Below are 143,141 nucleotides of genomic sequence, written 5' to 3'. Positions count from 1 at the left end.
ATGGTGGAGCGTGAGTTATGGCGGAGCCGTGTATTTACGGTGGAGCGTGTGTTTAAGGCGGAGCCGTGTATTTATGGTGGAGCGTGTGTTTTATGGTAGAGCGTGTGTTTATGGAAGAGCATGTGTTTATGGGGAACGTATGTTAATGGTGGAGCCGGTGTTTTATGGTGGAGCATGTGTTTTATGGTGTGCCGTGTGTTTATGGCGGAGCCGTGTATTTATGGCGGAGCTGTGTATTTATGGTGGAGCGTGTATTTATGGCGGAGCCGTGTGTTTATGGCAGAGCGTGTGTTTATGGCGGAGCATGTGTTTATGGCGGAGCGTGAGTTTATGGCGGAGCGTGTGTTTATGGCGGAGCGTGTGTTTATGGCGGAGCCGTGTGTTTATGGCGGAGCGGTGTGTTTAGGGCGGAGCGTGTGTTTATGGCGGAGCCGTGTGTTTATGGCGGAGCGTGTGTTTATGGCGGAGCGTGTGTTTATGTCGGAGCGTGTGTTTATGGCGGAGCGTGTGTTTATGGCGGAGCCGTGTATTTATGGCGGAGCATGTGTTTATGGCGGAGCCGTGTGTTTATGGCGGAGCGTGTGTTTATGGCGGAGCGTGTGTTTATGGCGGAGCGTGTGTTTATGGCGGAGCCGTGTGTTTATGGCGGAGCGGTGTGTTTATGGCGGAGCGTGTGTTTATGGCGGAGCCGTGTGTTTATGGCGGAGCGTGTGTTTATGGCGGAGCGTGTGTTTATGTCGGAGCGTGTGTTTATGGCGGAGCCGTGTGTTTATGGCGGAGCCGTGTATTTATGGCGGAGCCGTGTATTTATGGCGGAGCGTGAGTTTATGGCGGAGCCGTGTGTTTATGGTCGAGCGTGTGTTTATGGTGGAGCGTGTGTTTATGGCAGAGCCATGTATTTATGGTGGAGCGTGAGTTTATGGCGGAGCCGTGTATTTATGGCGGAGCCGTGTATTTATGGCGGAGCCGTGTATTTATGGTGGAGCGTGTGTTTATGGTAGAGCGTGTGTTTAAGGTGGAGCGTGTGTTTAAGGTGGAGCGTGTGTTTAAGGTGGAGCGTGTGTTTATGGTGGAGCCGTGTGTTTATGGTGGAGCCGTGTTCTTATGTCGGAGCTGTGTATTTATGGCGGAGCGTGTGTTTATGGCGGAGCGTGTGTTTATGGCGGAGCGATGTATTTATGGCGGAGCGTGTGTTTATGGCAGAGCGTGTGTTTTATGGCAGAGCGTGTGTTTATGGCAGAGCGTGTGTTATGGTGTAACGTGTGTTATGGTGGAACGTATGTTTATGGTGGAGCCGTGTGTTTATGGTGGAGCAGTGTGTTTATGGTGGATCCGTGTGTTTATGGCGGAGCGGTGTATTTATGGCGGAGCTGTGTATTTATGGTGGAGCGTGTATTTATGGCGGAGCGTGTGTTTATGGCGGAGCGTGTGTTTATGGCGGAGCCGTGTGTTTATGGCGGAGCGTGTGTTTATGGCGGAGCGTGTGTTTATGGCGGAGCGTGTGTTTATGGCGGAGCCGTGTGTTTATGGCGGAGCGGTGTGTTTATGGCGGAGCGTGTGTTTATGGCGGAGCCGTGTGTTTATGGCGGAGCGTGTGTTTATGGCAGAGCGTGTGTTTATGGCAGAGCGTGTGTTTATGGCAGAGCGTGTGTTTATGGTGGAACGTGTGTTTATGGTGGAGCGTGTGTTTATGGCGGAGCCGTGTATTTATGGTGGAGCGTGTGTTTATGGCGGAGCCGTGTGTTTATGGTGGAGCGTGTGTTTATGGCGGAGCCGTGTATTTATGGTGGAGCGTGTGTTTATGGTGGAGCGTGTGTTTATGGTAGAGCGTAAGCGTGTGTTTATGTGGAGCGTGTTTTATGGCGGAGCCGTGTGTTTATGGTGGAGCGTGTGTTTATGGTGGAGCCGTGTGTTTATGGCGGAGCGTGAGTTTATGGCGGAGCGTGTGTTTATGGTCAAGCGTGTATTTATGGTGGAGCGTGTGTTTATGGCGGAGCCGTGTATTTATGGCGGAGCCGTGGGTTTATATGGCGGAGCGTGTGTTATGGCTGAGCGTGTGTTATGGCGGAGCCGTGTGTTTATGGCGGAGCCGTGTATTTAGGGCGGAGCGGTGTGTTTATGGCGGAGCCGTGTGTTTATGGCGGAGCCGTGTGTTTATGGCGGAGCGTGAGTTTATGGCGGAGCGTGAGTTTATGGCGGAGCGTGTGTTTATGGCGGAGCTGTGTTGTTTATGGCGGAGCGTGTATTTATGGCGGAGCCGTGTATTATGGGCGGAGCATGTGTTTATATGGCGGAGCGTGTGTTTATGGTGGAACGTGTGTTATGGTGGAGCGTGTGTTGAGGGCGGAGCGTGTGTTTATGGCGGAGCCGTGTGTTTATGCTGGAGCGTGTGTTTATGCTGGAGCGTGTGTTTATGCTGGAGCGTGTGTTTATGGCGGAGCCGTGTGTTTATGGCGGAGCGGTGTGTTTATGGCGGAGCGTGTGTTTATGGCGGAGCCGTGTGTTTATGGCGGAGCGTGTGTTTATGGCGGAGCGTGTGTTTATGGCGGAGCGTGTGTTTATGGCGGAGCCGTGTGTTTATGGCGGAGCCGTGTATTTATGGCGGAGCCGTGTATTTATGGCGGAGCATGTGTTTATGGCGGAGCCGTGTGTTTATGGTGGAACGTGTGTTTATGGTGGAGCGTGTGTTTATGGCAGAGCCATGTATTTATGGTGGAGCGTGAGTTTATGGCGGAGCCGTGTATTTACGGTGGAGCGTGTGTTTATGGCGGAGCCGTGTATTTATGGTGGAGCGTGTGTTTATGGTAGAGCGTGTGTTTAAGGTGGAGCGTGTGTTTAAGGTGGAGCGGTGTGTTTAAGGTGGAGCGTGTGTTTATGGTGGAGCCGTGTGTTTATGGTGGAGCCGTGTTCTTATGTCGGAGCTGTGTATTTATGGCGGAGCGTGTGTTTATGGCGGAGCGTGTGTTTATGGCGGAGCGATGTATTTATGGCGGAGCGTGTGTTTATGGCAGAGCGTGTGTTTATGGCAGAGCGTGTGTTTATGGCAGAGCGTGTGTTTATGGTGGAACGTGTGTTTATGGTGGAGACGTGTGTTTATGGTGGAGCCGAGTGTTTATGGTGGAGCCGTGTGTTTATGGCGGAGCCGTGTGTTTATGGCGGAGCGGTGTATTTATGGCGGAGCGTGAGTTTATGGTGGAGCGTGTATTTATGGCGGAGCGTGTGTTTATGGCGGAGCGTGTGTTTATGGCGGAGCCGTGTGTTTATGGCGGAGCGTGTGTTTATGGCGGAGCGTGTGTTTATGGCGGAGCGTGTGTTTATGGCGGAGCCGTGTGTTTATGGCGGAGCGGTGTGTTTATGGCGGAGCGTGTGTTTATGGCGGAGCCGTGTGTTTATGGCGGAGCGTGTGTTTATGGCGGAGCGTGTGTTTATGTCGGAGCGTGTGTTTATGGCGGAGCCGTGTGTTTATGGCGGAGCCGTGTATTTATGGCGGAGCCGTGTATTTATGGCGGAGCATGTGTTTATGGCGGAGCCGTGTGTTTATGGTGGAACGTGTGTTTATGGTGGAGCGTGTGTTTATGGCGGAGCCGTGTATTTATGGCGGAGCGTGAGTTTATGGCGGAGCGGTGTGTTTCAGGTGGAGCGTGTGTTTATGGCGGAGCGGTGTGTTTCAGGTGGAGCGTGTGTTTCAGGTGGAGCGTGTGTTTCAGGTGGAGCGTGTGTTTCAGGTGGAGCGTGTGTTTCAGGTGGAGCGTGTGTTTATGGTGGAGCCGTGTGTTTATGGTGGAGCATGGGTTTATGGCGGAGCTGTGTATTTATGGCGGAGCATGTGTTTATGGTGGAGCCTGTGTTTATGGCGGAGCCGTGTATTTATGGGCGGAGCGTGTGTTTATGGCAGAGCGTGTGTTTATGGCAGATGCGTGTGTTTATGGCAGAGCGGTGTGTTTATGCTGGAGCGTGTGTTTATGGTGGAGCCGTGTTCTTTATGTCGGAGCTGTGAATTTATGGCGGAGCGTGTGTTTATGGCGGAGCCGTGTGTTTATGGCAGAGCGGTATGTTTATGGCGGAGCGTGTGTTTATGGCGGAGCCGTGTGTTTATGGCGGAGCCGTGTGTTTATGGCGGAGCCGTGTGTTTATGGCGGAGCCGTGTGTTTATGGTGGAACGTGTGTTTATGGTGGAGCGTGTGTTTATGGCGGAGCCGTGTATTTATGGCGGAGCGTGAGTTTATGGCGGAGCGTGTATTTAACGGTGGGAGCGTGTGTTTATGGCTGGAGCCGTGTATTTTATGGTGGAGCGTGTGTTTATGTAGAGCGTGTGTTTATGGAAGGAGCATTTGTTTATGGTGGAACGTATGTTTATGGTGGAGCCGTGTGTTTATGGTGGAGCAGTGTGTTTTATGCGGAGCGGTGTATTTATGGCGGAGCGGTGTATTTATGGCGGAGCGGTGTATTTAAGGTGGAAACGTCTGTTATGGTGGAATGTGTGTTTATGTGGAGCAGTGTGTTTATGGTGGAGCCGTGTATTTATGGTGGGAGCGTGTGTTTATGCGGAGCCGTGTATTTACGGTGGAGCAGTGTGTTTATGGCGGAGCCCGTGTTATTTATGGTCGAGCGTGTATTTATGGTGGAGCGTGTGTTTATGGTAGCAGCGTGTGTTTATGGTAGAGCGTGTGTTTAATGGAAGAGATGTGTTTCAGGTGGAGCGTGTGTTTCAGGTGGAGCCGTGTGTTTATGGCGGAGCGGTGTGTTTATGGTGGAGCGGTGTGTTTATGGCGGAGCGGTGTATTTATGCTGGAGCCGTGTATTTAAGGTCGAGCGTCTGTTTACTGGTGGAATGTGTGTTTATGGTGGAGCAGTGTGTTTATGGTGGAGCCGAGTATATGGTGGAGCGTGAGTTATGGCGGAGCCGTGTATTTACGGTGGAGCATTGTGTTTATGGCGGAGCCATGTATTTATGGTCGAGCGTGTATTTATGGTGCGAGCGTGAGTTTATGCTAGAGCGTGTGTTTATGGTCAGAGCATGTGTTATGGTGGACGTATGTTTATGGTGGAGCCGTGTATTTTTGGTCGAGCGTGTGTTTATATGGTCGAGACCGTGTAGTTTATGGTAGAGCGTGTGTTTATGGTAGGAACGTGTGATTATGGCTGGAGCGTGTATTATGGTCAGAGCGTGTCTTTATGGTGGACGGGTGTTTATGGTAGAGCGTGTGTTATTGTCGAGCCTGTTGATTTATGGTGGAGCGTATGTTTATGGCTGGAGCCGTGAGATTTACGGTGGAGCGTGTGTTTTATGGCTGGAGCGAGTATTTATGGTGGAGCGTGTGAGTTATGGTAGGAGGCGTGTGTTTATGGAGGAGCAGTGTGTTTATGGTAATAGAGCGTTGTTATTATGGTAGGAGCCGTGTGTTTATGGTAGAGCATGTGTTTATGGTAGAGCCGTGTGTATGGTCGAGCGTGTGTTTATGGGCGAGTGCTGTGTTTATGGTGGAAGCTTGTAGGTTATGGCTGGAGCGTGTTGTTTTATGGTGGAACGGTGGTTTATGGTGGAACCGTTGTTTATGGTGGAGCGTGTGTTTATGTGGAGCGTGTATTTATGGTGGAGCGTGTGTTTATGGCGGAGCTGTGTATTTATGGCGGAGCTGTGTGTTTATGGCGGAGAGTGTGTTTATGGCGGAGCGTGTGTTTATGGCGGAGCGTGTGTTTATGGTGGAGCGTGTGTTTATGGTGGAGCCGTGTGTTTATGGCGGAGCGTGTGTTTATGACGGAGCGTGTGTTTATGGCGGAGCGTGTGTTTATGGTAGAGCGTGTGTTTAAGGTGGAGCGTGGTGTTTATGGCTGAAGCGTGTGTTTAAGGCGGAGCGTGTGTTATATGGTGGAGCGTGTGTTTATGGTGGAGCCGTGTGTTTATGGTGGAGCGTGTGTTTATGGTGGAGCCGTGTGTTTATGGTGGAGCGTGTGTTTATGGGGAGCGTGTGTTTATGGTGGAGCGTGTGTTTAAGGTGGAGCCGTGTGTTTATGGTGGAGCGTGTGTTTATGGTGGAGCGTGTGTTTATGGTGGAGCGTGTGTTTAAGGTGGAGCGTGTGTTTATGGTGGAGCGTGTGTTTATGGCGGAGCCGTGTGTTTATGGCGGAGCCGTGTATTTATGGCGGAGCCGTGTGTTTATGGCGGAGCCGTGTGTTTATGGCGGAGCTGTGTATTTATGGCGGAGCTGTGTATTTATGGTGGAGCGTGTATTTATGGTGGAGCGTGTATTTACGGTAGAGCGTGTGTTTATGGTGGAACGTGTATTTATGATGGAGCGTGTGTTTATGGCGGAGCGGTGTATTTATGGCGGAGCGTGTGTTTATGGCAGAGCGTGTGTTTATGGTAGAGCGTGTGTTTATGGTAGAGCGTGTGTTTATGGTGGAACGTGTGTTTATGGTGGAGCGTGTGTTTATGGTGGAGCCGTGTATTTATGGTGGAGCGTGAGTTTATGGCGGAGCCGTGTATTTATGGTGGAGCGTGTGTTTATGGCGGAGCCGTGTATTTATGGTCGAGCGTGTATTTATGGTGGAGCGTGTGTTTAAGGTGGAGCGTGTTTTTATGGCTGAGCGTGTGTTTTAAGGTGGAGCGTGTGTTTATGGTGGAGCCGTGTGTTTAAGGTGGAGCGAGTGTTTAAGGCGGAGACGTGTGTTTAAGGGGAGCGTGTGTTTTATGGTGGAGCGTGTGTTTATGGTGGAGCGTGAGTTTATGGTAGGAGCTTGTTTCAGGTGGAGCGGTGTGTTTATGGCGGAGCGGTGTGTTTATGGCGGAGCGTGTGTTTATGGCGGAGCCGTGTGTTTATGGCGGAGCGTGTGTTTATGGCGGAGCGTGTGTTTATGGCGGAGCGTGTGTTTATGGCGGAGCCGTGTGTTTATGGCGGAGCGTGTGTTTATGGCGGAGCGGTGTGTTTATGCTGGAGCGGTGTATTTATGGCGGAGCGTGTGTTTATGCTGGAGCGTGTGTTTATGGCTGAGCGTGTGTTTATGGCGGAGCCGTGTGTTTATGGCGGAGCGTGTGTTTATGGCGAGCGTGTGTTTATGGCAGAGAGTGTGTTTTATGGCAGAGCGTGTGTTTATGGTGGGACTGTGTTTATGGTGGAGCGTGTGTTTATGGCGGAGCCGTGTATTTATGGGTGGAGCGTGAGTTTAGGGCGAGCCGTGATTTACGGTGGAGCGTGTGTTTTATGGCGGAGCCGTGTATTTATGGTGGAACGTGTATTTATGATGGAGCGTGTGTTTATGGGAAGAGCATGTGTTTATGGTGGGACGTATGTTTATGGTGGGAGCCGTGTGTTTATGGTGGAGCAGTGTGTTTATGGTGGAGCCGTGTGTTTATGGCGGAGCGGTGTATTTATGGCGGAGCTGTGTATTTATGGTGGAGCGTGTATTTATGGTGGAGCGTGTATTTATGGTAGAGCGTGTGTTTATGGTGGAACGTGTATTTATGATGGAGCGTGTGTTTATGGTGGAGCGTGTGTTTATGGTGGAGCGTGTGTTTATGGTGGAGCGTGTGTGTATGGTGCAGCCATGTGTTTATGGTGGAGCCATGTGTTTATGGTGGAGCCATGTGTTTATGGTGGAGCGTGTGTTTATGGCGGAGCCGTGTGTTTATGGCGTAGCGTGTGTTTATGGCGGAGCCATGTGTTTATGGCGGAGCCGTGTGTTTATGGCGGAGCGTGTGTTTATGGCGGAGCTGTGTATTTATGGTGGAGCGTGTATTTATGTGGAGTATGTGTTTATGGCAGAGCCTGTATTTATGGCAGAGCGTGTATTTATGGCGGAGCGTGTGTTTATGGTGGAGCGTGTGTTTATGGTGGAGCGTGTGGTATGGTGGAGCGTGTGTTTATGGCGGAGCCGTGTATTTATGGTGGAGCCGTGTGCTTATATTGGAGCCGTGTATTTATGGTCGAGCGTGTATTTATGGTGGAGCGTGTGTTTATGGTGGAGCCGTGTATTTATGGTGGAGCGTGTGTTTATGGTGGAGCGTGTGTTTATGGTAGAGCGTGTGTTTATGGTGGAACGTGTGTTTATGGTGGAGCGTGTGTTTATGGTGGAGCCGTGTGTTTATGGTGGAGCGTGTGTTTATGGCGGAGCGGTGTGTTTATGGCGGAGCCGTGTGTTTATGGCGGAGCCGTGTATTTATGGCGGAGCGTGTGTTTATGGCGGAGCCGTGTGTTTATGGCGGAGCTGTGTATTTATGGCGGAGCGTGGTATTTATGGTGGAGCGTGTATTTATGGAGGAGCGTGTTTTACGGTAGAGCGTGTGTTTATGGTGGAACGTGTATTATGATGGAGCGTGTGTTTATGGTGGAGCGTGTGTTTATGGTGGAGCGTGTGTTTATGGTGGAGCGTGTGTGTATGGTGCAGCCATGTGTTTATGGTGGAGCCATGTGTTTATGGTGGAGCCATGTGTTTATGGTGGAGCCGTGTATTTATGGCGGAGCCGTGTGTTTATGGCGGAGCCGTGTGCTTATGCTGGAGCCGTGTGCTTATGGTGGAGCCGCGTGTTTATGGTGGAGCCGCGTGTATTTATGGCGGAGCCGTGTGTTTATGGTGGAGCCGTGTGTTTATGGCGGAGCGTGTGTTTATGGCGGAGCCGTGTATTTATGGTGGAGCGTGTGTTTATGGCGGAGCGGTGTGTTTATGGCGGAGCCGTGTGTTTATGGCGGAGCCGTGTGTTTATGGCGGAGCGTTGTGTTTATGGCGGAGCGTGTGTTTATGCTGGAGCGTGTGTTTATGGCGGAGCCGTGTGTTATGGCGGAGCGGTGTGTTTATGGCGGAGCCGTGTGTTTATGGCGGAGCCGTGTGTTTATGGCGGAGCGTGTGTTTATGGCGGAGCGTGTGTTTATGCTGGAGCGTGTGTTTAAGGTGGAGCCGTGTGTTTATGGCGGAGCCGTGTTTTATGGCGGAGCGGTGTATTTATGGCGGAGCATGTGATTATGGCAGGAGCCGTTGTGTTTATGGCGGAGCCGTGTGTTTATGGTGGAGCGTGTCTTTATGGTGGAGCCGTGTCTTTATGGTGGAGCGTGTGTTTAAGGCGGAGCGTGTGTTTAAGGTGGAGCGTGTGTTTATGGCGGAGCGTGTGTTTATGGCGGAGCCGTGTGTTTATGGCGGAGCGTGTGTTTATGGCGGAGCGTGTGTTTATGGCGGAGCGTGTGTTTATGTCGGAGCGTGTGTTTATGGCGGAGCGTGTGTTTATGGCGGAGCGTGTGTTTATGGCGGAGCGTGTGTTTATGGCGGAGCGTGTGTTTATGGCGGAGCGTGTGTTTATGGCGGAGCGTGTGTTTAAGGTGGAGCCGTGTGTTTAAGGCGGAGCCGTGTGTTTATGCTGGAGCGTGTGTTTATGCTGGAGCGTGTGTTTATGCTGGAGCGTGTGTTTATGCTGGAGCGTGTGTTTATGCTGGAGCGTGTGTTTATGCTGGAGCGTGTGTTTATGCTGGAGCGTGTGTTTAAGGTGGAGCGTGTGTTTAAGGCGGAGCCGTGTGTTTAGGGTGGAGCGTGTGTTTATGGTGGAGCGTGTGTTTCTGGCGGAGCGTGTGTATTTATGGTGAACGTCTGTTTATGGTGAATGTGTGTTTATGGTGGAGCAGTGTGTTTATGGTGGAGCCGTGTATTTATGGTGGAGCGTGAGTTTATGGCGGAGCCGTGTATTTATGGTGGAGCGTGTGTTTATGGCGGAGCCGTGGATTTATGGTCGAGCGTGTATTTATGGTGGAGCGTGTGTTTATGGTAGAGCGTGTGTTTATGGTAGAGCGTGTGTTTATGGAAGATGCATGTGTTTATGGTGGAACGTATGTTATGGTGGAGCCGTGTGTTTATGGTGGAGCAGTGTGTTTAATGGTGGGAGCCGTGTGTTTATGGCGGAGCGTGTATTATGGCGGAGCTGTGTATTATGGTGGAACGTCTTTTATGGTGGAGCGTGTGTTTATGGTGGAGCATGTGTTTATGGTGGAGCCGTGTATTTATGGTGGAGCGTGTGTTTATGGCGGAGCCGTGTATTTATGGTGGAGCCGTGTGTTTATGGCGGAGCCGTGTATTTATGGTGGAGCGTGTGTTTATGGTGGAGCGTGTATTTATGGTGGAGCGTGTGTTTATGGTAGAGCGTGTGTTTATGGTGGAGCGTGTGTTTATGGTGGAGCGTGTGTTTATGGTGGAGCGTGTATTTATGGTGGAGCGTGTGTTTATGGTGGAGCGTGTGTTTATGGTAGAGCGTGTGTTTATGGTAGAGCGTGTGTTTATGGTGGAGCGTGTGTTTATGGTGGAGCCGTGTGTTTATGGTGGAGCGTGTGTTTATGGTGGAGCCGTGTGTTTATGGTGGAGCGTGTGTTTATGGTGGAGCCGTGTGTTTATGGTGGAGCGTGTGTTTATGGTGGAGCGTGTGTTTATGGTGGAGCGTGTGTTTATGGTGGAGCGTGTGTTTATGGTGGAGCGTGTGTTTATGGTGGAGCGTGTGTTTATGGTGGAACGTGTGTTTATGGTGGAGCGTGTGTTTATGGTGGAGCGTGTGTTTATGGTGGAGCGTGTGTTTATGGTGGAGCGTGTGTTTATGGTGGAGCGTGTGTTTATGGTGGAGCGTGTGTTTATGGTGGAGCTGTGTGTTTATGGTGGAGCGTGTGTTTATGGCGGAGCGTGTGTTTATGGTGGAGCTGTGTATTTATGGTGGAGCGTGTGTTTATGGTGGAGCGTGTGTTTATGGTGGAGCGTGTATTTATGGTGGAGCGTGTGTTTATGGTGGAGCGTGTGTTTATGGTGGAGCGTGTGTTTATGGTGGAGCGTGTGTTTATGGTGGAGCGTGTGTTTATGGTGGAGCGTGTGTTTATGGTGGAGCGTGTGTTTATGGTGGAGCGTGTGTTTATGGTGGAGCGTGTGTTTATGGTGGAGCGTGTGTTTATGGCGGAGCCGTGTATTTATGGCGGAGCGTGTGTTTATGGCGGAGCCGTGTGTTTATGGTGGAGCGTGTGTTTATGTGGAGCCGTGTTTATGGCAGAGCGTGTATTTATGGCAGAGCGTGTATTTATGGCGGAGCGTGTATTTATGGTGGAGCGTGAGTTTATGGCGGAGCGTGTGTTTATGGCGGAGCGTGTGTTTATGGCGGAGCCGTGTGTTTATGGTGGAGCGTGTGTTTATGGTGGAGCGTGTGTTTATGGTGGAGCGTGTGTTTATGGCGGAGCCGTGTGTTTATGGCGGAGCCGTGTATTTATGGCGGAGCCGTGTGTTTATGGCGGAGCCGTGTGTTTATGGCGGAGCTGTGTATTTATGGTGGAGCCGTGTGTTTATGGTGGAGCGTGTGTTTATGGTGGAGCGTGTATTTATGGTAGAGCGTGTGTTTATGGTGGAACGTGTATTTATGGTGGAGCGTGTGTTTATGGCGGAGCCGTGTATTTATGGTGGAGCGTGTGTTTATGGCAGAGCGTGTGTTTATGGTGGAGCGTGTGTTTATGGTAGAGCGTGTGTTTATGGTGGAGCGTGTGTTTATGGTGGAGCGTGTGTTTATGGTGGAGCGTGTATTTATGGTGGAGCGTGAGTTTATGGCGGAGCCGTGTATTTATGGTGGAGCGTGTGTTTATGGCGGAGCCGTGTATTTATGGTCGAGCGTGTATTTATGGTGGAGCGTGTGTTTATGGTAGAGCGTGTGTTTATGGTAGAGCGTGTGTTTATGGTGGAACGTGTGTTTATGGTGGAGCCGTGTGTTTATGGCGGAGCATGTGTTTATGGCGGAGTCGAGTATTTATGGTGGAGCCGTGTATTTATGGTAGAGCGTGTGTTTATGGTGGAGCGTGTGTTTATGGTAGAGCGTGTGTTTATGGTGGAACGTGTGTTTATGGTGGAACGTTTGTTTATGGTAGAGCGTGTGTTTATGGTAGAGCGTGTGTTTATGGTGGAGCGTGTGTTTATGGTGGAGCGTGTGTTTATGGTGGAGCGTGTGTTTATGGCGGAGCCGTGTATTTATGGCGGAGCCGTGTATTTATGGCGGAGCCGTGTGTTTATGTCAGAGCTGTGTATTTATGGCGGAGCGTGTGTTTATGGCGGAGCGTGTGTTTATGGCGGAGCGATGTATTTATGGCGGAGCATGTGTTTATGGCGGAGCGTGTGTTTATGGCAGAGCGTGTGTTTATGGCAGAGAGTGTGTTTATGGCAGAGCGTGTGTTTATGGTGGGACGTGTGTTTATGGTGGAGCGTGTGTTTATGGCGGAGCCGTGTATTTATGGTGGAGCGTGAGTTTATGGCGGAGCCGTGTATTTACGGTGGAGCGTGTGTTTATGGCGGAGCCGTGTATTTATGGTGGAACGTGTATTTATGATGGAGCGTGTGTTTATGGAAGAGCATGTGTTTATGGTGGGACGTATGTTTATGGTGGAGCCGTGTGTTTATGGTGGAGCAGTGTGTTTATGGTGGAGCCGTGTGTTTATGGCGGAGCGGTGTATTTATGGCGGAGCTGTGTATTTATGGTGGAGCGTGTATTTATGGTGGAGCGTGTATTTATGGTAGAGCGTGTGTTTATGGTGGAACGTGTATTTATGATGGAGCGTGTGTTTATGGTGGAGCGTGTGTTTATGGTGGAGCGTGTGTTTATGGTGGAGCGTGTGTGTATGGTGCAGCCATGTGTTTATGGTGGAGCCATGTGTTTATGGTGGAGCCATGTGTTTATGGTGGAGCGTGTGTTTATGGCGGAGCCGTGTGTTTATGGCGTAGCGTGTGTTTATGGCGGAGCCGTGTGTTTATGGCGGAGCCGTGTGTTTATGGCGGAGCGTGTGTTTATGGCGGAGCTGTGTATTTATGGTGGAGCGTGTATTTATGTGGAGTATGTGTTTATGGCAGAGCCTGTATTTATGGCAGAGCGTGTATTTATGGCGGAGGCGTGCTTTATGGTGGAGCGTGTGTTTATGGTGGAGCGTGGTGTGTATGGTGGAGCGTGTGTTTTATGGCGAGCCGGTGTAATTTATGGTGGAGCCGTGTGTTTATCTGGAGCCGTGTATTTATGGTCGAGCGTGTATTTATGGTGGAGCGTGTGTTTATGGTGGAGCCGTGTATTTATGGTGGAGCGTGTGTTTATGGTGGAGCGTGTGTTTATGGTAGAGCGTGTGTTTATGGTGGAACGTGTGTTTATGGTGGAACGTTTGTTTATGGTAGAGCGTGTGTTTATGGTAGAGCGTGTGTTTATGGTGGAGCGTGTGTTTATGGTGGAGCGTGTGTTTATGGTGGAGCGTGTGTTTATGGCGGAGCCGTGTGTTTATGGCGGAGCCGTGTATTTATGGCGGAGCCGTGTGTTTATGGCGGAGCCGTGTGTTTATGGCGGAGCCGTGTATTTATGGCGGAGCTGTGTATTTATGGTGGAGCGTGTATTTATGGTGGAGCGTGTATTTACGGTAGAGCGTGTGTTTATGGTGGAACGTGTATTTATGATGGAGCGTGTGTTTATGGTGGAGCGTGTGTTTATGGTGGAGCGTGTGTTTATGGTGGAGCGTGTGTGTATGGTGCAGCCATGTGTTTATGGTGGAGCCATGTGTTTATGGTGGAGCCATGTGTTTATGGTGGAGCCGTGTGTTTATGGTGGAGCGTGTGTTTATGGCGGAGCGTGTGTTTATGGCGGAGCCGTGTATTTATGGTGGAGCGTGTGTTTATGGAGGAACGTGTGTTTATGGTGGAGCGTGTGTTTATGGCGGAGCCGTGTGTTTATGGCGGAGCCGTGTGTTTATGGCGGAGCCGTGTGTTTATGGCGGAGCGTGTGTTTATGGCGGAGCCGTGTGTTTATGGCGGAGCCGTGTATTTATGGCGGAGCGGTGTGTTTATGGCGGAGCGTGTGTTTATGGCGGAGCCGTGTGTTTATGGTGGAACGTGTGTTTATGGCGGAGCGTGTGTTTATGGCGGAGCGTGTGTTTATGGCGGAGCGTGAGTTTATGGCGGAGCCGTGTATTTATGGTGGAGCGTGTGTTTATGGCGGAGCGTGTGTTTATGGCGGAGCGTGTGTTTATGGTGGAGCGTGTGTTTATGGAGGAGCGTGTGTTTATGGCAGAGCGTGTGTTTATGGTGGAGCGTGTGTTTCAGGTGGAGCGTGTGTTTATGGTGGAGCCGTGTGTTTATGGTGGAGCCGTGTGTTTATGTTGGAGCGTGTGTTTATGGCGGAGCCGTGTATTTATGGCGGAGCGTGTGTTTATGGCAGAGCGTGTGTTTATGGCAGAGCGTGTGTTTATGGCAGAGCGTGTGTTTATGTTGGAACGTGTGTTTATGGTGGAGCGTGTGTTTATGGCGGAGCCGTGTATTTATGGTGGAGCGTGAGTTTATGGCGGAGCCGTGTATTTACGGTGGAGCGTGTTTTATGGCGGAGCCGTGTATTTATGGTGGAGCGTGTGTTTATGGTAGAGCGTGTGTTTATGGTAGAGCATGTGTTTATGGTGGAACGTATGTTTATGGTGGAGCCGTGTGTTTATGGTGGAGCCGTGTGTTTATGGTGGAGCGTGTGTTTATGGTGGAGCCGTGTATTTATGGTGGAGCGTGTGTTTATGGTAGAGCGTGTGTTTATGGTGGAACGTCTGTTTATGGTGGAATGTGTGTTTATGGTGGAGCGTGTGTTTATGGTGGAGCGTGTGTTTATGGTGGAGCGTGTGTTTATGGTCGAGCGTGTGTTTATGGTGGAGCGTGTGTTTATGGCGGAGCCGTGTATTTATGGTGGAGCGTGAGTTTATGGCGGAGCCGTGTATTTACGGTGGAGCATGTGTTTATGGCGGAGCCGTGTATTTATGGTCGAGCGTGTATTTATGGTGGAGCGTGTGTTTATGGTAGAGCGTGTGTTTATGGTAGAGCATGTGTTTATGGTGGAACGTATGTTTATGGTGGAGCCGTGTGTTTATGGTGGAGCCGTGTGTTTATGGTGGAGCCGTGTATTTATGGTGGAGCGTGTGTTTATGGTGGAGCCGTGTGTTTATGATGGAGCGTGTGTTTATGGTAGAGCGTGTGTTTATGATGGAACGTGTGTTTATGGCAGAGCATGTGTTTATGGTAGAGCGTGTGTTTATGGTAGAGCGTGTGTTTATGGTGGAATGTGTGTTTATGGTGGAACGTGTGTTTATGGTGGAGCGTGTGTTTATGGTGGAGCGTGTGTTTATGGTGGAGCGTGTATTTATGGTGGAGTGTGTGTTTATGGTAGAGCGTGTGTTTATGGTAGAGCATGTGTTTATGGTGGAACGTATGTTTATGGTGGAGCCGTGTATTTATGGTCGAGCGTGTATTTATGGTGGAGCGTGTGTTTATGGTAGAGCGTGTGTTTATGGTAGAGCATGTGTTTATGGTGGAACGTATGTTTATGGTGGAGCCGTGTGTTTATGGTGGAGCCGTGTGTTTATGGTGGAGCCGTGTATTTATGGTGGAGCGTGTGTTTATGGTGGAGCCGTGTGTTTATGGTGGAGCGTGTGTTTATGGTAGAGCGTGTGTTTATGGTAGAGCGTGTGTTTATGGAAGAGCATGTGTTTATGGTAGAGCGTGTGTTTATGGTAGAGCGTGTGTTTATGGTGGAACGTGTGTTTATGGTGGAACGAGTGTTTATGGTGGAACGAGTGTTTATGGTGGAACGTGTGTTTATGGTGGAGCGTGTGTTTATGGTGGAGCGTGTGTTTATGGTGGAGCCGTGTGTTTATGGCGGAGTCGTCTGTTTATGGCGGAGCGTGTGTTTATCGCGGAGCTGTGTATTTATGGTGGAGCGTGTATTTATGTGGAGTATGTGTTTATGGCAGAGCGTGTATTTATGGCAGAGCGTTTATTTATGATGGAGCGTCTTTTTATGGTGGAGCGTGTGTGTATGGTAGAGCGTGTGTTTAAGGTGGAGCGTGTGTTTAAGGTGGAGCGTGTGTTTAAGGTGGAGCGTGTGTTTAAGGTGGAGCGGTCTGTTTAAGGTGGAGCGGTGTGTTTAAGGTGGAGCGGTGTGTTTAAGGTGGAGCGGTGTGTTTAAGCTGGAGCCGTGTGTTTAAGGTGGAGCCATGTGTTTATGGTGGAGCCGTGTGTTTATGGTGGAGCCGTGTGTTTATGGTGGAGCCGTGTGCTTCTGGTGGAGCCGTGTATTTATGTCGGAGCTGTGTATTTATGGCGGAGCTTGTGTTTATGGCGGAGCGTGTGTTTATGGCGGAGCGGTGTATTTATGACGGAGCGTGTGTTTATGGCAGAGCGTGTGTTTATGGTAGAGCGTGTGTTCATGGTAGAGCGTGTGTTTATGATGGAACGTGTGTTTATGGTGGAGCGTGTGTTTATGGCGGAGCCGTGTATTTATGGTCGAGCGTGTATTTATGGTGGAGCGTGTGTTTATGGTAGAGCGTGTGTTTATGGTAGAGCATGTGTTTATGGTGGAACGTATGTTTATGGTGGAGCCGTGTGTTTATGGTGGAGCCGTGTGTTTATGGTGGAGCGTGTGTTTATGGTGGAGCCGTGTATTTATGGTGGAGCGTGTGTTTATGGTAGAGCGTGTGTTTATGGTGGAACGTGTGTTTATGGTGGAATGTGTGTTTATGGTGGAGCGTGTGTTTATGGTGGAGCGTGTGTTTATGGTGGAGCGTGTGTTTATGGTGGAGCCGTGTGTTTATGGCGGAGTCGTCTGTTTATGGCGGAGCGTGTGTTTATCGCGGAGCTGTGTAATTATGGTGGAGCATGTATTTATGTGGAGTATGTGTTTATGGCAGAGCGTGTATTTATGGCAGAGCGTTTATTTATGATGGAGCGTCTTTTTATGGTGGAGCGTGTGTGTATGGTAGAGCGTGTGTTTATGGTAGAGCGTGTGTTTATGGCGGAGCCGTGTGTTTAAGGTGGAGCGTGTGTTTAAGGTGGAGCGTGTGTTTATGGTGGAGCGTGTGTTTATGGCGGAGCCGTGTGTTTATGGCGGAGCCGTGTATTTATGGCGGAGCCGTGTATTTATGGTGGAGCGTGTGTTTATGGTAGAGCGTGTGTTTAAGGTGGAGCGGTGTGTTTAAGGTGGAGCGGTGTGTTTAAGGTGGAGCGTGTGTTTATGGTGGAGCCGTGTGTTTATGGTGGAGCCGTGTTCTTATGTCGGAGCTGTGTATTTATGGCGGAGCGTGTGTTTATGGCGGAGCGTGTGTTTATGGCGGAGCGATGTATTTATGGCGGAGCGTGTGTTTATGGCAGAGCGTGTGTTTATGGCAGAGCGTGTGTTTATGGCAGAGCGTGTGTTTATGGTGGAACGTGTGTTTATGGTGGAGCCGTGTTCTTATGTCGGAGCTGTGTATTTATGGCGGAGCGTGTGTTTATGGCGGAGCGTGTGTTTATGGCGGAGCGATGTATTTATGGCGGAGCGTGTGTTTATGGCGGAGCGTGTGTTTATGGCAGAGCGTGTGTTTATGGCAGAGCGTGTGTTTATGGCAGAGCGTGTGTTTATGGTGGAACGTGTGTTTATGGTGGAGCGTGTGTTTATGGCGGAGCCGTGTATTTATGGTGGAGCGTGAGTTTATGGCGGAGCCGTGTATTTACGGTGGAGCATGTGCTTATGGCGGAGCCGTGTATTTATGGTGGAGCGTGTGTTTATGGTAGAGCGTGTGTTTATGGAAGAGCATGTGTTTATGGTGGAACGTATGTTTATGGTGGAGCCGTGTGTTTATGGTGGAGCAGTGTGTTTATGGTGGAGCCGTGTGTTTATGGCGGAGCGCTGTATTTATGGCGGAGCTGTGTATTTATGGTGGAGCGTGTATTTATGGTGGAGCGTGTGTTTATGGTGGAGCGTGTGTTTATGGCGGAGCGTGTGTTTATGGCGGAGCCGTGTGTTTATGGCGGAGCGTGTGTTTATGGCGGAGCGTGTGTTTATGGCGGAGCCGTGTGTTTATGGCGGAGCCGTGTATTTATGGCGGAGCCGTGTATTTATGGCGGAGCATGTGTTTATGGCGGAGCCGTGTGTTTATGGTGGAACGTGTGTTTATGGTGGAGCGTGTGTTTATGGCGGAGCCATGTATTTATGGTGGAGCGTGAGTTTATGGCGGAGCCGTGTATTTATGGTGGAGCGTGTGTTTATGGCGGAGCCGTGTATTTATGGTCGAGCGTGTATTTATGGTGGAGCGTGTGTTTATGGTAGAGCGTGTGTTTATGGCAGAGCGTGTGTTTATGGTGGAACGTGTGTTTATGGTGGAGCGTGTGTTTATGGTGGAGCCGTGTATTTATGGTGGAGCGTGAGTTTATGGCGGAGCCGTGTATTTATGGTGCAGCGTGTGTTTATGGCGGAGCCGTGTATTTATGGTCGAGCGTGTATTTATGGTGGAGCGTGTGTTTATGGTAGAGCGTGTGTTTATGGCAGAGCGTGTGTTTATGGTGGAACGTGTGTTTATGGTGGAGCCGTGTGTTTATGGCGGAGCATGTGTTTATGGCGGAGTCGAGTATTTATGGTGGAGCCGTGTATTTATGGTAGAGCGTGTGTTTATGGTGGAGCGTGTGTTTATGGTAGAGCGTGTGTTTATGGTGGAACGTGTGTTTATGGTGGAACGTTTGTTTATGGTAGAGCGTGTGTTTATGGTAGAGCGTGTGTTTATGGTGGAGCGTGTGTTTATGGTGGAGCGTGTGTTTATGGTGGAGCGTGTGTTTATGGCGGAGCCGTGTATTTATGGCGGAGCCGTGTATTTATGGCGGAGCCGTGTGTTTATGTCGGAGCTGTGTATTTATGGCGGAGCGTGTGTTTATGGCGGAGCGTGTGTTTATGGCGGAGCGATGTATTTATGGCGGAGCGTGTGTTTATGGCGGAGCGTGTGTTTATGGCAGAGCGTGTGTTTATGGCAGAGCGTGTGTTTATGGCAGAGCGTGTGTTTATGGTGGAACGTGTGTTTGTGGTGGAGCGTGTGTTTATGGCGGAGCCGTGTATTTATGGTGGAGCGTGAGTTTATGGCGGAGCCGTGTATTTACGGTGGAGCGTGTGTTTATGGCGGAGCCGTGTATTTATGGTGGAGCGTGTGTTTATGGTAGAGCGTGTGTTTATGGAAGAGCATGTGTTTATGGTGGAACGTATGTTTATGGTGGAGCCGTGTGTTTATGGTGGAGCAGTGTGTTTATGGTGGAGCCGTGTGTTTATGGCGGAGCGGTGTATTTATGGCGGAGCTGTGTATTTATGGTGGAGCGTGAGTTTATGGCGGAGCGTGTGTTTATGGCGGAGCGTGTGTTTATGGCGGAGCCGTGTGTTTATGGCGGAGCGTGAGTTTATGGCGGAGCGTGTGTTTATGGCGGAGCGTGTGTTTATGGCGGAGCCGTGTGTTTATGGTCGAGCGTGTGTTTATGGTCGAGCGTGTGTTTATGCTGGAGCGTGTGTTTCAGGTGGAGCGTGTGTTTATGGTGGAGCGTGTGTTTATGGCGGAGCGTGTGTTTATGGCGGAGCCGTGTGTTTATGGCGGAGCCGTGTATTTATGGCGGAGCCGTGTATTTATGGCGGAGCAGTGTGTTTATGGCGGAGCCGTGTGTTTATGGCGGAGCGTGTGTTTATGGTGGAGCGTGTGTTTATGGCAGGAGCCGTTGTATTATGGTGGAGCGTGTGTTTATGGCGGAGCCGTGTATTTTACGGTGGAGCGTGTGTTTATGGCGGGAGCCGTGTATTTAAGGTCGAGCGTGTGTTTAAGGTGGAGCGTGTGTTTAAGGTTGAGCGTGTGTTTAAGGTGGAGCGTGTGTTTATGTTGGAGCCGTGTGTTTATGTTGGAGCCGTGTGTTTATGGTGGAGCGTGTGTTTATGGTGGAGCGTGTGTTTATGGCGGAGCGTGTGTTTATGATGAGCGTGTGTTTATGGCGGAGCGTGTATTTATGAGGAGCGTGTGTTTATGGTGAGCGTGTGTTTATGGTGGAGCGTGTGTTTATGGTGAGCGTGTGTTTATGGTGGAGCGTGTGTTTATGGCGGAGCGGTGTGTTTATGGCGGAGCGTGTGTTTATGGCGGAGCGGTGTGTTTATGGCTGAGCGTGTGTTTATGGCGGAGCCGTGTATTTATGGTGGAGCGTGTGTTTATGGTAGAGCGTGTGTTTATGGTGGGAGCGTGTGATTTATGTCGGAGCGTGTGTTTATGGTGGAGCGTGAGTTTATGGCGGAGCCGTGTATTTACGGTGGAGCCTGTGTTTATGGCGGAGCCGTGTATTTATGGTGGAGCGTGTGTTTATGGTAGAGCGTGTGTTTATTTCAGAGCATGTGTTTATGGTGGAAGGTATGTTTATGGCGGAGCCGTGTGTTTATGGTGGAGCAGTGTGTTTATGGTGGAGCCGTGTGTTTATGGCGGAGCGGTGTATTTATGGCGGAGCTGTGTATTTATGGTGGAGCGTGTATTTATGGCGGAGCGTGTATTTATGGCGGAGCGTGTGTTTATGGCAGAGCGTGTGTTTATGGCAGAGCGTGTGTTTATGGCAGAGCGTGTGTTTATGGCAGAGCGTGTGTTTATGGTGGAACGTGTGTTTATGGTGGAGCGTGTGTTTATGGCGGAGCCGTGTATTTATGGTGGAGCGTGAGTTTATGGTGGAGCCGTGTATTTACGGTGGAGCGTGTGTTTAAGGCGGAGCCGTGTATTTATGGTGGAGCGTGTGTTTATGGTAGAGCGTGTGTTTATGGAAGAGCATGTGTTTATGGTGGAACGTGTGTTTATGGTGGAGCCGTGTGTTTATGGTGGAGCCGTGTGTTTATGGTGGAGCCGTGTGTTTATGGCGGAGCGTGTATTTATGGCGGAGCTGTGTATTTATGGTGGAGCGTGTATTTATGGCGGAGCGTGTGTTTATGGCGGAGCCGTGTGTTTATGGCGGAGCCGTGTGTTTATGGCGGAGCGTGTGTTTATGTCGGAGCGTGTGTTTATGGCGGAGCCGTGTGTTTATGGCGGAGCGTGTATTTATGGCGGAGCCGTGTATTTATGGCGGAGCGTGTGTTTATGGCGGAGCCGTGTGTTTATGGTGGAACGTGTGTTTATGGTGGAGCGTGTGTTTATGGCGGAGCGTGTGTTTATGGCGGAGCGTGTGTTTATGGCGGAGCGTGTGTTTATGGCGGAGCGTGTGTTTATGGCGGAGCGTGTGTTTATGGCGGAGCCGTGTGTTTATGGCGGAGCGGTGTGTTTATGGCGGAGCGTGTGTTTATGGCGGAGCCGTGTGTTTATGGCGGAGCGTGTGTTTATGGCGGAGCGTGTGTTTATGGCGGAGCGTGTGTTTATGGCGGAGCCGTGTGTTTATGGCGGAGCCGTGTATTTATGGCGGAGCCGTGTATTTATGGCGGAGCAGGTGTTTATGGCGGAGCCGTGTGTTTATGGTGGAGCGTGTGTTTATGGTGGAGCGTGTGTTTATGGCAGAGCCATGTATTTATGGTGGAGCGTGAGTTTATGGCGGAGCCGTGTATTTACGGTGGAGCGTGTGTTTATGGCGGAGCCGTGTATTTATGGTGGAGCGTGTGTTTATGGTAGAGCGTGTGTTTATGGAAGAGCATGTGTTTATGGTGGAACGTATGTTTATGGTGGAGCCGTGTGTTTATGGTGGAGCAGTGTGTTTATGGTGGAGCCGTGTGTTTATGGCAGAGCGGTGTATTTATGGCGGAGCTGTGTATTTATGGTGGAGCGTGTATTTATGGCGGAGCGTGTATTTATGGCGGAGCGTGTGTTTATGGCAGAGCGTGTGTTTATGGCAGAGCGTATGTTTATGGCGGAGCGTGTGTTTATGGCAGAGCGTGTGTTTATGGTGGAACGTGTGTTTATGGTGGAGCGTGTGTTTATGGCGGAGCCGTGTATTTATGGTGGAGCGTGAGTTTATGGCGGAGCCGTGTATTTACGGTGGAGCGTGTGTTTATGGCGGAGCCGTGTATTTATGGTGGAGCGTGTGTTTATGGTAGAGCGTGTGTTTATGGAAGAGCATGTGTTTATGGTGGAACGTATGTTTATGGTGGAGCCGTGTGTTTATGGTGGAGCAGTGTGTTTATGGTGGAGCCGTGTGTTTATGGCGGAGCGGTGTATTTATGGCGGAGCTGTGTATTTATGGTGGAGCGTGTATTTATGGCGGAGCGTGTGTTTATGGCAGAGCGTGTGTTTATGGCGGAGCCGTGTGTTTATGGCGGAGCGTGTGTTTATGGCGGAGCGTGTGTTTATGGCGGAGCGTGTGTTTATGGCGGAGCCGTGTGTTTATGGCGGAGCGGTGTGTTTATGGCGGAGCGTGTGTTTATGGCGGAGCCGTGTGTTTATGGCGGAGCGTGTGTTTATGGCGGAGCGTGTGCTTATGTCGGAGCGTGTGTTTATGGCGGAGCCGTGTGTTTATGGCGGAGCCGTGTATTTATGGCGGAGCCGTGTATTAATGGCGGAGCATGTGTTTATGGCGGAGCCGTGTGTTTATGGTGGAACGTGTGTTTATGGTGGAGCGTGTGTTTATGGCGGAGCGTGTGTTTATGGCGGAGCCGTGTGTTTATGGCGGAGCGTGTGTTTATGGCGGAGCGTGTGTTTATGGCGGAGCGTGTGTTTATGGCGGAGCCGTGTGTTTATGGCGGAGCGGTATGTTTATGGCGGAGCGTGTGTTTATGGCGGAGCCGTGTGTTTATGGCGGAGCGTGTGTTTATGGCGGAGCGTGTGTTTATGTCGGAGCGTGTGTTTATGGCGGAGCCGTGTGTTTATGGCGGAGCCGTGTATTTATGGCGGAGCCGTGTATTTATGGCGGAGCATGTGTTTATGGCGGAGCCGTGTGTTTATGGTGGAACGTGTGTTTATGGTGGAGCGTGTGTTTATGGCAGAGCCATGTATTTATGGTGGAGCGTGAGTTTATGGCGGAGCCGTGTATTTACGGTGGAGCGTGTGTTTATGGCGGAGCCGTGTATTTATGGTGGAGCGTGTGTTTATGGTAGAGCGTGTGTTTAAGGTGGAGCGTGTGTTTAAGGTGGAGCGGTGTGTTTAAGGTGGAGCGTGTGTTTATGGTGGAGCCGTGTGTTTATGGTGGAGCCGTGTTCTTATGTCGGAGCTGTGTATTTATGGCGGAGCGTGTGTTTATGGCGGAGCGTGTGTTTATGGCGGAGCGATGTATTTATGGCGGAGCGTGTGTTTATGGCAGAGCGTGTGTTTATGGCAGAGCGTGTGTTTATGGCAGAGCGTGTGTTTATGGTGGAACGTGTGTTTATGGTGGAACGTATGTTTATGGTGGAGCCGTGTGTTTATGGTGGAGCAGTGTGTTTATGGTGGAGCCGTGTGTTTATGGCGGAGCGGTGTATTTATGGCGGAGCTGTGTATTTATGGTGGAGCGTGTATTTATGGCGGAGCGTGTGTTTATGGCGGAGCGTGTGTTTATGGCGGAGCGTGTGTTTATGGCGGAGCGTGTGTTTATGGCGGAGCCGTGTGTTTATGGCGGAGCGGTGTGTTTATGGCGGAGCGTGTGTTTATGGCGGAGCCGTGTGTTTATGGCGGAGCGTGTGTTTATGGCGGAGCGTGTGTTTATGTCGGAGCGTGTGTTTATGGCGGAGCCGTGTGTTTATGGCGGAGCCGTGTGTTTATGGCGGAGCCGTGTATTTATGGCGGAGCCGTGTATTTATGGCGGAGCATGTGTTTATGGCGGAGCCGTGTGTTTATGGTGGAACGTGTGTTTATGGTGGAGCGTGTGTTTATGGCGGAGCCATGTATTTATGGTGGAGCGTGAGTTTATGGCGGAGCCGTGTATTTACGGTGGAGCGTGTGTTTATGGCGGAGCCGTGTATTTATGGTGGAGCGTGTGTTTATGGTAGAGCGTGTGTTTAAGGTGGAGCGTGTGTTTAAGGTGGAGCGGTGTGTTTAAGGTGGAGCGTGTGTTTATGGTGGAGCCGTGTGTTTATGGTGGAGCCGTGTTCTTATGTCGGAGCTGTGTATTTATGGCGGAGCGTGTGTTTATGGCGGAGCGTGTGTTTATGGCGGAGCGATGTATTTATGGCGGAGCGTGTGTTTATGGCAGAGCGTGTGTTTATGGCAGAGCGTGTGTTTATGGCAGAGCGTGTGTTTATGGTGGAACGTGTGTTTATGGTGGAGCCGTGTTCTTATGTCGGAGCTGTGTATTTATGGCGGAGCGTGTGTTTATGGCGGAGCGTGTGTTTATGGCGGAGCGATGTATTTATGGCGGAGCGTGTGTTTATGGCAGAGCGTGTGTTTATGGCAGAGCGTGTGTTTATGGCAGAGCGTGTGTTTATGGCAGAGCGTGTGTTTATGGTGGAACGTGTGTTTATGGTGGAGCGTGTGTTTATGGCGGAGCCGTGTATTTATGGTGGAGCGTGAGTTTATGGCGGAGCCGTGTATTTACGGTGGAGCGTGTGTTTATGGCGGAGCCGTGTATTTATGGTGGAGCGTGTGTTTATGGTAGAGCGTGTGTTTATGGAAGAGCATTTGTTTATGGTGGAACGTATGTTTATGGTGGAGCCGTGTGTTTATGGTGGAGCAGTGTGTTTATGGTGGAGCCGTGTGTTTATGGCGGAGCGGTGTATTTATGGCGGAGCTGTGTATTTATGGTGGAACGTCTGTTTATGGTGGAATGTGTGTTTATGGTGGAGCAGTGTGTTTATGGTGGAGCCGTGTATTTATGGTGGAGCGTGAGTTTATGGCGGAGCCGTGTATTTACGGTGGAGCATGTGTTTATGGCGGAGCCGTGTATTTATGGTCGAGCGTGTATTTATGGTGGAGCGTGTGTTTATGGTAGAGCGTGTGTTTATGGTAGAGCGTGTGTTTATGGAAGAGCATGTGTTTATGGTGGAACGTATGTTTATGGTGGAGCCGTGTGTTTATGGTGGAGCAGTGTGTTTATGGTGGAGCCGTGTGTTTATGGCGGAGCGGTGTATTTATGGCGGAGCTGTGTATTTATGGTGGAACGTCTGTTTATGGTGGAATGTGTGTTTATGGTGGAGCAGTGTGTTTATGGTGGAGCCGTGTATTTATGGTGGAGCGTGAGTTTATGGCGGAGCCGTGTATTTACGGTGGAGCATGTGTTTATGGCGGAGCCGTGTATTTATGGTCGAGCGTGTATTTATGGTGGAGCGTGTGTTTATGGTAGAGCGTGTGTTTATGGTAGAGCATGTGTTTATGGTGGAACGTATGTTTATGGTGGAGCCGTGTATTTATGGTCGAGCGTGTATTTATGGTGGAGCGTGTGTTTATGGTAGAGCGTGTGTTTATGGTAGAGCATGTGTTTATGGCGGAGCGGTGTATTTATGGCGGAGCTGTGTATTTATGGTGGAACGTCTGTTTATGGTGGAATGTGTGTTTATGGTGGAGCGTGTGTTTATGGTGGAGCGTGTGTTTATGGTGGAGCGTGTGTTTATGGCGGAGCCGTGTATTTACGGTGGAGCATGTGTTTATGGCGGAGCCGTGTATTTATGGTCGAGCGTGTATTTATGGTGGAGCGTGTGTTTATGGTAGAGCGTGTGTTTATGGTAGAGCATGCGTTTATGGTGGAACGTATGTTTATGGTGGAGCCGTGTATTTATGGTCGAGCGTGTGTTTATGGTAGAGCGTGTGTTTATGGAAGAGCATGTGTTTATGGTAGAGCGTGTGTTTATGGTAGAGCGTGTGTTTATGGTGGAACGTGTGTTTATGGTGGAACGTGTGTTTATGGTGGAACGTGTGTTTATGGTGGAGCGTGTGTTTATGGTAGAGCATGTGTTTATGGTGGAACGTATGTTTATGGTGGAGCCGTGTGTTTATGGTGGAGCCGTGTGTTTATGGTGGAGCGTGTGTTTATGGTGGAGCCGTATATTTATGGTGGAGCGTGTGTTTATGGTAGAGCGTGTGTTTATGGTGGAACGTGTGTTTATGGTGGAACGAGTGTTTATGGTGGAGCGTGTGTTTATGGTGGAGCGTGTGTTTATGGTGGAGCGTGTGTTTATGGTGGAGCCGTGTGTTTATGGCGGAGTCGTCTGTTTATGGCGGAGCGTGTGTTTATCGCGGAGCTGTGTATTTATGGTGGAGCATGTATTTATGTGGAGTATGTGTTTATGGCAGAGCGTGTATTTATGGCAGAGCGTTTATTTATGATGGAGCGTCTTTTTATGGTGGAGCGTGTGTGTATGGTAGAGCGTGTGTTTATGGTAGAGCGTGTGTTTATGGCGGAGCCGTGTGTTTAAGGTGGAGCGTGTGTTTAAGGTGGAGCGTGTGTTTAAGGTGGAGCGTGTGTTTAAGGTGGAGCGTGTGTTTAAGGTGGAGCGGTCTGTTTAAGGTGGAGCGGTGTGTTTAAGGTGGAGCGGTGTGTTTAAGGTGGAGCGGTGTGTTTAAGCTGGAGCCGTGTGTTTATGGTGGAGCCGTGTGTTTATGGCGGAGCGGTGTATTTATGGCGGAGCTGTGTATTTATGGTGGAACGTCTGTTTATGGTGGAATGTGTGTTTATGGTGGAGCAGTGTGTTTATGGTGGAGCCGTGTATTTATGGTGGAGCGTGAGTTTATGGCGGAGCCGTGTATTTACGGTGGAGCATGTGTTTATGGCGGAGCCGTGTATTTATGGTCGAGCGTGTATTTATGGTGGAGCGTGTGTTTATGGTAGAGCGTGTGTTTATGGTAGAGCATGTGTTTATGGTGGAACGTATGTTTATGGTGGAGCCGTGTATTTATGGTCGAGCGTGTATTTATGGTGGAGCGTGTGTTTATGGTAGAGCGTGTGTTTATGGTAGAGCATGTGTTTATGGCGGAGCGGTGTATTTATGGCGGAGCTGTGTATTTATGGTGGAACGTCTGTTTATGGTGGAATGTGTGTTTATGGTGGAGCGTGTGTTTATGGTGGAGCGTGTGTTTATGGTGGAGCGTGTGTTTATGGCGGAGCCGTGTATTTACGGTGGAGCATGTGTTTATGGCGGAGCCGTGTATTTATGGTCGAGCGTGTGTTTATGGAAGAGCATGTGTTTATGGTAGAGCGTGTGTTTATGGTAGAGCGTGTGTTTATGGTGGAACGTGTGTTTATGGTGGAACGTGTGTTTATGGTGGAACGTGTGTTTATGGTGGAGCGTGTGTTTATGGTAGAGCATGTGTTTATGGTGGAACGTATGTTTATGGTGGAGCCGTGTGTTTATGGTGGAGCCGTGTGTTTATGGTGGAGCGTGTGTTTATGGTGGAGCCGTATATTTATGGTGGAGCGTGTGTTTATGGTAGAGCGTGTGTTTATGGTGGAACGTGTGTTTATGGTGGAACGAGTGTTTATGGTGGAGCGTGTGTTTATGGTGGAGCGTGTGTTTATGGTGGAGCGTGTGTTTATGGTGGAGCCGTGTGTTTATGGCGGAGTCGTCTGTTTATGGCGGAGCGTGTGTTTATCGCGGAGCTGTGTATTTATGGTGGAGCATGTATTTATGTGGAGTATGTGTTTATGGCAGAGCGTGTATTTATGGCAGAGCGTTTATTTATGATGGAGCGTCTTTTTATGGTGGAGCGTGTGTGTATGGTAGAGCGTGTGTTTATGGTAGAGCGTGTGTTTATGGCGGAGCCGTGTGTTTAAGGTGGAGCGTGTGTTTAAGGTGGAGCGTGTGTTTAAGGTGGAGCGTGTGTTTAAGGTGGAGCGGTCTGTTTAAGGTGGAGCGGTGTGTTTAAGGTGGAGCGGTGTGTTTAAGGTGGAGCGGTGTGTTTAAGCTGGAGCCGTGTGTTTAAGGTGGAGCCGTGTGTTTATGGTGGAGCCGTGTGTTTATGGCGGAGTCGTCTGTTTATGGCGGAGCGTGTGTTTATCGCGGAGCTGTGTATTTATGGTGGAGCATGTATTTATGTGGAGTATGTGTTTATGGCAGAGCGTGTATTTATGGCAGAGCGTTTATTTATGATGGAGCGTCTTTTTATGGTGGAGCGTGTGTGTATGGTAGAGCGTGTGTTTATGGTAGAGCGTGTGTTTATGGCGGAGCCGTGTGTTTAAGGTGGAGCGTGTGTTTAAGGTGGAGCGTGTGTTTAAGGTGGAGCGTGTGTTTAAGGTGGAGCGTGTGTTTAAGGTGGAGCGGTCTGTTTAAGGTGGAGCGGTGTGTTTAAGGTGGAACGTGTGTTTAAGGTGGAGCGGTGTGTTTAAGCTGGAGCCGTGTGTTTAAGGTGGAGCCGTGTGTTTATGGTGGAGCCGTGTGTTTATGGCGGAGTCGTCTGTTTATGGCGGAGCGTGTGTTTATCGCGGAGCTGTGTATTTATGGTGGAGCATGTATTTATGTGGAGTATGTGTTTATGGCAGAGCGTGTATTTATGGCAGAGCGTTTATTTATGATGGAGCGTCTTTTTATGGTGGAGCGTGTGTGTATGGTAGAGCGTGTGTTTATGGTAGAGCGTGTGTTTATGGCGGAGCCGTGTGTTTAAGGTGGAGCGTGTGTTTAAGGTGGAGCGTGTGTTTAAGGTGGAGCGTGTGTTTATGGTGGAGCCGTGTGCTTCTGGTGGAGCCGTGTATTTATGTCGGAGCTGTGTGTTTATGGCGGAGCCGTGTATTTATGGTGGAGCGTGTGTTTATGGCGGAGCCGTGTATTTATGGTGGAGCGTGTGTTTATGGTAGAGCGTGTGTTTATGGTAGAGCGTGTGTTTATGGTAGAGCGTGTGTTTATGGTGGAACGTGTGTTTATGGCGGAGCGTGTGTTTATGGCGGAGCGTGTGTTTATGGCGGAGCGTGTGTTTATGGCGGAGCGGTGTATTTATGGCGGAGCGTGTGTTTATGGCAGAGCGTGTGTTTATGGCAGAGCGTCTGTTTATGGTACAGCGTGTGTTTATGGCGGAGCCGTGTATTTATGGTGGAGCGTGAGTTTATGGCGGAGCCGTGTATTTATGGTGGAGCCGTGTGTTTATGGCGGAGCCGTGTGTTTATGGCGGAGCGTGTGTTTATGGCGGAGCCGTGTGTTTATGGCGGAGCCGTGTGTTTATGGCGGAGCCGTGTATTTATGGCGGAGCTGTGTATTTATGGCGGAGCGTGTATTTATGTGGAGTATGTGTTTATGGTGGAGCGTGTATTTATGTGGAGTATGTGTTTATGGCGGAGCGTGTATTTATGATGGAGCGTGTGTTTATGGTGGAGCGTGTGTTTATGGTGGAGCGTGTGTTTATGGTGGAGCGTGTGTTTATGGTGGAGCGTGTATTTATGTTGGAGCGTGTGTTTGTGGTGGAACGTGTGTTTTTGTGGCGGAGCGTGTGTTTTTGTGGCGGAGCTGTGTGTTTATGGTGGAGCGTGTGTTTACGGTGGAGCCATGTTTTTGTGGCCGAGACATGTGTTTATGGCAGATCTGTGTATTTATGGCGGAGCCGTGTTTATGGCAGAGCTGTTTATTTATGGCGGAGCCGTGTGTTTATGTCGGAGCCGTGTGTTTATGGTGGAGCGTGAGTTTATGGCGGAGCCGTATGTTAACGATGGAGCAGCGTGCTTATGGTGGATCAGTCTGTTTATCATGGAGCCACAAGTTTATTACTCTGGTGAGTTATTTTGTTTTTGCATAATTCACTCAGTTTCTCTCTGGTACTATCTCGGGATGATTTTTCAATACAATTCAGCATTAATTCATTCAAAATGTTGAGTTTTTTCTCACAGACAACCCTGCTGCCGCCATGCTATGTCTTCTCATTTCCATAAAATTCAAAATAATTTGAACACTTTGGACTCAAAATGCTGGGTGGTCTTCAAGAGCATTTCTTGCAGTTGCCCATGTGGGTGTGGATTGATACATGGCCCATGATTACAATGTGACAGTGAACATGCCAACTCAAGGTATACATCCTCATAACAAGTAGTTCCTAGCTCTTTCCAATAATAAAACACCACTTCTCGCAGTGATCCTGCCACTAGGCCGAGCTGGGTGTCTCCCTCTGCTGTGCCATCAGTCAAGGCAGTTTGACCCCCTTCTCAGAGCGCCCCCAGCACTGCCCCTCTGACAGCACGGCTCTCCATCATTACTGCACTGCAATCAATCCGGATTATGGTTCTCTCTAACTCAGAAAAGTGCATTACCTCCCTCCCCACCTGCACATGAACCCGGGCTCCTCCATCTCGCACTAAACCTACAATGTGTGTGTTTCCACTCTGAATACTTTATACTGAAGAAGAAACACTGACATACACAGACAGGAAGAGGAACTTTATTATAAAACAGAGACTACCATTGCCATGGGAACTCCACCCGAGTTATCTCCCACCATGAGGAGATGTAGGGGGTTTCGTCCAGTACCATTTCACAAGAATTGCCAACAATAAAAAAATGTAAACTCAAAATGGAGTATGTTGCAGTGTTCTCATCCCCAGCTTGGAGAGAGAGACAGACAGAGAGAGATAGAGAGAGAGGGGGAGAGAGGGAGAGAGATTATAATCTTGAAAAGCCCAGACGGGTACATGTAAACAATATCTGGGTTTCACAAAGACAAAGAGAGAGACACACAGAGACAGAGGGGGGATTGGATCACAGCCAATATCCAACACCCTCCATCCCTCTCTGTACAACTGGCAGTGAGAACCTCCTTATACCTTGACAAACCGAGTGTGGGGTTCAGCTTTGCTGGCCTTGTTTAGAAGGCCCATTCCAGGGGTAGGGTGAAGACACAATGTCAGCAATTGAACTGTCTGTAAAGTGCTAGCTACTCCCAGTCTGCATCTGCATACCCAGAGTTGGAGTTGAGCTGGAGTGAGTGAGGAAGGTAGCTGCCAGTCAGGGAGTGTTGGTCAGGCCCATCTCCTTGGGGAGGGGGAGGGCGGGGGAGAGAAGAGTCCCAAACGCAGACAGACTTCAGTCCATGTCAGATGAAAGTGGAATCCAGTTGGCTGCTCTCTTGATGGTTGTGCGATCGAGCCGTGAAGAGCTGTTTGATAAGGGCCGACTTCTCCTGTTCCAGCTGAGTAATACGATCACTCTTGTCACTCACCTCCTGCAACAAGACACTGGTTAGACCACAACTGGAGCGCCCCGGCTCCCGGCCCCACCGCAGCCAGTGCGCCCCAGCCCCCAGCCAGGCCCCAGCCGGAGTGTCCTGGCTCTCCGCCACCACCTCCATATCATCATCAATCTCTTCTGCCTTTGTTACCTTCAGGTTCCACAATGCAACTCTTTACAGACTAACCTCACACCTTACACATTCCGTAAACCGCAGCCAAGCCCATCTACAGCCTGGTATCTTGAGGTCAATTGTGGGGTGGTTACTGGAATTTGTTATTAAGGGCGGAGTGACTGGGTGTTTAGACAAGTATGATTTGATGACAGAGCTGCTGTAGGTTTGTAAAGGGGCAGTTCATGTGCAATCAACCTAGGTGAATTTTTTGAGAAGATAAATGACATGGGAAATAAGGGAATGTCTATGAATGTTGTTTACATGGCCTTCCAGAAGACTTTCCACAAGTTTCCATACAAGAAACTGTAAACTCAAAAATCAGAGTGCATAGAATTGGAGGCAGCCTATTGATTTGGATAAGCAATTGTTAGGAGGTAGGAGACAGAGTAAGGTTAATGGGGATGTGCTCATATTGGCAAGATGGGACTAGTGGTGTCCCCTAGGGATCTGTCCTGGGGCTGCAGCTTTTCACTATATATATAAATTTGGACATGAGAATAGAGAATTGTATATCCAAGTTTGCTGACAACACTAAGTTCAGTGTCACATTAATTAATGTGGATGGGAACAGGAGGTTACAAAGGGACATTGATAGATTCAGTGAGTGGGTCTAACTGTGGGAGATGGAGTTTGCTGTGTAAAGTGTGAGCTCATCCATTTTGGACCGAAGAAAGATAGAGCAGAGAATTTTTCTAAATGGTGAGAAGCTAGGAACTGCAGAGATTTACAGATCCAAGTGCAGAAATCACTAAAAACAAGCGAACAGATACATCTGAATAGGCTGCTGGGATATAAAGGTGGAAGTTATGTTACAGCTGTACAGAGCTCTGGTTGAGACCCCCCTGGAGTAACTGTGTTCAGTCCTGGGCACAGCACCTTGGACAGGGTGCAGTGTAGATTCACCAGGTGGATACCTGGACTAAACAGGTTAAATTACGAGGACAGGTTATTTGGACCAGGCTTATATCCCCCTGAATACAGAACATAATGGGGTGATGGATTGAGATGTTTAAGATGATTAAAGGATTTGATTGGGTATAAAGAGAAACTGTTTCCTGTGATGGGGGTAGGTTGTGGCGGTTCCAGAACAAGGGAGCAAAACCCTGAAGTTGGAGCCGGGCCTTTGAAGGGTGATGTCAGGAAGCACTTCTTCACACAAAGGGGAGTGGAAATCTGGAACTCCCTCCCCCAAAAAGCTGTTCAAGTTGGAGGTCAGTTGAAAATGTCAAATCTGTAATTGATAGATATTAGTTAGGGTATAATATAATTGAAACAGAGCAGAGGCAAGGGGCTGAATGGCCTTCTCCAGTTCCAAACACTGTTGCCTACCTTGGTGAGCTGTCGGTTTTGCTCTTTCAGCATTAAGATCATCTGTAGATTGTTCCCCACGCCAGGAACGCTGCAATGGGAATGGCACTCAGACCCATTCACCTTGGTGGACCATCTCACCAGTCTCTGCAGGTCAGGAGATCAGTGTTAGAAAACACACACAGACTCATTACAAGAGATTACAGTCAGCATCTAACCATCAGAGAGAACAGAAAGCCAGTCACAGGAGCACACAAACTGGACATTCACACAGTTTCTCACTTCACAAGAAGAAAAATCTTTATCAAACATAAGCAGCAGTGGGAATGAGAGGCTTGACATCATTCGTTGTCCCAGCAAACACTCCCAGGGCAGGTACAGCATGGGGTTAGAAACAGAGTAAATCTCCCTCTACACTGTCCCCATCAAACACTCCCAGGGCAGGTACAGCACAGGGTTAAATACAGAGTAAAGCTCCCTCTACACTGTCCCCATCAAACACTCCCAGGGCAGGTACAGCACAGGGTTAAATACAGAGTAAAGCTCCCTCTACACTGTCCCCATCAAACACTCCCAGGGCAGGTACAGCACAGGGTTAAATACAGAGTAAAGCTCCCTCTACACTGTCCCCATCAAACACTCCCAGGGCAGGTACAGCACAGGGTTAAATACAGAGTAAAGCTCCTTCTACACTATCCCCATCAGACACTCCCAGGGCAGGTACAGCACGGGATTAGATACAGAGTAAAGCTCCTTCTTCACTCTCCTATCTACCCAGTCCACCTTGAGAAAAGGAGTAAGGAGGAATTTCTCTGTGTGTATCTAAACCATAAATTGAGAAGAATATTTCAACTCCAACCCAGCCTTACAACACAGGTAACACAGGCTGGCAACTCAGGCAACTGTCGGCCGGGCTTGACTGAAACATAAGATTCTGAGGGGTTTTGACAGGGTGGATTTGTGGGAGAGTCTAGAACTAAAGGTCATGGTTTATAAACAAGGGGTCACCCATTTAATACAAAGATAAGGGAAATTGTTTTCTCACAGAGGGTTGAGAGACTTTGGAACCCTCTTCCTCAAAAGATGGTTGAGGCAGAGTCTTTGAGTATCTTTAAGGTAGAGGTAGATAGTAGTCACTCTACTTAGGTAAGAAACACACCTGCCAAATTGTGCACAGCAAGCTCCCACAAACAGCAGTGTAAACGATGAAAAATAATCTGTTTTTGTGATGTTGATTGAGGGATAAATATTGGCCTGGACAGTGGGGAGAACCCCGCTGCATTTCTTTGAAATTCTGCCAGGGGACGGTTTACCTCCACTTAAAAAGACAGTTGTGGGTTCAGTTTAATGTTTCATCTGAAAGATAGTACAATTTCTACAGCAATCCGCCAGGCACTTTCACTCCGTCAGTTGGTTCTGCGTTAGTTTCCTGGCCCCACAGGAGTGGTGACTCGACCCACTGCCCCCAATCTACAGATGTGTCGCCCCAATTCCCAGGCACTTGCGCTGCTGAGTAATCAATGCAAGATGGGTACGTGGCACTTTCAGATGTGTGCAATCATTCTCAGGTTCAAATAATCACAATAAAGTTAGGGCCTTGAGGCACAGTGTTGTTTGGAAACAAACAGTAAATATGCAGGGAAAGTATCAGAGTCCCACACATCCCAGAGATCACTGACAACAGCTCACAGTCATGGAGAGGTCAGCATCACTGTGATGCCTGTGGTAGTCAAATAGTTAGCCACCACTCATCACTAGGTTCACAAAGGATGGCCGGGTGAGTAAGTTATACGAGGGCACAGTGGAACAGCTAACCTCAGTACGTATCCACAGCACCACGGGAGGGGAGCGGAGGATAAGTTGAGAAAGGCAGGAGGTTTTGCTGTGACAGGGTTACAGACAATGCACTGAATTCTGCAGAATCAGTTATAAAATTTCAGATGATTAAGGGACTTGGTGGTGGTGGTGGGGGGTGCGGCGAGAAGCAGGGTGGGAGATGAGTAGTAATTCACCAGACCAGACCTTGGCTGAGCAGGAGGTGAGGTCAGCCAGGCAGCACCTCACTTCCTGCAGTTTGGACAGTAGTTGTTCCAATCGTACTGAGTTCCCTTCAACAACTTCACCCTGTAGGAAGAAGACAAAGTAAAGATCAGCACTCCACATTCATGTCCTCTGTCCATCACTCTACTGTTAGCGCTTGTCACACATAGATCACCATCAGTCTGAACAGACAATCAAACCCATGTCACACTGAGAACCACTAACCAACCTAACTCTCAATGCACAACACTTACTCCCATTGTTGGGGCAACAAGCACAGTGTTGACAATGGACGGCAACATCTCAGGCACCCAGACTAATCTGCAAACATTCCCAGGACAGGTACAGCACGGGGTTAGATACAGAGTAAATCTCCCTCTACACTGTCCCCATCAAACACTCCCAGAACAAGTACAGCACGGGGTTAGATACAGAGTAAAGCTCCCTCTGCACTGTCCCCATGAAACGCTCCGAGGACAGGTACAGCACGGGCTTAGATACAGAGTAAACTACCTCTGCACTGTCCCCATCAAACACTCCCAGTACAGGTACAGTACAGGGTTAAATACAGAGTAGACCTCCCTCTACACTGTCCCCATCAAACTTCTTCTGGGCAGTTCATGAGAATTTTCCACATCAATGCATTTCCGGTCCATAGAAAGGAAGCATTGCTGGATTTAGCTCTGGGGAATGAGATGAAATGGATCAAATGTCAGTAGGGGAGCATTTAGGGGACAGTGATCATAATATCAATTAACAATAACAGAAAATGCTGGAAAGATTCAGCAGATCTAGCAGCATCTGTTGAGAGAGAGACAGAATTAACATTTTGAGTCAATGTGACCCTTCTTTAGAGCCTCTAAAGAAGGGTCATATAGACTCAAAACGTTAACTCCGTCTCTCTATCTCTCCACAGATGCTGCCGAGTTTTTCCATCATTTTCTGTTTTTGTTTCAGATTTCCAGCATCCGCAGTATTTTGCTTTCAATGTAATATCGGTTTAGGTTGGCTATGGAATGGGATAAGCAGCAACGGTACTTGCTCAGGGAAACTGGAATTAAGTATTAATGGGCTGTCTTTACAAAGGAGATAATTCAGGTACAGTCAAGAAATATTCTCATGAGGGGAAAGGTAGGAAAAACAAATCCAGAGTTCCCTGGATGATGAAAGAGAGAACATATTGAAACAGTAAAAAGTGCATATAACAAATGTCATAAAAAATTGGAGTGGGCGGCCATTCAGCCCTTCGAACCTGCTCCGCCATTCATTATGATCGTGGCTGATCATCCAACACAATAACCTGCTCCCGCTTTCTCCCCAAATCTTCCGATCCCTTCCGCCCCAAGAGCTATATGTAACTCCTTCTTGAAGACATACAATGTTTTGGCCTCAACTACTTTCTGTGGTAGCGAATTCCACAGGCTCACCACCCTCTGAGTGAAGAAATTTCTCCTCATCTTAGTCCTAAATGGTCTACCCCGTATCCTGACTGTGACCCCTGATTCTGGACTCCCCCACCATCGGGAACATCCTTCCTGCATCTACCCTGTCTAGTCCTGTTAGAATTTTATAGGTTTCTATGAAATCCTCCCTCATTCTTCTGAACTCCAGTGAATATAATCCTAACCGACTCAATCTCTCCTCATACGTCAGTCCCGCCATCCCAGGAATCAGTCTGGTAAACCTTCGTTGAACTCCCTCCATAGCAAGAACATCCTTCCTCAGATAAGGAGACCAAAACTGCATACAATATTCCAGGTGTGGTCTCACCAAGGCCCTGTATAATTGCAGCAAGACATCCCTACTCCTGTACTCGAATCCTCTTGCTTTGAAGGCCAACATGCCATTTGCCTTCTTTACCGCCTGCTGCACCTGCATGCTTACCTTCAGCAACTGGTGTACGAGGACACCCAGGTCTCGTTGCACATTCCCCTCTCTCAATTTATCGCTATTCAGATCATAATCTGCCTTCCTGTTTTTGCTACCAAAGTGGGTAACCTCACATTTATCCACATTATACTGCATCTGCCATGCATTTGCCCACTCACTCAGCTTGTCCAAATCACACTGAAGCATCTCTGCATCCTCCTCACAGCTCACCCTCCTACCCAGCTTTTTGTCATCTGCAAATTTGGAGATATTACATTTGATTCCCTCATCTAAATCATTAATATATATTGTGGATAGCTGGGGTCCCAGTGCCGGTCTCTGCAGTACCCCACTAGTCACTGCCTGCCGTTCAGAAAAAGACCCATTTATTCTTACTCTTTGTTTCCTGTCTGCCAACCGGTTTTCTATTAATCTCGATACACTACCCCCAATCCCATGCGCTTTAATTTTACACGCTACTCTCTTATGTGGGACTTTGTCGAAAGCCTTCTGAAAGTCCAAATAAACCACACCTACTGGCTCTCTGTCATCAATTCTACTAGTTGCATTCTCGAAAAATTCCAATAGATTTGTCAAACATGATTTCCCTTTCGTAAATCCAGGCTGACTCTGTCCAATTCTGCCACTGTTTTCCAATCAGTGCAAGTACTCAGCTATTAAATCTTTTATAACAGACTCTAGAATTTTCCCCACTACCGACACCTGGCTGACTGGTCTATAATTCCATTTTTTCTCTCTACCTCCCTTTTTAAATGTCAAGTTAATAACACAAGTGTAAACCAGTCTGGCTATAGAAAGTTCAGAGAGGAAGCAAGAAAGGAAAAAGGAAATGTAAGAAGAGACTGGCAGCTGACATAAAAACAGAATTTCAAAGTTTCTATAGGCATTTAAATAGTTAAAGAATAGTCAGAGGAGAATTAGGACCGATTATGGTCTAAAAGAGGGATTTACGTGTGGAAGTGGAGGATGGCTGAGGTGTTAAATTAAAACCTTGTATCTGTCTTTACCTAGGAAGAAGATGCTGTCAAAGTGAAAGAGGAGGTAGTTGAGACACTGAATGGGCTAAAAATTAATAAACAGGAGGTATTAGAAAGATTGGCTGTACTTAAAGTTGATAAGTCACCAGGGCAAGAAGAGATATATCCAAGGATGCTGAGAGAAGTAAGGGTGGAAATTGCAGAGGCACTGGCCATAATCCTCTGATCCTCCTTAGGGCGGTGCCAGAGGACAGGAGAATTGCAAATGTTACACCCTTGTTCAAAAAAAGCGTAAGGATAAGCCCAGCAACTACAGGTCAGTCAGTTTAACCTCAGTGGTTGGGGAACTTGTACAAACAATAATCTGGGACAAAATTAATAGTCACCTGGACAAATGCGGGTTAATTCAGGAAAGTCATAATGTATTTGTAAAAGGCAAATTGTGTTTAATTAACTTGAATGAATGTTTTTAATAAGAGAGAGTTTATGGGGGTTAATGTAGTTGACCTGGTGTACATGGACTTCCAAAAGGTGTTTGATGAATGGGCTTGTGAGCAAAGTTAAGGGGACAGTGACAACACGGATACAAAACTGGCTGAGTGACAGGAAACAGGCAGTAGAGATGAATGGTTGTTTTTCTGACTGAAGGATGGTATACAGTGGGGTCTCGGGGGTTTGTGTTACACCACTGCTTTTCTTGTCTATATTAATGGCCTGGATTTTGATGTACAGGGAAAATTTCAAAATTTGTAGATTACAAAAAAATTGGAAGTATTGTGAACTGTGAGGAGGATGGTGATAAACCTCAAAAGATTGGTGGAAAGGACAGGCACAGAGCAGATGAAATTTAATGCAGACAAATGTGAAGTGATTCATTTTGATAGGAAGAATGAGCAGAGACAATATAACATAAAGGATATGATTCTAAAGGGGTGCAAGAGCAGGAGACACCTGGGTATGTATGTGTATAAATCATTAAACGTGGCAGGACAAGTTGAGAGAGAGTGGTTAATAAAGCATACGGGATCCTGGGTTTTTAAATAGACAGAGTACAAGAGCAAGGAAGTTATGATAAACCTGTCTAAAACACCAGTTGAGCCTCAACTGGAGTATTTCATCCAGCTCTGGGTACCACACTTTAGGAAGGAGTGAAGACATGAGAGAGGGTGCAGAAAAGATTCACGAGAATGGTTTCAGAGATGAGCAACTTCAGTTAGGCGGTTAGATTGGAGAAGCTGGGGCTGTTCTCCTTAAAGAAAAGACAAGGCTGAGAGGAGATTTGATAGAGGTGTTCAAACTGGTGCTGGGTGTAGACAGAGTAGATAGGGAGAAACTGTTCCCATTGGTGGAAGGAAGGGTCAAGAACCTGAGGGCACAGATTTATGGTGATCAGCAAAACAATCAACAGCAACATGAGGAAAATCTTTTTCAAGTAGTGAGATGTTTAGGATCTGGAATGCGGTGTCTGAGAAGTGGTGAAGGCAAATTTAATGATGGATTTTAAAGAGAATCAAATCATTATCTGAAGAGAAAATAATGCAGCACTGCAGGGAAAGGGTGGGGGTGAGAACTAGCCAAGTTGCTCTTGAAGAGAGCCAGCATGGACATGAAGAGCTGAATGGCCTCCACCTTCAATTCAATCGCTCTGTGACTCTATGACTGTTGTTAGAAGAATGAGTTAGACACAGAGTAAAGCTATATCTAAACTGAGATAACGTAATGGCACTGGAAAAAAAGTGATGTAGCCCTCAGCAAGACAGAAAGTGAATCCATGTGGGCAGAGATAAAAGGATCAGTCACACCAATAGGTGTAACCTACAGACTATCTAATAGTGGAAGGGACATGGAGGAAAAGATAAAATAATTCATGCAATGGGTAAAAATATGTAGAGTAATTCATGGGAAATTCCAACTTCCCAAAAATTAATTGGCCAGAAGAGGGAAGAAGGGACAAATGAATGGAGTTGCAATAATAAATGTAACTCCTTTATTCAAAAAGGGAGGTAGACAGAAAGCAGGAAACTATAGGCCAGTTAGCTTAACATCTATCATAGGGAAAATGTTAGAAGCTATTGTTAAAGATGTTATAGCAGGGCACTTAGAAAAGTTTAAGGCAATCAGGCAGAGTCAACATGGTTTTATGAAAGGGAAATCATGTTTAACCAGTTAATTGGAGTTCTTTGAAGGGATTTCATGTACTATGGACAAAGGGGAACTGGTGGACGTACTGTACTTACATTTCCAGAAGGCATTTGATAAAGTGCCACATTAAAGGTTATTGCAGAAAATAAAAGCTCATGGTGTAGGGGGTAACATATTGGCATGGATAGAAGATTGTTTAGCTAACAGAAAGCAGAAAGTTGGCATGAATGGATCTTTATGTGGTTGGCAGGATGTGACTAGCGGTGTGCCACAGGGATCAGTGCCGGGGCCTCAACTTTTTGCAATTTATATAAATGACTTGGATGAAAGGACAGAAGGTATGGTTGCTAAATTTGCTGATGACACAAAGATAGGAAGGAAAGTAAATTGTGAAGAGGACATAAGGAGGCTACAAATGGACATAGGTAGGTTAAGTGAGTGAGCAAAGATCTGGCAATGCGAGTATAATGTGGGAAAAAGTGAAATTGTTCATTTTGACAGGAAGAATAAAAAAGAAACATTAATCGAAATGGTGAGAGATTGCAGAGCTGAGATTCAGAGGGATCTGGGTGCCCTAGTGCATGAATCACAAAAGGTTCGTATGCAGGTACAAAAGTAATTAAGAATGCTAATAGAATGTTATCATTTATTGCGAGGGGAATTGAATATAAAAGTAGGGAGTTTGTGCTTCAGTTGTACAGGGCATTGAGAGACCACATCTGGAGTACTTTATTGGTCTCCTTATTTAAGGAAAGATGTAAATGCATTACAAACAGTTCAGAGAAGGTTTACTACACTAATACCAGGAATGGGCAGGTTGTTTTATGAGGAACTGGACAGACAAGACTAGTTTCAAAGAATAAGAAGCAACTTGATTGAAACATATAAGATTCTGAGGGCACTTGACAGGGTGAATGTGGAGAGGATGTTTCCTCTTGTGGGAGAATCTAGAAATAAAGGTCATTGTTTAAAAATTAGGGGTCGCCCACTTAAGACAGAGATAAGATTTTTTTCTTCTCAGAGAGTTGGGTCTTTGGAGCTCTCTTCCTCAAAAAAGAAGAGTCTTAGAGTATTTTTCAGGCAGAGGTAGGTAGATTCTTCATAAACAAGCGGGTGAAAAGGTATCAGGGTAGGCAGAAGATTACAATCAGATCAGCCATGATCTTGTTGCGTGGCGGAGTAGGCTCAAGGTACCAAGTGGCCTACTCCTCCTCCTAGTTCTTATGTGTTCCTATAATGTATACAGGACCCCTTTCTAACCCAGAATGTAAGAAACCCAATATGGGAGGATTCATGACTGGATCTAGTAATGGGGAATGAGTCAAAGCAGGTAAGAAAAGTAAAAGCAGTGGAAATCTAGGCAATAGTGACCATAATATCATAAGGATGTCGGATAAAAATTGATCGGAACATAAGCATGACAAAGACCAGGGTAATAGATTGGAGAAAACTAGTTTTTAAGGGCCTAGATTAGAACCTTGAAAAATAAAATAGACAATGATATTGGCAAACAATGACATAGAACAATGGAAAACATTTAAAACTGTCCAGAAAAGATATATTCTGCTAAAAAAAAAACAAAAACAAGCTACACACTAATGACTTGGGAAGAATTGAGGCCAAGAGACATACACTATGTACGTGGAAAGCAGGGGAGAGCATGATAAGCAGGAACATAAAGAAATTCAGAGAAAAGTGAAAATAAAACAATTAGAAGAGTAAAGAGCAACTATGAAATTAAGTTATCAAGGAATAAAAAACAAAATATTAAAATATTCTGCAGTGATATCAATTAAGAAAAAGTGGAGGCAGGAATAGGGGCATTAAGAGATGGACGGAATAAAAATCACAGGCAGCGATTGTAAAAAGTCAGAGATATCAAATATTAATTTGCTTCAGCTTTTACCAGGGAGACAAATAAGGTGGACATGTCATCAGAAGATGAAATTAGAAATAATATCACCCCATTTAAAATGAAAAGAGGGGAAATATTAAATTAACTATTCAAACTCAAAGTGGATAAAGCCCCTAAACCAGCTGGACTGCGTCTGCGTTGAACAAAGTAGGGAAGAGATAGCAGAGGCAGAACTACATACAAGATGCAGTAAAAGGGGACTGGTGGATAGCAAATGTAGACAACTATTTAACAAGTACTTTCCCAGGGAACTAGAGACCAGTCAGCTTCACAGTGGTGCGGAAAAGATAATGGAATTCCTACTAAAGGAGTAAATTGAAAAATATCCACAAACCAAATATCATATTGTATAGTTGACATGGATTTCAAAAAGGGAAAGTCTTGCTTGACCAACCTCATTGAATTCTTTGAGGAAGTGATGGGGAGTAAACAAAAATTATGCAGTCGACAATAAATCTGGATCTCCAAAAGGCCTTTGGTAAGGTACCACATAATAGGCTCATGAATAAAGTCAGGAGACATGGAGTCAGGGGACAAGTGGATAGCTAGCTGGCTGAGAGACAAAGGGCAGAGAATGGGGATAAAAAGTGGCAGAAGCACATATCGGTGTTGGAGCCTCTGCTGTTTACAACTTAGGTTGTGGAATCAATATCACAATTGTTCTGTTCTGATTTATTTCTGAAAACATTTGTTCTGATGATGCCATTTTCCAAAGCAGTTCCTCTGACCTGTCTTCCTTCTTCCTTAACCGAGGTTTTCCACCCATGGTGGTTGACAGGGCCCACAACAGTGTCCGGCCCATCTCCCGCGCATCCACCCTCACACCTTCCTCTCCCTCCCAAAACCATGACAGGGTCCTCCTTGTCCTCATTTATCACCCCACCAGCCTCTGCATTCAAAGGATCATCCTCCGCCATTTCCGCCAACTCCAGCATGATGCCACCACCATTCCGTAGGGACCAGTCCAACCGGGACACCCTGGTCCACTCCTCCATCACCCCCTACACCTCAACCCCCTCCCTCAACACCTTCCCATGCAACCACAGAAGGTGCAACACCTGCCCCTTTACTTCCCCCCCTCCTCACCATCCAAGGGCCCAAACACTCTTTCAAGTGAAGCAGCATTTCACTGGCACTTCCCCGCAATTTAGTCTACTGCATTCACTGCAGAAGAACACCTTCGGTCTGTCTGCAAGCATGACCCAGACCTCCCTGTCGCTTGCCATTTCAACACACCGCCCTGCTTGATGCCCACATGTCTGTCCTTGGCCTGCTGCAATGTTCCACTGAATCTCAATGCAAACTGGAGGAACAGCACCTCATCTTCCGATTAGGCACTTTACAGCCTTCCGGACTTAACATTGAGTTCAACAACTTCAGACCATGAACTCTCTCCTCCATCCCCACACCCTTTCTGATCCCCCTTTTTCCAATAGTTTATATATTTGTTTAAATATATTTTTTAAATAATTTAACATATATTTTTCTTTTCCCACCTATTTCTATTATTTTTAAATTTATTTCCATCCACTGTTTTATCTCCATGTTTTAGCCTATTTCGATGCCTCCCCCCCACCCCACCCCCACTAGTGCTATCTGTACTTTGGTCGTCCTGCTTTCTACCCTTAATATCACCATTAGCACATTCCTTAGATAATATCACCACCGTCAACACCCCTTTGTCCTTTTGTCTATGACATCTTTGGCAATCCCTTCTTTGCCTCCAGCTATCACTGGCCCTCTAACCAGCTCTACCTGTCATCCCCCCCCCCCCCCCCCCCAACTAGTTCATATTTCACCTCATTTCTCTATTTCCTTAGTTCTGATGAAGAGTCATACGGACTTGAAACGTTAACTGTATCCCTCTCCACAGATCCACAGATGCTGTCAGACCTGCTAAGTTTTTCCAGCTATTTTTGTTTTAGTTTCAGATTTCCAGCATCCGCAGTATTTTGCTTTTATCGCAATTTCTAAATTTGCAGATGACACCAAGTTGGGAGGGCGGTCACCACTGCGGGAGCAAACTGCAAAAACTTTACAAAAAGACATCAATAAACTTGAAAACGGGAACATAAGTGGAAAATAAATTTCAACATCCGAAGCATGAAGTATTATATGTTGCCAAGAAAGCTAAGGTGTTCACATATTGCTTGGAATGGGAGAATCTAAATGAGATAGAGGAGCAACAGGATCTGGGTGTACTAACACACACACCACTAAAAGTTACGATGAAGATCATTTTAAATGGGGTAATATCTTTTCTAATTTCATCTTCTGATGCCATGTCCACCTGACCAATCTCCATACCTAAAGTAAACCAAGCACCAGGGTTATTTCGAGAGGGATAGGGTTAAAAAGTAGAGATGTTATGCTAAACTTGTCACATCGCACTTGGGCGTACTGTGTGCAGTTCTGGTCACCATAAAGAATATAGAAGGGGAGATGGCAATGTAGTTACTGGACTAGTAACCCAAGGGTCCAAGTTAATGTCCTGGGGAGATGGGTTCAAATCCCACCACAGCAGCTGGATGATCTCACATTTGCCTACATTGAAATCCATTTGCCTCACTATCTATTAATATCGTTTTAGAATTTTACACTTCCATCTACGTTACTTAAAATGCTGCTCATTTTGTGAGACATCAGCACATTTGAATATGTGGCTTTCTACCCTGTCATCTAAGTTGTCAATAAGTACAGCGAATATCTGAGGGCCCAACTCAGATCACTGTGGGACACAGCTGGTCACATCTCACCAATTAGAGTGCCTGCCCATTATCCCCACTCTGATGCAGTCAATTACCCCCTCAGCAGTTAATATTTTAACTGATATTATATATTTAAATCCAATAAAATAATCTGGAATTGAAAGCTGGTCTCAGTAATGGTGCCATGAAACTATCACTGATTGCTGTAAAAACCCATCTGATTCATGGGATTGAGGGTAAATTATTAACCAATTAGGAAGTAAAGGGAACTGATGTTAGACCAATCTGAAATTGATAAAATATTTGTTATCCGAAGGCATTGAGGGATATAGGGCAAAGGCAGATATATAGAGACAGGTCATAGACCAGAGACAGGTATATAGAGACAGGTCATAGACCAGAGACAGGTCATAGACCAGAGACAGGTCATAGACCAGAGACAGGTATATAGAGACAGGTCATAGATCAGCCATGATCTCATTAAAGGTGGAGCAGACCCAAGGGATTAAGTGACCTTCTCTTGTCCCTATCTGATGTTACACCAATAAAGAATGGATGGAACAGGTGGGGTCTCTTTTCTCTCAAAAAGAAAAGGCCGAGGGGTGATGTAATGGGGTATTTTAAAATTACAACAGGCTCTGATGAAAACCGATGGAAAGTGTTTCTTATTGTGGGATAGAGGCCTTCAATATAAGATAGTCACCCAAAAATCAAAATGAGAATCTAGACGAAACTTCTTTACTCAGAGAGTGGTGAGAATGTGGAACTCACTGCCATGGAGTGGTTGACTCCATGTGACTAATATAGACACATTTAAGGGGAGGCTAAATAAGTACATTAGGGAGGAGGAAATAGAGGGTTACGATGACAGATTTAAATAAGGAATTTGGCAGAAGGTTCAAGTGGAGCAGAAGGCCCAGTGGAGAATGGTTAGGCTAAATGGACTGTTGGTGTTGTTTATTTTATATAATTTGATGTAATTGTTTTTTCTTTAATTAACTAAGAAACTGACTACCATATAATTAGCAAATGCTTGTGTATGATGTCCTGAAGTAATTTTCATTGTTTAAAATCAAGTTACTCACAGTTGGTGAACTAAACACTCTGATTAAAAATGATTACTTTTTGTGATAAGCCCATTTTCAGCCAAATTAATCAAACTGCACTAGGATATACCACTCTTAAATAGGTCACAATGTGTTTTTAAAGATGCAATTTTTTTAAGTTCCTCTTTGAAATGCTACTTGATCACTCTGGTAGGTTTTGTATTTGACAATCTGCAAATGAATTTGAGTCGAAGCCGGATGGGGTATAAACAAACAACTCAAAACCAGCACAATGATTTGTTAATTGTGCTCAAAGTGGAAAGTCTATTCCTAAAATGTGCCAGGGAATGTGCCAGGAGTTTGGTTTGGTGATGAGCTCTACTCCATAGCTGCACAGAGATCGGAATCTCCCAGGACCCACTCACATTGCCACTGGGCGACTTGCTGATGTTCTTCTGGCGGTCCTGGATTGCCTGGATCTGTTGGATGTACCAGCCTCGGGCACAATCAACCATCTCGAGACCCTGCAGCAAAGCATCCTTCTCCAGCTCCAGCTCCTTCATGCACTTGAGCTGCTGACATATCAAAACCGTGTCAGTACCACGAACCGACCAATCACAGCCCAGCCCAGGAGTCGTACCATGAACCCGTCTATCACAGCCCAGCTCAGGAGCCGTACCCATGAACTGACCAATCACAACCCAGCTCAGGAGCCGTACCCATGAACTGACCAATCACAATCCAGCTCAGGAGCCGTACCACAAAGCGGCCAATCACAGCCAAGCCCAGGAGCCATACCATGAAGCGACCAATCACGGTACAGCCTGAAAACCATACTGCTCAGGTGTTAAACAGAAACAAAATATCCGTCAATTATGTGACAGAAACTGACAGAATAAACATAGGCACCTACATTTCTATTTCACATTCTCAGGAAGGGGCAGGTGGGGCAGGGGCCCGGGGAGGACACGGCAGGGGTAGAGATATGGGGAGCAAGCAGGCTCGTGGCCTACTCCAGCAGCTGTTTCTTATGACATTCCAAAGTCTTTCACAGCCAATGAAATACTTTTGCAGCATTACAAATGTTATAACGGAAATGCAGCAGCCAACACAGCAGAAAGATTCCTGGGCCGAGAGCCCTCCGCCACTCCCAGGAAAGCCACCCCCTCCCCCCACCACCCAGATACATGGCAGTTGCCCCCGAATTAACAATCAGAGATTATTGCCCTGTTTGAGCTGTGACTCACCCGGTTGTAATCGACCCCGCTGGTTATGGTGTGACGCCGGAGTTCACTGCGGTCTCGCCCCTGTCTCCAGCTGGATACTATTCCACCACAGGTGGTCTCACTTTGGTAGCGGGCCATGAGCCTCCCATCTGCAGGTGAGAAAAGAGGATCAATAAATTCCATCCCAAGGTGTCAACACTCTGCACCCACCTCTCCACTGGGTTGCAGTAGTCATCGTGTCCAACTCCCCCACCGTCCAGTGACAAAGTCCATGGGCAGCAGCTGAGCTCCACAGAGCAGCTCCTGGACCAAGGGGTTGTGGGTGGTTTGAGCAGGGTACAACTTGGCAAAAGTGACCCTTTCCTACTCCCAACACCATCCAGTGAGGCAGGGGCAGAATTGGGGTTTCATCCAATCGTGATTCCCCTGCAGTCAAATAGGACATAGTACAAAACAAAACGATGCATAGGAAGTGAAAAAGAGATGCTCGAAAGGATCGAAGTTTGCTGGATAAACAGATTAAAAATAAAGAAACTTAAAATGGTGGCACATGATAAAGTGAGAACTGACAGCACTAATCAGGGGGAATGGGCAGGTGGAAAAAGACATCAGACAGGCTGGAAGGGAACTGGAGAAAGTACAAATAATGTCAAAGGCAACAGTAAAGACTTTTATAAGATCATAAGAAACAACAGCAGGAGTAGGCCATTCAGCCCCTCGAGCCTGCTCTGCCATTCAATAAGATCATGGCTAATCCGATTGTGGTCTTAACTCCACTTTCATGCCCGACTACCCATAAGTCAGCCTCAAATATATTCAATGACTCAGCCTCCACTGCTCTCTGGGGAAGAGAATTCCAAAGATTAACAATCCCTGGAGAAGAAATTGCTCCTCTTCTCCATCTTGAATGGGAGACTTTTTATTCTTAAACTGTGCCCCCCCACTGCAAAGTTCTAGATTCCCCCACAAGAGGGAACATCCTCCCAGAATCTAACTTGTCAAGCTGCCTCAGAATCTTAAATGTTTTAATATGCTATACTCCAAAGGGTACAGGTCCAACCTGCTCAACTTTCCTCATAAGACAAGCCCTTCATCCCAGGAATCAATCCAGTGAACCTTCACTAAACTGCTTCCAATGCCAGTGTATCTCTCCTCAAGTAAGGTAACCAAATCTATACACAGTAGAAGTGGTCTCGCCAATGCCGTGTACAGATTGCAACAAGACTTGCCTATTTTTATACTCCATTCCCCTTGCAAAAAAGGTCAGCATTCCATGTGCCTTCCTAATTACTTGCTGTATCGACATGCTAACTTTCTTATAATTCATGTACAAGGACACCCATATCCCTCTGAACTGCAGCATTCTATAATTTGTCTCCATTTAAAAAAATATTCTGTTTTACAATTATTCCCTCGAGTGGACAACTTCATATTTTCCCACATTGTACTCTGCCAAATTTTTGCTCACTCACTTTATCTATATCCTTTTGCAGACTCTGTGTCCTCCTCACAACTTGCTTTCCTATCTAAGTATCATCTGAAAATTTGGCTACAGTACAATTGGTCACTTCATCCAAATCATTTATATTAAGTGTAAATAGTTGAGGCCCCAGCATTGATCCCTGTAGCACTCCACTAGTTATAGTTTGCCAACCTGAAAATGACCCATTTATCCTGAGTCTCTGTTTCCTGTTAGTTAGCCAATCCTCTTTCACTGCTAACATGTCAACTCCAACACCATGAGTTCTTGTGCAGTAATCTTTTACGTGCATCTTATCAAATATCTTTTGGAAATCCAAATACACTACATCTATTGGTTCCCCTTTATCCAGCCTGCTTGTTAGACTCTCAAAAGAATTCTAATAGATTTGTCAAACTCAATCTCCCTTTCACAAAACCATGCTGACTCAGCCTGATTGTATTATTGTGAGAAATGGATGTTTTTTAAAAATATTTTTGGGGAATATTGTGTTATTCCATGAAGAAGGCTGTGTGTTTGTGTTTGTGTGTGTGTGTGTGTGTGTGTGCATGCGTATGTAGATGATTTAATTAAGCTGGGCAGAGATTAATATCAGACAGGTTGTCTGGGGGGTTTAGAACATGAAAAAGATAGCGGTGTTAGGTTTGAGGTATGAGTAGAGAGCTTGATCTAACATTTGCATTTTTAGTTACGTTGAATATCAAAGGAAAGTCAGAGCTGATAAGAAACATATTTGCATATTGCAGGAGTTCCATAGAAAAATAGAAGTGGGGCTATTATTTTATTGACCCAAAAGCAAAGGCAAGATGGAAACATGAAAGATCTTATATGTGGAGGGATGTGAGTTTCAAAGAAGTGTGAGAACCTGAGGTGGAGGGGGAAAAAGGTATTTTAGAGCTTCTGCATAAAGCTGTGAGATGTAGCTATTAAGTGAAGCTGGAGCTAAGCTGTGAGCTGGGAGCTGTTGACTGGTAGCTATGGGCTGGGAGAAGATGCAGTTTGAATCAGTCATCCAGTCAAGCCAGAAAAGCTTAGGCTGCAAAAAGCAGTTTTATTCTGAAGTTTAGATTTCCACAGCAGAGTGCAAGAGTTACTGGTCATGTGGTATGCCTCTATTTAAGCTACAGCAGGTTGCCTTGGGTAATATTACTGGATTTTTATAGTTAAAAATCTATAAGGGAGCGTTGTCTGGAAGGTGTTTACTTGTAGGTCTGACCAAGTAGAGTATCTTTTTGGGGGAATGTGTTATAAAACTAAACTTAATTGTGCAACTATAATCTTGTGTGTTTAAGTTTACCTTTATCCTTGTTAGTATAACTTTTACTTTTAATTTTTTAAATCCCAAAAGCGTTACTGGACTTCTTGCTGCTGAGATCAGTACCTTGTCGTCTTGTTTTCAGAAAATGAAATAAAAAGGTTTATAAATAAAATTTACAAATAAAAATCCCTCTGGGATTTAGTTTGCACAGCAATTTAATATTGCCCGTGGTCATAACAATTATGATTTTCTGAATGTCGTGCAACTCCTTAATAAAGAATGCTAGCATTTTCCCAATGACAGAGGTTAGACTAACTGGCCTATAGATTTCTGCTTTCTGTCTCCCTCCTTTCTTGAATAGATGTTACATTTTAGGTTTTCCAATCCATTCGGTGCTTTCCAGAATCTTGGGAATTTGGGAAGATTACAACCAATGCATCCACTAGGTCTGCAGCCACTTCCTTTAGATGCTAAAGTGTAGGCCATCAGATCATAGGGACTTGTCAGCCTTTACTCCCATTAGTTTTTCTGTTTTTTTTTAGTGATCCTGATTGTTTTAAGTTCCTCCCTATTTTCTACTATTCTTTGGATGTTTCCTGTGCCTTCTACTGTGAAGACAGATGCAAACTACTTGTTCAAAGTCTCTGCATTTCCTTGTTTCCCATTATTAATTCTGCAGTCTCACCCTCTAAGGGACCAACACTCACTTTAGCTACTCTTCTCCTTTTTACAAGCTTATAGAAGCTTTTGCTGTCGGTTTTTATATTTCTTGCTAGCTTTCTCTCATACTCCAATTTCTCCCTCTATTTTTTGTTACCCTTTGCTGGTTTCTAAAACTTTCCCAATCCTCTGGCCTACCACTAATTTTTACAGCATGGTACATCTATTCTTTCAATTTGATACCATCTTTAACTTCTTTATTCAGCCACGGATGGTGCATCCTTCTCATAGAGTCTTTCTCTCTCAATTGAATATATCTTAGTTAAGAATTATGAAATATCTCTCTAAATGTATGCCACTGCTTCTCTACTGTCTTACCTTTTAAACTATTTTCCCAGTCCACTTTAGCCAACTCCGTCTTCATACCCTTCTAATTGCCCTTATTTAAAACTCTAGTTTCAGACCCACATTTCTCACCCTCAAACAGAAAGTGAAATTCTATCATGTTATGATCACTCTTACCAAGATTATCCTTCACCATGAGGCCATTAATTAATCTTGTCTCATTACACAATACCAGGTCTAAAATAATTTGTTCCCTGTTTAGTTCCAAAACATATTGTTTTAAGAAACTACCCCAAACACACTCATTGAACTCATCCTCTAGGCTACCTTTACAATTTGATTCATCCATGAAGATTAAGGTCACCCAAAATTATTCCAGTTGCTTTCTTATAGCCCATATTATTTCTTCATGGATACTCATTCTTGAATATAGCTACTGTTAGGGGGTGTATACACTACTCCTACCAATGACTTTGCTTTTTCTTATCTCTACCCAAACTGATTCTGCATCTTGATCCTAGGAACCAAGATCATTTCTCACTCCTGTACTGAACCCAATCCTTTATTAACAGAGCTACCCCACCTCCTTTTCCTTTCTTCTTGTCCTTATGATTGTTGGTTAACTAGAGAACAACAAGGGACTTCTATTAGAGATAACTGGAGAAAAGGAATATTACATTAAATACAATCAGAATCAATCAGATGGTGCATAGGAGACGTTGTATTTTCAACGGACTTATACCTATGTTTATGAACTATTTAAACCTAGGGACAATTTAGCTGGCCTCAGCAAACTGCAGAAGGAACTTTAACATGCAAACAAAAGGACATTACTAAACCATTTTGCATTATCAAACACCAATGTTTGTACTGTTTCAGCCATTACTGTGCTCTTTTATAATAAAAAAAATCAATTCTATCTAACTATAATGGCCAGGGCATAAGTTGAAGTGCTAGCTAATTAGATCACTATGAATTGTGGTCACAATGGACGAGGTCACCCACCAACTGATTAGATCATTGTGGTCACTTGAAATCCTGCCAACATGCAAAGAAGGGTATAAAAACCAATTGGGTGGGTGATAGCAAGCACACCTGAACACTAAGTAAATTTTGTATTTTTACTCAATTAAGAGCATTGAGAACAGGTTTGCAACCAAATTCTGGTGTCAGTGTCTCAACTTGTGATTCTAGTGCTCAAGAACTAAACAGGGGAATTGAATTGCTACATCAGGACGCATAATCCAGGGGTTACGGGAATTATTCCAACAAATTGGAAAGGTTGCCTGGATGATGGGTTCATGGAGTGTATTTGAAATTGTTTTGTGGAGATATTAAATATTATTTTGCATGTTTGTTTTTACAGATGGTGAGTTTTCGAGTTTGGGGGTTCTTATAGCAGAGAGTCGGAACAAATGGGTCATCTTCTGGATGGCAAGCTGTAACTAGTGGGGTTCCACAGTGTTCAGTCCTTGGATCCCAACTATTTATAAATCTATATTAATTACTTGGATTCAGGGATAGAAGGTGCTATAGCTAAATTTGAAGATGACACCAAAATAGGTGGGAAAGTAAGTTGCAATGAAGAAATAAGAAATTTACAAATGGATATGAACAGGTTAGGTGAATGGCCAAAATTTGGCAGATGGAGTTAACGTGGATAAGTGTGAAGTTATCCAGTTTGGTCGGAAGAATAAAAAGGTGACTTATTATTTAAGTGGAGAGAAACTTCAGAATGCATCAATGCAGAGGGATCTGGGTGTCCTCATGCATGAACCGCTGAAAGCCAGTAGGCAGGTAATGAGGAAGGCAAATGGAATTTTGGCATTTATTGCTAAAGGAATAGAGTATAAAAATAGGGAAGTGTTGTTGCAACTGTACAAGGCATTGGTGAGACCGCACCTGGATACTGTGCACAGTTTTGGTCCCCTTACTTGAGGAAGAATGTAGTTGCATTGGAGGTGGTTCAGAGGAGGTTCACTAGATTGATTCCAGAGATGCGGGGCTTGTTTTATGAGGAGAGATTGAGCAGTTTAGGCCTATATTCGCTAGAGTTTAGAAGGATGAGAGAAGATCTAATTGAGGTATATAAGATGCTAAAGGGGATAGACAAAGTAGACGTGGAGCAGATTCCCTTGTGGGGAATTCTAGAAAGGGAGGCCATAGTTTTAGGCTAAGGGGTGGTAGATTTAAATCAGAGATGAGGAGGAATTACTTTTCTCAAAGAGTTGTGAATCTGTGGAATTCACTACCTCAGTGTGCAGTGGATGCCGGGCCGCTGAATAAATTTGAGGAGATAGACAGGTTTTTAATTAGTAACGGGTTGAAATGTTATGGGAAGAGGGTGGGAAATTGGAGTTGAGGCCGAAATGAGATCATCCATGATTGTATTGAATGGCGGGGCAGGCTCGAGGGGCTGAACTGCCTACTCCTGCTCCTTATGTTCTTTTAGGAATATGCTTGTCGGTTAACTTGAGAACAAGGAACAACTATTAGAGATAACTGGAGAACAGGAATATTACATTAAAAACAATCAGGAGGTGGATGAGTGACTGGGTCGTGAAGCCTGGATTCTGTGCTGTTGAGAGAGGTCAGAGAGGAGACAGCAGAGGCTTGAGTCACACTTTTTTAATCATCAGATACACATGGTGACATGGTCTGGAAATTATCCACTGTTCAAAGAGAGAGACAGGGATAAGCTACGTAACAGCAAACCAGCTCATCAAGGTTGGTTCTAGGCAAAACTCAGAATTCATGAATCAAGGCATAAAGAGGGACTGTAGACTCAGTGGAAAACATTGCTGTGTGAGACAAATCCAAAGGTTCAAACACAGCATTCCCTCCATTTTCAGTTGTTAAAATATTGGCATAACATACAAAATTAAATGAACTACAATAAACATGAATTAGGCCACAATTCGAGTCATGTGAGCAGCTTTGGACACCTCATTATAGGAGTATTAAAAATAAGAGCAGACCTGTAGATTCACCAGGATAGGGTGGATGTTGCAGATAACTCAGGGAGGCCGAGTTGCTGTGCACTCTCCTCCTTTAGTTACATCAATCTTGTGTCACTCTCAGTGCCCTTGTGAAACTCGGGCCCATAAGTTCCATGATGTTATTACTCTATCTAGTCTTCTGCCTACTTACAGTAGCTTTTCCCTCAACCATTCCTTCCAGCATCCTCTTTTCTATACCATTGCTTCGTGCCACATGCCCAAAGTACTTCACTTTACATCTGTCCACCACCTGTGTTGCCAACTCCCTCCTGTTGTAATAGCTATTTGCTTGTACGTCTATCAGTGCAGATCACCCTGAGCATCCTTCAAAAACACCAAAGTTCAAAGAATCAGATCTTCCTGCCTTCGTGGTCCAACATTCTGCACCACAATAGGAAACGTCAATGCTTTAAGAAGCTGAAACTGAGTCATTTTCCCGATAGATTTGTCTTTCCAAACAATCGTTACTTGTTTGGCCATTCCAATTCTGCACCAAATTTCTTTGCTATTATTCAATTGATCATTCACATTACTGCCCAGGTAGGTAAAGTCAGTGACCATTTCTACATCCTCAGCATCAAATTTTACTTTTTCATTATTCCGTGCCTCTTTTTTAACTTTCATCATTCATCAGAAATGGGCAACCTCAATGATGAGGAGAAGCCCAGATTTGGGATTGTTTCCACTGGGACAGAAAAGGCTAAGCAGATTTTGTTTTTGTAATTCTGAAGGTTATACAATAATTAGCAAAGATTATTGCTTCTGGTCAGTTACGGACTAATTAATTTAAAACAGTCATGAGGAGAGGGTTCAGAAGAAATCTCTGTATCCAGCAGCTTGTTACAGCAGGGAACACTGTCACAGAGAGTAGATGAGAAAGAGGACAATACAGCTTTTATAGGAAAACATTCATTTCTAAATTAGAGAAAGATACTGGGAAAGAGGCAGTAGTGGGATTAGTTTGGGATTGATACAAGGCTGTGGGGAGAGAATGAGGTAATGGGATTTAATTTAGGATTCATACAGGGCTATGGGGAGAGAATGGGGCAATGAGATTAGTTTGGGATTGATACAGGGCAGTGGGATTATTTTGGGATTGTGTAATGAATACATCTTTTTATTTTTGTTGGACTGTGGATTAAAATTACAATGGCTGCAGTTTGAAAGACATGTCCACTGGAACAGTGTGAGGGATATATACAATATTGTTGTCCTGGAACACAGTGTACCATAAAAGACAGGATGGTGCCGAGGAGAAGTCTGGTCTAATGGGGAATTGTCTGGTAACAACATTTTAATTGGCTCCTGACCAGGTGACCAAGGTTTGTGAAAGAGCAGTGCAGCAGAATAACTCCTAGTCTGAAAGGAAAAGGACCTAAAACGTCTCTCTCCTGTGTGTGGGAGATTCCAGTAATTCTACGGTAATAGCTAGCTGGCTTTTTCTCCTCATATCTCTATAACCTGCTCTCTCTCTCTTTGAAAACCCCTGTCAAGAGGCAAAGGTGAAAGTCACTTTAGAGACATTGAAAGGCAAGTGCTCAACCAGTGAACTAAATACTGAAAGTTCTGGAAGACCACCTCGTGTCATCAACAAAGAACTGAAAGGAATTTGGAAGACATTGATCAAAATCAACCTATCGAATCCTGTACTCTGGAATTGGTGCTATTGAATTGTTTTATCCCACTCTAAAAATCCATGTTTTTGTGTGTCTTGTATGTGTGTGTATAGGGATTTAAGAAGGGGTAGAGTTTAGATTATAGATTTATTTACTTATTAAGTTTACAAACCTAGTGCTTGTATTCTGTTTCCTAAATTAAACAATTAGGTGGGTTGATCAAACGCTTAAACATTTGTCACTGCTCGAGGAGCAGTGGGGTTTGATATTGCAGTGCGTTATCCCCAGTGAGTCATGACAACTGATACAGGGCTATGGAGGGGAGAACGGGGCAGTGGGATAAGTTTGGGATTAATACAGGGCTATGGGGAGAGAGTGAGGCAGTGGGATTAGTTTGGGATTGATACAGGGCTGTGGGGAGAGAGCAGGGAAGTGGGAGTTTGGGATTGATACTGGGTTATGGAGGGGAGAGTGGGATAGTGAGACCAGATGGTCTTTCGGTGCTGCAAATTTTGACCGTTCATGTTGGTAGCTTTGGCAAAAAGAAAGTGACAGCTTAAAGAAATGGAGGCTCCAGGGTCCTTTCTGGGAGTGACAAGAGATTAAAACCTTTTAAATTATAACTTTTTAAATTAAAACTTTTTTAAATTAAAACTTTTAAATTATACAGACATCCTAGCAGTCTCACAGGCCATTCAGCCCACCCTGTCCTTGATGGTATTTATCATTAATTAAGATTCTGAATCCTATCTGCCTGTCCAGTGCCTATGTCCCTTAAGAACCCCTTTCCTTCAACAACCTAACCCAAGTCATTTGGAAATGTTTGAAACCTGCTGGCTTTCTACCCATTTAACACTGGCTGTTCACCACCACCGCACTCTCTCTCACTCTCTTCACCACCACCGCACTCTCTCTCACTCTCTTCACCACCACCGCACTTTCGCTCTCTCACTCAGGCTCACCACCACGATCTCATTCTCACACCCACCTGTTTTCACATGTCTCTGCTTCTCCAATGCGAGAGGCTCAATGACTTGGAGTCGTGGTTCTATATTAGCTTCTCTCCGTTCCACTCGCACCTCACTGTCGACATCAGTGGTTTTACACTGGCCCAGCCTCTGTGAGCTGTGATCCGGCTCTGTCTGGGTATCAGGGATGTTCATGGACTTTACCCTCAAGGGTGATTTAGCCCTATCCCCATGACCTCTGTATACGTCTGACATTGGGTAGAGATGTTCCATCACTGGTTGGGTCTGCTCAGACACTCTCGAGCACGGCTGCTGCCCACTGCTCCTCCCTGGGTCAGTTTTATTTCTCTTCCACACTGCCACAAAACAGCAAACACAGATCTGGACTTACACAAGGCAGCAGTCAGATACATCAAACCCACACAAATTCCAATTATAGACAACATGAAACCTCAACAACTTCGAGCTCAACCACAGAAACTACAGGTTTTACAGCAAACGGAGTAATGTCCCTGACACTCCCAGGACAGGTACAGCACGGGGTTAGATACAGAGTAAAGCTCCCTCTACACTGTCCCCATCAAACACTCCCAGGACAGGTACAGCACGGGATTAGATACAGAGTAAAGCTCCCTCTACTCTGTCCCCATCAAACACTCCCAGCACAGTTACAGCACGGGGTTAGATACAAAGTAAAGCTCCCTCTACACTGTCCCCATCAAACACTCCCAGGACAGGTATAGCACGGGATTAGATACAGAGTAAAGCTCCCTCTACACTATCCTCATCAAACACTCCCAGGACAGATACAGCACGGGGTTAGATACAGAGTAAAGCTCCTTCTACACTGTCTCCATCAAAGATTCCAACGGAGTCAATAGTGACCGGGTAGATCAGGAAGATCTTAGTGACTGAGAACCCCCAGTGTTTTCATTAACAGGGCAGTTCTGACAGGTGTTGCAGTGACTGGGAGTAGGGTGCCCAGCGGGTGGATGTTGGGGACGCGAGTGCAGCCGTTGGGGTGTGAGATGGGGGATTGAGGGTAGGGCGGGTGTTGGGAAGGGTTGAGGTGGGGGGTGTTGTGGGGGTTGGAGGTCAGGGGGTGTGGGGTGGGGTAGGGGGTGTGGGGTCTCTCTGCTCCCCTCCCTCCTCTTCCCCACACTCACCGCCCTTGTTGTGCGCTGCAGCCTCTCCTCTGTGGCCCGGGGAGCGGCTCCTCCCGGGGCTGAGCAGTGAGGAGCGGAGCCCGGACACGAACCTGTCGAAGGTGAGATACCCGGAGGCCGGTGCCACCCTCCGCAGACACTGCAGCACCCCCGGTGGTAGTGCCTGGCCAGAGCCGCCCTGCCAGCGGGACTCGATCTCCAGGATGTGGACCGACCCCCTCCGCCCATCGTCCAGGATATCGAACAGAGTCCGGAGACTGTGCAGGAAACCCCGGGGCAGACCCTGGGGGAATGGCCCGGCCTCCAGCTCCATGGGCCCACGGCCGGATCCCCCCTGTCCCGGGTCGCTCTCCGGCCGGATCCCCCCTGTCCCGGGTCGCTCTCCGGCCGGATCCCCCCCTGTCCCGGGTCGCTCTCCGGCCGGATCCCCCCCCTGTCCCGGGTCGCTCTCCGGCCGGATCCCCCCCCTGTCCCGGGTCGCTCTCCGGCCGGATCCCCCCCCTGTCCCGGGTCGCTCTCCGGCCGGAGCCCCCCCCTGTCCCGGGTCGCTCTCCGGCCGGATCCCCCCCCTGTCCCGGGTCGCTCTCCGGCCGGATCCCCCCCCTGTCCCGGGTCGCTCTCCGGCCGGATCCCCCCCCCTGTCCCGGGTCGCTCTCCGGCCGGATCCCCCTCCCCCCTCCCCCTCCCCCTCCCCCCTCCCCCTCCCCCTCCCCCTTGTCCCGGGTCGCTCTCCGGCCGGATCCCCCCCCCCCCCCCCCCCCCCTGTCCCGGGTCACCCTCCGGCAGGATCCCCCCCCCCCCCCCCCCCCTGTCCCGGGTCACCCTCCGGCAGGATCCCCCTGTCCCGGGTCACTATCCGGCCGAATCCCCCCTGTCCCGGGTCAGTTTGCTGTCGGCCGCTTCCAGTTGTTTCCGGTCAGTTTCACTTTGTAACAAAAAACCTTTCCCGCCTCAGCTCTCTCTCTCCTGATTGGCTACCAGAGAAAACTTTGCAATCTGATTGGTGGAGCCTGAAATTAAAAAATCGATTCAGTGTTTCAGCCTGAAAGAGAGACACAAACACACAGACAGACAGACATAGAGAGACACACAGAAAAAGACACATATAGAGAGAGAGAGACACACACACACAGAGGGAGAGACAGAGACACAGAGGGAGAGACAGACACACACAGAGAGAGAGACACACAGAGAGAGAGGGAGACAGAGACACAAAGAGAGAGGGAGACAGAGACACAGAAAGAGACGCACATAGAGAGAGAGACACACACAGAAAGACACATAGAGAGAGAAACATGGAGAGAGGGAGGCACAGAGAGAGACACACACATAGAGAGACGCACAGAGAGAGAAAGAGAGACGTACACACATAGAGAGATGCACAGAGAGACATACATACACAGAGACACACACAGAGAGCGACACACACAAACACAGAGAGAGAGACATACAGAATGAGAGACACAAAGACACACACAGAGCCAGAGAGAAAAAAGAGAGAGAGAGATACACACACACACACAGAGACACGCACACACAGAGAGAGACACACACAGATAGAGACATAGAGAGAGAGAGAGAGACACGCAGAGAGAGAGACACACACACAGAGACACAGAGAAAGAGACATAGAGGGAGGGAGGGAGACAAACACACACAGACACAGAGAGAGACACACACACAGACACACACACAGAAACAGAAAGAGAGACACACACAGAGAGCAAGAGGCACACACACACACACACACACACACACACACAGCAAAGAGAGGAGACTGGGCTGAGCTGAGCTATGCTGGAGGGGAGAGGCATTTATTTCAAAATGCCCTGATGAATGTACAAAAGGCAACAAATCCCTGATTCTAACCCTGATCTTTTTCGAGTTATTTAATCTCAGTCAGGATGCTACAGTTAGCCTCAGGAGCCCTGGGGTGGGGAAGGGGCTAAATGAAGCAGGGTTTTTCCTGTGGATCACAATCCAGTGACCCCCCCCACCCCACCCTCGCTAAAAATTGCACAGCTGGTAGTTGAACGAGGACAGGATAGCACTCTACAGTGATGCCTCCTATGGTCAAATAGCATGCCGACAGTCACATGAAGATTGCATCCACCCCACCCCCCAAATGCCTTATGTAAGGTATTCTGGGGCAATCATATTCAGCAAAGTACCACAGCAAGGACTGGAGCCTTCAGGAGGGCTGGGACATTGGTGAGTGGGAATCACAAGGACAAAGAGCAGTGTGAAAGAGCAGACAAGGTCATCCTCTCTCTGCAGTGTGTTCTCTCCTGTTTGTAAGGTGCTCCCTGGAGCCTGAAGTGTACTGGAATGAGCCTGTTTCTTTCCCTTTCCTCAACAGGCACCTTCACCTTCCCAAACAAACAGGCCCTTCATGGAAAGCTGCTGAATGAAGCATTGAAGATTACCTCTCACTCCATAAAACCATTAACACAAACAGTACTAGCTGACAGCAGGGCATGGACCCAGCACAGAATAGTACCAGTATTTTACTACACTCCATCCTGTGAATCTGCTGAGGGGAGCTACCAGCATACTGTACTCAGACACAGGCGCAATCCTGACAGCTCAGCTGGTTATAACTGAGCTGTACAAAGCAGAATGTCACCAGTTCAATTCCTGCTCTGTAGTTAATGGCTAATTATCCTCTGTCTACCCAGGTCTTATTTGGTGAGATCACCAGCTGTTTCAGTGCAGTTCCACAATAGATTATACAAATATGCTCCAACTACTACATCACGTTAACTTGCATCAGTGCCTGTGATTATATATGCCAAACAATTTGTATATTTAGCAGTATGTTAAAGTACATGCACACAAAGCAATATCAAAACAGAGTCAGGGCAGTGATCGGGAGCAGAGCCACTGGCAGGGATCAGGAGGGAAGGGGAAGGGATTAAGTGTAGGGACCCTGGCTAAGGTCAGGGTGAAGGGGTTGGATGTAGGAACCATGGCTGGGGTCAGGTGTTTATATCTCTGGTGTTTATAACTCAATATCTGGAGCTCTTTCAGTCAGCATTGTGTGCTCTGCACTGTCAGAAGGTTGAAGTCCTACTCCGCACTGACACTGAGGGTGTGCTGCACTGTCCCAAGGTGCTTCCTTTCACTTGAGGTCTCATCTGCCCTCCCGTGGATGTGAGAGAGCTGGGGCACTATTTTGAAGAAGTACTTTCTGAAGACATGTCCAATATTCATCACTCAACCAATATCCACTAAAAGAGATCATCTGGTCACTATCACACTATTATCTGTGGGACCTTGCTGTACACTAATTGATTGCTGTCTTTCCTACCTTCCAACATTTCAGGAGTAAAGCATTTTGAGATACCATTCAGTTGTGAATGGGGCCCACATAAATGCAAGTTCCTTCCTTTTCAATGTACTTCCATTTTAGACATTTCATTCGCTTTGATTGAATGTTTCAAATCAGCTTCCAGTATGAGATCTTCACTCGTTGCTGACAGTAACGTGTTATCACTCTGTCCGGGCAAACACCATCTAGGCAGCAAATAACCACTGTAACAGAGACTGCCCCCAATTCATGTCTCTCTAACTTGTGATTTTAATTGTGTTTAGAACTTGGCACATTTTTAAACAATATGTTTTGTCAAGCAGGAATCACATTATGGCCCCTACACCTGACCCCTTCCCCCTGACACCAGCCAGGGTCCCTACACCCAATCCCTTCCCTCTGACTCTAGCCAGGGTCCCTACACCCAATCCCTTCCCCCTGACCCCAACCTGGGTCCCTACATCCAATCCCTTCCCCCTGACCCCAACCAGGGACCCTACACCCAATCCCTTCCCCCTGACACCAACCAGGGTCCCTCACCAAATCCCTTCCCCCTGACCCCAACCAGGGTCCCTACAACCAATCCCTCCCCACCCCGACCCCAATCAGGGTCCCTACACCCAATCCCTTCCCCCTGACCTCAGCCAGAGGCCCTACACCCAATCCCTTCCCCCTGACCCCAGCCAGGGTCCCTCAACCAATCCCTTCCCCCTGACCCCAGCCAGGGTCCTTACACCTGACCCCAGCCATGGTCCCTACATTCAACCCCTTCATCCTGACCTCAGCCAGGGTCCCTACACCTGACCCCAGCCATGGTCCCTACATCCAACCCCTTCACGCCGACACTAGCCAGGGTCCCTACACCCAATCCCTTCCCCTTCTGCTTCCCTCCTGATCCCTGCCAGTGGCCCTGCTCCCAATCACTGCCCTGACTCTGTTTTGATATTGCTTTGCAGTGCATGTACTTTAACATACTGCTAAATATACAAATTGTTTGGCATATATAATCACAGGCACTGATGCAAGTTAACATGATGTAGTAGTTGGAGCATATGAACCTGCATATGAACATACATATAAAATTACAAATTAAGAGCAGGAGTAGGCCATTCAACCCCTCAAGCCTGCCCCACCATTTGATAAGATCATGGCTGTTCTGAATGTGGCCTCAAGTCTACTTTCCTGTCGATCTGTCTATACCCTTTGCCTTCCTTATTTACCAAGTATCTTATCTAGCTCAGCCTTAAAAATATTCAATGACCCAGACTCCACTGGTCTCTGGGGAAGACAACCCTCTGAAAGAAAAAAAATTCTCCTCATCTCCATCTTAAATGGGAGACCCCTTATTTTTAAACTGTATCCCTTAGTTCTAGTCTCTCCCATAAGGGGAAACATCCTCTTAACATCCACCCTGTAAAGTCCCCTCAGGATCTTATATGTTTCAATAAGATCACCTCTCAATTTTCTAAACTTCAGTGGATACAGGCCCAACCTGTTCAACCTTCATTTGTAAGGCAACCACCTGCCCCCCAAGATCAATTAATGGCTTCAGAGTGAAGGTACCCCTAGGTAACAGCAACCACAATATGATTGAATTTTATATCCAGTTTGAAAGGGAGAAGAGTGGGTCTAAGACTTGTATTTTAAACTTAAATAAGGGCAACTATGTGGGCATGAAAGCTGAGCTAGCTGAAGTGAACTGGGATTCTAGGCGAGAGGATAGATTAATAGAGAAACTGTGGCGGACATTTAAGGGGATACTCAGAATACACAGAATAAATATATTCTTGCAATAAAGAAAAATTCTAAAGGGAGGACCCACCATCCATGGTTAAATAATGAAGTTAGTGGAAAGCATCAAACTTAAGGAAAAAGCAGATGAGTGGCAGGTCAGATGATTGATCAGAATATAGGGACTGTTTCCTGGAAAAGGGTGCTTTTTGTGAGTCTAACTAAATAGAAATCTTTTGGGAAAAGTTATAAGACTAAATTTAACTGTATAACTGTAAACTTGTGTGTTTAAGTTTTCTTTTCTTTTGTTAATAAATGTTTTAATTTAATATTTAAAATCTCCAAAAATGATAGTGGAATCTTTACTTCTGACTTCAGTACACATGCCTCCTCATAGTAAATACAAATTGCAAAATCGTTGATAGCCTGACCAAATTTCCCTTTGGGATTTGGTCAGCCCGGCAAATACCAACTGCCAAATCAGTTTGCTGCTTTCTGTCTCCTTCCTTTCTTGAATAGAGGAGTTACATGCGCGAATTTCCAATCTGATGGAACCTTTCTAGATCTAGGGAATTTTGGAAAATCACAACCAATGCATATACTATCTCGGTGGCTACTCTTCAAGCCCGAGGATGCAGGCTATCAAGTCCTGGAGACTTGTCAGCCTTTAGTTCTAAATGTTTTCCCAGTACCCTTTCTCTGGTGATTGTAGTTGTTTTAAGTTCCTCCCTCCCTTTCAACTCTTAATTTACAAGGATTTCTGGGATGTTAATTGTGCCTTCTACACAGAAGACAGACACAAAATATCTGTTCAATGCTTCTACCACTTCCTTATTTCCCATTATTAGTTTCCCATTCGCACTCTCTAGAGGACCAACACTCTTTTCTTTTTTAAATACTTGTATCAAACCTTGCTCTGTTTTTATATTTCTAGCTAGCTTTTCCCCATACTCTAATTTCTCCTTGTTTTTAGGCAATCTTTGCTGGTTTTTAAATTCTATCCAATCCTCTGAGCTACCACTAATCTTTGCAGAATTGTACACTTTTTTCTTTCAATTTGATACTAACTTTAACTGTGTTGTTCAGCAGATAACACCTGTATGAAGAGCTCTCCAGGAACCCTGTTATTGAACAATAAAGAGCCCTTCATTTAGATTATCAATTATTGTCATTTGTGTTAAGAGCAAGTAAGAGAACATGGTGGTAGCGGTGCCCAACATGGTGACAGCAAATTGCATTTAGAGGCAGCAATTGCAAAAATGTGACACTGCTGGGCAACAGGAGAAGCCACAAAGCCCGGGATAACAATGGCAAGTGGCTGGAAGAAGCAGTGGCAGCAAAGTTTGGGATCCTCCCAAAAATCACCCTGGAAAATCGGTACTCTGAAAGAATAAGTAATTGAAGGGGAAGGTGTTTTGGAGCAGTAGTCAATTAGAAGGGCAGTGTCCTGGTGGAATCAAGCTGAAAAAATTGTTCTGAGTTGGGGCTGTGAGACTGCAGAGCCATTGAGCATTGTGAGCTTTTCCAGCCAAAGAAAGCTCCACAGGCGAGTGCCCTCATGCTGAGATTGAAAGGTCACACTGCACCCACAGGTCTGAGGGCATGGCAGAGGTCCAGTGCTGCAGGTACAGTAGACCTGAAATGTTTTTTTATCTATTGACAAAGTCATTCAAGGGGAAAGCCTTGGGAAAGAGAATTCTTGAGAATCAAGAAATGTTGAAACATTCCAAAATGATCTGTTCAATACGAAAAAGGGCCATGACATTGAGAGTCTACTTTTAGATGACAAATAATACAAAGATACATTTGTGGGCAAGCAATGTGTGCTAGCGTTTGGAGCAGCAACCATTGGTAGGATAGCCAAGGCACCCAAACAGGGCAAGGCTAGCAGCAAGTGTGGTCTAATGCATCAGCAATGTAACTGTCATTTAGAAATGCCTACAAGGCATGTGGGTCAAAAGGCAAGATTATGCAGAAAGTCTGGTAGCGAGGAAGTGGTCAGAAGCCACAGCTCAACTAGAAGCTGACGCCGCATAGTGGCAAGAATAAGAAAGAGTTCACCAAATACCAATTCAAGCACAGGTGCATGCATGATGCAGGCAGGGGCCAGAATGACAAAGACAGCCCCGAAAGGCACGAACACAAATTTGAAAGTGAGCAAGCTTTCCGCACAGTGACAGTCACGCAGCATGTGAATGCAATCACCCAACTGGAAGCTTTCAATACAGTTACGTCCTAGTAGAAGTAGCAAGCACAAGCTACAACTGAAAATAGATACGGGGACAAATGCCAACATTTTACCACTGCAAAAACTCAAAAACATGTACCCTATGAAGTGGGAGCCTATGTTACAGCCAACAAGAGCTAGACCCACCACATTTAACAGTTCACCAATCTACTGCATAGGAGTATTGGCAATAAAGTGCAGATGTTGCAGTTCTTTATGGTCGCTACAAGCCTTCTACACCTTTGACACCAATGGGCCAGTGGTAGTGGGACTGTCAGCATGCAGTGAACTCTGAATTGTGACCATTCACAAGGTTAGTAAAGAACCAATGCTGGATAGTCAAGGCAAGTGTAACCATATTCAGTCTGTTCAAGATCTCCGACGGATTTACCCAGATAGGTTTGACACCGTGGGCAGTTTTATAGGACATGCTGTTCTTCACCTGAACGATGACGCAGTTTCTTCTATAGAGGCAACGCGGAGGTCTACGGTTGACATATAGATCCTCAGCACTATTCTGAAGACGAGCACGGGTGTTCTGTCCTGTGTACTGGCCAATATTTATTCCTCAACCAACAGCACACAAACAGATTATCCAATTGTTATCACATTTGCTGTTTGTGGGATCTTGCATGCAAACTGACAGTGGCATTTCTTACATTATAACAGTGAACACACTTCAAAAGTACATCATTGCCGAGAAGGCGCTTTGGTCACTGACCCCAGACCCGCCCAATGAACCAGGCCCCGCCCCCACGGCCGGAGGCCGTGTGGTTGTTATCCAGACTTTAGGCTGCGTCTCTCCCACTCTCCTCCACTCCCCGGCCTGTGATGATGGCTCTCCGGGAGCTCCTGGCTGTGGCTGGGCAGCCCGAGGTTCTGCGCTACTGGGAGCAGTTGTCAGACGATGAGCGGCGGCTCCTGGCGGCCGAGCTGGAGCCGCTGGAGCCGAGGGAGCTCCGGGCTCACTGCGAGGAGGCGGCCCGGGCCCGGGCGCGACACACGGCACCGAGAGACCGCCTCATGGAGCCACTTCCTGGGGAGGCGATCGGCAGCTCCATCCGGACAGAGGCTGAGATCCTGAGGAGATGGAAGGAGCGGGGTGAGGGGGGGAGAGTGTGGGGAGGGGGAGGGAGTGGGATGGCGGAGATGGGGGATGGTAGGGAGAGGGTGGGGGTTTGAGGAGGGGGGGTGAGGGGGTGGGGGGTGTGGGGGATTGAGGAGGAGGGGTGGGGGTTGAGGTGGGGGTGGGGGGGTGAGAGGGTGGGAGTTAAGGAGGGGAGTGAGAGGGTGGGGTTGAGGAATGGGGGTTGAGGGGAGGGGGTTGAGAGGGTGGGGGTTGAGGAGAGGGGTGAGAGGGTGGGTGTGGGGTTGAGGGGGTGGGGGGTTGAGGGTGGGGTGGGGGGTTGAGTAGGGGGGTGAGAGGGTGGGGGGTTGAGGAGGGGGTGAGAGGGTGGGGATGGGGGTTCAGAGGTTGGAGCTTGAGGGGGGGGTGAGAGGGTGGGGGTGGGGGGTTGAGGAGAGGGGGGTGGGAAGGTGGGGGGTTGAGGAGAGGGGGGTGAGAGGGTGGGGGGTTGAGGAGAGGGGGGTGAGGGGTTTGAGGAGAGGGGGGTGAGAGGGTGGGGGGTTGAGGAGAGGGGGGTGAGAGGGTGGGGGGTTGAGGAGAGGGGGGTGAGAGGGTGGGGGGTTGAGGAGAGGGGGGTGAGAGGGTGGGGGGTTGAGGAGAGGGGGGTGAGAGGGTGGGGGGTTGAGGAGAGGGGGGTGAGAGGGTGGGGGGTTGAGGAGAGGGGGGTGAGAGGGTGGGGGGTTGAGGAGAGGGGGGGTGAGAGGGTGGGGGGTTGAGGAGAGGGGGGTGAGAGGGTGGGGGGTTGAGGAGAGGGGGGTGAGAGGGTGGGGGGTTGAGGAGAGGGGGGTGAGAGGGTGGGGGGTTGAGGAGAGGGGGGTGAGAGGGTGGGGGGTTGAGGAGAGGGGGGTGAGAGGGTGGGGGGTTGAGGAGAGGGGGGTGAGAGGGTGGGGGGTTGAGGAGAGGGGGGTGAGAGGGTGGGGGGTTGAGGAGAGGGGGGTGAGAGGGTGGGGGGTTGAGGAGAGGGGGGTGAGAGGGTGGGGGGTTGAGGAGAGGGGGGTGAGAGGGTGGGGGGTTGAGGAGAGGGGGGTGAGAGGGTGGGGGGTTGAGGAGAGGGGGGTGAGAGGGTGGGGGGTTGAGGAGAGGGGGGTGAGAGGGTGGGGGGTTGAGGAGAGGGGGGTGAGAGGGTGGGGGGTTGAGGAGAGGGGGGTGAGAGGGTGGGGGGTTGAGGAGAGGGGGGTGAGAGGGTGGGGGGTTGAGGAGAGGGGGGTGAGAGGGTGGGGGGTTGAGGAGAGGGGGGTGAGAGGGTGGGGGGTTGAGGAGAGGGGGGTGAGAGGGTGGGGGGTTGAGGAGAGGGGGGTGAGAGGGTGGGGGGTTGAGGAGAGGGGGGTGAGAGGGTGGGGGGTTGAGGAGAGGGGGGTGAGAGGGTGGGGGGTTGAGGAGAGGGGGGTGAGAGGGTGGGGGGTTGAGGAGAGGGGGGTGAGAGGGTGGGGGGTTGAGGAGAGGGGGGTGAGAGGGTGGGTGTGGGGGGTTGAGGAGGGGTGTGTGGGGGTGGGGGGGGTTGAGGGGATGAGAGGGTGGGGGTGAGGGGTTGAGGAGGGGCTGAGAAGGTGAGAGGGTTGAGGAGAGGGGGGTGAGAGGCTGGTGGGTTGAGAGAGGGGTTGGGGGTTGAGGAGACTGGGGGTGGGAGGAGGGGGGTGGGATGGTGCAGAGGGGTGGAGGGGGTGGGATGGTGCAGAGGGTACGAGGGGGTTGGGATGGGGGAGGGGTGGGGAGAGGATGAGGTGGGGGACAGTGGGTGGTGAGGGGCATGGGGAGCAGGGGGAGGGCTGTGAGAGTGGGATGGTGTGGGAGGGGGACTGTGACGGCATCAGGGGTTTGGATTGGATGTTGTGGATAAGGGGGAGATTGTGTCCAGTCCAGTTGTGAAGTGCCCCTGGTTAGCAGGGCCTCTTACTGAAACAGGAGTTCACTGTGTGATATTCTCGTGACTGAGAGTCAACAGGAAGCTGTACCGTTCCAGCACGGATCCTCTCACAGACTGCCTGCTCACTCAGGAATGATCACCCACAACTTGGCTGTTGCTGATTCTCTCAGTGTTGAGTGTTTAGCACATGCCCCCATTCACACTACTGTCTGACTCAGGTACAATAGGAGTGACCCCAGCCTAGGTACTGAATTATAAAACAGGATATGGAAGGTGCCCATCCCAGAGCTCTTTAATTTTATTCCTAATAGTCATTTGCTTGCTTGTTTAAATATATTCGGAATTCTATTGCCATTCCTCCTTCTGATAATACATGTCCCTAGAACTTTGTGTACAAAAAATGAACTCTTAACTAATTCCCCCTAGCAATGAACTAATCAAGCATTGAAAATACTTTCTTCAGATTTCCCTGTGAAAACTTTTTATTAGTTTGAACCCCTCCTTCAGATGATCTGTTAGAATAATATAATCTGTTGAATTTCTTTAAAGGCTCTGTTAACATGCCCTGAACTTAAATGCTCACTATCTGACACCGGCAAATCTAAATCCTGCTTTTTTAAAATTCATTCATAGGGCGTGTGTGTCACTGACAAGGAGAGCAATGTAGTTCCAAGTCAGGATGGTGAGTGATTATACAGTGCCATCAATCAGGTTGTAAATCCATCGATCAAACTCCATCTCCTGACTCCACACCGTAGTTGACTGCCCCATATAAGTCAATGGCTTGTAGATCAAGGGTCATCGAATGCAGCAAGGAAAAGAACTTTGGATAAATAAAAGACCACTTTTATTTTAGTAGCCTAGCTTAGAATTTGTAGACCAAAAACTAGCTGTGCATGGCCAGTATGGAAAAAGAAGGCCGGGGAAAATAGCTAATATCACTACTGATTACAGTTGACTAATTATTTGACTTAATCAAGGCACAATCACACTAGGTCTACAAAGTAACTTTAAATATTCAATATAGGCTTAAAATCAAGAGCAAAGCAAAAATAAAAAACAAAATAGCAAAAATTAGTGGCTACAGTCTTCCATTGCGAGTTTGGAAGGCGCTATTGAAAGAGGCTTGGCAAATTGCTGCAGTGCATCTTGTAGATGGTGTACACTGCCATGTGGGCAACTGGGCTGTGTTGTCATGGGTGGTGTTGAGCTTCTTGAGTGTTGTTGGAGCTGCACCCACCCAAGTAAGTGAAGAATATTCCATCACAGTCCTCATTTGTGCTTTGCAGATGGTGGACAGATGAGTTACTCACTGCAAGATTCCTAGCCTCTGACCTGCTCTTGTAGTCACAGTATTTATATGGCTTGTCCAGTTCAAACTGGTCAATGATAACTCCCACGATGTTGATATTGGGAATTCGGTGATGGTAATGCCATTGAATGTCAAGGGGCAATGGTTAGATTCTCTTGTTGGAGATGGTCATTGCCTGACACTTGTGTGGTACGAATTTTAGTTGCCACTTATCAGCCCAAGCCTGGATATTTTCCAGGCCTTGCTGCATTTGGACATGGACTGCTTCAGTATCTGAGGAGTCACGAATGGTGCTGAACATTGTGCAATCATCAGCGAACATCCCCACTTCTGGCCTTATGATGAAAGGAAGGTCATTGATGAAGCAGCTGAAGATGTTTGGGCTGAGGAACTCCTGCAGTGGTGATATTGAACTGAGATGATTGACCTCCAACAACCACAACCATATTCCTTTGTGCTAGGTATGATGACAACCAGTGGAAAGTTTTCCCCCTGATTCCTAGTAACTCCAGTTTTGCTCAGACTCCTTGATGCCACACTCGGTCAAATGCTGCCTTGATGTCAAGCGCTGTTACTCTTGCTTCATCGCTGGAATTCAACTCTTTTGCCTCATTTTGTACTAAGGCTGTAATGAGCTCTGGAGCCAAGTGGCCCTGGTGGAACCCAAACTGAGTGTCTAAGCAGGATATTGCTGGGTAGGTGCTGTTTGACAGCACTGTCGACGATACCTTCTATTATTTTGATGGCCGAGAGAAGTCTGAAGGGACAGTAATTGGCTGCAGTGGATTTGCCCAACTAATGCAGTGACTACAAAACTGGGATACACATGTATGTGTGTTGCCCTAAGTCTTCCTTCCGAAACCAATAGCATTACTTTTCTCTACAATAAAATTCATCTGTCTGCCCAATATGCTAAACCCTTTCATTCCTTCAAATTTTAGGGCCTGCTAGACACCATCTTTTAGTTTCAACCTTCGTCACTATAAGCCTGGGGTACAGTACCAATGGAGACAGATCAGTCACTGTATAACACGGGTACATTAATTGTGGGGACAGGTCTGTCACTATAACACTGGTACAATACTGGTGGGGACAGGCCTGTCACTGTATAACATTGAGGTACTGCACCAGAGGGGACAGGTCTGTCACTGTCTAACATGGGTACAGTAATTGTGGGGACAGGTCTGTCAATATAACACTGGGGTACAGGACTGATGGGGACAGGTCTGTCACTGTATAACACAGGTACAGTACCAGTAGGGACAAGTCTGTCATTGTACAACACTAGGTAGCAGTACTGGTGGGGACAGGTCTGTCACTGTATAACACTGGGTTACGGCACTGGTGGGGACAGCTCTGCCACTGTGTAACACTGGTAGAGTGTTGATGGGTACATGTCTGTCACTACTGGATACCCAACGTGGGCAGTGTTTGCTCCATCCGTTTGGGGTACTCGTCTGCTTGTGGATGTGTCTGCTGTAGCTACTGGTTCAGTTCTTATCCTTCTGTTCTAGGTTTCCATGAGATCTCCCAAAACCAGGTGGCTGTTCTCCTTTTGGCTGGAGGACAGGGTACCCGGCTGGGCGTGCCATACCCGAAGGGAATGTATGATGTTGGGCTGCCAAGTGGGAAAACCCTTTACCAAATCCAGGCAGAACGAATTCGCAAAGTACAGCAGCTAGCTGAGGAAAGAGTCGGCAGGCAATGCACGGTTCCTTGGTGAATATTTGTTCAATAATTGGGCTCACAAAAGACAGTTACTGTGTATGTCTGTATATCAGCGCAGGACGGTCGCTGTGTATTTCTGGATATCATTACAAGATGGTCACTGTGTATAACCGGATATCAGTGCTGGACGGTCACTGTGTATATCCGGATATCAGTGCAGAACAGTCACTGTATATCCGGATATCAGTGCTGGATGGTCACTGTGTATATCCGGATATCAGTGCTGGACGGTCGCTGTGTATATCCAGATATCAGTGCAGGAGGTCACTCTGTATATCCGGATATCAGCGCAGGACAGTTGCTGTGTATTTCCAGATATCAGTGCTGGACAGTCACTGTGTATATCCGGATATCAGTACAGGACGGTCACTGTGTATATCTGGATATCATTACAGGATGGTCACTCTGTATATCCGGATATCAGTGCTGGACGGTCACTTTGTATATCCGGATATCAGTGCAGGACGGTCACTTTGTATATCTGGATATCATTACAGGACGGTCACTGTGCACATCTGTATATCGTCGCAGGACGGTCACTGTGTACATCTGGATATCAGTGCAGGACGGTCACTGTGTATATCCAGATATCAGTGCGGGACGGTCACTGTGTGTAGCCGGTTATCAGTGCGGGACGGTCACTGTGTATATCTGCATATCAGCACAGGACAGTCACTGTGTATATCTGGATATCATTACAGGACGGTTACTGTGTATATCCGGATATCAGTGCAGGACGGTCACTGTATATCCAGATATCAGCGCAGGGCGGTCACTGTGTATATCCGGATATCATTACAGACGGTCACTGTGTATATCCGGATATCAGTGCAGGATGGTCACTGTGTATATCCAGATATCAGTGCGGGACGGTCACTGTGTGTAGCCGGTTATCAGTGCAGGACGGTCACTGTGTGTAGCTGGATATCAGTGCAGGACGGTCACTGTGTGTAGCTGGATATCAGTGCAGGACGGTCACTGTGTTTAGCTGGATATCAGTGCAGGACGGTAGCTGTGTATATCTGCATATCAGCACAGGACGGTCACTGTGTATAGCTGCATATCAGCACAGGACGGTCAATGTGTATATCTGAATATCATTACAGGACGGTTACTGTGTATATCCGGATATCAGTGCAGGACGGTCACTGTATATCCAGATATCAGCGCAGGACGGTCGCTGTGTATATCCGGATATCATTACAGACGGTCACTGTGTATATCCGGATATCAGTGCAGGATGGTCACTGTGTATATCCAGATATCAGTGCGGGACGGTCACTGTGTGTAGCCGGTTATCAGTGCAGGACGGTCACTGTGTGTAGCTGGATATCAGTGCAGGACGGTTACTTTGAGACAGTCAGGGCAGTTGTCTGTAATGTCTGTGGCTTTTCTCTGTCACTTTTAGGTACATCATGACCAGTGAATTCACATTAGAACCCACGCAGAAATTCTTCACTCAGCACAACTACTTTGGTCTGGTCAAGTCCAATGTCGTCATGTTTGAACAGCGGATGCTACCGGCTGTCGACTTTAATGGAAAGATCATTCTGGAACAGAAGGGGAGGATTGCCATGGCTCCAGGTTGATGCAGCTGTTTTGAAATCACTTTCATTCTCTCTCCCCTGCCTCTCCTATTCCCTCACCCATTCAGGTCTGAGCTGGAATTTAATCCCAGCATCACCAGATCCCCTGGCTATCCGTACAGCTCACGATTAGGATTAGCATGAGCTGTCCCTGACCCTCTTCTGCTCCCCTACCCCTTCAAGTGCCAGAGTACTCATGCCAATTGTGGTGCCTTTACTGTAGCCATGTCTTCTATCATTCCTCAGTTACAGATCCTATGCTTCTAATGTTCCACCACATGGTTAGCTTTCAGTGACTTATGAACAAAGTTACCCAGGTCCTTCAGGACATCCACACTTCCCAATCTCTCACCAGTTAACAAGTACTCCACGCCTTTGATCCTTCTGCCAAAGTGGATAACCTCACACTTATCCACATTATATTCCATCTGCCATGTTCTTGCCCACTCATTAAGCCTTGAAGGCTCTTTGCATCCTCCTCACAACTCACAATCCCACCTAGTTCTGTGTCATCTGCAAACTTGGAAATATTGCATTTGGTCCCCACATCCAAATCATCGATATATGTTGTGAGCAGCTGGGGCCCGAATATTGATCCTTGCAGTATCCCCACTAGTGACAGCCAACCTGAGAATAATCCATTTATCTTTACTGTTTTCTGTCCATTAACAAATCCTCAATCCATGCCAGCATATTACTCCCAATCCCATGTGCTCTAATTTTGTTTACTAACCTCCATTGTGGGACCTTTTTGAAAGCCTTCTGAAAATCCAAATACACCACATCCACTGGTTCTCCCTTATCTATCCTGCTAGTTACATTCTCAAAAAACTCCAACAGGTTTGTCAAACATGATTTCCCTTTCATTAATCCATGTTGACCCTGCCCAATCAGATCATTATTTTCTAAGTGTCTAGTTATCACATCCTTTATAGTAGATTCTAGTATTTTCCCTACTAATTAAGGCTAACAGGTTCCCTGTTTTCTCCTTCCCTCCTTTCTTAAATAGTGGAGTAACATTTGCAACCTATAGAATTTTGAAAGATAATCACCAATGCATTCACTCCATAGCCACTTCTTGTCAACACTCTGGGATGTAAATTATCAGGTTCTGGGGATTTATCAACTTCCAGTCTCATTAATTTTTCCAATACTACTTTATTACTCATACTAATTTCCTTCAGTTCCTTATTCTCGCTAGTCCCTTGGTTCACTATTATTTCTGAGAGATATCATGTATCTTCCCCTGTGAAGACAGACACAAAGTAATTATTTAGCTTCTCTGCCTATTCTCCATTATATGTTCTCCTGTCTCTGCCTGTAATGAAGCTACATTTGTCTTTGCTCATCTTTTCCTTTTTACATACCTATAAAAGCTATTACTGTCCATTTTTATGTTCCTTGCTAGTTTACATTCATATTCGACCTTTTTCAGTTTCTTGGTCCTTTTCTGAATTCTAAAATTCTCCCACTCCTTAGGTTTGCTACTTTTTGGCAACTTTATAACCCTCTTCCTTTGATCCGATACAATCTTTAACTTCCTTTGTTAGCTATGGTTGACCCACTTTTCTTGTTGGGTTTTTGTGCCTTAAAGGTGTGTATATTTGTCGTAAACCATGTGTTAGTTCTTGAAATACTAGCCGTTGCCTATCTACCATCATACTTTTTCATATGTTTTCCCAATCCACCACAGCCAACATACCTTCATAGCTTCCTTTGTTTAGATTTAAGACCCTAATTTCTGATTGAACTGCATTGTTTTCAAACTTAATGCAAAATTCTATATTATGGTCACTCTTCCCTAAGGGTTCTTTTACAACAAGATTATTGATCAGCCCTTTCCCATTGCACAAGACTAGGTCTAAAATAATCTGTTCCCTAGATGGTTCCTCAACATACTGTCCTAGAAAACCATCTCATATGCGTTCCAGGAATTCATCCTCCACAGTATTAGTACTCATTAGATTTACCCAGTCTATATGCAGATTTGAACCCTCCCATGATTACTGTATTCCCCTTGTTACATGCACCCCTAATTTCCTGATTTATACTGTGCCCTGCATTACCATCACTGTTTGGTTATAAACAACTCCCTCCATTGTTTGCTGGCCCTTGCTGTTTCTTAGCTCCACCCACCTAATGCCTGACTATTTGTTACTCTGGTGCTACCTGTCTGTCCCAGTATTGTCTGCACCTTGATGTACCTCTCTGGTAATACCTCCTGGTTCTCACACCCCTGCCAAGTTAACTTAAACCCTCCCCATCAGCAGTAGCAAACCGCCCTACAAGGAACAAAAACAAAAACAGAATTACCTGGAAAAACCTGGAAATATAAGCTGGATTCAACTCTTTCTTGGACTCGAACTCAAGTTCTGTCGAAGGGTCATGAGGACTCAACGTCAACTCTTCTCCGCCGATGCTGCCAGACCTGCTGAGTTTTTCCAGGTAATTCTGTTTTTGTTTTTGTTTTGGATTTCCAGCATCCGCAGTTTTTTTGGTTTTAGCCCTACAAGGAAATTGGTTCTAGCTCTGTTTAGATGTAACCCGTCCAGTCTGTACAGACCCCATCTCCCCAGAGCAAAAACAAAAATACCTGGAAAAACTCAGGTCTGACAGCTTCTGCAGAGAGGGATACAGTTGATGTTTTGAGTCCGTATGACCCTTCAGAACTAAAAAATAAAGAATTGAGATGAAATATAAGATGGTAGAGGAGGGTGGGACAGGAGGAGCTCGATAGGGGGCCAGTGATAGGTGGAGGCCAAGAAGAGACTTCCAAAGATGTCATAGACAAAAAGACAAAGGGGTGTTGACGGTGGTGATATTATCTAAAGGATGTGCTAATGGGGACATTAAGGGTAGCAAGCAGGACAAGCAAGTGGCAGATGGCCCTAATGGGGGTGGGGTGGGGGGAAGGGATCGAAATGGGCTAAAAGGTGGAGATGAAACAATAGATCGAAATAAATTTAAAAATAGGTGGGAAAAGAAAAATATATTTGTAAAAAATGATAAATTATTGGAAAACGAGGGATCGGAAGGGGGGGTGGGGATGGAGGAGAGAGTTCATGGTCTGAAATTGTTGAACTCAATATTAAGTCCGGAAGACTTAAGTCCGGAAGTGCCTAGTCAGAAGATAAGGTGCTGTTCCTCCAGTTTACGTTGAGCTTCACTGGAACATTGCAGCAGGCCAAGGACGGACATGTGGGCATGAGAGCAGGGTGGTGTGTTGAAATGGCAAGCGTCAGGGAGGTCTGGGTCATGCTTGCGGACAGACCGAAGGTGTTCCGCAAATCAGTCACCCAGTCAGCGTTTGGTGTCTCCAATGTAGAGGAGACCGCATTGGGAGCAGCGAATGCAGTAGAATAAATTGAGGGAAGTGCAAGTGAAGCGCTGCTTCACTTGAAAGGAGTGTTTGGGTCCTTGGACGGTGGGGAGGAGTGAAGTAAAGGGGCAGGTGTCACACCTTCTGCGGTTGCATGGGATAGTGCCATGGGAGGGGGTTGAGGTGTAGGGGGTGATGGAGGAGTGGACCAGGATGTCCCGGAGGGAATGATCCCTGCAGAAAGCCACCAGGATCATGGGGCGGATGTTGAAAGGAAGATGTGTTTGGAGGTGGCATCACGCTGGAGTTGGTGGGAATGGCGGAGGCTGGTGGGGTGATAAGTGAGGACAAAGGGGACCTTATCGTGGTTCACAGAAGGTGCAACACCTGCCCCTTTACTTCCCCCCCTCCTCGCTGTCCAAGGACCCAAACACTCCTTTCAAGTGAAGCAGTGCTTCACTTGCACTTCCCTCAATTTAGTCTACTGCATTCACTGCTCCCAATGCGGTTTCCACTACATTGGAGAGATCAAACGCAGACTGGGTGACCGCTTTGCGGAACACCTTCAATCTGTCCGCAAGCATTACCCAGACCTCCCTGTCGCTTGCCATTTCAACAAACCACCCTGCTCTCATGCCCACATGTCTGTTCTTGGCCTGCTGCAATGTTCCAGTGAAGCTCAACGCAAACTGGAGGAACAGCACCTCACCTTCCGACTAGGCACTTTACAGTCTTCCAGACTTAATATTGAGTTCAACAACTTTAGATCATGAACTCTCTCCTCCATCCCCACCCCCTTTCCGATCCCCCGTTTTCCAATAATTTATCATTTTTTTACAAATATATTTTTCTTTTCCCACCTATTTTTAAATTTATTTTGATCCATTGTTTCATCTCCACCTTTTAGCCCACCCTTCCCCCCACCCCACCCCCACCAGGGCCATCTGCTACTAGCTTGTCCTGCTTGCTACCCTTAATGTCCCCATTAGCACATCCTTTAGATAATATCACCACCGTCAACACCCCTTTGTCCTTTTGTCTATGACATATTTGGAAGTCTCTTCTTGGCCTCCACCTATCACTGGTCCCCTATCGAGCTCCTCCTGTCCCACCCCCCTCTACCAGCTTATATTTCATCTTATTTCTATATTTCATACGGACTCAAAACATCAACTGTATCCCTCTCTGCAGAAGCTGTCAGACCTGCTGAGTTTTTCCAGGTATTTTTCTTGTTCTAGATTTCCAGCATCCACAGTATTTTGCTCCCATCTCCCCAGAACCGGTCCCAGTGTCCCAGAAATCTAAAGCCCTCCCTCCTGCGCCATCTTTCCAGGCCCCATGCAATCACCTGCTTTGTCGTCCAATCATCCCATTAGAAGATGAGATGAAGAGCAATTTCTTCACTCACATGGTGAGGAATCTTTGGAATTCTCCACCCCAGAGGGCTGTATCAGCTCATCACTGAGTATGTTCAAGACTAAGATTGATAGATTTTTACATATTAAAAACATCAAGGAATATGGGGATAGTGCAGGAAAATGGTATTGAAATATAAGATCAGCCATGATCTCATTGAATAGCAGAACGGGCTTGAAGGGCTGAATGGTCAACTTCCAGCAACATAGGAACAGGAATAGGCCATTCGGCTCTTCGAGTCTGCTATGCCATTCAGTACAATCATGGCTGATCATCCACTTCAATGCCTTTTTCTCCACAATATACCCATATTCCTTTACGTCTGTCAATTCCAAAGATTCACAACCCTCTGAGTAAAAAAGTTTCTCCTCATGTTTGTGCAAAGTGGCTTCCCCTTATTTTGAAATTGTCACCTGGTTCTAGACCCCCTGCCAGGGGAAATATCTTACCTGCATCCACCCTTTAAGTATTTTGTAGGTTTCAATGAGATCACCTCTCATTCTTTGGAACTCTGAGAATACAGGCCCCGTAATCAATATTTCCTAATTTACAAGAGACCAGGATCCATAGATGATATTGTTGCGGCCCATCGCTGGCTGCGCTCGTCGCTGAGTGTGTCCTGTGCTTGTATGACAGACGGAAACGGTGGCCTGTATCGAGCTCTGACTAACAACAAGATTCTGGAGGACATGGACCGCCGACGGATTCGGTTTGTTCACGTGTACTGTGTGGACAATATCTTAGTGAAGATGGCAGACCCGGTCTTCATCGGTTTCTGTGTGGAGAAAGGAGCGGACTGTGGGGCCAAGGTCAGCTGGTCAGATTTAACTCTCCAGTGTTGAGGGTGCCAGTGCAAATGGTAGAGGTTTGTGTTGCTGTTAGAGCCAAGAGTGTGAGGCTCTTTTATATATACACCTGGTGTGTCAAACATCGGCAGTTGAGGTTCACCAGCAAAGCTGACCCTCCCCCAACCCATTGCAAGCACTGCTCCAGCCTGGCCCTGCTCCCTCTCTGGCTGAGCCCTGGCTCCACCTCTGCTCTGACCAGGTCCTGGCTACAACTGTCCCCAGCCCCAACTGGTTAGGGACTCCTTCATTCTAAAAGACTGACTATAAGCACTGGCTGAGGGTGGAATCAGTCCTGGTTATGATGCATCCTACAGTGGAATTAGCCCACTAGCTTGAGCACAGTTCCAAAGAGGAAAACTCTTCATTCATGGGACTGCACACAAGCAAAGTGAGAGGAGGGTGTAGTGGAGTCTACAATGCTCTGTGACTGTTCAAACCTGGCCTTTGAAAGACAGGTGTTGCTGTTGGGATCGGACGACTTTCCCTTTCAAGACTATCACTGTCCAAACTCTCCATGTGACTATAGTAACGCTTGCTCTCCATTCTGCTAAGAATGTGCATGCCCTGAGCCTGGTGTAGTGTTGAGAGTTTTATAGTGTCTGAGCTAGAATCTGCCCTCTTGACTGCACCATAGAACAAGTGACAGCCCTCTGATTTACAGTTGATTAGAATATGGGTCCCAGAGGTGAAGGATGGTTACCTCTGTGTCCTTTACCCTCTCACTCTGTTGTGTCCAAAGGTGGTTGAGAAGGCTTACCCCACCGAGCCAGTCGGTGTGGTGTGTCGTGTGGATGGTATCTACCAAGTTGTGGAGTACAGTGAGGTGAGCCAGGAGACTGTAGAGCAGAGGAACACCGATGGTCGACTGACATTCAACGCTGGCAATATCTGCAATCACTTCTTCACTGTGGAGTTCCTCAAATCCGTTACAGAGTAAGGCTGCTGCTCTCTGTTATTATGTTACTTGTGTATAAGTTCCGCCCACATCCTTCAGTAAATTGCTGGCCACCCAACTTCCCTTCCCCAGTCCCCATGTTAGCTGATATTATTAATGTTTCCTTCTCCTCAGGCATTGTCCTCCCCTTCAAACCTTCAGGTGTAACTATCCTCCTCAAACCAACCAACCTCGCCACCCTGGCACGCCCCTCCACCCCCCACACACACACACACCCTCCCCCCTGGCCTTCTCTGCAAACTACCGCCTACTCACCAACCTTTTCCTTCAAGTCCTTAAACACATTGTCACATCCCAAATCCATGTCCATCCTTCCTGCTATTCCCAAATCCATGCTAATATTTCCTGCTACTTCCAAATATGTGTCGTGTTTGGATTCCTCCGATCAGGTTTCTGCCCCTGCCACAGTACCAAAACAGCCCCCATCAATGCCACAAATTACATTCCATGTGATTGTGGGTAAACTATCCCTCCTCATCATTCTCATTCTGCCTGCAGTCTTCGACACGGTTCACCAACCATCCTTTTCCAACAACTCATCTCCAGTGTTCAGTTCAGGGGACTGCCTTCCCCGGTTCCACACTTGCCTAGTTAGTGGTAGCCAGGGATTGACTGCAGTGGCTTCTTTTCTTGCTCCTACACCATTACCTCTGGTGTTCCTTGAGGATCTATCTTTGACAACCGCTTCCTGTTTCTCCATCTGCATGCTGCCCCTCGTGACATCATTTGGAAACATTTGTCTAGTTCTACCTCAGCACCACCTCTGTTTCCTTCCCTGCCTATGTGTTGTTCTACTGCTTCTCCGATATCCAATAAAACATTAAGAAATGATCTTCGTCCTCTGCCTGTTAATCTGTAATCAAAATTTGTTACCCTCTGCATATACCCTATCAGTTAGTTTCTGTCAATCTGCTTTGCACATTGCTTTAAGGTTAATGTCAACAGTAGATAAGATTGTTTAAAATCTTAGCACACAAGGAGACTCATCCAATATGATCTTTCAGTGCAAGGTTCACTGCTGCTTTCAGTAGGAGATTAATCAGTCAGACCACAGTTTGCATCCTTGTCACAGCCCAACTGTATTTTAAACCGTTCACTCAGTTTCTTATCCACGCTAACAGGGGCTTGCTGTACGTGTTGTCTGTCAGTTTCTTTTTATTCACTTGTGGGATGTGGGAAATGTCAGCATTTAATTTCCCATTCCTCAAGGCCTTGAGAAGGTGTTAGTGAGCCTCCTGGCCCAGGTACCCGTCCTTCAGGAGCAGTTCCTGACTCATTGCTGGATGCACAGAGTGCCTTAAGATTGGTTCACGGTGAGTGTGTCACATAGGCAGGATTTCAGTTATGGAGAGACTCAGAAGTAAGATTGTTCTCCTTGGAACTGCGGGGGGTCGGATTGGGGAGGGGGGGGCGGTGTGGGGGGAGGGAGGGTGGCGCTTTGGGGAGATATAACATCAGTCCTAAATTACAAAGTGTTTTGACAGGGTGAAACTTCCCACCAGGCGGGAGGGTCAGTAACCAAGAACACAGATTGAAGATAATAGGTAAAAAAAACTAGAAGGAAGATCAGAATTTTCTTGCACAATGAATTGTTATTATCTGGAATGCACTGCCTGAAAGGGCATTGGAAGCAGTTTGTATAGTAACTTTCAATAGGGAATTGGATAAATGCTTGCAAAGTAGACAAAATTGCAGGATTATGGGGAAAGAGCAGGAGAGTGGCACGAACTTGATAATTCTTTCAATGAGCCAGCACAGGCATGATAGGTTGGATGGCCTCCTGTGCTGTGAGAATTCATTCTCTTCATTCTTTTCATTCCCCATAGAGAGTTTGAACCTCAACTGAAGCCTCACGTGGCTGTGAAGAAAATTCCCCATATCGATGAGAAAGGAAACATTGTGAAACCAGAGACACCCAATGGCATCAAGATGGAGAAGTTTGTTTTTGACGTTTTTCAGTTTTCCAAGTGAGTAAGTCGAGCAGGGGGATTTGCTTGAACCTCACTTTCTCTGCATTTCCCTTTCTTCGAGGTTTTCCTCCGATGATGGACCTCCTGAAGGGTTTGCGCTGTCGGCAGTCCTTTTCCCCTTCAGCAGGTGCAGGAACAGCTCCCTGCTGCATCATCCCATAACTTGAGTCAGGCAAGAGAGAACTCCTTATCAGCTTCAAAGGCAAAATACTGCAGATACCAGAAATCTGAAATAAAAGCAAAAATGCTGGAAATACTCAAGAGGGTCAGGCAGGATCTGTGGAGAGAAACAGAATTCCTGTTTCAGGTTGATGACATTTGGTAAGAATTGGAAGAAGCTGGGGATGTAACAGCTTTTAAGCAAGTACAGAGGCAGGAGAAAAGTGGGGAGGGGACAACGGAACAAAGGATGAAGGGCAGGAGAGATTAAATGGCAAAACGTGGAAGGCAAAAAGAATGGTAATGATGTAAATAAAGAAACAAAAGATGGATCTAGAGGCACTGGAAATGGTAGCAGCAGAATAGAGCAGGAGGGAAGCATGGGAAATGTGGCAGGAAGGAGAAGACTGTCAGGGCCTTGAGAATTTTCACCTATCCAGCTGTAGACCACTGTCACAACTTGCACACTCCTCCAGTAACCCTCCTGTATCCATTAAGAGTAATAAGGTGGAGTTGCCTTTGCAAACCCCTGCCTGTACACACTGCCCCCTACTGCAGTTAGAGCCCGATTTGGAACTGAATCCTGGTGAGCTTGACCCCGGATTTTGAAATTGGCTGCTGTGATCTCAATGCAGACTGGAGATGGATAGGTTCCTCATTGAAGGTGACAGATAGCACTTAGCATGGGTCAGTGTATTGGGTCACAGCTTGGTGTGTGGGACTAGCAGTGGGCTCAAGACCAGCTGTCCCATGTCAGCTGGCCAGGCCAATGGTGACATTTTTTAATCACTTTGAATTAGTGCCGACGTCTACAAAATTGAACTCTGTCCCCATTGGTTAAAACCCTCCATGCACTCTGTTCCCATTGGTTAAACCTACTCCTTGCACTCTCTTCCCATTAGTTAAACCAATGATAGAGGATAACTAGGGACTGTAGTGGTAATTTGTGTGTGGAGCCAGAAGACCTAGATAGGGTTCTAAATGAATACTTCGTGTTGGTGTTCACAAGTGAAAGGGATGACATGGGTATGGAAATCAGGCAGAAGGATTGTGTTATAATTAAAGAAATTAGCATAGAGAGGGAGGAGGTTCCAAGTGGTCTGGCAGGCTTAAAAGTAGATAAATCTCCAGGCCCGGATGAAATGTGTCCCAGGTTGTTGAGTGAGGCAAGGGAGAAGATAGCAGGGGCACTGGCAATAATTTTCAATACCTCTCTGGCCACAGTAGAGGTGCCAGAGGACTGGCGGACAGCCAATGTAATATCGTAATTCAAGAAGGGAGGAACGGATAAACCAGGGAACTACAGGCCAGTCAGTCTAACCTCAGTGATGGGGAAACTATTGGAAGCGGTACTGAGGGACAGAATTAATCTACACTTGGAGAGGCAGGGATTAATCAAGGACAGTCAGCATGGTTTTGTTAAGGGGAGGTCATGTCTGACCAATTTGATTGAATTTTTCGAAGAGGTGACCAGGTGTGTAGCTGAGGGAAATGCATTTGACACAGTCTACTTGGACTTCAAGGCTTTTGATTAGGTCCCGCATGGGAGACTGATTACGAAGGTAAGGGTCCATGCGATCCAAGGCAGTTTGGCAAATTGGATCCAGAATTGGCTGAGTGGCAGGAAGCAGAGGGTGATGGTTGAGGGGTGTTTTTGTGATCGGATGCCTGTGTCCAGTGAGATCGGTACTGGGTCCCTTATGGTATATATAAATGATTTAGACTTGAATGTAGGATGACATGAAAATTGATGGAGGGTAAATGGTGAGGAGGATAGCCTTACAGCAAAATATAGACGGGCTGATCAGTGGCAAATGGAATTTAATCCGGATAAGTGTGAGGTGATGCACTTGGACAGGACAAACAAGGCACGGGAATACATGATGAACCGTAGGACCCTGGGAAGTACCGAGAATCAGAGGGACCTTAGTGTAAATGTCCACCGGTCCCTTAAGGTAGTGGGACAGGTAGATAAGGTGGTTAAGAAGGCATATGGGATACTTGAAAAATTTATTAACTTTGCTTCCAATTTCCACCCCTCCATCATTTTCACATGGTCCATCTCTGATGTTTCCCTTCCCTTCCTTGACCTCTCTGTCTCAATTTCTGGTGATAGACTGTCCACCAATATCCATTACAAGCCTACCGACTCCCACAGCTACCTCGACTACAGCTTCTCACACCCCACTTCCTGTAAGGACTCCATCCCATTCTCTCAGTTCCTTCACCTCCGTCACATCTGTTCTGATGATGCCACTTTCAAGAACAATTCCTCTGACATGTCTTCCTTCTTCCTTAACCGAGGTTTTCCACCCACAGTGTCGACAGGGCCCTCAACCGTATCTGGCTCATCTTCTGCGCATCCGCCCTCACACCTTCCTCTCCCTCCCAGAAACATGATAGGGTCCCCCTTGTCTTCACTTATCACCCACCAGCCTCTGCATTCAAAGGATCAACCTCCGCCATTTCAACCAACTCCAGCATGATGCCACCACCAAACACATCTTCCCTTCACCCCCCCGGCAGCATTACACAGGGATCGTTCCCTCCGGGACACCCTGGTCCACTCCTCCATCACCCCCTACACCTCAACCCTCTCCCACGGAACCTTCCCATGCAACCACAGAAGGTGCAACACCTGCCCCTTCACTTTCCCTCTCCTCACCGTCCAAGGGCCCAAATACTCCTTTCAAGTGAAGCAGCATTTCACTTGCACTTCCCTCAATTTAGTCTACTGCATTCGTTGCTCCCATTGCAGTTTCCTCTACATTGGAGAGACCAAACGCAGACTGGGTGACCGCTTTGCAGAACACCTTCAGTCTGTCCACAAGCATTACCCAGACCGCCCTGTCGCTTGCCATTTCAACACTCCACCCTGCTCTCATGCCCACATGTCCGTCCTTGGCTGCTGCATTGTTCCAGTGAAGCTCAACGCAAACTGGAGGAACAGCACCTCATCTTCCGACTAGGCACTTTACAGCCTTCCGGACTGAATATTGAGTTCAACAATTTTAGATCATGAACTGTCTCCTCCATCCCCACCCCCTTTCCGATCCTCCCCTTTTTTCCCCAATAATTTATATAGATTTTTCTTTTCCAACCTATTTCCATTATTTTTAAAAGTATTTCCATCCATTGTTTTATCTCTACCTTTTAGGCCTGTTCGATTCCTTCACCCCACCCCACCCCCACTAGGGCTGTACCCTGCTTGTCCTGCTTTCTACCCTTAATTAGCACATTCCTTAGATAATATCACCACCTTCAACACCTCTTTGTCCTTTTGTCTGTGACATCTTTTGGTTATCTCCACCTATCACTGGTTCTACTTGTCCCACCGCCCCCCCTTAAACCAGCTTATGTTTCACCTCTCTTCTATTTTTGCTTAGTTCTGTTGAAGGGTCATTCGGACTCGAAACGTTAACTGTTTTCCTCTCCACAGATGCTGCCAGACTTGCTGAGTTTTTCCAGGTGTTTTTGTTTTAGATTTCCAGCATCTGCAGTTTTTTGCTTTTATCTATGAGATACTTGCCTTTATTAGCTGAGGCATAGAATGTAAGAGCAGGGAGGTTATGCTGGAACTGTATAAAACGCTGCTTAGGCCCCAGCTAGAGTATTGCGTGCAGTTCAGGAATCTGCATTATAGGAAGGATGTGATTACGCTAGAGAGAGTGCAGAGGAGATTTACCAGGATGTTGTCTAGACTAGAGAGTTTTAATTATGAGGAGGGATTGGATAGACTGGGGCTGTTTTCCCTGGAGCAGAGGAGATTGAGGGGGGACATGATTGAAGTGTATAAAGTTATAAGGGGCTTGATAGGGTAGACAGGAAGAAACTTTTCCCCTTGGTGGAGGGATCAATAACAAGGGGGCATAGATTTAAGGTAAGGGGCAGGAGGTTTAGAGGGGATGTGAGGAAGAATTTTTTCACCCAGAGGATGGTGGGAATCTGGATCTCACTGCCTGAAAGGGTGGTAGAAGCAGAAACCCTCATAACATTTAAGAAGTATTTGGATGTGCACTTGCGATGCCATGGCATACAAGGCTATGGGCCTGGTGCTGGAAATTGGGATTAGAATAGTTAGGAACAAAAACAAAAATACCTGGAAAAACTTAGCAGGTCTGACAGCATCTGCGGAGAGGGATACAGTTGATGTTTTGAGTCCGAAAGACCCTTCATCAGAACTAAAAAATATAGAAATGAGATGAAGTATAAGCTGGTAGAGGGGGATGGGAGGGACAGGTACAGCTTGATAGGGGGGCCAGTGATAGGTGGAGGCCAAGAAGAAAATGCCAAAGATGTCATAGACAGAAGGACAAGGGGGTGTTGACGGTGGTGATATTATCTAAAGGATGTGCTAATGGGGACATTAAGGGTAGCAAGCAGGACAAGCTAGTGGCAGATGGCCCTAGTAGGGGTGAGGTGGGGGGAAGGGGTCAAAATGGGCTAAAAGGTGGAGATGAAACAATAGATTGAAATAAATTTAAAAATAGGTGGGAAAAGAAAAATATATTTGTAAAAATATTATAAATTATTGGAAAAAGGAGATCGGAAAGTGGGTGGGGATGGAGAAGAGAGTTCATGACCTGAAATTGTTAAACTCAATATTATGTCCGGAAGACTGTAAAGTGCCTAGTCAGAAGGTGAGGTGCTGTTTCATCTCCACCTTTTAGCCCATTTCAATCCCTTCCCCCCCAACCCACCCCCACTAGGGCCATCTGCCACTGGCACCCTATCGAGCTCTACCTGTCCCTCCCTCCCCCCTCTACCAGCTTATATTTCATCTCATTTCTATATTTTTTAGTTCTGATGAAGGGTCATACGAACCCAAAACATCAACTGTAGCCCTCTCCGCAGATGCTGTCAGACCTGCTGAGTTTTTCCAGGTTCTTTTGTTTTTGTTCTAGATTTCCAGCATTCGTGGTATTTTGCTTCTATCTGAGAATAGTTAGGGACTTATTTGACCCATGCAGGCTCAATGGGCCGAAGGGCCTTTTTCTGTGCTGTAAACCTCTATCACCTCACTGCACTCTGTTCTCATTGATTAAACCCACTCCCTGTACTCTGTTCCCATTGGTTAAACCCATTCCCTGCATGCTTCTCATTGGTTAAACCTACTCCCTGCACTGTTCACATTGGTTAAATCTGCACCCTATGCCCAGAAGTTAATGTCATGCCCACAGGTTAAAGCTATGACGTGTTCCCTAATGCTGCAGATGTATTTCTGTGCAGGAAGTTTGTTGTGTTTGAAGTGTTGAGGGAGGATGAATTTTCCCCTCTGAAGAATGCAGACAACGCTGGGAGCAAAGACACCCCCTCCACTGCACGTCGTGCCCTGCTGTGGCAACACTATCGCTGGGCAGTGCAAGCCGGTGCCCAATTCCTGGATCACAAGAACAACCGGATCTCCCCCCTCAACCAGTAGGTTCCTGAAACTAATTGTGTCTCTGCCTGATTAATAGATGGAGCTGTAAACACAGCAATGAAAGAAAGGCTTGTATTTCTATAGCAGCTTTGACAACCTCAGGACATCTCAAACTGCTTCATAATCAGTGAAGTGCTTCTGAAGTGGAGCGACTGTTGTAATGTAGGAAATGTGGCAGCCATTTTCCAGCACAGTAAGATCCTACAAATAGGAATGTGATAATGACCAGGTCTGTTTGAATAATGAATAATATATAATGTCAACAGAAAATGCTGGAAAATCTCAGCAGGCCTGACAGCATCTGTGAAGAGCAAAACAGAGTTAACATTCCGAGTCCGTATGACGCTTCAGAGCTTTCATCTGTTTGAATAATGTTGGTTGAGGGATCAACATTGGCCAGGACACTGAGAACATGTTTGCCCTCCTTCAAAATATAGCTGTGGGATCTTTTATGTCTACCTAAGAAGGTATTTGAGACCTTGGCTTATCTCATCTGAAAGGCAGCACCTCTATCGGTACAGTGCTCCCTCAGTACTATGCTAGCATGCCAGCCTTAATTATGCCCTCAAATATCTGGACTGGGATTGCAACCTCTGCCGATTCCTATCACTGGCCACTGCCCAAATTGGGAGCAGAAAGTGCCCTTTCAGAAGGTACGAAGCTCCATCTCTTGGTGTGTGCTGGTTGGAATATCAAAGTCCTTGGATTTCCTGGATAAGAGAGGGAAAAACTGAGGCATGTTGCTCTCGACTGCTGTCCTCTGACTGGAAGTAGGTGAGGGAGTTGGGTGTGGGTAACTGGCTGGGAATGGGTGAGAGGGTGCAGCTGGGTAACCGGGACTGGGTGAGATGGCGTGGTTGGATAACTGGGAGTGGGTGAGAGGGTGCGGTCTGGGTAACTGGGAGTGGGTGAGAGGGTACGGTCTGGGTAACTGGGAGTGGGTGAGAGGGTACGGTCTGGGTAACTGGGAGTGGGTGAGAGGGTACGGTCTGGGTAACTGGGAGTGGGTGAGAGGGTCGGTCTGGGTAACTGGGAGTGGGTGAGAGGGTGCTGTCTGGGTAACTGGCTGGGAGTGGGCGAGATGGCAGGGTCTGAGTAACTGGCTGGGAGTGTTCAGCTGCCATGTTGCTCACTAACATTTAATGACCTTGATTGTGTGTAAAGAACTGCCTGACCACATGGGCCAGGCACCAGAGGGTGGCCTAAGCCTGTGGAGCATGGTCAGCGCTGGGTGCAAGGATGGGAGACAGTGGGTTGAATAGGAAAATTACATTGCAGTAATTGTAGTGTTGTGGCTGAGGCAATGAACGGGCCCAGGGGTTAGATAATTGACCTTTCCCAGCCTGAAGCTGATTCCAAATCAGGCTCAGTGCAAAAATCTAAGCGAAACTGACCAACGTTGCTTATGTCAGCTTATAGAGCCACAGGAAGGCTGGTTCGAGAACTTAATCCTGGGATTATTTGATGAGGATGACAGCAGGAGTTGGTGGCAGACTTTCAGTGAAGTTGTACGAGGAACAAATACGGCCCAGCTGGTGAAATGCACGAGCCCCACCCCCACCCCAAGGTCTGTTTGCTGAGCCAGCAAGTGACCCGAAATTCAAACTGAGAAGGTGGAGGTGGGGGTTCTGGGGGTAAGAGCTATGCCTTAAAGACAGGACATTGGTGAGATGGAAGGGGTCGGAGAGAAGACGACTGAAATCAGAGTCCTGTTGAAGAAGCACTAAGCTACATTTATTTAAAATGGTAAAAGGAATGGAGAAGGCTGAGAGATCCACAGATTTAATCAAATCCTCCATGAACTCTTCCCTCCCTATTTCTATTGCACCCCAGAGATATCTGCTTTCCTCTAATTCTGATCTTGAGCATCTATAATTTTAATTGCTCCACCATTGACAGCTGCCAAGGCCCTAACCTCTGGAAATCCTTCCCTAAATCTCTTCACTTCTCTACCTCTCGCTTATCTCCTTTAAGATGTTCCTTAATACCAGCCTCTTTGTACAAGCTTTTGATCACCTGCCCCAATATCTCTTTGTGTGGCTTGGTGTTAAATTTTGTTTGATAACACTCCAGTCAAGTTCCTTGGGGATGTTTTACTATGTTAAAGATGCTATATCAATGCAGGTTGTTGTTGGGAGAGAATGATCAGAATGATTAATGGGAGAGGCCTTGATTTCGACAGGGAGGAGGTGAAAGAAAGAAAAATGGGCTTGAAGGAACTAGGGATGAAGATTCAGACTAGGACATATTGGCATTGTACCCAGAATGGGGAATTGATGAAAGCAGAGTTTGGAGACTTGGACACAACAGTGACACCCTTTGTGAAATGCTTGTGTGTTCCTGCAGGTTCCAGGAGGCTGAGGAACCACCTGCAGTGTGTGAGATCTCGCCACTCGTCTCTTGTGAAGGAGAGGTAAGTGACTGGGTAGTTGGCTCAGGGCCACTGAATTAATCAGTGATGTGGAGGATATATATGGCATGTGTTGTAAACCCAATCCTTCCTGGCCTCATTGGGGCCCACCCTGGATGTGAGATTTCATGACCTTATGATCATTTGAACTACCCAAACCCCAGCAAGACCATCTCTCTTTTTGATATATCTTAATAACCTTGATTATGGGTTTAGCAGGGCATAATTTGAAAATTTGTAGATGAGACAAAACTCAGAAATGTAGTAAACAGTGAGGAGGATAGTAACCGAGCTCAGGAGGACGTAGACTGATGAAATGGGTAGACATATGGCACACGAAATTTAAAGTGAGGAATTATTAATTTGGCAGGAAGAATGAGGAGAGGCAATATAAACTAAATGGCCCAGTTTTAAAAGGGGTGCAGGAACACAGATCTGGGGCTGTATGTGCACAAATTTGATATGATGTTCAAAAAGCATATGGGCTGCTTGACATTATTAGGGTCCAGCTGGAGTAGTGTCCCACATTCTGGGCACCACATTCAGTGGGTGCAGATGAGATTTTGCTGGAATGGTGTTAGGGGTTTAAATGTAGGGGCCATGATCAAGAAGTTTGCAAAAATTGGCCACGTGGTTGATAGTGAGGAGGATAGCTGTGGACTGCAGGAAGATATCAATGGACTGGTCAGGTGGGCAGAAAAGTGGCAAATGGAATTCAACCCAGAGAAGTGAAGGTGATGCATTTGGGGAGGTCAAACAAGGCACAGGATTGCACAGTAAATAGGAGGATACTGAGAGGTGTAGATGAAGTGAAGGACCTTGGAGTGAATGTCCACAGGTCCCTGAAGGTAGCAGGAGAGGTCGATAAGGTGGTTAAGAAGGCATATGGAATTCTTTCATTTAATAGCTGAGGTAGAGAATATAAGAGCAGGGAGGTTATGCTGGAACTATGTAAAATATTACTTAGGCCGCAATTTGAGTACTGTGTGCAGTTCTAGTCACCTCATTACAGAAGTGATGTAATTGCATCAGAGAGGGTACAGAGGAGATTTACAAGGAGGTTTCCAGGACTGGAAAATTGCAGCTATGAGGAAAGATTGGATAGGCGGGGGTTGTTCTCCTCTGTTAGGAGGCTGAGGGGAGTTTTGATTGAGATGTACAAAATTGTGAGGGGCCTGGATAGAGTGGTTGGGAAGAGTCTATTTACGTCAGCTGAGAGGTCAGTGACTAGGGGGCATAGATTTAAAGTGATTGGTAGAAAGATTAGAGGGAAGATGAAGGAAAGTTTTTTCACCCAGAGGGTTGTGGGGGTCTGGAACTCACTGCCTGAAAGGATAGTAGAGGCAGAAACCCTCAGCTCATTTAAAAGGTGTCTGGATATGCACCTCAAATGCCGTAACCTGCAGGGCTACGGACCAAATGCTGGAAAGTGGGATGAGGCTGAGTGACTCATTTCTCATCCGGCGCAGACACGATGGGCCAAGTGGCCTCTTTCTGTGCTGCAAATTTTTCTACGTTTTGTGAATTTTCTAAATATCTGAAAGGGAGGAATGTGCAGAGATGTGGAGAGAGGACGGGGGATTGGCAGTATGTCAATTGCTCCTTAGGGGAGAAAGCACAAACATGATGGGCTGAATGGCCACCTTCTGTGCTGTAATGATTCTATGAAAGACTTCTGTTAAGTTGAGAGATTAGAGAAACTAGAATTATTCTCAGAGCAGTGAAGGTGACAAGGTGATTTCATGAGGATTTTCAAAAATGTGAACTATTTTGATGGAGTAAGAAAGAAACTTTTCACTGGCAAACCAGAGGGCACAGATTTAAAGCTGATTGGTAAAAGAACCAAAGGCAATTTGAGGAAACTTTTTTTCCACAGTAATTTGTTGTGATCTGGAATGCTCTGCCTCAAAGAGCAGAGGAAGCAGATTCAATGGTAACTTTTGAAAGGGAATTGGATTAGAAAGGCATAACAGCAGAGGCTCTGGGGAAAGAGTAAGGCAATGGGAATAATTGGATAGCTCTTTCAAAGAACCAGCGTAGTTATGATGGATTGAATGACCTCCTTCTGTGCTGTATTATTCCAGGATTCCATGGTACTGGCAGGTACAAGTCTCTGTGTGGCTTGTGTTCTGCACCCTCTGCATCCATTCCTGTGACTAATGAACGGTGGATTCTCAGTTGCTGCCAGGGATAGTTCAGGCTGAATTAAGGCAAGAGGATAGGGGCTGAGTTTGACCCATAGGAGTCCAAGCGCCCTTGTTGGGCTATGCATGTGCTGATCTGATATTGGTTTTCCTTTGTTTGCAGGGTTTGGAGGAGTACCTGAAGGATCGGGAGTTCCATTCTCCGCTGCTACTCACTGAGAAAACAGTAGCTGCCCTGGGATAGGGCTAGTAATGACTCGGTTTGAGGGGAGCAGCCTCGTTTGCCAATGAAGGGATTTTATACATAGAACTGGATCAAGTGCCTTTATTTTGATACCACCAAGTTATAAAAAAGATTGTCAATTCTTATTCAGACTTTGAATGTGTGGCTGGGATTTTATCCATTACATAAGGCTGGGTCTTCATGGGACCTAGACAACACCCAGTTTTTGTCCTGGATAGGACCAACTCTGCTCAGCCACTCGTTCACTCAGAATGCAGCCAATCCATGCACTGGAGTCATGACTGGTCCATGGGACACATCACCCTGGTAACCCCAACCCAGGGGGCAATAGGGAGTCACTGTCCTCCCCGCCCCAAAAACATAAGGAGAAATAGCAGGAGTTGGCCATAAGCTTGACCGTTCAATATGGTCGTGACTGACCTTTCACCTCAAAACTACCTTCCCTATCAATCCCCATCTCCAATTCCCCTTGAGTTAAAAAATGTATTGCTCTCAACTTTCTTATAAAGTAATGTCTAGACCCTGTGGGGTAGAGAAATCCAAAGATTCACAACCTTCAGAGTGAAGAAATTTTTCCTCATCTCAGTCTTAAATGATCAAGCCCCAAATATCTTGACACTGTCTCCCTATTTCTAGACTCAGTCCAGCGGGGGAACATCCTTTCAACTCCATCCTGTCAAGCTGCCTCATGATTTTATATGTTTCAATAAGATCAGCTCATTCTTCTCCGCTGCCCAGGTCACAACCAGGACAAGCGGCAAAGGGACTCGTTGCCCCTCTGTCCCGGTGTCACCCCCAGCATAAGTGGCAAAGGGGCTCCCTGGCACACAAGGCAGAGGGATTCTCTGCCCCTCCATCTGCAGGTCACCACCCAGCACACAGGGTAAAGGGACTCTGTCCCTGGGTTACCTCCAGCACACAGGGCAGAGGAACTCTCTGTCCCTGGGTCACCCCCAGCACACAAGGCAAAGGGACTCTGCCCCTCCAATCCCCTGGGTCACCCCCAGCACACTGCAGATGAAAAGTTCCTTTTTTGTATAACCCAGCTGTTTGCAAAACAAGTGGAGAGTGGCTGTGCCATGTTTAACCACAGACACTATCCCATCACTGTGGTAGTGTACGCCTTGGATACAATCTCTGTTTTTAAATATTATTTAAGGTTTCAGTCCACATACCTCCTTCCTGTTGCAGTCATTCCAATAATCAAAATGGTCAGTATTATGTGACCCTGGTGATGGGTGATCAAGGGTGTGACGAACAATCTTTTACATATTTGTGCCTTATACTGTATGTACTTTATCAAGTAGATAACATCACTTATTAAATAAAAAGTGCCTTTCAGGCCATGCAGACAATCTCAGACCTGACATTCTCAGAATCCTCATTTCAGTGACAATTCCCTTTTTCCTCTCTCATGCCTTTGAAGCTTCTTATCTCTGTCACCCTTAAGCATCTTTTTATATCCTAAAACATTTTCTTCTATTAGTATGAGGGGGAGCAGGAACATGAGGTTGTTAGGGGACGCAGGTATATGTCCAGCTGCTGCTTACACTCAACCATGCACCCTCACGTATTGTGTCCATCATAAGGTCAGCCCTGCATCGCGGACCCCTGGAAGTTCTCTGGGATCTCCATGGATCCCAGTTTGTGAACCACTGATATAACCCCATGCTGTACCTGCCCTGGCACTGTTTGATGGGGAAAGTGTAGAGGGAGCTTTACTCTGTATCTAACCCCATGCTGTATCTGTCCTGGGAGTGTTTGATGGGGACAGTGTAGAGGTAGCTTTTCTGTTTATCTAATCCATGCTGTTCCTGAATTGGAAGTGATTGATGGGGACAGGGCAGAGGGAGCTTTTCTCTATATCTAAAATGTACTGTAAGTGCCTGGGAGTGTTTGATAGGGCAACAACAAAAAGTGTTTATATAGTGAATTTAATGTATTAAACCTGCTATGGTGCTTTACAGAAGCATTACAAAACCAAATGTGACACCAAACCGCATGAGATATCAGGGTGGATGAGCAAAAGCTTGGTCAGAGTTCGATTTTGAAGATTGTCTTAGAGTGGAGAGGGGTCGGCAGACAGAAATTTAGGGAGGAAATTCCAGAACCTATGGGCCCAATAACTGAATGCAAGGCCACCTATTATGGAGTGATTAAATCGGGGATGCACAACAGACCAGAATTGGAGGAGTGCAGATGTTTTGTAGGGCTGGTGGGATTTACAGGGATAGCGATGGATTGGCCATGGAGGATTTTGAAAACCAGGCTGAGAATTGTCAAATCAAGGCATTGTTTAACCAGGGATCAATGTAGGTTGCTGAGCAAAGGAGGGATAGGTGAACAAGACTTGATGTGATTCAGGACACTGGCTTAAGTTTCTGGAGGCTGAAAGATTGGAGGCCAGTCAGGAGTGCGTTGGAATAGTCAAGTTGAGAGGTAACAGACATGGACGAGAAGTTTTGCAGCAGATGACCTGAGGTAAGAGTAGAGCGGGGTGACCTTAGAGGTACAAACGGTGGACTTAATGATAGCACAAATATGTGGTTGAAAGCTAATTTCAGAGTTAAATACGACACCAAGATTGTGAATATTCTGGTTCAGCCTCTGACAATTACCAACGAGAAGAATGGAGCCTGTGAATAAGGACTGAATGCAATGACTGGCCTTCCCAATATTTAATTGGAGGAAATTTCTGCTTGTCCAATACTGGATGTTGGACAAGTAGCATGACAGTTTAGAGAGAGTTGAGGCGGAGTGGGGTGGTGCTGAGTTAGAGCTGGGTGTTGTCAGTGTACATGTGGAAATTGACTTGTTTTTGGATGATGTCGCTGAGGGGCAGCATGTTGATGAGAAATAGGAGGGGCCAAGGACAGATCCTTGGGCTCCAGATTTCCTTGTCATAGTTGTCCCTCAATTCAAGGATGATATCTATTCAGAGTCATAAATTCCTGCCATGGGTCTTCATTTGACTGAACAGGTTGATTCTCGACCCACAGATCTTTGGGTACATGGGGCAGGATTTGCTTCCTTTTCTCTCCTCTGCTGCTGCTCTGTCTCATCATTAAGATGTTGTGACTCAGAGTGATGAGCTTGATGGACAAGTTGTCACCATTTTGAATGATGGGTAGTAAGTTCATCCCAGTCATTAATGTCAATGCTGCCACGCTTCAAGGAAAGCTTCAGAGTGTCCTCCTCCAGAACGTTGGTCAATTGAGAAAACAGGACCTGGTGTGTGGGGGAGATGCTTTCCAGCCATCCGGACACAGTATCCAGTCCATTGAAGTTGATTGTGCAGGGGTTTTGCCTGAATGTTTGTGGAGCTGGCTTCAAAACGGACACTAATGTTAAAAGCAAAATACTACGGATGCTGGAAATCTGAAACAAAAACAAAAATAGCTGGAAAAGCTCAGCAGGTTTGACAGCATCCAATGTTTGTTTGGTGGCCCTCCCATCGAATCCGGAGGGTGTGGCGGGGGCATTAGTGATGGAATTTCTCTAAAGCTCTTACGATACACGATCTAGGTCTCATTGCAGTATAGGAATGTGGTGACAGCACTTGCTGTTTGTAAGAGGCTGAGCTGGAGCAGCTGATCTGGTGTTGGATCTCCTCAACATTGATGGCCTTTTGAGAGAGGTGGCTGCCAAGGTATAGGAAGTACTCAATGTATTCCAGAGTCGTCTTCAACATAAATGGGAGGTGGAATATTTGTCTGATCAAGCCTGCGTTGATAAATGAGCACTGTTCTGGCAACATTCAAGGATAGGCCAAATTTCTTGTATGCAGAATTGAAGAGATTAAGTGTGGCTTGCAAATCTTGTGCAGAGTGGGCAATGACATTGCAGTCATTCGCCAACTGTAGACCATGTATGCCTATGGTGATCAGTTTAGTTTATGTACGGAGGTGATTGAGATTAAAGAGTCTTCCATCTAGGCGGTATTTGATACTGACACCAGAGGGCAGTTGATCTTTGAAGAGGTGAATAGCAACTGTCAGGTAGCTGGTAAATAATATGAGGGCCTGAACTGTTCCAGATTTTGAAGGCATCAGTTTCAAATTTCCACTCAAGACAGTTGCAGTCATGAACAATTGCAGAATTATGATGAAGTTTCTTGGACATCCAAATCTCTGAAGCACAATCCACAGTGATATGTTTGACTGAATCAAATGCTTTGGCCAGGTCAATGAATGCGTGGCTGGAGAGATGGTTTAGGAGGGAGGGATTTAGATTCCTGAGGCATTGGGACTGATTCTGGGGAAGATGGGATCTGTACAAGCTGGACGGGTTGTACTTCAACAAGACCAGGACCAATTATCCTAGCAGGGGTATTTGGTAGTACTGTGGGGGAGGGCTTAAACTAGATTGGCAGAGGGATGGGAACCTGAGCAGGGAGACATGAAAGGGAAACAAAGAGGAATGAAAGACAGAAAAGTAGAAAGCAAAAGTGGAAGGCAGAGAAAACAGGGGCTAGCAGCAAATAGGGACATAATACAAAAAAGATGTGTAAAAATGTTAAAAAGACAAGTGTAAAGGCATTGTATCTGAACGCATGGAGCATTCGCGATGAGGTAGACGAATTAACAGCGCAAATAGATGTAAACGGGTACGATATGATCGCGATTACAGAGACGTGGCTGCAGGGTGACCAAGGCTGGGAACTGAATACCCAAAGATACTCAATATTTAGGATGGACAGGCAAAAAGGAAAAGGAGGTGGCATGATGTTGTTATTTAAGGATGAAATCAGTGTGATAGTGAGAGAGGATATTGACTCAGAAAATCTAGATGTAGAATCAATCTGGGTGGAGCTAAGAAGCAACAAGTGTCAGAAAACATTAGCAGGCATTGTCTATAGGTCTCCAAACAGTAGTGATAAGGTTGGGGGATGGCAATAAATAGGAAATTAGAAAAGCATGTAACAAGATGCTACAGTAATCATGGGTGACTTCAATCTATGTATAGACTGGGCAAACCAAATTAGCAATAATACTGTGGTGGATGAATTCCTGGAGTATGTACAAGATGACTTTTTAGACCAGCATGTCAAGGAACTGACTAGGGAAGAGGCTATCCCAGATCTGGCATTGTACAATGAAAGGGGTATTAATAATAATCTTGTTGTGGAGGGTTCTTTAGGGAACAGTGACCATAACATGATAGAATTCTTCATTAGGATGGAAAGTGAAGAAGTCCGATCTGAAACTAGGGTCCTAAATTTTAATAAAGGAAACTACAAGGGTATGAGGCATTAATTGGCTAAGCTAAATTGGGGCACTTCATTAAAAGGCATGATGGTGGATAGGCAATTGCTAATAATTAAGGAATGAATGTTTGCATTGCAACAATTATACATTCCCTTCTGGTGCAAAAACACAATAGGAAAAGCAGCCCAGCCATGGCTAACAAAATAAATTGAGGATAGTATTAGATCCAAAGAGAAGTCAAATAAAGTTGCTAGAAAAAGTAGCAAGCCAGAGAATTGGGAGCAGTTTAAAATTCAGCAAAAGTGGACAAAGAGATTGATTAAGAGGGGAAAAATAGAATATGAGAGTAAACTTGCAAGGAACATAAAAGCGACCTGTAAAAGTTTCTATTAATAAGTAAAAAGAAAAAGATTAGTGAAGACAAATATAGGTTCCTTACAGTCTGAAACAGAAGAATTTATAATAGAGAGCAAGGAAATGGCAGATTAATTAAACAGCTACTTTACGCCTGTCTTCATGGAGGAAGACACAAATAACTTCCCAGAAATACTAGGGAACCAAGAGTCTAGTGAGGAGGAGGAATTGAAGGAAATTAGTATTACTAAAACAATAGTGCTGGATAAATTAATGGGACTGAAAGCCAATAAATCCCCAGGGCCCAATAATCTACATTCCAGGGTACTAAATGAGGTGGCCATGGAAATAATGGATGCATTGGTTGTCATCTCTCAAATTTCTGTATGTTCTGGAACAGTCCCAGCAGAATAGAGTTTGGCAAACGTAACCCCACTATTTAAAAAAAGGAGCGAGGGAGAAAACTGTGAATTACAGACCAGTTAGCCTAACATCAGTAATGGGAACATGCTAGAGTCTATTATAAAGGATGTAATAACAGGGCGCTTAGAAAATATCAGCGGGATTAGACAAAGTCAACCATGGATTTATGAAAGGGAAATCATGTTTGGCAAATCTACTGGAGCTTTTTGAGGATGTTACTAGCAGAATATATAAGGGACAACCAGTAGATGTGGTGTATTTGGATTTTCAGAAAACTTTTGATGAAGTTTCACATAAGAGGTTAGTGCAAAATTAAAGCACGTGGGATTGAGGGTAATATATTGGCATGGATTAAGAATTGGTTAGCAGACAGGAAACAGAGAGGAGGAATAAACAGGCCTTCTTTGGAGTGACAGGTGGTGACTAGTGGGGTTTTGCAGGGATCAGTGCATGGGCCCCAGCTATTCACAATATATATCAATGATTTGGATGAGGGAACCAAATAGATATTTCCAAGTTTGCTGATGACACGAGACTTGGTGGAAATGTGAGTGGTGAGGAGGGTGTTAAGAGGCTGCAAGGTGATATAGAAAAGTTGAGTGAGTGGGCAAATACATGGCAGATGTAGAATAGTGTGGATAAGTGTGAAGTTATCCACTTCAGTAGGAAAAACAGAATGGCAGAGTATTATTTAAATGGTGATAGATTGGGAAATGTTGATGTACAAAGGGGCCTGGGTGTCCTTGTACATCAGTCAGTGAAAGCAAGCATGCAGGTGCAGCAAGCAGTTAGGAAGGCAAATGGTATGTTGGCCTTCATTGCGAGAGGACTTGAGGACAGGAGCAAGTATGTCTTACTGCAGTTGTGCAGGGCCTTGGTGAGATCACACCTGGAGTATTATAAGTAGTTTTGGTCTCCTTACCTAGGAAAGGATTTCCTTGCCATAGAGGGAGTGCAGCGAAGATTCACCAGACTGACTCCTCGGATGGCAGGATTGTCGTATGAGGTGAGATTGGGCTGACTAGACCTGTATTCAGTGGAGCTTAGAAGAATGAGAGGGGATCTCATTGAAACATATAAAATTCTGACAGGGATGGTTTTTGTTTCAGATTTCCAGCATCCGCAGTATTTTGCTTTTATCTTATTTGCATAGGATTATAACCTTAAAGTCATTCCAGGGCATCCCTGCAGGGTATGCAGGGATGATATTTCCTCTGGCTGGGAGGGTCTAGAACAAGGTGTCACAGTCTCAGGACATGGGGTAGACCATTTAGGACTGAGATGAGGAGAAACGTCTTCACTCAGAGGGTGGTGAACCCGTGGAATTTTCTACCATAGAAGGCTGTGGAGGCCAAGTCACTGAATATATTTAAGAAGCAAATAGATTTCTGGACTCTAAAGGTGTCAAGGGGTATGGGAAGGGAGTGGGGGTACGACGTTGAGATAAAGGATCAGCCATGATCATATTGAATGGTGGAACAGGCTCAAAGGGCCAAATGATCTACTCCTGCTCCTATTTTCTATGTTTCTATTTGTCTGGCAGTAAAGACCATATCAGAGGGTGCTCTGGAGGCTCAGAAGTCGCACTGTGTCTCTGGGAGGATTTCCTCAGCCACAGGAAGTAGGCGATTTGAGAGCATGTGTCAGGATCTCCTCTGCTTTGGATAAGAAGGAAATACCTCGATAGTTTCCACAGTGTGATTCATCGCCCCTCTTGAAGATAGTTACAATTGTCACATTCCTGAAGTCAGTGGGGCGGGGCGGGGCTGGGGCCCAGGTGCATAGAGAAGTTCTTTCTATAGGATGAGTGCATGCAGAGAGCCTGGGTCTGAGCAAAATTCTACCAGCCTTGAAGATCTCAGCTGAAATACTATCAGGGCCACAAGCTTTGCTATTTTTCATCCATTTGATTGCTTGTTGCAGCTCTCCCATCATTGGTGGTTCACTGAAGGGTTCTACCACCACTAGGGGACACCGTGGAGAGTATCGGCTGCTAGATTCCTGTGTCCAGGTCATTCGGTTGGAACACCTTATTTATCTGGACTGGTTTGATGAAAACAATGCTAAAATATGTGACCTCTTGGAACAAAATGAGTGGATTCTCGATTGAGGAATTGTTGAAAATGTTCTTTCCAGTGTTGTCATCTTGTCATCCTTAAAATAAGCAACACCATCATGTGAGTAAAGGGATTTTGTCCATTTGACCTTGGCCCTGTGGGTGGCCCTGGGGACTTCAAAAAATCTTTGCATGTCATGATGATCAGCATATTGTTGGACCTGTCAGGATTTCTCTTCCCACAACATGTCCTTTATCTGTCTTTTCATCTGTCTGTTTATCTGTCTTTGGGTGTCAGCCTTGAACTGTTGAAATGCTGCCTTCTAGAATTACAACCTTGGATTGTTCTGCCAGGCAATGAAGGCTGCACATTTTGTTCCAAGAGGTCACATATTTTCACATTGTTTTCATCAATCCGGTCCAGATAAATACGATGTTCCAACTAAATGACCTAGACACAGGAATCTAGTACAGCTGATTTTATTTGATCCCAATATTCTGAAATTGAGTTGGATGTGTGAAGATTTTCCAGATTGGTTATGAGCTGCACTTGGAATTCCTCTCTTTGGTTGTTTTGTCTTCTTCCTGTTGGACTTTTGGGATTTGCGATGTCAGTGATCTGACCAGCAGCATCAGTCGCCTGCAGAGATTGAGTGATACAGACATCACTTAGATCCAAAGATTCAGAGGTAACGGTATGGGAGCAGGAAGAGAAGCCATTGCAGTTGATTCTTTGGTTAAGACTAGATGGGTAAGAATGGGCAAATGCAGTGTCATACAGCTGGATGACGGAGGAGAGGCGTTGGAGGAGAATAGTGTTGTCAAAGTTTGCAGACATGTGGAGAAAAATGAAAAGGGATAGCCTACCATGGTCACAGTCACATAGGATGTCATTTGTGACTTTGGTAAAAGCTGTTTTGGTACTGTAGCAGGGCAGTGATGATGCAGAGAAAATGTCCTCCTGATATCCACCCTATCAAATCCCCTCAGGATCTTATATGTTTCAATAAGATCATTTCTAATTCTTCTAAATTCCAATGGGCATAGGCCCAGCCTGTTCAACCTTTCTTCACAAAATAAGCCCTTCATGCAGGAAAGAGTCAAGTGAACCTTTCTCTGAACTGCTTCTAATGCAATTATATCTCTTTTTCAAATAAGGAGACCAAGACTGTACACAGATATAGTCTCACCAAGGCCCTGTACAGCTGCAGTAAAGCTGCCTACTTTTATATTCCATTCCCCTTGCAATAAACACCAACATTCCATTTGCCTTCCTAATCGCCTGCTGTCCCTGCATGCTAACATTTTGTGATTCATGTACCAGGGCACCCAGATCCCTTTGTACCGCAGAATTCTGCAATCTCTCTCCACTTAAATAATAGTCTGCTTTTCTACTCTTCCTGCCAAAGTGGACAAGTTCATGTTTTCCAACACTATACTCAATCTACTAAATTTTTGTCCACTTACTTACCTATCAATATCTCTTTGTAGACTCTTAACCTCCTCTTGGCAATTCCTACCTATGTTGATGTCATAGGCAAATTTAGCTACCATACATTTGGTCCCCTCATCCAAGTCACTTATATAGATGGTAAATAATTGAGGCCCCAACACTGATCCCTGTGGCACTCCACTACTTGCAACTTGGCAACCCGAAAATGACCCATTTATTCCTACTGTCTGCATCTTGTTAGCTAACCAATCCACTATCCATGCTAATATGTTACCCTGCACCATGAGCTCTAATTTTGTATAGCAACTTTCGACGTGGGGCCTTATCAAATGCCTTTTGGAAATCCAAGTACACCACATCTATAAGTTCCTCTTTATCCATGTTGCTTGTTACTACCTCAAAGGACTCTAATAAATTAGTTAACATTACAGGCAGGGGAGAGGAGTAAACCAGAGCTCCTTTATTTTCTCACCATCTGTCCATAAGCAGAGGTGTTTTAAATTTCGAAATAGGCTGTGGCATGTTTCCCGAAATCCTCTCTTTGTGAGGTCAATTTTTAAAGTGACTTGCAGCAAACTCGCTCTAGTGTTAAATCAGAAGTATAGTTTATTCATACATTCAAGCCTGGGGGAAAGTCTCAACATCATACACACATACAAACACACAATAGAAAATAGGAAAGAGGAGTTTTTATAACTATGAATAACTTAAAAAGAACCACAGGTATGGATATCAGTTCACATGATTGCCAGAGTCCAGTGAGGGTTCCTTCATGGAGGAGCTACAGTTACAGGCAGGTTCAGCTAGGTGAAGCAGGAGTTGCAGAATTCCTTTAAAGTTGATGGCGACATAGTGAGATGAGATTGGTATACAGAGACTTGGTCTGATCAGCAGATGATGGCAGGAATCTTCCAGGGAAAAACGCTTTGAGGAGGCTTCGACTTGATGCAGGCTGTTGGCCAGCCTGGGGTCCAGCTGTGGTGTTTGCAGGCTGGAAGTTAAATAGCAGACTGAGTTGCGAGTCTAGAAATGTAATATTAAAACTTTCCAAAGGCCAGTAGCTCAGGTCTTGTGATGTTGCCCATTAATAAGCTGCAAGCTCTGGTTAAAATCCATTGTTCACCTTAGATGGTGGTTATTAGCACCTCTGCAGGCATAATGAGGTTCAATTGCTCTCCCCTTGTTATAAGATCAGGCTGAGGAAACAGATGGCCTGCTGGTCCCTGGTTTCATTGATTGTAATGTGTCCTCACAATGAGAGGTGAAAGATTCCACAAGGATGAGGATTGAGCTTTGGTCCTGTAACTGCTGTTGAAAATTTCCAGAAACAGTAACGTGAATCATGTGACCTGCAGCAGCCATATTTTCGTTCAGCAAAGCAAAAAAGTAAGGTTTAATTTCAACAGTTTATGATCTCTTTCATGTCTTAAGGACATGACATTAAACATGATTTCCCTTTCACAAAAGCATTTTGGTGGTATAATTCACAGCCAGGTATCTTCTACTCCCTTTAACATTGATGTGTTCTGATTTGTAAGAAACCATTATTTTTGTTGTGGGTGTGTTGATTTGAACATAGTGTGAGTGAAAGATATTGTTGCTGTTCTCAATTAAATTGATTTGTGAAATGTGTTCATGAAATTTATGGTCAGATGGGCAAGATGCATGGGAACATCAGCTCTAAGTTCCCATGTAAACCGCACTTGGATGTATATTGCCATTCTTTCATTGTTACCAGCACTGTGGGATTATCTTCACCACACAGACTACAGCAGCTCAAGAAGACAAAGATATGTGAAAATTATATTGGGCCCAACCATCTATTCCTAAGCATCCCTGGGGAAAATGAGCTGACTGATGATCAGCGGTCCTAATACCAAACCTGAGGAACCCCACTGTATATCTTCCTCCAGTCCAAAAAACTGTTCACCACCACTCTGTTTTCTGTTACTCAGCCAACTTTGCATTCCATGTTGTCACTGTCCCCTTTATTCCATAGGCTTCATCTTTCCTGGAAAGTCTAATATGTGGCACTTCCTCAAGTGCCTTTGGAAGTCCACATCCATCACATTAGCCTTGTCAACCATCTCTGTTACATCATCAAAAAACTCAAACAAGTTAATTAAATAAGATTTGCCTTTAACACACCCTTGCTGGCTTACCTTAATTAACCCACATTTGTCCAGGTAATTATTAATGTTGTCTCGGATTATTTTTTCCAGAAGCTTTCCCACCGCCGAGGTGAAACTGACGGGCCTGTACACTTTTTCTTGAACAAGGGTGTAACATTGGTAATTCTCCAGCCCCCGGTACCAGCCCTGTATTTAAGGAGGATTGGAAATACATGGCCAGTACCTCTGCAATTTTCACCCTTACTTCCATCAGCTTTTGTGGATGTATCCCATCTGGCCCTGGTGACTTATCCAGCCTATCTAACATCTTTTTTAAAATCATTTTTTAACCCATCTGGTACCTCAACTATCTCTTCTTTCACTATGACTTTGGCAACATCATCTTCCTCAGTAAAGACAGATAGAAAGTATTCATTTAAAACCTCAGCCATGCCCTCTGCCTCCATGTGTAAAGCCACTTTTTGGTCCCTAATTGGCTCTACCCCTTCTCTCACTGCCTTTTTACTGTTCATATGTCTGAAAAGCACTTGTGGATTCTCTTCTATGTTAGCTGCCAGTCTCTTCTCATACTGTCTTTCTGCCTCTCATTCCTTTGTTCACTTGCTCTCAGAATATTCAGCCTGGCTCCCACTTGTATTATCAACCTGGTATCTGTCATATGTACCCTTTTCTGCTTCAGCTTACTCTCTACCTCTTTCATGATCCAGGGAGTTTGACCTTGGTTGGCATACCTTTTCCTCACCTTCACCTCAGCTGTGATAAAAGAAATGTTAGTTTGTCCATTTTTGACTTGGTAGCTTCCCTTTAAATCCAAGAAATTTAAAAGCCAACTGCAGATAGAATTCTGCACCAAGATTAACTGAATACTGTAGTATAAGGGTCCAGCACATATAGGGTTAATGTGGGACTAAGTACAGTACCTTCCAGGCAGTGATGTAAGAGGCATATGACCTGCAGCCAGGGTCAGTTGAGTGTTGGACAGAACTGTGTGTACCAGCAAACATGGAGACAGATCCTAGTTTGATCTTTTACTGTATATTTCTAAATAGTTCTAAGAGCCAATAAAGACTTAGAATTAACCCGTGTATGACTACAAAGACTTCTTCAGACCAACTGAACTGTAACCAATAGCCCTTAACAAGTACAAAGTTTTAACTCTCTGTAATGTTTGAAGGAAGTGTCAGACTACTTTTTTATGAACTAGCCAATTTGTTTTTGGAATAAAGTCAGTAGTTATTCAAATCTAGGAAGTTTGATGATTATTTACCTATTCAGGGTACTCTTGCTGTTCAATATTAGAATCATTTTATGAAATAGTTCAGGTCACACCTCACATATGCGATGACCATCTCCAACAAGAGAGAATTGAACCATCGCCCCTTGATGTTCAATGGCATTACCATTGCTGAATCCCCCCCTATCAACATCTCTGGGGGTAACTATTGACCAGAAACTGAGCCATATAAATACTGTGGCTATAAGACCAGGTCAGAGACTAGGAATCGTGCAATGAGTAACTCTCTCCCTGACTCCCCAAAGCCTGCCCGCCATCTACAAGGCACAAGTCAGGAGTGTGATGGAATATTCCCCACTTGCCTGGATAAGCGCAGCGCCAGAAACACTCTAGAAGCTTGACACCATCCAGGACAAAGCTTGATTGGCACCACATTCACAAACATTCACTCCTTCCATCACTAACGCAGAGTAGCAGCCATGCATACCATCTACAAGATGCACTGCAGGAATTCACCAAGGTTCCTTAGACAGCACCTTCCAAACCCATGGCCACTACCATTTGGATGGACAAGATCAGCAGATAGATGGGAAAACCACCACCTGGAAGTTCCCCTCCAAGTCACTCACCATCCTGACTTGGAAATATATCACAATTCCTTCACTGTCGCTGGGTCAAAATCTTGGAACTCCCTCCCTAACAGCACTGTGGGTGTACCTACACCACAGCGACTATAGCAGTTCAAGAAGGCAGCTCACCACCACCTTCTCAAAGGCAATTAGGGATGGGCAATAAATGCTGGTCTAGCCAGCAATGCCTATGTCCTGTAAATTAATTCTAAAAAAGTATAATGTGGATAAGTGTGAAGTTATCCACTTCGGTAGGAAAAACAGAATGGCAGAGTATTATTTAAATGGTGATCGATTGGGAAATGTTGATGTACAAAGGGACCTGGGTGTCCTTGTACACCAATCACTGAAAGCAAGCATGTAGGTGTAGCAAGCAGTTAGGAAGGCAAATGGTATGTTGGCCTTCACTGCAAGAGGATTTGAGTTTTTAAAATATTCATTCATGGGATGTGGGCAAAGTGAAGGAACGGTGATATATTTCCAAGCCAGGACGGTGAGTCACTTGGAGGGGAACTTCCAGGTGGTGGCGTTCCCATCTATCTGCTACCCTGTCCTTCTATATCGTAGCGGTTGTGAGTTTGAAAGATGCTGCTGAAGGAGCCTTGGTGAATTCCTGCAGTGCATCTTGTAGATGGTGCACACTGCTGCTACTGTGCGTCAGTGGTGAAGGGAATGAATGTTTTTGGATCTGGTGCCAATGAAGTGGCTGCTTGGCCTCGAACGGTGACAAGCTTCTTGAGTATTATGGGAGCTGAACTCATCCAGGCAAGTGGGGAGTATTCCATCAAACTCCTGACTTGTGCCTTGTAGATAGTGGACAGGCTTTGGGGAGTCAGGAGGTGAGTTACTCGCCAAAGCATTCCTAGCCTCTGACCTGCTCTTGTTGCCATTGTTTATATGGCTAGTCCAGTCCAGTTTCTGGTCAATCAGGGATTCAGTGCTGCTAATGCCATTGAACATCAAGGGGTGATGGTTAGATTCTTTCTTCTTTGAAATGGTCATTGCCTGACACTTGTGTGGCTTGCATGTTACTTGCCACTTATCAGCCCAAGCCTGGGTATTGTCCAAGTCTTGCTGCATTTTGACATGGACTGCTTCAGTAACTGAGGAGTCACAAATGGTGCTGAACATTGTGCAATCATCAGCAAACATCCCCACTTCTGACCTTATGATGGAAGGAAGGTCATTGATGAAGAAGCTGAAGATGGTTGGGCTGAGGACACTACCCTGAGGAACTCCTGCAGTGATGTCCTGGAGCTGAGATGATTGACCTCCAACAACCACAACCATTTTCCTTTGTGCTAGGTATGACTCCAACCAGTAGAGTTTTCCCCGATTCCCATTGACTCGTTTTGCTAGGGCTCCTTGATGCCACACTCAATCAAATGCGGTCTTGATGTCAAGGCAGTAACTCTCACCTTACCTCTGGAGTTCAGCTCTTTTGTTCATGTTTGAACCAAGGCTGTAATAAGGTCAGGAGCTGAGTGGCCCTGACAGAACCCAAACTGAGCACCAGTAAGCAGGTTATTGATAAGCAAGCACCATTTGATAGCACTGTTGATGACCCCTTCAATAACTTTACTGATGATCGAGAGTAGACTGATGGGGCGGTAATTGGCTGGGTTGGATTTGTCCTGCTTTTTGTGCACAGGACATACCTGGGCAATTTTCCACATAGCTGGGTAGAGGCCAGTGTTGTAGCTGTACTGGAACTGTTTGGCTAGAGGCACGGCAAGTTCTGGAGCACAAGTCTTCAGTACTATTGCCCAAATATTGTCAGGGCCCTTTGCATTATCCATTGCCTTCAGCTGTTTCTTGATATCACGTGGAGTGAATCGAACAGGAGCAAGGATGTCTTACTGCAGCTGTTCTGGGCCTTGGTGAGACCACACCTGGAGTAATGTGTGCAGTTTTGGTCTCCTTACCTAAGAAAGGATATACTTGCCATAGAGGGAGTGCAGCGAAGGTTCATCAGGCTGGTACCTGGGACAGCAGGATTGTCGTATGAGGAGAGATTGGTCCAACTAGGCTTATATTCACTGCAATCTCATTGAAATGTATAAAAATTCTGACAGGGCTGGATACACTGGATACAGCGATGATGTTTCCCCTGGCTGGGGGTTCTAGAACAAGGGGTCACAGTCTCAGGATATGGGGTAGGCCATTTAGGACTGAGATGAGGAGAAACTTCTTCACTCAGAGGGTGGTGAACCTGTGGAATTCTCTACCACAGAGGGCTGTGGAAGCCAAGTCACTGAATATATTTAAGAAGCAGGTAGATTTCTGGACCCTAAAGGCTTCAAGGGGTATGGGGAGAGTGCGGGGGTATGTTGTTGAGATAGAGAGGATCAACCATGACAATATTGAATGGCAGAGCAGGTTTGAAGGCAAAATGACCTACTCATGCTCCTATTTTCTATATTTCAATGGGGAACTGTTGACACTGGAGGTGGGTTTTCCTTATCCTATGGGGGGTCTGTTGACATTAGAGGTGGATCTTCCTCATCCTGTGGGGATCTGCTGCTGTCACAGATCCTGCCCCGCCCCCAGCTATGACGTTAAGACCGCCTGTCTCTGATTGGTTGCCGGTTCCCCTGTCTCTGATTGGTTGCTGGTCTTTGTCCATGTTTGAATAAAGTTGGATTGAGAGGCGGGTCCACAGCTGCGCAGTGAGCAGAGGGAAGATGGCGGAGAGTGACTGGGACACGGTGACGGTGCTGAGGAAGAAAGGGCCGAGCGCAGCGCAGGCCAAGAGCAAGCAGGTACCGGGTTTTGGGGAGAGCCCGGGGCCCGGGGGTTTGGGGGAGAACCAGGGGCCCGGGAATTAATTTGGCTAGAACTAAGGAATAAGAAGGGTGCAGTTAGATTGCTTGGTGTAATATATAGACCACCAGCTAGTGGGAAGGATATAGAAGAACAAGTCTGCAAGGAAATTACGGAGACAGAGTCACGGAATCTCAGATTCACAGTGCAGAAGAGGCCCTTCAGCCCATTGAGTCTGCACTGACACATGAGAAAGACCTGACCTACCTATCTGATCCCATTTACCAGCACTTGGCCCATAGCCTTGAATGTTATGACGTGCCAAGTGCTCATCCAGGTACTCTTTAAAGGATGTGAGGCAACCCACCTCCACCACTCTCCCAGGCAGTGCATTCCAGACCGTCACCACCCTCTGGTTAAAAAAGTTTGTCTTCACATCCCCTAAACCTCCTGCTCCTCACCTTGAACTTATGCCCCCTTGTGACTGACTCTTCAACTAAGGGGAACAGCTGCTCCCTATCCACCCTGTCCATGCCCCTCATAATCTTGTACACCTTGATCAGGTCACCCCTCAGTCATCTCTGCTCCAACGAAAACAACCCAAGTGTATCCAACCTCTCTTCATAACTTAAATGTTTTATCCCAGGCAACATCCTGGTGAATCTCCTCTGCACCCCCTACAGTGCAATCACATTGTTCCTATAATGTGGTGACCAGAACTGCACACTACAGTATACACCAGCTGTGGCCTCACCAAGGTTCTGTACAACTCCAACATGACCTCCCTACTTTTATAATCTAAGCCTCAATTGATAAAGGCAAGAGTCCCATGTGCCTTTTTCACCACCACACTAACATGCCCCTCTGCCTTCAGAGATCTATGGACACACACGCCAAGGTCCCTTTGTTCCACAGAACTTCCTAGTGCCATGCTGTTCATTGAATACTTCCTTGTCAAATTACTCCTCACAAGTGTATCACCTCACACTTTTCAGAGTTAAATTCCATCTCCCCATTTGACCATACCGTCTATATCTTCCTGTAGCCCAAGACACTCAACCTCACTGTTAACCACCCGGCCAATCTTTGTGCCATCCGCAAACTTACTAATCCTACCCCCCCACATAGTCATCTATGTCATTTATATAAATGACAAATAATAGGGGACCTGTGGTACGCCAATGGACACTGGCTCCCAGTCACTAAAGCATCCTTCTGTCATCACCCTCTGCCTCCTGCAACTAAGCCAATTTTGAATCCACCTTATCAAATTACCCTGTATCCCACGTGCCTTTGCCTTCTTTATAAGTCTCCCATGTGGGACCTTGTCAAAGGCTTTGCTGAAATCCATATAAACTACATCAACTGCACTATCCTCATCTACACACCTGGTCACCTCCTCAAAAAATTCAATCAAATTTGTTAGGCATGACCTTCGTCTGACAAAGCCATGCTGACTATCCCTGATCAAACCTTGCCTCTCCAAGTGGAGATAGGTACTCTCCTTCAGAAATTTCTCCAGTAGTTTCCCTACCACTGACGTGACACTCACTGGCCTGTAGTTCCCTGGCTTATCTCTATAACCCTTCTTAAGTAGCGGAACCACATTAGCTGTTCTCCGTCCTCTGGCACATCTCCCGTGGCCAGAGAGGAATTAACAAATTAGGGTCAGAGCCCCTGCGATCTCCTCTCTTGCCTCCCTCAGCAGTCTGGGACACATCATCCGGACCTGGAGATTTGTCCACTTTTAAGCTTGCCAACACCTCCAACACCTTGTCACTCCCTAAGTCAATTTGCTTAAGAACCTCGCAGTCTCTTTCCCTGAGTTCCATGCCTTCATCCACATTCCCTTGGGTGAAGACAGACGTGAAGTATTCATTCACAGTCTAGTGATGTCCTCTGGCTCCACCCATAGATTGCCCCCTTGGGCCCTACTCTTTCCCTGGTTATTCTCTTCCCATTGATATACTTATAGAATATCTTGGGATTTTCCCTAATTTTACCAGCCAGAGCTTTCTCATATCCCCTCTTCGCTATCCTAATTGCTTTCTTAAGCTCCACCTTGCACTGTCTGTACTCCACTAATGCCTCTGCTGATTTGCTTCCCTTGTACCTGCTAAAAGCCTCTCTTTTCCTTCTCATCGTAACCTGAATATCTCTGGTCATCCATGGTTCTCTGGGCTTGTTACTCCTTCCTATCACCCTAGAGGGAACATGTTGAGCTTGTACCCTCCCCATTTCCTTTTTAAACACCCCCCACTGTTCCTCTGTAGATTTCCCCGCAAGTAACTGTTCCCAGTCTACCTGGCCAGATCCTGCCTTATTTTACTAAAATCCACTCTCCCCCAATCCAAAACATTTTTTTGTGACTTGTCGATTTCTTTGTCCATAACAAAACTTAAACTGTACCATGTTGTGGTCACTATCACTAAAATGCTCCCCCACCACCACCTCAGCCACCTGTCTGGCTTCATTCCCCAGAATTAAGTCCAGCAATGCACTGTCCCTTGTTGGACCCTCTACATACTGACCTAAAAAGTTCTCCTGTACACATTTCAAGAAATCCACTCCATCCAGGCCCTTAACACTATGTCTATCCCAATTAATGTTGGGAAAGTTGAAATCACCTAATATAATTACCCTATTTTTATTGTTTTTACACATCTCCACAAATTGTGCACATATTTGCTCCTCAATTTCCCGCTGACTATCTGGGAGTCTATAATAAACACCTAATAATGTGATTGCCCCTTTTTTATTCCTAAACTCTACCCACAAAGCTTCATTCGATGCCCCCTCCAAGATATCATCCCTCCTTACTGCAGTAACGGACTCATTAACTAATGCAATGCCTCCTCCTCTTTTATCCCCTCCCCTGTTTCACCTGAAGATTCTATATCCCAGAATGTTAAGCTGCCAATCCTGCCCTTCCCTCAACCACGTCTCAGTGATGGCTACTATATCACAATTCCACATGTCAATCCTCACCCTTAACTCATCCGTTTTACCTGTAATACTCCTGGCATTTAAGTAGAGGCCATCCAGCCTTACTTTACTCCCTTGAAGCTTAGTGCATCTGTACTCCCTCTGACTTGATTGTTTTACTGTTTTATAATGTGCCCCTATTCTGTTAACATTCTCTGTCCCCTCCCCCTGCCGAATTAGTTTATACTCCTCCCAACAGCACTAGCAAACACACCCGTAAGGATGTTAGTCCCGCTCTGGTTCAGATATAAACCGTCCCGCTTGTACAAGTCCCATCTTCCCCAGAAACGGTCCCAGTGATCCAGGAATCTAAAACCCTCCCTCCTGCACCAACTCTTAAGACATGTAAGCATCATAGATTAGTTATAATGGGGGCCTTTAATTACCCATATATGGGCTGGGGTAGTGGTAGTATAAGCGGCAGTGAGGGACAAGTGTTCCTAGATTGTGTTCAGGAGAATTTCCTACAGCAGTATGTATCCAGTCCACTGCTCGACCTGGTTCTTGGTAATGAGGTGGGCCAAGTAGATCAAATGACAGTTGGGGAACATTTTAGGGCACAGTGATCATTGTTATCATAAGGTTTACGATGACGATCGAAAATGACATTGGCCAATCTAGAGTAAGAATAATCAACTGGCAGAGAGTGGGCTTCAGTGGGACAAGAACAGAGTTGGGCCGGAGAGACTGGAACCAAAGGTTGGTGGGAAAAATAGTAGCTGAACAATGAGCTAGCTTCAAAGAGGAGATGTTGGGGTCCAGTCAAGGTATGTTCCCTCAAAAGGCATGAGTAGGACAAACTAAAGCTCACTGGATGACAAAGGAGATAGAAATTAAGTTAAAGAAGAAAAAGTGTGTTTACGACAGGTGTCAGAACCAAGCTGAATACAGAGGGTTCAGAATGGATGTGAAAGAGCAAATAGGAAAAGCAAAGAGGGATTATGAAAAAAGGACTGGCAGCTAACATAAAAGGCAATCCCAAAGTATTCCACGAGCACATCAATAGTAAAGGAATGGTACATGGAGGAATAGGGCCAATTAGGGACCAAAAAGGGGATTTACACGTAGAGGCAAGAGGCATGGCTGAGGTGTTAAATGAATACTTTACATCTGTCTTTACCTACGAGGTAGATGCTGCCCAGTCCTTGGTGGCAGAGGAGGAAATTCAGTCACTAGATGGGTTTAAAATTGATAAGGAGGGTGTCTTGTATAAGCTGTCGGTACTTAAAGTTGATAAGGCACCGGGACCGGATGAGATGCATCCAAGGATATTGAAGGAAGTGAGAGTAGAAATTGCAGAGGCACTGGCAATAATCTTTCAATGTTCCCTGGATTTGGGGGAAGTGTCGGAGGACTGGAGAGTGGCAAACATTACGCCTTGTTCAAAAAAGGTTGTAAAGATCTGCCCTGCAATTACAGACCAGTCAGTTTAACTTCAGTGGTGGGGAAACTTCTAGAAACAATTATTCGGGATAGAATTAATATACGCATGGAAAAATGTGGATTGATTTGTAAGGGTCAGCATGGATTTGTTAAAGGAAAATCATGTCTAACTAATTTGCTGGAGCTTTTTGAAGAGGTAACAGAGATGGGTGATGAGGGCAAGGCCATTGATGTGGTGTATATGGACTTCCAAAAGGTGTTCGATACAGTGCCACACAACAAACTTGTGAGGAAAGTTATAGGTCATGGAGTAAAAGGGACAGTAGCAACCTGGATACAAAATAGTTTCCTATCCCTCAGCCAGAGTCATGGTTAATGGGTATTTTTCGGGATGGAAGAATGTTTGTAGTGGAGTCCCCGGGATCAGTATTTTTCCTGAAATATATAAATGATCTTGATCTTGGTGTGCAGGGGACAATTTCAACATTTGCAGATGACACAAAACTGGAGAATTGTAAACTGAGGAGGACAGTGTAGAACTTCAAAAGGACATAGACACATTGGTGGAGTGGGCAGATAAGAGTTCAGTGTGGAGGAGTGTGAGGTGATACACTTGGGTGCATAGAATCACGGAGAGACAGTATAAAATAAAGGATACTATTCTAAAGGGTGTGCAGGAGCAGACACCCAGTTGCATGTGGACATAAGCCATTGAAGGTGGCAGGACAGGTAGAGAGAGCTGTTTCTAAAGCATACAGTATTCTAGGCTTCAGTAATAGAGGCATGGAGTACAAGAGCAGGGAGGTTATGATGAACTTGTATAAGACACTATTTAGACCTCAGCTGGAGTATTGTGTACAGTTCTGGGCGCTACACTATTCGAAGGATGTGAACACATTAGAGAGAGTGCAGAAGAGGTTTATGCGCATGGTTCCAGAGATGAGAAACTTCAGCAATGAGGAAGGATTGGAGAAGCTGGGTCTGTTTTCCTTGGAGAGGAGAAGGCTGAGAGGAGACTTGATAGAAGTTTTCAAAATCATGAGGGGTCTGAACAGAGTAGATAAGGAGAAATTGTTCCTGCTCGTAAACTGATCGAGAACTAGAGGGAACAGTGTTTGCAAAAGAAGCAAATGCAAGGTGAGAAAAAACTTTTTTGCACAGCAAGTAGTTAGGATTTGGAATGCACTGCTTGGAAGTGTGGTGGAGGTGGATTTAGCCATTGCTTTCAAAAGGGAATAGGTAAGTACATGAAGGGAAGTTTTGCAGGGGGAAGAGCAGTCTTGTGCGATTGATAGTGTTGCAAAGATCTAAAACTGACACTACGGGCAGAATGGCCTCCTGTGCTGTAATCATCCTGCTTTGGACCGAGAACACACACCAGATTTAACAGCCGCTTCTATCTTTTGCATGAGCACGCTAGCTAAATTATTTTACAAATGTACACACGGGAATCAGGAGGCACCTAGGGAATGATTGTGGGCAGGTTGTGAGGGCAGACTGGATTTGTAGGACCAGCTGTATAACTGTTATGTATGGTTTAATGAACATAGTGTAACACAGTTATCTGTGTAACCCCAAAATGGATCAGGGAGGGGACCTGAGTCCTTTTAAAGTGACAGGTATGGATTAGACGATTGTCTGGGGAGATGGGGTTTGGTGGGTATTGATTGGTTGGGTAGTTGTTTGAGTAATAAGTTGGGAATGTTAAAGGGTACGAGCAGTGAGTAGGAGAGCGAGATGAGTGAGAATAAACATTATCAGAGATGCAGTGAGTGGCCTGTTATTGTGCTGTAAGATTCTGATTCCATGACCTTTAATGAAAACTTTCAGGAGGAGTAAATAGATTTAAACAATTGTTGGGGAAAGAAACAGATTTTCCATGTTGCAGTGCATTTTTTTTCAGGAGTGAATGTACAACTTGACCTTTCCATTCCCTGTTCTTTCCTAGGCAGTCACATTGGCACAACGCAGAGGAGATGATGTGGAGACTACAAAGAAATGTAAGCATCTTTTTGTAAACTGCAGCTCCCAATCCTGCCAGGAAACTGGCTGCACAGTTGAGGGATGATGGCTGTTCTTCCTTTCTCAATGACATTTCTGCCCCATCCTCATCTCTGAGGCATGAGCTGCTCCATCAGGGTTGCAGTTCTTCATCTGTGATTCTAGACTCTTGAGTGCCAGAAAGCTGTTTGACCATGGGACAAAATTTCAGGCTGACACTCCAGTGTAGCATTTCTTTATATTGCACTGTCAGAGGTCTTGTCGTTTGGGTGAGGCATTAAACTGAGGCCCTGTCTGGACGCAATAGCTCTCATTGTATGAGTCCAAGAAGAACAACAGAACAACAAGCTTGTTGCTCCACGACCAGCATCTAAAAACAGATCATCTGGTCGTTATCACACTGCTGTTTGTGGGAGTTTGCTGTGCAGAAATTGAAACAATGACTATGCATCAGGTGCAGTGGGCCATCCTGAGGGTGTGAAAGGCACTGGATGATTGCAAATTTATTCCCTACAGGTGATCAGAGCTGGCCCTCACCTTGGCCTTTTTACTTCCTGTGCTCTGCCTTCCGTTTCAGTAATGCTGTTTTCAAGAAAGGGAAAGGAACTTGGAAAAACCCCTGCCCCCATAGACTGGGTGTAAAGCATCAACCATGGTGGCACTGAGACTTACAGAAGTCGCACTGCTAGAAATGCTATTGAGCTGACCTAAAAACCAAGATTCTGAGTTGCACAACAAGTCCACATGAGTCTGAGAGCAGCAGAGAAGTGAAGGTGGATAATATTTTGGGTTCTAACCTTCTGGATTAGGATTGTCTCAGTTTGATTGCCTGTTCTGTGTTGGTTAACCTCAGCGAGGACCTATAGCCAGGGAATGGAGGAAGTATTAGTGAGGACTCCTCTCAGCCCTGATCATCATTCATTGATTCTCTTTTCTGCTCTTCCAGGAGAGTGGAAGTGGTTATGATCAAGCAGCTGCAGTGCAATCCTGGTGTGAATGCCATATTGCAAAAAACATGGAATAATCATGGGAGATTTCAACTAATTAAACTGACAAGGCGAGGTAGTGAAAAGGGAATGGAGTTTTTAATGTGCACAGGACTCTTTTTTTTTTCTACCTAGTCCATAAGAAGCCTGTAATAAGTGTCGAATCACTGCTGGATCTAGTAATGGAAAGTGACCGACAAATAAACTGGAGCAGATAAGAAAAGTAAGCATAAAAGAGCAATCACGAAATAATAAGGTTTAACATAAATGATTTGAGTGAGACATAGTAAGACAAAGATCAAAGTAATAATTGATTGAAAAAAAATTAAAGGTGGAACTTTGGAAGGTGAACTGAAAAATGTTACAGCAAATGGATTAAAAAGCAGTGGGAAGTATTTAAAAAGGTGATCAATAGAGATTGTGAGAGATAGATTCATCTTAAAGATTAAAATACAAGTTAGCCAATATTATATCATAGCTGAATAAAGAGATCAATGTAAAGGAAAAGGTCAACACTAACACATAGACAGTAAACAAGGGGATGACAAAAGGGAATATGAAGGCATTGGGGAAGAAGTAAAAAAAATTGGGCAAAAAGGAATTTTGAAATGAAGTTCTCAAAGAATACAAAAATAGTATTCCATAGATATTTTAATAATAGGAAAATGGGAATAGGGCTACTAAAGAATATACAAGATAACCTCACATATAGTGACAGGAAAATTAAGAAATATTGAATAGTAGTCTTTCACGAGCCACTGAATATCCAGTCTTCTGATCTTAGCCATGAACCTGCATTACTTAGTCCAGGGTCAACTTTTCAAAGACCTTTTAAAAGTCCATGTATATTACAGAAAATATAAAGGCGTTTAAAAGCAAATTAAGTAATTGTCCTAATCTGGTTCTGTAACTGCCACGTAGGAGATTCATCTGAATCTCAGTATAAATAAGAGTGGTTAAGTGCACTGTCACAGAGTACACTGTTACAGATTGGAATTGCTGTGAGTTTGGTGAGAAAGGAAATCGGAGGGGAGGGAGGTTCTTTATCTATCTTTCTCAGCCTGCAGGAGATCAGGAGTTGAAAAGCTGCACAAGAGGGCTGGGTTTTGAAAAGATCCAAGAGTGACAAAACAGGAGAAACATAAGCCCATTGGTTGGTGAGAAACTGCTGTTAGGGAGAATTTTCAAGTAGCTGAAAATTAGAAAAACACATTTTCAAAAGAAGCTTCCACTTAGATTTCAGTAAAAACACAAGCAAGAGGGAAGTTAAGTCAAGGCCAGGTAAAATAAAGTAGTATGAGTAAACCAAAGTAAAGTAAAGTTAACCTAAGGGAAATTGAAGTCATGGCAGGACAGCTAGGTCGTATGGAATGCATATCCTGTAATATGTGGGAAGTCCTGGATGCTACTGCTGTCCTAGATGACCACATGTGCAGGAAGTATCACCAGTTGTAGAACCTTGAGCTATGGACTTCGAAGCTTTGTTGGCAGTTGGAGTCATTGTGGTGCATCCGTGAGGCTGAGAGCTACGTGGATAGCATGGTTCAGAGCGGTGGGCATGCTGCAGCTTAGGAGCCTGGAGGCAGAAAGGGAATGGGTGACTGCCAGGCAGTCCAAGAGAACTAGGCAGGTAGTGCCTATTTCTAGCAGGAATCCTCCAGGGTCCAATTGGCCATTCGTTTTCCTGTTTTAGATACAGGTGAGGTCATTGGCTCCTCAGAGGAGTGTATTCAGAGCCAGGATTGTGGCACCACAGGTGGCTCTACTGTACAGGAGGGGAGGAAGAAGAGGGGAAGAACTGTAGTAATAGGGGATTTGTTAGTTGCGGGAACAGACAAGTGTTTCTGTGACCATAGATGGTAGTTTCTCCCTGGTGCCAGGGTCAAGGATGTCACAGAGCAGCTGCAGGGCATTCTTCAGGGGGGGAGGTCATTCAGAGGTCGTGGATCACATTGGTACCAATGACTTAGGTAGGCATTGAGGCACTGAAAGCAGATTTTAGGGAGCTGGGAAGGATATTGAAAGGCAGGACCTCTAAAGCAGTAATCTCAGGATTACTCCCAGTCCCATATGCAAGTTAGTGTAGAAGTAGGAGCACTAAGCAATTGAACATGTGGCTGTAAAGCTGGTGTAGGAGGGAGGGCGTCAGAATTCTGAGACATTGGGACCAGTTCTAGGGAAGGTGGGACCTGTACAAGCCAGATGGTCTACACCTGAACAGGACTGGGACGAATATCCCTACAGGGAGATTTGCTAGTGCTGTTGGATGGTTTTAAACTAGATTGGAGGGATAGTGGGGGGGGAGGGGGGTCAGGAACCTGAGGGCAAATTCAGAGCAGGGAATCGGAGGTGGAGCAATACTGAGTGACTGAAAGACAGAAGAAGCACATGTTATAAAGTGTGCAGCACAGGAATTTGGCAATATTAAAAGGCATATATGTAAATGTGAGGAGCATAGTAAATAAAACCGATGAGCTGAGGGTACAGAGAGACAGATGGCAGCATGATATCATTGCTGTAACGGAAACTTGGCTTAAAGAGGGGCAAAAATGGCAGCTCAAATCCCTGGATATAGAGTCTTTAGGCAGGAGAGGGGGGGATAAAAAAAAGTGGGAATGTAGTGTTATTTGTTGAAGAAACAATTAGAGCTGTGAGGAGTGATGAACAGTGTGAAGGGCACAGAGGGTGCAAAATTCTTGAAGGGCATTCAAGGGAACTTTTTTAGCCTGCACATAACAAGCCCAATGAAAGGGGGCTTAATTCTAGATTTAGTATTAGGAAATGAAGCTGGGTAAGTGGGTGAAGTAGCAGTGGGGGACCATTTTGGAGATAGTGTCCATAATATAGTTAGATTTAGCATCATTTTGGAAAAGGACAAAGATAGAACAGGTGTAAAAGTTCTAAATGGATAAAAGACAAATTTTACAAAGCTGAGGGTGAACTGGCGAGAGTGGACTGGATACAGCTATCAGAAGGAAAATCAATGTCAAATCAGTGAGAAGCATTCAAAGGCATGATTCTACAGGCACAGTCTATACATTTCCCCACTGCCAAATCTAAAACTCCCTGGTTGTCCAGAAGCGTACAGTCCAAGATAAAGCAATAAAAGAAAGCTTATGACCATCACAAAAAATTTAATACTGTGGAAAACCTAGAGGAGTATAGAACGTGCAGGGGTGAAATAAAAAAAGGAAATTGGAAAGCAAAGAGGATCTGAAAAAATATTGGCAGGTAAAATCAAAGAAAACCTAAAGATAAAAGCAAAATACTGTGGATGCTGGAAATCTAGAACAAAAACAAAAATACCTGGAAAAACTCAGTAGGTCTGACAGCATCTGCGGAGAGGAATACAGTTGATGTTTCGAGTCCGTGTGACCCTTCATCAGAACTAAGTAAATAGAGAAATGGGGTGAAATATAAGCTGGTAAAGGGGAGTGGGACAACTCGATAGGGGGGCCAGTGATAGATGAAGGCAAAGAAGAGATTGCCAAATATATCATAGACAAAAGGACAAAGGGGTGTTGATGGTGGTGATATTATCTAAGGAATAATCAATCCTCCTTATTAACTTCCTCAAAAATTCTATTAATTTAGTAAGACACAATTTTCCCAAACAAAGCTATGCTGACTGTCCCTGCATTGCTAAGTGATGGTTTATCCTCTCAGAATTGTTTCCAATAATTTGCCCAAAACCAAAATCATACTGACCGGCCTACAATTTTCTGGTCTATTCCCTTGCTTTGCTTGCCCTCCCCAAATGCATTACCGCACACTTTTCCAAATTGAATTCCATTTGCCAGTTTTCTGCCCACCCATCCAAACCATTGATATCATTCTGGAGACAACAGCTATCCTCTTCACTAACAACTACATGACCAATGTTTGTGTCAGCAAGCAGGACAAGCTAGTGGCAGATGGCCCTAGTGGGGGTGGAGGGAAGGGATCAAAATGGGTAAAAGGTGGAGAAAAAACAATAGATCGAAATAAATTTAAAAATAAGTGGGAAAAGAAAAATATATTTGTTAAATTATAAATTATTGGAAAAGGGGGGATCGGAAAGGAGGTGGGGATGGAGGAGAGAGTTCTTGATCTGAAATTGTTGAACTCAATATTAAGTCTGGAATGCCAACTGTATTTCTCTCCACAGATGTTGTCAGATCTGCTGAGTTTTTCTAGATATTTTTGTTTTTGTTCAAGAAAACCTAAAGATGTTTTATCAGTGCATTAAGAGTAAGAGAATAACTAAAGAAAAGGTAGGGCCTATCAAAGATGTACATAGTAACTTGCGCATTGATGCTGAAGATGTAGGCAGAACTCTCAATGAGTACTTTGCCTCTGCCTTCACTAAGGAGAGGGATGATTCAGTGTGAAATATTAGATACAATAAGCATAATGAAGTACTGGAGGGACTGACATTTTTGACAGTGGATAAATCACTAGAGCCAGGTGGATTGTATCCCAGGCTGTTAAAAGAAGCCAAGGAGGAAATAGCAGATGCCCTGAGGATCATTTTCCAATCCTCACTAGATACAGGCGATGCACCAGAGGATTGGAGGTCTGTGAACGTTGTACCATAATTTAAAAATGGTGCAAGGGATAGACCAGAAAATTGTAGGCCGGTCAGTATGATTTTGGTTTTGGGCAAGTTATTGGAAACAATTCTGAGAGGATAAACCATCACTTAGCAAGGCAGGGACAGTCAGCATAGCTTTGTTTGGGAAAATTGCATCTTACTAAATTAATAGAATTTTTGAGGAAGTTAATAAGGAGGATTGATGAGGGTAGTGTAGTGGACGTTGTCTACATGGATTTCAGCAATACATTTGACAAGGTCCCACATGGCAGACTGGTCAAAAAAGTGAGATCTCATCGGATACAGTGGAAAGTGGTGAGTTGGATCCAAAATTGGCTCAGTGACAGGAAACAAACGGTAATGGTCAATAGATGTTTTTGCGAATGGAAAGTGGATTCCAGTGGTGATCCACAGGGCTCAGTGTTGGGGCCCTTGCTGTTTATTGTATATGTTAATGCTTTGGACTTAAATGTGGGAGACATGATTGAGAAATTTGCAGATGACACAAACATTGGTCATGTAGTTGTTAGTGAAGAGGATAGCTGTTGTCTCCAGAATGATATCAATGGTTTGGATGGGTGGGCAGAAAAGTGGCAAATGGAATTCAGTTTGGAAAAGTGTGCGGTAATGCATTTGGGGAGGGCAAGCAAAGCAAGGGAATACTCAATAAATGGAAAGTTATTGAGAGAACTTGAGGAAGTGAGAAACCTTGGATTGACTGTCCACAGGTTCCTGAAGGTGGCAGGACAGGTGGATAAGGTGGTAAAGAAAGCATATGGAATGCTTTCCTTTTTTGGACGAGGTATTGAATACAAAAGCAGGGATGTAATGATGAAATTGTATAAAACACTGGTTAGGTCAGAGCTGGAAATTTGTGTACAGTTCTAGTCACCACATTGCAGGAAGGGCATAATTGTCCTGGCAAGAGTATAGAGGAGATTTACAAGAAAGCTGCCAGGGCTTGAAATGTGCAGCTATGAGGAGAGATTGGATAGACTCGGGTTGTTTTCCCTGGAACAGAGGAGACTGAGGGTTGACCTAATTGAGATGCACAAAATTATGAGGGGCCTAGATAGGGTTGACAGGAAAGATCTGTTTCCTCTGGCTGAGGGGGCAATTACAAGGGAGCATAGATTTAAGATGATTGGTAGAAACATTAGAGGGGACATGAGGGAAAACTTTTTCACCCAGAGGATGATGGGTGTCTGGAATTCGCTGCCTAAGTTCGCGGTTGAGGCTGAAACGTTCAACTCATTTAAAGGATACCTGGATCTGCGTCTGAAGTGCAGTAACCTACAAGGCTACAGACCAGGTGCTGGAAAATGAAATTAAAAATGAGCAGCTAGCTTCTTTGTTTCTCTTTATGGCCGGCACAGACACAATGGGCTGAATGGCCTTTTTCTGCTTCGTAACCTTTCTAAGGTTCTATTTATATTGTGCTTTTCTCAACCACTGGACACCTAAAACACTTCACAGCCAATGAAGTACTTTGTCATCATGTTATAATGTTGGAAACATGGCAGCCAGTTTGCACATAGCAATTACTAAACCAGGTCAGCTTAGTGAGGATCAAAGCCCACATCTAATGCATGGCATTTGTGTATACAGTACTCAGAAGCTAGGGAAAGAGCAATTTAAGCACCAGTGTGTGTATATTTATTTATATATATTGTCAGTCTGTAAAAAAAAAAATTCAATAGAAAAGAAAATGTCAGATGACTGATGGAGAGCTAATGTAATATATTGAAGAAGGGAGTTAGGTAACCTCCAGGTAAATATAGACTAATTATCTTTCTCACCACTCATGATAAGCTAATGGAATCTTTACTCACATATCATAAAGAAACATCTAAAAACCAAAAGTTGTTAGAGTAGCCAGCATGGGTTCCAAAATCTGAGTTAGACAAAGATAAATGTGGTGGATGAGTGCCTCAGCTGTGCCTCAGCTTGTAGCATTCTTACCTCTGAGTCAGGTTTTGGGTTCAAGTCCCGCTCCAGGACTTGAGCACAGCAATCTAGCCTGACAAGCTCAGTGCAGTACTGAGAGAGTGCTGCACTGTCAGAAGTGCCTTCTTTCAGATGAGATTTTAAACAGAGGCTCCTTCAGTGGTTGTAAAAGATTCATATGGTATTATTTTGAAGAAGTGCAGTGGAGTTATCCTTCGTGTATTGACCAATATTTGTTCTATAGTGAACACCACAAAAATACACATTGCTGTGTGCGAAGTTTGCTGTATGCAAATTAGCAGCCACATTTCCTACATTACAACTGTGACTACTCTTAAGGTGCTTTACAGCCAGTGAAGTACTTTGAGACGTCTGGTGGTCATGAGAAACACTATAAACCAAGCATTTACTTTATGTAATACAGATTTTGGCCTTTTAAGTAGCCTCTTGATTAAGTAATGCAGATTTGTGACCAAGGTTAGGAGATTTGGAGTCACGGTACAAGTAGCAGGATAGATAGGAAATTGGCAACAAAAGAGAGAATAAGGATTTAGGGAAGTAACTCAGACTGTCAAAAGATGCGAAGTGGTGTCCCAAGGTGATTGGTGCTGAGGCCACTGTTCACTATTTACAGAAATGATTTGGAAATATAATATCAAAATTTGCCACTGACACCAAATTGGTTACTAACATCAGAGCAAATGTATGTATTCTCTTCAAAACAAAAATAAAAATACCTGGAAAATCTCAGCAGGTCTGGCAGCACCTGCGGAGAGGAACACAGTTAACATTTCGAGTCCGTATGACTATAACAGAACTAAATAAAAATAGAAAAGAGCTGTATTCTCTTACTGCACGTGCTTGTTTTGTCCTGAAAGAGGTGGGTCTTTTTTATTCTTGGAATTGGTATTCCAATTAGATAATTCAGCATGTTTTCATGAATTTAAAATAAATAAGGTTATTTTTTGTCATATGCTTACCCCGAGTTAACATAATGTCACACATTCAATCTCACATGTACACACACACCCACGTACACCTGCAGATAAAAATGATACACTTTTACAGATTACAGTTAATTCAGTCTCTGATTTGTGTTCTCCGGTCTCCCGTATGGCATGCCTCTGGTTTGGTGAATGGATTAGATGATTTTAAAGTTGAAGTGAGGATCTTGTAAAATAAAGGGTTCACAGCAGGTAGTCAAATATCTAGGAGATTGGTTCTTACGGGAACTTTGAAACTGGAACAGGTAAAGTACTTTGGTTGCAACTGGTTTGAGAGTCAAGTACTTGCAGCTAGTTTGAGAGTCTGGTTCTCAGACTGTCTGATGACTAGTTCTGATGGATCTGCTAGGCCTAGGGGTAATAAAGGTACAATACCTGAACCCAGTCTCTATTACATGATTGCTGGGATAATACTTAAATAATGGGATGTATGAATTACACAAATGGCTGAGAGTTACCCTCAACTATGCCCATTTATAATTAGGTATTTGCCAGAGACTTGACACTGTCAGCAGTCCAAAGGTTTCTCGTATTGTGGCAGCCATTTTAACGGCTTGTTTGTGTCCAATTTTTAAAAGCATTGACTGCAAGTTCGTAATATGACATGCCTTTATTGGGCACGACAATAATAAGGAAGATTGCAAAATGATACAGGACATTAACTTGCAGAATAGATGTACAATTGTCAAATGAATGACAATATGGATAAGTATAAGGTAGGAAGAATAAGGAGGCCACATACTGCTTGGGCAAGAGGAAATGGAATAGAGGTGCAATTGGACCTCGAAATGTATCAAAAAATATATAATAAACTTGTATAGAGTCTTGATGAGACCACACTTTGCAGCACTACGGTCTGGTCCCAATTTCACAAAACTGAGAGATTGTGACTATTGGGAGAGTCTGCACATTCTATTTTCAATGGAAGAGAAAAGCTGTATGTGAAGAAGTCTAAACTAGGTGTAATTAACATAAGGCAGTCACTAATGAATTCAGTAAAGAATTCTTTACTCAGAAAAAATGATCAGAATATCTAACTCACTACCACAGGGAGTGGCTGGGTGAATAATTGAGTTTTTGCCTATCCTGGAATATTTGATGGGCAGTGTAGAGGGAGCTTTACTCTATTAGTAATCCATACTGTACCTGCCCTTGGAATGTTTGGGTCAGGGTAGTGTAGAGAGAGTTTTACTCTAGCTAACTTATAGTTTACCAACCCAGTAATGATCTGTTCTAATACCTGGACACACTAATCCTCCTGCTTGAACACTATGGAAAGTCCCTTCTCAGACTTGGGCGAGGGATGACTTTGTGCTTTGTTTTGTGCTCAGGGTCTGCAGGACAAAACAAGCAACACACAATCACCAAGAACACTGCAAAACTGGACCGGGAAACTGAAGAGCTGCATCATGAGCGAGTGTCACTTACTGTTGGCAAACTGATCCAGCAGGGCCGACAGAATCTGGGAATGAATCAAAAGGAACTGGCCACAGTGAGTACACAGTGCCCGCTGATGCCCTGGAAATCATTTCTGTTTTATGTTCATCACTCTGTGGAGTGGAATCTGTGGGGATGGAGAAGGCAGAGGTCTTTTTTGTTTTCATTCTTGGGATGTGGGAGTCACTGGCTAGGCTAGGCAGGCATTTATTGCCCAGCCTTAATTGCCCTCAGAGGGCACTTGTTGTGGATCTGGAGCCGCATATAGGCCAGACCAGGTAAGAATGGCAGATTTCCTTCCCTAAAGGACACTAGTGAACCAGATGGGTTTTTTGGACGATGGTTTCGTGGTCATCATCAGACTTTTAATTCCAGATTTTTGTTTAATTCAAATTTCACCATCTGCCATGGTGGGATTCGAACCTGGGTCCCTGCAGCATTACCCTGGGTCTCTGGATTACTAGTCTAGCGGCAATACTGCTTTGCCACCGTATATTCCATTGTGCGGGCGTCGATGCGCTCTGGTTATGAAGGCTGGGATATCTGAGTGTGAGTTGGAAGTTGTGGCAGGAGAAAGTATTTAGAGCAGTTTCTGAGGGATGTCCTTGCGACGGGATATATCTATTTTCACATATGTGAAGCACATCCAACACAGCAAAACTTGCACAGTGCAGAAAGCAGAGTTGTTTCCAGTCTAATCTGTTACTGGTTTGTTTTCTCATCAGAGAATCAGCGAAAAGCCCCAGGTCATTGCTGATTATGAATGTGGGAAAGCCATACCCAACAACCAGGTTCTTGGCAAGATTGAAAGAGTACTCGGTGAGTCAACAGGTGCCTCATCTGAAAAGCACTTCCCTGTTCAATAGCTAAGGTGGTGCGTAGCTGAGCCACATGTGCCAGGAAGGCCCCTCCTTCCACCTCTAGCCTCCTGTCATTCAGCTGTTCTCAGAAGATTGGTGGCCTGATGTAGCAGTTTTCCTCTTCAGTTTCTGACCTTGATTTTCCTTAGTTTCCATTCACAATTTCCGTTGTGGTTTTTGTTCAATCACCTGAAGACACATGTTAGAACGAAACCAGACAAACAGCCCAGTGCTGACATTGCTAACATCAGGTGTAATGACACTAGATTTGGACATGGCAAAGACACACACAACCATGTAAACTCTTCAAAGTCCTCATCACTAACACGTGGGAACTTCTGCAATGGCCCTGACTGTCCTCAACATTGGTTCCTGACCCTCTGAAGTCTCATAGTATCAAGTAAAACATGGGCAAGGAAATCTCCTGCTGATTACATCAGTGAATGAGGTCTTTGCAGGGAATAGAAGTAAAAAAATAAATAAATTATAAGTTTATCTAAAAGCACGAAGCATCTGCAATAAGATAGATGAACTACTGCCACAAATAGAAGTAAATGATTTAGATCTAATCACTATTACAGAGACATGGTTACAAGGTGACCAAGGTTGGGTAATAAATATTCCAGGGTATACAATATTTCAGAAGGGCAGACAGAATGGCAAAGGAGGAGGCATAGCCCTGATAGTGAAGAATGACATAAGGACATTAGTGAGAAAGGATCTGGCCTCAGAAGATATGAAGTACAATCAGAATTACCTGGAAAAACTCAGCAGGTCTGGCAGCATCGGCGGAGAAGAAAAGAGTTGACGTTTCGAGTCCTCATGACCCTTCGACAGAACTTGAGTTCGAGTCCAGGAAAGAGCTGAAATATAAGCTGGTTTAAGGTGTGTGTGTGGGGGGCGGAGAGATAGAGAGACAGAGAGGTGGAGGGGGTTGGTGTGGTTGTAGCGACAAACAAGCAGTGATAGAAGCAGATCATCTGATGATCTGCTTCTATCACTGCTTGTTTGTCGCTACAACCACACCAACCCCCTCCACCTCTCTGTCTCTCTATCTCTCCGCCCCCCACACACACACCTTAAACCAGCTTATATTTCAGCTCTTTCCTGGACTCGAACTCAAGTTCTGTCGAAGGGTCATGAGGACTCGAAACGTCAACTCTTTTCTTCTCCGCCGATGCTGCCAGACCTGCTGAGTTTTTCCAGGTAATTCTGTTTTTGTTTTGGATTTCCAGCATCCGCAGTTTTTTTGTTTTTTTTTTCTCTGAAGTACAATCAGTATGGGTGGCGATTAGGAATAGCAAGAGTCAGAAAATACTGGTGGGACTGGTTTATATGCCCCCTAACAGCCGCTATACCATTGGACAGAGAATAAACAAGAATTTATTGGAGCTTGTAACAAAGGCAATGTAAAAATTGTGGGGGACTTTAATCTTTATTTAGACTGGGACAATCAAATTGCCAAGAATGGCCTAGAAGATGAGTTTGCAGAACGTTTTTGTGACAATTTCTTGGAACAATGCATTGTGGAAATGCCTATGGATCTGCATGTAATGAAGCAGGGTTAATTAATAATGATATAGTAAAAGATCCACTGGGAAATAATGATCATAATATCATTGGATTCCCTGTTAGTGACATACTCCAATCACAAACAAGAATCTTAAACTTGAACAAAGCCAGTTACATGAGAGATAAGGTTAATTGGGTAAACAGACTGAAAGCTATGGTGTAAATGAACACTGGGAAACATTTGAAGAAACAATTCAAAATGTTCAAAAATACATTTCATTGAGAAACAAAAACTGCAAAAAAGACCCATCCATAGCTCACTCGGAGTTAAGGATAGTATTAGATTGAAAGAAGCTTACAACCTTGTGAAGAACAGTAGCAGGTCTGAGATTTGGGAGTGTTTTAGAAAGCAGCAAAGGGCTGCCAAAAAGTTGACAAAAAGGGAAGAAATAGAATATGAGAGTAAACCAGCCAGAAATATTAAACCAGATTGTAAGAGCTTTTATAAAAAGTTGCTTAGCAGAGGCTGGAGAAATGATCACGTGGAATGAGGAAAGGCCAGGGGCATTGAATAAGTATCTTGTGCTTGTCTTAAGTTTCATACCAGAAATTGACAGTAGGGGCTATAAATAGTGAGGAAATTAATATCAGCAAAGAAAAAGTATTGGAGAAACTTAAGGGGCTAAAATCCAACAAATCCCTGGGGCCTGATGACCTATACCCTAGGGTTCTGAAAGAGCTGCAGAAATAGTGGATGCGCTAGATATGATTTTCCAAAGCTCCTTAAATTTGGGAACAGATTTGGAAGTTGGCAAATGTTACGCTTTTCAAGAAATAAGGAGAGAAAACAGTAACTCCAGGCCAGTTCGCCCAACATCAGTTATTAGCAAAATGCTGGAATCAATTATTAAAGACATCTTAATGCACTTGGAAAAGCAGAGTATGATTAGAATAAGTCAACATGGTTTTACCAACAGGAGAAGCCCTGTTTGACAAACTCATTAGAGTTTTTTGAGGATGCAACTAGTAGGCTAGATAAAGGAGATCCAGTAGATGTAGTATATCTGGATTTCCAAAAGGCGTTCAATAAGATGTTGCACAAAAGGTTAGTAAGCATTATAAGGGCTCATGGAGTTGGGGGTAATGTTTAGAATGGATTGAGCATTTGGTAACGGATAGAAAGCAGAGAGAGGGCATAAACAAGTTGGCAGGCAGTGAATATTGAAGTGCCACAAGAAGCAGTGCTGGGTACTCAGCTAGTTACAATCTATATTAAAGTCTTGGATGAAGAGACAGAGTAATATATCTAAGTTTGCTAATGATACCAAGCTAGGTGGGAAGGTAAGCTGTGGGGTGGACATAGAGAGGCTGCAAAGAGATATAGACAGGTTAAGTGAGTGGGAAACAAGATAGCAGATGGAGTATAATTTGGGAGAAGTGTGAAGTTATTCACTTTGGTGGTAAGAATAGCAAAGGAGAATATTTTTTAAAAGATGAGAATCTTATAACTGTTGATGTTCAAAGAGATTTGGGTGTGTTCGTACAAGGGATGCAGAAAATTGGCAAGCAAACGCAGCAAGCAATTAGGAAAACAAATGGCATGTTGGCCTTTATTGCAAGGGGATTGGAGTACAAGAATAAAGAAGTCCTGCTACAATTGTATTGTGTTCCAGTGAGACCACACCTGGAGTAGTTTGTGGAGTGCAGTTTTGGTCTCCACGTTTAAGAAAGGATTTACTTGCACTGGGGAGCGAAGGATCATTAAATTGGTCCCAGGGATGAGGGGGTTGTCCTATGATAAGCCAAGTAAATTGGGTTTATATTCTCTGGAATTTGGAAGAATGAGAGGCGATCTCAGTGTAACATACAAGGCACCAAAGAGGCTTGATAGGGTAGATACTGCGAGATTGCTTCCACTGGTCAGGAAACCTAAAACACGGGAACGGTCTCAGGACTGAGATGAGGAGGAATTACTTAACTCAAAGACTTGTGAATCATTGGAATTCTGTACCCCAGAGGGTTGTGGATGCTCCATCGTTGAATATATTTTAGGCTGGGATAGATAGAATTTTGATGTCTGATAATCAAGAGATATGGGGAACGGATGAGAAAGTGGGGTTGAAACCCAAGATCAGCCATGATCGTATTGAAGTGTTCTTGTGTACCATTTACTATGCACCTGCCCTCAGCTGTTGAATCAGTGCTCCTCCATGTTGAACACCACTGGAAAGAAGCACTGAGGGTGGCCAGGGGACAGAATGTACCCTGGGTGCGGTCTTCAATGTCTGCCACCAAGAGTGGCTCGGCAGCATCACTACTGACTGAACTGGCTGAGTCCTGAAGGGTATGTTTGCCAGACTGGGTCTTTGGCAGGTGGCGAGAGTTTCAAGGAGAGGGAAAAAACCTACTTGACCTCGCCCTCACCAGTCTACCTGTTGCAGATGCATCAGTCCATAGCCATATTGGTAGAAAAGAAGCCCTGCATTCACACTGAGGATACCCTCCATCATGTGTGGCAATACAACTGTGCTTATCAGAAATTCAGAGCAGAGCGGCTCAAAACTGGGCATCCATGAGATGTTGTGGGCCAGCAGCAGCAGAATCTTATTCTACGATGTGACGCCTCATAGCTAATTGTATCCCTCACTCTACGATTGCCATCATGCCAGGGAACCTTCAGTGAAAAGTGTAGAAGAACGTGCCGGGAAAAGCACTCGGTGTAACTAAAAATGATGTACCAACCTGATAAAACTATATGCATGTTAAACAGCATAAGCAGCATGCTGTAGACAGAGCTAAGTGATCCCACAACCAGTAGATCAGTTTAAAGTGCAGTCCTCTCACATTCAGTTGGGAGTGGATAATTAAATAACTAACTGGAGGAGAGGGTCCATTGAACATCCTCATCCTCAACAATGGTAGAGTCCAATGTGTGAGTGTAAAAGACAAGGCTAAAGCATTTGCGACTATCTTAAGCCAGAGATGCTGAATCGATGAATAGGAATAGGCCGTTTCACCTCTTGAGCCTGTTCTGCATTCAGCAGGATCATGGCGGATTTGCGACCTAATTCTCAATAACCACCTTTGTCCCAAATCCCTTAACATTTTTGTCTAACAAAAATCTATCAGTCTCAGCTTCAAAATTAACAATTGATTGCGCATCAGTTGCCATGCAGGAGAGTTACAGCATAGACAGAGGTCAATCAGCCCATTGTGCCTACGCCAATCCTGCAAGTGCAGCTTTGCTATTCCCTTGCCTTTTCCCAATGGCGTTGCAAATCTTTTCAGATAATTATCCAATTCTCTTTTCTAGGCCTCCACCACGTGCTCAGACAGTGTAGATCCTAACCACATGTTGTGTTTAAAAAATATTTCCTCATCAATGTTCTCTGGTTCTAGATCCTTCTGCCAATAGGAACAGTTTCCCTATATGTACCTTTTCCAGCCCCCTGATAGTTTTGAATGCCTCTTTATTGCTACATCATATTTTCAAGTGGCTATCTGCATCTGCAGCTCACCAATCTCATTTACCATCATCCACGCATTCACATACATGCAGTGAACCTAATTTTACCCTTATTCACTCTTTTTCTATTTCCCTCTTACTCTGATCCCACCTAATATCTTACTATCTCCTACTCTATTGTTATCTCTCTCTCCCAATTGTTTGTTATCCTTGTTTTTCTGCTGCAGTTTTACCTCCTGGTTCCCACATCTCTGTCAAGTTAGTTAAAACCCTCCCCAATAGCACTAGCAAATCATCCCACAGGGAACTCAGTCCCACTCTGTTTAAGTGGAACCCGTCTGACTTGTATGGATCCCATCTCTCCCACAACCATCCTGATGTTCCAGGAATCTAAAACTCTCCCCCTACACTATCTCTGCAGCCTCATATTCATCTGCTTTATCCCCCTATTTCTATACTCGCTTGAGCATGGCACTGGGAGTAATCTGGAGATTACTGTTTTTAAGTCCTGCGTGCTAATCTCGCCCTTAGTCCCTAAACAGTACCAGCCGGACCTTGTCTCTCTTTCTATCTATGTCTTTCACATCAATATGGGTCATGGCTGATGGCTGTTGACCCTCTCCCTTCGGTGCTCTGTAGCTACTTACTGACATCTTTGACCTTGGCATCAGTGACGCAACATACCATCCTGGATCAGCGACTGCAGCTGCAGAAACATCTATCTCATAGAACCTATCTGTTCCCCACCTATTGAATCCCTTATCACTATCACTTTTTAAATCTTCCTGCTGCTCCTCCCTTGTATAGCTGAGCCAACTGTAGCGCCCTGACTCTAGCTGCACTCCCCAGAAGAAGCATTGCTCTCACCAGTACTCAAAAGGGAATATTGGTTGGAAAGTGGGGTGCACTCAAGGGAGTCCTGGTTTTTCTAGGCCTGCCATTCCCTCTCTGCCTGCATACCCTTAAACTATGGTGCAACCCCCTCTATAAACGCACTATCCATGAAACTGAGCCTCACAGATATGATGTAGTGACGCCAGCTGCTACACCATTTCCGAACCCTGGGCTCAAGCTGCTGCACCTGATGAGCGGGTTCTCTCCCACGGTCTACCGCAAGCCTACCTTCACTGCTGAAAATACACGTTGGGATTCCTACAGTTCCATGCTGTCAGATTGTCAATAGGGCCTGAGCCATTTGCTCACCATGCAAGCTTGATGCTGAAAAAGGCATATTAAAGGCATCCTGCGGCATAATGATTACCCTAGTCCGATCATTTCGCGCTGTACATCACGCAAACTCATGAACGGGCCTAAGGCTTTCAGCCCTGAAAAGTGCCCAGTCTACCTCAGATTTCCCTGGGAGGGCAAGATACCTCGAAACATTTGAGCAACATGTGAAGCTAGCTGTTTCATGTTGCTACTATGCAGTAGCAACACGAGTGGTATTCGCCACTAACAGGTTGCTGCTGTCAAGCTAAAAAGAAGTTCTGCCTCTCAAACAAATGAGTATTGTGGTATATGAATTTCAGTGCCAAAGTAATGCTAGGTATGTAGGCTGTACGTCCCAAAGACTGGCGGATTGTATCAAACAGCATGTCTCTTCCGCTGCTCGCAATGGGCAAGGTACAGATTGTACCCAACCAGCCCGTGCTCGCAAAACTCCAAAACAGTGTGTCGAACATTAGATTTGGTTCTGCGATTGGACAACATTTTCTAAATAATCCTCAGTGTGCTTAAAATTATTCTGACAACCAATTTAAGATTGTCAGTGTGGCATATTTGTGTGTACTGGAAGCTACTTATATTAATATGCAGGGTCCTGTTCTTTGTAGGCAGAACATTTCAGCTAAACAAAATAAGTGATAGCCATTCACTGGCTCATTCCTCAGGGCAATGCCTTGACCAATCCGAGTCAAGCTGCCTGGTTAAATTTCAAACAATGCCTGGCAGTTAACTGTCATTCATCATTAACTGGTGCATTCTCCATGGCAAGGCCTCTACCAATCAGAGTCCACTTGTCAACCAATCAGTGCTCTCTTCTCATACAGTATAAAGCTGCTCCTTCCCCTGACATTGGTGTTCTTGCGATTGTCCTGATGAGTGCAAGATGAAAAGCTTCAACAAAATGTCATTTTTCAGCAATACTCAAGTTCTGTACCACCAAACGGCTATCTACTTGGCAGTTGATTAAAATTAAATTAAAAGCTTACCACGTGACTCCTTGGCCTCTCACCTTCTGATTTTTTTTTTCCCATTCTTGTTTGGTTCAGGCTTTCAGAAGAGACACGCTGATTGCGGCTTGCTATTGGGTCCCCCCCACCCCCTGCTCTGATCCTGGCCTGCTCTCGGTCACCCCCTCCTCCGCTCCAATTCCGGCCATTTAGAAAGTACCCTGCTCTTTTTAGGCTCAAGTGGATGACCTCTGATCTGGCTACATTGAAATCCACTTGCCACAGTTTTTCCCATTCACTTAAAGTATCAGAATCTATTTGAATTTCACACTTCCATTTACACTGCTTACAATGCCATCAATCCTTGTGTTATCAGCAAACTTGGATATGTGGCTCTCTATCCTATCCAAATCATTAAAAATACAGTGAATGGTTGAGGCCCCAACATAGAATCTTGAGGGACACTATTAGTCACATCCTGACAGACCATTATCTTTGTGTTCTCTCCTGCCACTCAGCCAATTTCCAAACTAGGCCCCTAATTTACCTTCAGTTCCATGAGCTTCAACTTCTGCTAACAGTCTCTGATGAGGAACTTCATCAAATTCCTTCTGGAAGCCCTTATAAACAACTTCCACTACTTCAGTCACCTCATCAAAAGATTCAGTGGGGATTGTCAGTAATGGCCTACCATTTTATAAAGCCATGCTGGATTAGCTGAAATTAGTTAATTAGCTGAAAAATTTAAAGTTTTAGTCATTCATCCTTATAGACTCTAGTAATTTCTTAACAACGGTTGTTAGGCTAAACCTTTCATGGATAGCAGAGTGACATGCACACGTTTTTCAATCTAAGAGAACAGCTCCTGGATCCATGAGAAATATGGTAGATTAGGACTTCTACAGTGTTCTTATCTACTTCCTTTAAAATCCTGTGATGGAAACCATCTGGTCATGGGGATTTGTTACTCTTTCGAGCCACTATTCACTGTAATTTTGCTTGTGTTAATTTAGTCCCTGTCCCTGATTCAGTAATGGGATTTCTGGCACTTTGGCCTCTTCCTCTACTGTAAGTACTGACAATGTGTCGCCATTTCCTTATTTTCATTGATATCACCATTCTACATGTTACTCCTGGTCACCATCTTTTTCCTTGGAATCCTTTCTGATCCTGAGATGAGCTTTTGACCTCATTATCTGCACTGCCACTAAGACTGCGTAGTTCCACTTCTGTAACATCACCTGACTCCGCCTTCCCATGGCTCATCTGCTGAAACCCTCACCTGTACCTTTATTGTCTCAAATTTGACTATTTGAGTGCACTCCTGGCCAGCCTCATACATTCTACCACCATAAACTTGATGTCACCCACAAAGCTGCTGCCGGTGCCCTTATTTATACTAGGTCCCTTTCACCCATCATCCCTGTGCTCATTGACCGACTTTGAGGCACTACATAATCAGGAGCCAATGTTAAATTTCCCATCCTTATTTTCAAACTCCTTCATGAGCTCACACTTCCCTATCTCTGTAATCTCTAGGCCTACAACCCTCAACCTGGCACCTGGCAGGCAGCAAACCTCGTGCAACTTTTGATGTTGCCTCGAACCCTCTACCATCTAGAAGAACAAGGGCAGTAGGCACATATGCACTTCAGATGCAAGTTCCTCTCCAAGTCACATACCATCCTGACTTGGAAATATATCGCCTTTTTATCCTTGTCAAAATCCTGTAAGTCCCTTCCTGACTGCGTTATGGCAGTGCCTACATTATGTGGACTGCAGTGGTTCAAGTGCTAATATAAACTGTGGCTCAGTAGGCCACACCCTCATCTTCGAGTCAGAAGATCGTGGCTTCAAGTCCCACTCCAGGACTTGAACACAAAGACCAAAGCTGATAATCCAGAACAATCTGAAGGGTGTGCTGCACTGTCAGAGGTGCTGTTTTTCAGATGTTAAATTGAGGTCCCATCTGCCCTCTCAGATGGATATATGATTTCATCACACTATTTCAAAGAACAGTGGGGGAGGGGATATCCCTCGTATCCTGGTCAATATTTACCCCTCAATCAGCATCACAGAAAACCCAGATTACCTGGTCATTATCACATTGCTGTTTTTGGGAGTTTTTGTGCAAATTAGCTACCATGTTCCCACATTCCAGCAATGACTATACTTCACCACTTGCAGCCAATTAAGTAATTTTGGCGTTCCCAGGTGCCCGCTGTTTTCATTCATGTAGGTGCTAGAGGCCATAGGTTTGGGAGATGCTATCGAATGACATCCTGTGATTGTGAAAGAACATAACATGAGAAATAGGAGCAGGAATAGGCCATTCGGCCCCTCAAGCCTGCCCTGTCATTCCAGAAGACCATGGCTGATCTGTCCCAGGCCTCAACTCCTCTTTCATGCCAGCTCCTCATAGCCCTTAATTCCTTGATATTTCAAAAATCTATCTACCTCTTTAAATACTTTGTGACCTAGCTGCCACAACTCTGAGGTATAGAATTCCAGACAGTCACTACCCTCAGAGAAGAAATTCCTTCGCATCTCAGTTTTAAATGAATGTCCCCTTATTTTGTAACTATGTCCCCTAGTTCGAGATTCCCCCACTAGTGGAACTAGTGAATGGTGCTATATATATATGCAAACTTATAGCTTTTTTATAAGAAGGTGGCTCACCACCAGCTCCTCAAGGGCGATAATTGCTGGCCTTGTCAGTGAAGCCCACACCTCCTGAACGTATAAATAAATAAGATACCCACTCACCCTGCATTAAAAATAGAGTATAAGCAGCAAGTTTGAGTGTCAGATGGAATTATTTGGTATTAACCAAACTTTCCTTGTTTTCTTTTAAAAGGCCTCAAGCTACGTGGGAAGGATATTGGACAACCCCTGGACAAGGGGCCAAAGAAAAAATGAGAACAAAGCCTCGAAATCAGTTCTCCCTTTGAACTGGTCTCCCCTGGCTTTTTTCACAAGTCAGAATGACATATTGCCAAGCTAAATACGGAAAGGATTGTGACCTGCCCCAGCTGAGTAACTCTAATTGATCTGCTGCCGGCATTCTGTTTCACCCAAAGAGAAGCTTAGTTTCCGATTCCCAGGCATGGTTTTGAATGCGATTAATCTGTAACCAGGGACAGAAGTGTGAAAACTTTATTTGTGTTAAATCCCCATTCCACAACTGCACCGTTGACTGGGTGCATATATTATTTCCTCTCGCTTTCTCTCTTCTTTCCCTTCTCCCTGTAAGTTCTTGTAGAAATAAAGTTTAAGCCTTTGGACTTGGTGTCTGATGGTTTTGTGAGCATTTGCAATAAGGGTAAGACTGCAGCATTGATTCTTTTTTCTTAATGTTTACCTTGATCTCCCAAGCCCCTGGACAAGTTGTTCAGGACCCAAATGGATTGCCAACTCCCTGCTTTTCCCAGCACACACGAGCCTCAGATGGAATTGAGCGCCTGCACATGAGACTTTCTCACCTTGTGCTGAGGAGCAGGCTGTGGAGAATAGTAGCAGGCAATTTTTGCATCAAGATGAGCAATTTGTATTCCCATGGAGGAAAGGCTCAAATTGTCCAGAAAGTCTTCCAGTGGGGAAAGAATGGCTTCTTTGGATGAGATAGAGAGAGTAGTCCAGGTGGTATATGATCAAATTGGACCAAGGATAGCCTTGCAAGTTGTTCAACTTTAGTTATTTGACCTCTACCGTAATTTCAAACAACCCTGACTGCACTAACATGTGTGGTGTGGGTATTGATAGAGAGGAGGCTCGGCTGGGTATGTGCCCTTTCAGGTGCTTCAGAGGACACCTTGTCTGTCTGCACAGACAATCTATAACTAATCATTTTAAACAGTGTTCGGCAGTGGGATCTTTTATGTTCACCTGAAAGAGCAGAGGGGACCTTGTTTGAACCTTTCATCTGAAAGTCAGCTCTGTTGACAGTAGATGACCATAGGGTGAAGTGCAAGGAATTAGCACGGACATGACAGCGGAGGGTATTATGTACTTGACATCTGCAGTTCCAGGCAGCGACAGAGACAGAGGAGGAAAATCATCAGCAACACCACTGAGCAAGTCATTATCTGGGGTAAGAAGGTGTCAAGGAAAGGCACGTGGTCGTTGTCGAAGGAATTTATGACCTTTTGTGTGGCTGTAACTGGATGGTTGCATCCCAAGTACCAGGGTAGGGACATAATATAGTGGGTGGGGAAGATCCTCGAAAGGGAGGATGACGGCTAAAATCATGGCCATGTTGGAATCCAAGAGTTGACATTGGGGATGGGGGGACAGTGACGGGGTGGCATTGGTGGAGAAGCATAACAAAAATTGTAGTTCTAGGAAAGTTGGTAGGGGGCAGGGAGCGGATAGCACCCTTGCAGTCATGATGGTGAATTCAGAAGAGTGTACTGATGATAAATTGCAAAGGTAAAAGATATCTTGGAGCAAGTGGAGATGAACCCTGAAAAGAAAGATTTAAAAAGAGCAGGAGCTGAGAGCGAAGATTTAAAAAGAGCAGAGATTTAAACAGAGCAAGAGCTGAGAGTCTAAGTGGAGGTTCAAAAAGAGCGGGAGCTGGACTCTGGGCTGAAAGCAGCACAAGGACAGAGCGAGAGTTCAGAAGGATCTAAGCTGAAAGTAGCGCGAGGACAGAGCAAAATTTCCGGGGAGACTCTGGGCTGAAAGTGGCGCAAGGACAGCGATTCAAAAAGTGACATGATTTAGGAGAGGCAGCAGATTGGTAAGTAAGATCAGGTGAGTACTTCTACTTTTTCTACTAATTAAACTGCTGCAGTCCAATAGCTTAAACAAGATAAGGTGAGGACTTTGGACTGTAGTGGGAGTATTTGAAGTGGAATAAGGCCCCTAGTGTAACTCTTTTAGAGTTAAAACAATTAAACTAAATTAACAAAATGAAGGCAAATCAAGCACAGCCCCTAATTCAGGTCAGCTTAAAACTAAGGACAAAGTTTAAAGGAAACTTACAAACCTTAAACCAAAATGTGAGCAAAGGGGTCAGTAAAACACCCCAGTCCCCGCGGCGCCCACCGAGCACAGAAGGCCTCGAGAGTGCCAGCAGACACCGCGTGCTCCCTCTCCAGGGACACCTGGCCGCGAACGTAGCCGTGGAAGAGGGGCAAACAATCGGGCGGGACTCCCCCGTCGATCGCCCGCTGCCTGGACCTGTTAATGGGCAACTTGGCCAGGCCCAGGAGCAGGTTCACGAGGAGGTCCTCCTCCTTCCCAACCCACTTCCGCACCGGGTGTCCTTAGATCAGGAGCGTGGGTCTGAAGTGCAAACAAAACATTAATAAAACGTTTTTTAAATAACTAAAAAGGGAGTGCAGCCTACCACAGCCTACATAAGTGTGGTCCACGGACTCCACAAAAAGCTCAGGTGTCCTGGGAGTCCGTGAACCTGTGCATTCTACGATTGTAGGGGACTGCTGCATGCAACACCCTCCAACCCAGGTCCCCGATAGAAAGGGGGAAGGACACCTCCGTAGAGGGCCTCCCATTGGGGCCCCTAGTGTAATTAGTATTCTTTAAAGGGAGTGACTAACGAACTTAATCTAAAGGGAAGTCATGGCAGTAGAGCTCGCACCCGTGATATGCTCCTCTTGTGCTATGTGGGAAACCATGGACACTTCCGGTGTCCCTGGCAACCACGTGTGCAGGAAGTGTCCAGCTGCAGCTACTGGCTAACTGCATTTCACAGCTGTGGGTGGATTCACTGTGGAGCATCTGTGATGCTGAGATTATTGTGGGCAGAACGTTCAGTGAGGTGGTCACACCGCAGACAAAGACTGAACAGGCAAAAAGGGGATGGGTGACCAGCAGGCAGAGTAGAGGAAGGCAAGTTGTGCAGGAGTCCCCTGTGCAGAGGCCGCCCCCTTCTAACAGATATACTGTTTTGGATACTGTTGGGGGAAGACGACTTCTTGGGAAAGCAGCAGGAGCCAAGTCCATGGCACCATGGGTGGCTCTGCTGCACAAGAGGGGAGGAAGAAGAGTGGCAAGGCTATAGTGATGGGGGATTCAGTAGTAAGAGGACCAGACAGGCTTTTTTGTGGCAGCAAAAAAGACTACAAAAAAGGTATGTTGCCTCCCTGGTGCCCGGGTCAAGGATGTCTCGGAGAGACTGCAGGGCATTCTAAAGGGGGAGGTTGAACAGCCAGTGGTCATGGTACATATTGGTACCAACGACATAGGTAAAAAAGAAGATTGAGGTTCTACTAGCTGAATGTAGGGAGTTAGAATGTAAATTAAAAAGAAGGATCTCAAAGGTAGTAATCTCAGGATTACTACCAGTGCCACGTCCTAGCGAGAGTAGAAATAACAGGATATATCAGATGAATACGTGATGGAAGAAATGGTATCGTGCGAAGAAATTCAGATTCCTGGGACATTGGAACCGGTTCTGGGGAAGGTGGGATCTGTATAAACAGGACGAGTTGCATCTGGGCAGGACCAGGACCAATGTCCTGGGAGGGGGCACGTGGTTGTGTTTGCTAGTGTGGTTGGGGAGGGTTTAAACTAGAATAGCAGAGGGACGGGAACCTGAGCAGGGAGACAGAGGAGGGGGAAACAAGGATAGAAAGGAAAGACAGAAAAGTATAAAGCAAAAGTGAAAGGCAGAAAATACAAGGGCAGAAAACAAATGGGATCATAGTGCAAAATAAAGCTAAGATGACTAACAAGGTTAAAGAGACAAGTCTAAAGGCATTGTATCTTAATGCGCAGAGCATTCGCAATAAGGTAGATGAATTAGCACAAAATAGATTAAATGGTTATGATGTAGTTGCAATTACAGAAACAAGGCTACTGGGTGACCAAGGATGGGAACTGAACATCCAGGGGTATTCAATATTTAGGAAGGACAGTCAAAAAGGGAAAGGAAGTGGGGTAGCATTGTTAGTAAAGGAGGAAATCAATGCATTAGTGAGGAAGGATATTGGCTCAAAATCATGAGATGGAAACTGGGTGGAGATAAGAAACACCAAGGGGCAGAAAACGTTGGTGGGGGTTGTCTATAGGCCCCCAAACAGTAATGGAGATGTAAGGGAAGGCATTAAGGAGGAGATTAAAGACTCATACAATAAGGGTACAACTGTAATCATGGGTGACATTAATCTACACATAGATGAACAAACCAAACTAGCAATAATACTGTGGAGGAGGATTTCCTGGAAAGTGTATGTGATGATTTTTTAGACTAATATGTTGAGGAACCAACTAGAGAGCAGGCTATCCTAGACTGGGTATTGTGCAATGAGAAAGGATTAATTCACTATCTTTTATACAGGGAAGAGCGACCATAAAATGACAGGATTGTTCATTAGGATGGAGAGTGAAGAAGTTGAATCAGAAATTAGGGTCCTGAGTCTAAATAAAGGGAACTATGAGGGTATGAGGCGCAAGTTGAAAACGATGGATCGGGGAACCTTACTAAAAGGGTTGACAGTGGATAGGCAATGGCTAATATTTAATGACCGTATGCATGAATTACAATTATTCACTCCTGTCTAGCACAAAAATAAAACAGGAAAGGTGGCTCAACCATGGGTTACAAAATAAATTAGGGATAGTTTTAGATCTAAAGAGGAGACATAAAATTGCCAGAAAAAGCAGCAAGCCTCAGGATTGGAAGCAGTTTAGAATTCAGCAAAAGTGGACAAAAAAAGTGATGAAGAAGGGGAAAATGCAGTATGAGAGTAAACTTGCAGAGAACATAAAAACTGACTGTAAAAGCTTCCATAAATATGTGAAGAGAAATAGATTATCAAAGACAAATGTAGGTCCCTTACAGTCAGAAACGAGAAATTGTAATGGGGAACAAAAATGGCAGAAGAATTGAACACACATTTTGGTTCTGTCTTCACAAAAGAGGACATAAATAATTTCCAAGCAAGTTAGGGAACCAAGGGCCTAGTGAGAGGGAGGAATTGAAGAAAATCAGTATTAGTAAAAAATATGGTGCTAGAGAAATTAATGGTGTTAAAGTCTGAAAAATCCCCAGGGCCTGATAATCTACACCCCAGAATACTAAAGGAAGTGACCCTGGAAATATTGGATGTATTGGTGGTCATCTTCCAAAACCCTATAGACTCGAGCAGTTCCTACAGATTGGAGGGTGGCAAATGTAACCCCACTATTTAAAAAAGGAGGGAGAGAAAAACAGAATTACAGACCAGTTAGCCTTACATCAGTAGTGGGGAAAATGCTAGAGTCTATTGTAAAAGACGTGGTAACAGAACACCTGGAAAGCATTAACAGGATTAGACACCAAGTCAACAGGGGTTTATGAAAGGGAAATCATGCTTAACTAATCTACTGAAGTTTTTTGAGGATGTAACTAGTAGAATAGATAAGGGAAAACCAGTGGATGTGGTGTATTTGGATTTCAAGAAGGCTTTTGATAAGGTCCCACATAAGAGGCTAGTGGGCAAAATTAAAGCACATGGGATTGGGGGTAATATACTGGCATAGATTGAGAATTGGTTGACAGACTGGAAACAGAGTGGTAATAAATCGATCTTTTTCCAGATGGCAGGCGGTAATTAGTAGTGTTCTTGGGGCCCCAGCTATTCACGATATATATATAAATGACTTGGATGAGGAAACCAAATGCAATATTTCCAAGTTTGCTGATGACAAAAAACTGGGCGGGCCTGTGAGTTGTGAGGAGAATGCAAGGAGGCTTCAGGGCGATTTAGACAAGTTGTGTGTGAGTGGGCAAACACATGGTCAATGCAGTATAATGTGGATAAATGTGAAGTTGTAAACTTCGGTGTGACAAACAGAAAGGCAGAGTATTTAAATGATGATATTTTGGGAAATGTGGATGTACAAAGGGATCTGGGTTTCCTTGTACACCAGTCAATGAAAGTAAGCAGGCAGGTGTAGCAAACAATTAGGAACGCAAATTGTATGTTGACCTTCATTGCAAGAGGATTTAAGTTCAGGAGTAGGGATGTCTTACTGCAGTTATAGAGGGCCTTGGTGAGACAACACCTGGAGTATTGTGTACAGTTTTGGCCTCCCTATCTAAGAAAGGATATACTTTCAATAGAGGGAGTGCAGCAAAGGTTCAGTAAGCTGATACCGAGGATGGCAGGACTGTCATATGAGGAGAGATTGGTTCGACTGGGCCTGTATTCACTCGTGTTTAGAAGAATGAGAGGGGACCTGATTGAAACGTATAAAATTCTAACAGGGCTAGACAGACTGGATGCAGGGAGGATATTTCCCCTGGTTGGGGAGTCTAGAACCAGAGGCCACAGTCTCAGGATACGGGGCAGGCCGTTTAAGACTGAGATGAGGAAAAATTTCTTCACTCAGAGGGTGGTCAACCTGTGGAATTTTTTTACCACAGAAGGCTATGGAGGCTGGGTCACTGAGTATATTCAAGAAAGAAATTGATAAATTTTTGAATATTAGGGGCATCAAGCGGCATGGAGAGAAAGCGGGAATATGGCGTCGAGATAGAGGATCAGCCATGATCATATTGAATGTTGGAACAAGCTCAAAAGGCTGAATGGCCTACTTCTGCTCCTAGTTTCTATGGTTCTATCTTAAGTTATAGTGCTCCCCGGTGGGACCATTGACATAGGGAGCAAAGCAAAGAGGTCCTGCAAAAGGAGTATTGGAAGTTAGGAATAGATTCTTTTTAAAATAAGATGCCACAGGTCATTGGCTAATTGGCATAGCATTGGGCAGATCACAAAGGTAAATGTGGCTGAGTGAGTGGTGTGGCAAGAAGGGGTTGCATTTCGTGGGTAGCTGGAACCAGCACTGGGGCAGAATTATTGCAGTATATAATGTATTTAGAAAGGATAGGGAAGGAATAAGATTCTGAAGGGGTTTGACAGGGTAGATACTGAGCAGTTGTTTCCACTGGCTGGTCAATGTAAAACACAGGAGTACAGCTTCAGGTTGAGGGTCTGATCATTTAGGAGTGAGAAGAGGAGAGATTTCTTCACCCAAAGGGTTGTGAATCTTTGGAATTCTCTACCCCAGAGGGTTGTAGATGCTCCATCGTTGAATACATGTAGGGCTGGGATAGACAGATTTTTGGTCTCTTAGGGAATCAAGAGGTATGGGGAGCAGGCAGGAAAGTGGAATTGAAGCCCAAGATCAGCCATGATTGTTGAAGCTGGAGCAGGTTCAAATGGCTGTATGGTCTTCTGCTACTTCATATATTAAAAAGTGAGTGAGGTTTTTTTTTATATACATTCGTTCATGGGATGTGGGTGTCACATTGCCCTTGGTGGTAAGCCGCCTCCTTGAAACGCTGCAGTCCATGTGGTGTAGGTACATCCACAGTGCTGTTAGGGAGGGAGTTCAGGATATTGATCCAGCAACAGTGAAGGAACGGCAATATATTTCCAAGTTAGGATAGTGAGCAACTTGGAGGGGAGCTTCCAGGTAGTGGTGTTCCCATCTATCTGCTGCCCTAGTCCTTCTAGATGGTAGTGAAATTTGGTTTTGAGGACGCTGCTAAAGAAGGCTTGGTTGGTGAGTTGCTGCACTGTACCTTGGAGATAGTGCACACTGTTGTCACTGTATGTCAGTGGTGGAGGGAGTGAATGTTTATTGTGGCGGATGGAGTGCCAGTCAAGTGGGCTGCTTTGTCCTGGATAGTGTCAAACTTCTTGAGTATTGGAGCTGCACTCATGCAGGCAAGTGGGGAATATTCCATCACACTCCTGACTTGTGCCTTGCAGATGGTGGCCAGGCTTTGGGGAATCAGGAGGTGAGTTACTTTCCACAGACTTCCCAGCCTCTGACCTGTTCTTGTAGCCACGATATTTATATGTTAGCCCAGCTCAGTTTCTGGTCAATGGTGATCCCAGGTTGTTGATAATGGGGGTTTAGTGATGGCAATGCTATTGAAATCAAGGGGGAGATGTTTAGATTCCTCTCTTCTTCGAGATGGTCATTGCCTGGCACTGGTGAGGTGTGAATATTACTTGCTACTTGTCAGTCCAAGCCTAGATATTGTCCAGGTCTTGCTGCATTTGGACATGGACTGATTCAGTATCTGAGGAGTCGCGAATGGTGCTGAACATTGTGTAATCATCAGTGAACATCCTCACTTCTGGCCTTATGATGGAGGGAAGGTCATTGATGAAGCAGCTGAAGATGTTTGGGCCGAGGACACTACCCTGAGGAACTCCTGCAGTGACATCCTGAAGCTGAGATGATTGACCTCCAGCAACCACAACCATCTTCCATTGTGCTAGTTATGACTTCAAGCAACAGAGAGTTTTCCCCCTGATTCCTATTGACTTCAGTTTTGCTAAGGCTCCTTGATGCCACACTCGGTCAAATGCTGCCTTGATGTCAAGGGCAGTCACTCTCACCTCACCTCAAGGGTTCAGCTCTTTTTGTCCATGTTTGAACCAAGGCTGTAATGAGGTCAGGAGCTGAGTGACACTGGTGGAAACCAAACTGAGTGTCAGTGAGCAGGTTATTCCTGAGTAAGTGCTGCTTGATAGTACTGTTGATGACCCTTTCCATCACTTTACTGATGATTGAGAGTAAGCTGATGGGGCAGTAATTGGCCTGATTGGATTTGTCCTGTTTTTTGTGGACAGGACATAATTGGGCAACTTTGCACCTAGCCGGGTAGATGCCAGTGTTGTAGCTGTACTGGAACAGCTTGGCTAGGGGCGCGGCAAGTTCTGGAGCACAAGTCTTCAGTACCATTGCTGGAATATTTTCAGGGCCCATAGCCTTTGCAGTATCCAGTGCCTTCAGCCATTTCTTGATATAACGTGGAGTGAATCGAATTGGCTGAACACTGGCATCTGTGATTTTAAAAAAAAAATATTCATTCACTGATGTGGGCTTCGCTGGCAAGGCCAGCATTTATTGCCCATCCCTAGTTGCCCTTGAGAGGTTGATGGTGAGCTGCCTCCTTGAACAGCTGCAGTCCATGTGGTATAGGCACATCCACAGTGCTGTTAGGAAGGGAGTTCCAGGATTTTGATCCAATTATGCTGGGGACCTCAGGCGGAGGCTGAGATGGATCATCCACGCCGCACTTCTGGCTGAAGATTAGCAAATCTTCAGTCTTATCTTTTGCACGATGTGCTGGGCTCCC

The 143,141-nt window shown here is 45.7% G+C and overlaps 3 protein-coding genes across 7 annotated transcripts; 2 read left to right on the top strand and 1 right to left on the bottom strand.

Annotated features, from left to right (window-relative positions):
• Positions 1-29,965: 29,965 nt before the first annotated feature.
• Positions 29,966-57,073, bottom strand: sapcd2 (suppressor APC domain containing 2). Of its 3 annotated transcripts, none has more exons than XM_041193688.1 (7): positions 56,686-57,073; positions 55,540-55,875; positions 46,215-46,342; positions 45,393-45,542; positions 34,272-34,373; positions 32,271-32,396; positions 29,966-30,761 (listed from the first exon to the last, which is right to left on the bottom strand). In XM_041193688.1, the coding sequence occupies exons 1-7, from the start codon at positions 56,996-56,998 to the stop codon at positions 30,633-30,635; spliced, it is 1,284 nt and encodes a 427-aa protein (XP_041049622.1). In that variant the 5' UTR covers positions 56,999-57,073; the 3' UTR covers positions 29,966-30,632. The 3 variants fall into 3 exon arrangements, with proteins under 3 accessions (XP_041049622.1, XP_041049623.1, XP_041049624.1); XM_041193689.1 differs by having other exon boundaries at positions 45,393-45,539; XM_041193690.1 differs by lacking the exon at positions 55,540-55,875.
• A 7,629-nt stretch (positions 57,074-64,702) lies between these two features.
• Positions 64,703-91,816, top strand: uap1l1 (UDP-N-acetylglucosamine pyrophosphorylase 1, like 1). Of its 2 annotated transcripts, XM_041193686.1 has the most exons (9): positions 64,703-65,055; positions 69,770-69,974; positions 71,392-71,567; positions 76,941-77,113; positions 77,892-78,085; positions 79,934-80,074; positions 85,466-85,654; positions 88,005-88,071; positions 90,376-91,816. In XM_041193686.1, exons 1-9 carry the CDS (start codon positions 64,785-64,787, stop codon positions 90,454-90,456), a joined length of 1,497 nt encoding a protein of 498 aa, XP_041049620.1. In that variant the 5' UTR covers positions 64,703-64,784; the 3' UTR covers positions 90,457-91,816. The 2 variants fall into 2 exon arrangements, with proteins under 2 accessions (XP_041049620.1, XP_041049621.1); XM_041193687.1 differs by lacking the exon at positions 85,466-85,654.
• Positions 91,817-106,563: 14,747 nt separating this feature from the next.
• edf1 (endothelial differentiation-related factor 1) lies at positions 106,564-134,316 on the top strand. Of its 2 annotated transcripts, XM_041193677.1 has the most exons (5): positions 106,564-106,706; positions 113,024-113,075; positions 122,918-123,078; positions 123,749-123,842; positions 133,890-134,316. In XM_041193677.1, exons 1-5 carry the CDS (start codon positions 106,629-106,631, stop codon positions 133,949-133,951), a joined length of 447 nt encoding a protein of 148 aa, XP_041049611.1. In that variant the 5' UTR covers positions 106,564-106,628; the 3' UTR covers positions 133,952-134,316. The 2 variants fall into 2 exon arrangements, with proteins under 2 accessions (XP_041049611.1, XP_041049612.1); XM_041193678.1 differs by lacking the exon at positions 123,749-123,842.
• Positions 134,317-143,141: the final 8,825 nt, after the last annotated feature.

This window comes from Carcharodon carcharias, chromosome 8, assembly GCF_017639515.1.
Source record: "Carcharodon carcharias isolate sCarCar2 chromosome 8, sCarCar2.pri, whole genome shotgun sequence".
NCBI lineage: Eukaryota > Metazoa > Chordata > Chondrichthyes > Lamniformes > Lamnidae > Carcharodon > Carcharodon carcharias.
Note: the sequence above shows the minus strand (reverse complement) of the source record. Positions and strands in the feature narration are given on the sequence as shown.

Coding starts and splice junctions, on each gene's coding strand:
- uap1l1 (XM_041193686.1), top strand. CDS start 64,785: ATGATGGCTCTCCGGGAGCTCCTGGCTGTGGCTGGGCAGCCCGAGGTT. Junction 69,975..71,391: donor AGGCAATGCACGGTTCCTTG/GTGAATATTTGT, acceptor TGTCACTTTTAG/GTACATCATGACCAGTGAAT. Junction 77,114..77,891: donor GAGCGGACTGTGGGGCCAAG/GTCAGCTGGTCA, acceptor TTGTGTCCAAAG/GTGGTTGAGAAGGCTTACCC.
- edf1 (XM_041193677.1), top strand. CDS start 106,629: ATGGCGGAGAGTGACTGGGACACGGTGACGGTGCTGAGGAAGAAAGGG. Junction 106,707..113,023: donor CGCAGGCCAAGAGCAAGCAG/GTACCGGGTTTT, acceptor GTTCTTTCCTAG/GCAGTCACATTGGCACAACG. Junction 123,843..133,889: donor CAAGATTGAAAGAGTACTCG/GTGAGTCAACAG, acceptor TTCTTTTAAAAG/GCCTCAAGCTACGTGGGAAG.
- sapcd2 (XM_041193688.1), bottom strand. CDS start 56,998: ATGGAGCTGGAGGCCGGGCCATTCCCCCAGGGTCTGCCCCGGGGTTTC. Junction 55,876..56,685: donor TGCAGCGCACAACAAGGGCG/GTGAGTGTGGGG, acceptor GTTTTGTGGCAG/TGTGGAAGAGAAATAAAACT. Junction 30,762..32,270: donor AAAACCGACAGCTCACCAAG/GTAGGCAACAGT, acceptor GTCTTGTTGCAG/GAGGTGAGTGACAAGAGTGA.